Source organism: Hemitrygon akajei, chromosome 5 (assembly GCF_048418815.1).
Source record: "Hemitrygon akajei chromosome 5, sHemAka1.3, whole genome shotgun sequence".
Lineage (NCBI taxonomy): Eukaryota > Metazoa > Chordata > Chondrichthyes > Myliobatiformes > Dasyatidae > Hemitrygon > Hemitrygon akajei.
Window position 1 is genome coordinate 26,443,778 of NC_133128.1, and position 144,179 is coordinate 26,587,956.

At 45.6% G+C, this 144,179-nt stretch overlaps 1 protein-coding gene across 4 annotated transcripts; it reads right to left on the reverse strand.

Moving 5' to 3' along the window:
• Positions 1–17,690: 17,690 nt before the first annotated feature.
• On the reverse strand, positions 17,691–59,404 carry LOC140727567 (exosomal polycystin-1-interacting protein-like). Of its 4 annotated transcripts, none has more exons than XM_073045056.1 (2): positions 59,260–59,404; positions 17,691–20,594 (listed from the first exon to the last, which is right to left on the reverse strand). In XM_073045056.1, exon 2 carries the CDS (start codon positions 20,538–20,540, stop codon positions 19,875–19,877), a length of 666 nt encoding a protein of 221 aa, XP_072901157.1. In that variant the 5' UTR covers positions 20,541–20,594; positions 59,260–59,404; the 3' UTR covers positions 17,691–19,874. The 4 variants fall into 4 exon arrangements, with proteins under 4 accessions (XP_072901157.1, XP_072901161.1, XP_072901158.1 ...); XM_073045060.1 differs by lacking the exon at positions 59,260–59,404 and adding an exon at positions 35,889–35,966; XM_073045057.1 differs by lacking the exon at positions 59,260–59,404 and adding an exon at positions 28,157–28,735.
• Between the last annotated feature and the right edge of the window lie 84,775 nt (positions 59,405–144,179).

Below are 144,179 nucleotides of genomic sequence, written 5' to 3' on the forward strand. Positions count from 1 at the left end.
TTGGCCTGTTCCTCTCTCATGCCTCTGTAATTCACTTTACATGTTACATGTGACTTTATCTTCTTCTTCCTAAACTACAAGATGAATTCCATCATATTATGATCTCTGTCTCCTAAGGGTTTCTTTACCTTAAGCTCCCTAATCAATCCGACTCATTACACAACCAGTCCAGAATTGTCTTTGCTCTAGTGGGCTCAACTACTCAACCACGTGCTTCTCTAAAATGCCATCTCATAAGCATTCTACAAATTCTCTCTCTTGGTATCCAGCACCAGTCTGTACATTCACTGTCTTGCCTTTTTTACAGCTGTATGTTGGGGTGAGGTTAGGTACTCAGAGGTCTTGACAACCAGGATCTTGAAACTGCTCATTCTCTCCACTTCTGATCCTTCAATGAGGATTGGTATGTGTTCCTTACCGTTCCTGAAGTCCACAATCAGCTCTTTCATCTTACTGATGTTGAGTGCAAGGTTGTTGTTGTGACACCTCTCACTAGTTGGTATATCTCGCTCCACTATGCCCTTTTGTTTCCATCAGAGATTCTACCAACAATGGTTGTATCATCAGCAAATTTACAGATGTCTAGCCACACAGTCATGGGTATAGAGAGAGTAGAGCAGTGGGCTAAGCATACACCCCTGAGGTGCACCAGTGTTGATTGGCAACAAGGAGGAGATATTATCACCAATCCGCACAGATTGTGGTTTTCCGGTTAGGAAGTTGAGGATCCAAATGCAGTGGGAGGTACTGAGGCCCAGGTTCTGTAACTTCTCAATCAGGATTGTGGGAATGATGGTGTCAAATGCTGAGCTATAGTCGATGAACAGCATCCTGACATGTGTTTGTGTTGTCCAGGTGGTCTAAGGCCACGTGAAGAGCCACTGAGATTGCATCTGCCTTTGAACCATTGTGGCGATAGGCAAATTACAGTGAGTCGAAATTCTTGTTGAGGCAGGAGTTCGGTCTAGTCATGACCAACCTCTCAAAGCATTTCATCACTGTAGATGTGAGTGTTACATTAAGGCAGCCCACATGATTCTTTTTAGACACTGATATAATTGTTGCTTTTTTGAAGCAAGTGGGAACTTCCGCCCGTAGCAGTGAGAGGTTGAAAATGTGCTTGAATACTCTCGCCAGTTGGTTGGCACAAGTTTTTAGAGCCTTACCAGGTACTCTCTTGGGGCCTTCCACCTTGTAAGAGTTCACCCTCTTTACAGACAACCTCACATCGGCCTCCGAGACAGAGATCACAAGGTCACCGGGTGCAGCAGGGATTTTCACAACTGCAGTTATATTCTCCCTTTCAAAGCAGGCATAGAAGGCATTGAGTCCATCTGATAGCGAAGCATCACTGCCATTTGTGCTATTGGGTTTTGCTTTGTAGGAAGTAACATCTTGCAAACCCTGCCAGAGATGCCTTAATGGAATAAGTAGTTGAGGCAGGTACAATAACAACTTTTATCGGGCTGTTGGACAGGTACATTGATAGGAATGGTTTAGAAGCATATGGGCCAACTGCTGGCAAATCAGAATCAGATTTAATATCACAGGCATATGTTGTGAAATTTGTTAACTTTATGGCAGCAGTACAATGAAATACATGATAAATAAATATAGACAAAAAACTGAGTTACATTAAGTATATATGACTATTAAATAAAACCCGAGTTACATTAAGTATATACATCTATTAAATAGTTAAGTTAAAATATGTAATGCAAAATAACAGAAATAAAAAAGTGAGGTGGTGTTCATGGGTTCAAAGTCTATTTAGAAATTGGATGGCAGAGGGGAAGAAGTTCTTCCTGACTCACTGAGGGTGTACCTGTAGCTTGGATAGGTATCTTAGTCAGCATGGATCAGTTGCGCTGCAGGGCCTGTTTCTCTGCTATACAGCCCTGTGGCTCTTTCAAACCACCCAATTTCAATCAATGATGATTGTGAGTTGGAAAGTACATCACCATTTCAATAGCACATACTGTCTAATGTTCTCCTCCTGCCCAAGACATAAATCAGGTAGTCTATCCTCTCATTCCTGCTTGTTTCATTCTGCCGCGTGCAAAACTCACATCATAGCCGTTACTACAAAGAAGCTCACTGAATGCGTAACACCTTTTCCATGCTTCTAATTATGATAGAGCAATATATAGTTTCATCTTACTTTTTGTGGTGGCTAGGCAAGGGTGCCAGTGCAACATGGTTGGCTTGCTCTCTTGGCAGCAGAAGCTGCTTGGTTTGGAGGGAATTTTAATGGGGAAAAGGAAATGGTACATACACAGCAGGAAGAGAGTTAACACCGCAGAAGCTAATTTCAGCTAGGTAACTTCCAGACTGTGAAGAGAGTGGAAATTTCATCGCATCAATTGGTTGCAGATCTCAAATATTTTCAATTTATTAGCCTCCTTTGAAACCTTCACCCCCCCCAATGCAGTAATATCTTATCCCTCTCCCCCTTTCATGATGTCTGTTAATGTTGTGTCAGTATGCTGTTTAAAATGTGAGCTATATGAAAGCACATCAATTATATATTGGAAAGAAAACACAAGGCTCATGCAGAAAGAATTGGATCTTGGCAGATCTGCTCAGAGACCAAACAGTTTCTCCTGGCAACACTTGATGTTGGTTTTGGAAGGAAAAGAGCCTCCGTTTTCATTTCACTGAATAATTGCTAAGCAACAAAACCATGTAGTTGTCAGGAGTGTTCCATTTGTGAAGAGTGAATTGGTTCTATATTCTTCGGTTTATGAACAGGCCTCTCACTGATTCAAGGACTGTTAGGTTGTTTGTCTTCTTTGTTTTGTTCATTGTAGGGTCTTCACTGTATCTCTTCCCACCCTGTCTCCTGTAAAACGCAATTCCCTTTTCTCAGTTCCTTCATCTTTGCTGCATGATGTGCCTTTCCATTCCTGGACATCAGATACACCCTTCTTCTTCTTCAAAGAACAAGGTTTCTCTTCCTCCTCCATTGAAACTTCCCTTACTTGCATCTCCACAATTTCCTGAATATTCCCAGTCATCCCATTTTTCCACCACCATAACAGTGATAGAGTTCCCCTTGTCCCTTACCTACCACCCCATGAGCCTCCACATCCAACACACCATTCTCCACATTTTCTGTCATGTCCAAAGGTATCCTACCACCAAACATAAGTTTGCCTTCCCCATCTCTCTGCTTTCTTTAGGAATCACTCTCTCCGTGATTCTCGTCCATTCATCCCTCCCAGCACCTAACCCTCCAAGTGGTCAAAGTGCTACGGCTGTCCATTCACCTCCTCCCTCATCTCCATTCAGGGCCCCAAGCAGTCCTTCCAGGTAAGGCAACACTTCACCTGCGAATCTGTTAGGGTCACCTATTGTGTCCAGTGCTTCTGATACGGCCTCCTCTACGCTGGTGAGGCCTGTTGTAAATTAGAGGACCGCTTCATCGAGCATCTCAGCTGCATCCGCCAAAAGTGGAACTTCCCAGTGGCCAAACATTTTAATTCTGATTTCCATTCCTGTTGCAACATCTCAGTCCATAACCTCCTCTTGTGCCACGATGAGGCCAGCCTCAGGGTGGAGAAGCAACACCTTATACTCTATCAGGGTAGTTTCTAACCTGGTGGCATGAATATCAATTTTTCTTTCTGGTAAATACATTTTTTCCCTCACCCTTTCCTCTTCTTCTGTTCTCCACTCTGGCCTCTTATCTCTTCTCATCAGCCTATCACCTCCCCTGGCTTCCCTTCTCCTTCCCTTTCTCCTGCAGACCACTCTCCTATCCTATCAGATTCCTTCCTCTCCAGCCCTTTACCTTTCCTACTCACCTGGCTTTGCCTATCGCCCTCTAGCTATCCTCTTTCCCCTCCCCCCACCATTTCATTCTGGTGTCTTCCCCCTTCCTCTTCAGTCCTGAAGAAGGGTGTTAATCCAAAGCATCAAGTGTTCATTCATTTCCATCGATGCTTGACCTGCTGAGTTCCTCTAGGATTGAATGAGTTGGTTAACATGCCACAGACTGAGCAATGATAACTTTACTGACTTACTTCAGTCTCATTTCTTTTGTGAATTTCTTACCTGGTGATCTTTGCTTGATGCTGAAATGCTATGTTCTCAGATCTTATGACTTCAGATATTCTTAACAAGTGGAGACTCAACTCTGAATTGTGGGTTGGCATGAATTAGCATGGATTAGCATGTGCTTCTGGAGGGTGATGTGCTCATCTCAAAGTATTGCTTGTGGGATCTTATTAGCTTCTCTAATGACAACTACAGTCTCCGGGATAGTTTTCAGACTGCTTTTCAACCATAAAATCTCTTTACAGATGTACCATGGAGAACATTCTAACTGGCTGCATCACCGTCTGGTATGAGGTGGGGCAGGGTAGGGGGTGAGAGGGGGCTACTGCACAGGAAGCTCAGAGAGGTGTAAAATTAGTCAGCTCCATCATGGGCACTAGTCTCAGTCGTATCCAGGACATCTTCAAGGAGTGCTGCCTCAAAAAGGCGGCGTCCATCATTAAGGACCTCTGTCACTCAGATCATGCCTTCTTCTCATTGCCACCATTGGGAACGAGGTACAGAAACCTGAAGGCACACACTCAGTGATTCAGGAACAGCTTCTTCCCCTCTGCCATCCGATTTCTGAATAGATGTTGAACGCATGAACACTACCTCACTCTTTTTTATTTCTATTTTTTGCACTACTTATTTCTTTACCTATTTAGTATATACATACTTTCTGTAATTCAATTTTTTTCTCTACTATTTGAGGTTCAAAGGTTAACTTATTATCAAAGTATACAACTCTGAAATTTTCCTTCTCCAGTTAGCTGTGAAACCAACAAAGTAAAGAATGGCAGCGTTATCATCAACTCCTAAAACCCCCCTCCCTGCACAAAAAAAACACAGCAATGGAACAGGCACATCGACCACCAAATCCCCTTCCCCACACACAAAAAACGAGAAAGATCAGGTGAAGAACACAGAATATAAAAAGCTATAGGACTGAAAAAAGTCTATAGTCTATAGTCCAAAACGCAGAAAACCTGGGTAACGGCGGCAGTCCTCTCTCCTCTCTGATAACAGAGTGATCCCACCAGCGATCAAAAGGCAGTCTCCTCTCTCCGTAGCAGAGTGATCCCACCAGTGATCAAAATTCAGGCAGTTGGCACTCATCTTCTGCATTTGCCTTGATGTTTCGATCTCCCTCGTCGCTTTAGTTAGCAAACAATGGAAGCTTTAATCAGTGAAATGCAGTTGAACATTGTTGTCTCGTGCCCCGTTCTACAGTTTTATTGCCATAAGGTTCACACATGCTGTCCTTGCCTCCCAGAATTCCCTCGGAGACCGCAGAACACCAAAGCGATCCTGAACTGCAAATCACAGACTCCAACAGTTCCGGAATCACTTACAGCAAGAAAATCAAATGTAAAAGGCAGAAAAAAGTGGAAATATGGTTCCATTATCTATCCAGAAGATGTCAACAGAACGAGTGTTGTATGCAGGTGCCATCCTGACCATTGTAATGTATTGCATTGTACTGCTGCCACAAAGTTAACACATCAGAATCAGGTTTATTATCACCAGTGTGTCGTGAAATTTGTTAACTTAGCAGCAGCAGTTCAATGCAATACATAATCTAGAAAAAGAAGAAAAAGCATAATAATAAATAAATAAGCAAATCGATTACAGTATGCATATATCAAATAGATTAAAAATCATGCAAAAACAAAAATAATTATATATTAAAAAAGTGAAGTAGTATTCATAAGTTCAATGCCCATTTAGGAATCAGATGGCAGAGGGGAAGAAGCTGTTTCCTGAATCACTGAGTGTGTGCCTTTAGGCTTCTGTACCTCCTCCCTGATGTTAACAGTGAGAAAAGGGCATGCCCTGGGTGCTGGAGGTCCTTATTAATGGACGCTGCCTTTCTGAGACACTGCTCCTTGAGGATGTCCAGGGTACTTTGTAGGGTAGTACTCAAGACATAATATATGCCAGTGATACTAAACCTGATTCTGAAATACCTGAAGACTAACTGCAATAAATATAACTCAGTGCTGGGTGTTTGGGTAATATTAATATTCTGCTGAAACCTATTAAAATACTTTAAAGAATATGTAGAGCTGTGATTCACCTTATTGAAAATGACTATTGAAACTACAATATGCTAGAGTGCATAAATTTGTAGTCATCAATCAGAATCAACATGAAATGAATGATATGAATGAGGTGTAGGATTTAAAATGTGTCGGTCTACTATCAATTGGTGTTACGAAGAATGTGCTATTACTTGAAGATAGAACTGCAAGTTATGATGGAAAGTTCTGATCAGTTGCATGGACAGATAGTTTTAATGTAATACTGCAATGAAAATGGGAAAAGGAACTAAATTGGAGGGCTTGAAACTAACTCACATAACTGCAGAAGCAGGGAAAGGCCAGTGATGGGGAAATGGGACTTTGTACCAATTTATTAATATGGAATGTTTGCACGCTCATTATTAACAAAGATTGGAAAGCATTTACAAGCATGTACTGAGTTAGTTGTATACTCATCTCACGGAGAAGTGAGTATCTGCGTTAAGATACATGGTTGTTAATAATCTAGTTAACAAAGAATAGGGAGTGAATCTAAACTGAGAAACACCTCTCTTAGGGAGGATACGCAGGGTGGGATAGTGGCGAATCAGATACCATTGCTGCTGCAGCAGAGATCCAGTAATCCATATTTTGAATAGCAAAGACTTACAGGGATATGGGGTAGTACAGCCAAGTGGGACTAGCATAGGTAGACATCATAGTTGACATGGACAAGGAGGGCTGGAAGGGCCTTTTTCTACTGTATGGCCTGTGATTTAGTCCTGATCTTGCAGAGTTCGCTGAGGCTTTGGGCCTACTCCAGGTTGCTCTGGAAATTTGGATCTAAGGAGTCAGTTTGGCTCCGATTGCTGCTGTTGTTGCTCACTCTATTGCTTGCATGATTTTTTATTCTCTTTCTCTGTGCGCATTGAAGGTTGGTCTTTATTTTTTAAATTGGTTTCTTTCTGGTTCCTTGCTTTGCGACTGCCTGTAAGCAAACAAATCTCAAGGCTGTAAAACTTACACATTCTATGATAATAATGGTACTTTGAACACTTTGAAGAGTGTCTTTGATGTTTTCCTTGGGTGCTCCGTCTTCCTCCCAGATCTCAAAGGCAGGTTAATTAGGTTAATTAGCTACTATGACTTGCTTTTGATGTAGCAGAAGGACTAGAAGGAGACGTGAGAGAAAATGTCTCCACGGAAATAAGGAAGGGAGTTGGATTGATGGGTAAACTCTAAGAGTTGACATGAAATTCATGAACGGAACATCCCCTCTTTCTATATCTTGAGAAAATAAAAACATGACAAGAGTGGATCTTCAAGAGAGATCCTTGGAAAGAGTTCGTCAAGGGACTAAATTTGAAATAAGTTGATGTTAAAGTAAATGAGGAATGGTGATAAAAGAGTGCTGCAAAAAATAGTAATGATGAAAATGATGTTTAGAAATAACAAAAGAATTTAAATATCATTAGCATAATTAGATGAAAAAGAAAAAGAAATTAGGTTACAATAAATAGAACACAGCAATACAGAAAGAACCACTTGGAGGAAAGTGCATTCAAAGACACCAGTGCCAATTCTCACCATTGCCTTTATTAAGAATCTGTTTTCTGTAATGAATTTGATTTTTACTTAAGCTATTGGAGATTTAGGATGGAGATCAGTGGTTGGGGTGGACAACATTGTATGGGACTGCATGGAAGTCAAAAGAAGAGTACAAAGTTGTACTGGTGGTGCTAATCTAGTACTGTCTCATGAAGACCTAGTTGTCCCAGGTATGTCCAATGTTGGCTGGTTCTGACACAACTTGGTCTAAGTTCCCTTATGCCGCTTCAGAAAGAGCATTACCTGGGAATTACTTCATTCCACACACGAATTAAGGGTGGTAGTGTTAGATATGAAAAGATGAATTTCAATTAAATTATCCAGATGAATTTCTGGAGTCGTGCTGTTTGCACAGGATATGGCTGCAATTGTATGCTATGATGAAAAAAAAATCAGCCCAGAGGCCGAAAACTGAAAAAATGTGATTCCAGATTTTTATGCATTGTTTTTTCACCCCACCTTTATGTTTTTGCATGACCTAACTATTTATTTGGTAGTTCATAGTTATGATTAAGTAATTTAGCCAATTATCATCTACAAAAGGCTCACCAAAACACCTGTGAGGAAAACAAGTACTTTTTAAAAAAGTTATTGTGAAAACCAGATTTGAAGTACATTTTCAGTTATAAAGGTCAAAATAGATGTTATCTTGATCATTACACCTCAGAATGGAAAAGTCCAGTTTCTGAAAATGATAACAATGTTTTGGCAACTGATAGTGATCAGTTAAGATAAGTGCTTCATTGTCTGACAAAAATGTATCTTCAAGTTGCCATCAGCTTTCAAACCAACAGACCACAAAGCCATCATGAATTCTGAGAAATGAAAAGTTTTTAAAATACCTGTGGTTCACAAGACGCTACCAGTGAACATTGATTATACCATGTACTAATTGCTGTCTGGGTTGTGGCAACATTTTATAGAAGGTCGCCACAGTTGTCTTTTAAGAACCCTCTTGTCTCATTTGTAGCTCTTCTCTTTCTATAGCTGACTGCATTAGAGCTTAAGAACCAAATGAAAACTTAAAATGACAAAAATGAGTTAAGAAGCTGCTGCAAAATATTAACTTCAGATGAAAAAGCATGTTTGAAATCAGGGAAAATTGTCAGTGGCGTGCCTCACACTCAGTGTGGATGAGCAGTTGATCGGATTTGTAGAAGAGTTTGTATCTGAGAGCACAGTCTCACAATAAAGGGCTGTCCCTTTGAAACTGAGATGAGGAGGAATTCCTTCAGCAAGAAAGTGGTGAATCGTTCAGAGAAGGCAATGAAAGCCAAGTCATTTGGTGTATTTAAGGCAGAAATTGGTATGTTCTTGATTGGTAAGGGGGGCTAAGGATTATGGGGAGAGGGTGGAAGAATGGGGTTAAAAAGAATCAGCCATGATTGAAGGATGCAGCTAACCTGATGGGCCGAACAGCCCAATTCTGCTCCTATATCTTATTGTCTAATAGAATCAGGAAGAAGCCAAACACCACCTCATAACAGTTTTGCTGTTCAATGAGGTCATCCTGTAACATGTCAAAATACAACTTGCATAAGTTCTGATTCTTATTGCCCATCATCTCCAGCTTTCAACACACTGAATCTAAGAGCATCTACAGTCTTTTCCCCGAAATCAGTAAAAGGATACTTTTCTGAGAAATTCAGTAGTTATGTACCATTGAGAGCATCCTGACAAGTTGCATCTCCATCTGCCATGGGAGCAGTTGAGCTTCAGACCAGAAGTCTCTACCAAGGACTGTGAGAACAGCCGAGAGGATTATAGGGATATTCCTACCATCCATTAGGGATGTGAAATTTGTTGTTTCAAACCAGCAGCACATTGCAAAACATAATAATTACAATAAAAGTGCGTGTGTGCACATGTACACACACACACACACACACACGCTTTTCCTGAAATGTTGAGTGCATGTCTTCAGGTTCCCGTACCTCCTCCTTGATGGTAGCAATGAGATGGTGATGGGGGTCCTTAATGATTGATGGTGCCTTTTGAGATATCACCTTTTGAAGGTGCCCTGGATGCTGGGGTGGTTAGTGTCCATGATGGAGCTTGCTGAATTTACAACTTTCTTCAACTTTTTCCAATCCTGCGCAGTGGTTCCTCCATAGTAGATGGTGATGCAGCCAGTTAGAATGCTCTCCTGCATACATCTGTAAAAATTTGGGTATCTTTGGTGACATACCACTTCACCTCAAACTCCTAATGAAGTATAGCTGCTGATGTGCCTTCTTTGTAATTGCATCAATAGGTTGGGCGCTGGATAGATCTTCAGAGATGTTGACACCTAGGAACTTTAATTGCTCAGTTCAGATCCCTCAATGAGGACTGGTGTGTGCTCCCGCGACTTCACCTTCCTGACTCCACCACCTTGGTCTTACTGACGTTGAGTGCAAGGTTGTTGCTGCAACACCACTCAACCAGCTGATCTATCTTGCTCCTGTACGCCTTCTCATCACCATCTGAAGTTCTGCCAACAATAGTTGTGGCATCAGCAAATGTATAGATGGTGTTCGGTAACACTCTCATCGCTTAATCAATGGTTCAAATCCAGACTTGAACTCAAAAGTCCAGCCTGCCTCTTCAGTGCAATATTTGCGAATAATTTCTTAAATGGAGGCACAGTCTTTTGGATCCAATGTTAAAAAGAAGACTAAAGAGTCTTTAGATGCTGGAAATTGCAATAAAGGGAAAGAATACTGGAAGATTGAGGCAGTTTAAGCAGCGTCTATGGAGGCAAAAATTGTAATTCAACATTTTGGGTTGAGATTCTATTTTAGGACTGAATGTTAAATTCTATTCACTCTCTTAGGTGGATTTAAAAGAATTGCATAATCCTGCAGAAGAAAACACTTGTTACAAGAACATTAAATAAATTAATTTCAACAAAGCAATCTCTCTTTAATTCCCTTACCCCACATGGTTTCACTTCCTGACAGAATTTTTATTTATTTTTCATGCTTTATATTTCTTAGTATGGGCTTGGTGGCAGAACTGAAACTTGACTCTAGATTGGTGAATAAGATGGGAGCATTGTTGGGCAACTGTCATTAATGTGCACAAAAAGCGTCTTCCTTTCAGAACAACATCTAAGCTAATGAGACCTCTGCCTCAGCCCTCCTCATGGGTATTCCCACACTTTCTGAAAGTAAGTTGAAGCATTCAGATGCAGAACTCAAGGAATGATTTCCCACCATCCAGGCCATGCTCTGTTCTCATTACTGCCATCAGGAAGAAGGTACCTTAGGCCTTAGGTCCCAGACCACCAAGTTCAGGAATAGTTATTACACTTCAATCATCTGGCTCTTGAACAGAGGGAATAACTTCAACCACCTCAACACTGAACTGATTCTACAACCCACAGTCCCACTGGCAAGGGCTGTACAACTCATGTTATTGGTATTATTATTTTTATTTGCATGGTTTGTCTTCTTTTGCACATTGGTTGGTTGTCAGTCTTTGCATGCAGCTTTTTGTGGACTAACTTGTATTTCTTTGTTCTGCTGTGAATGCCTGCAACATGAATCTCAGGGAAGTATAGGATGACATATACATACTTTGATAATAAATTTACTTTGAACTTTGAAATTTGAAATGATTTATCAAACTTTTTTTTATTTGGTGAATGGCATGGATCTACAGAGTGACAGGTAAAATAAAATCTCACTGTGATTCAAATAAATGATGAATATTACGTCAGCAGAACTTTGTACTTTTATGACCTTTCTGGCTTACTCTTTATTCTTGCTTATGTTTTTTGTTCCTGAGACAAGCAACTTTTGTCTCCACAATTTTACTGGATATCTCCAGTTTTAGTCCTGTGTGTCCACCCATATTTCTTGATGTTTGATATATTAACAAAGCCAGTTACAAATTGCCTCCATTTAGGAGTAGGGTTAAAAACACATCCCTTCTTTTCTCAAAACACTCTAGGATTTTCTTGTTGTTAACAGATGAGCTGGTCCAACAATCCCTGGTTGCATCAATTTGAAAGAGATGCAAATTGTTCCAACAGCAGACTTGCTCAGCCTTAATCCACAGTGTACAATGTACTGTGTATGTAATCAAAATGGCTTCTTTGGTTTGCTAGAGTAGGAATGCTTTTATGTCTGATAAGTGTTTTTTTCTTGCCGTTGTTTAGCTTTGGACTTGCTGATATGGGGATTGTATTCATTTGTTAACCAATGGGGAATGTTATTTTGTCTTGTGGGGCTGGGAGCTTGGGGGGTTTCGCGGTCTTTAGAGGAGAGGCGGGAAGGAGACGCCGAGGAAGGTGGACGTGCGCTGCACTGCTTGGTCGACCACCGGGGGTGGTCCCAGGTGCGAAGACGTGGAGGTCAGAGGAAAGTGACAAGGGGTCGAATGGTTCAATGGTTGAGCTCCAACAATGTGCACTAAACTGACTGAACTTTGATAAGTTGGCACCTTTTGCCTTTTCTTTTCTTTTATATATATTGTATTGCCTAGTACTCTTTTAGTTTTAGTAAAATCCTTAAAGTGTATTTCATAACGGTATCTGGTGTGAGTTTGATATTGTGTGCGTGCGTGAGGCATAAACTTGATTCCCACAGCACCTGCGTGTACGGGAGGTGGGGGTGGTGAGTGGCTGGATCTCCTTTTCCCCTAGACATATACCAGCATGTTGGGTGAGTGTTACAACAGTTTCATTCTTAACAAGATACATGCAGATGCACATTTGTTTTAGTTCAAAACGTCTGCAACATAGCTAAATAGTTTCTTTGAGGAGGATAATGAACAATCTAAAAATGTCATAGAGTCATAGGAAAGTACAGCACACAAAAGACCCTTTGGCCCATCTAGTCCATGCTGAACAATTTAAACAATTTAAACTCCTCCCCTTCTTACCCCATCCCTGATATATTTAGTTGTTTGTTTTTTTTTCTCTCTCTCTGCCCATCACCCTGCCTGTTCTCCATCTCCCTCTGGTGCTGCCCCCTCCCCATTTCTTTCTCCCGAGGCCTCCCGTCCCATGAACCTTTCCCTTGTCCAGCTCTGTATCACTTTCGCCAATCACCTTTCCAGCTCTTAGCTTCATCCCGCCCCCTCCGGTCTTCTCCTATCATTTCACATTTCCCCCTCCCCCCACTACTTTCGGATCTCTTACTATCTTTCCTTTCGGTTAGTCCTGACAAAGGGTCTCGGTCCGAAACGTCGACAGCACTTCTCCCTATAGATGCTGCCTGACCTGCTGTGTTCCACCAGCATTTTGTGTGTGGGAGGTACATTAAGGTACAGTTTCAGGTTATGCATTATTAGCAAGAAGTCAAAACAATAGAAAAGGACATTTTATCTATGAATAAAGGTTTAGTGATTTGGCTTATTTTAATAGGCGAAGGGAGCTGTTCGAGATCTTGAAGAGTTGCACTCAGGAAAACAAAGGCTGGTTGGTTTATGAAATTATGATCATAAAAAGACTGAAGACCTTTCCTAGAGTTTGGGGGGAGGGGGTGGTGTGTGTGTGTGTGTGTGTGTGTGTGTGTGTGTGTGTGTGTGTGTGTGTGTGTGTGTGTGTGTGTGTGTGTGTGTGTGTGTGTGTGTGTGTGTGTGTGTGTGTGTGTGTGTGCGCGCGCGCCCGTGCAATATCAGTGATTTTTGTCACTGATAGTTGATGAGAAATAAGCAGTAAGACAGTTCAGAACTGTTTTGCTCACTACAGTTTCAAACATTCAGGCTCAGAGTGAAAATGAAATGATTTCACTATTTCAATAAGTAAGAGATTACAAAGAATTTGAAGATATTCCAATCACCTTGAATGTTATAATGAAAATGAAGATAAGGAAGATGTAATTGTCGCTAGCATTGTACAAAGACAATCCATTATCTGCAGTAGGTGCCTGTGCTGGTTTTACTTACTTACAGTCAATCATAAGAACGAGGATGAATTCTTCGGTCGATAACTATTAAAAACTAAAGCACAGTTTTATAGTACTGTAGAGGCATTGGTAACATTCTAATTTGTTCTGCATTTCTTTTAAATACATAATTTGTTACTCTAAATGACAGTAGGTCTTTTTGTACCTTTTTAACTAGTTCTATGAAACTCCGGCTAACTGGGGCAGTTGCTTAATTGGGCCAAAATGCACAGGTCCCAATGTGTCCCAGTTAATCGGAATCCACTGTATTTAAATCTGAGGTTGATAGGTTCTTGATTAGTAAGGGCATCAAAGGTTACAGGGAAAAAGCAGGAAAGAGGGATAATAAATCAGCCCTAATGGAATGGTGGAGCAGACTCGATGCTCCTTTTGTTATGTCTTTTCATCTTATAGGATTTGGAACATTAAGAAGAGGGGAAAACTTAAAAATATCTGTCTGATAATCTGTTTAACCACGAGGGAGTCTGCAAAGTTTTTGTTATCGTGCGGTTGACCTGTACCCACAATACCACAAAGCAGAATCATTAACTGTCTAGCATGCCTACGTTGCACAGATGTATAAATTTTTATTTCCTCCCTTCAATAAAGCTGAATTTAACAACAAATTTGTCAAAATTGTAAGCAAAGGAATAGGTAGTTGGTCATCTTAACATTTTGTTCTTCTTGAGCAAATTTGGAGTGTTGTGTACAGTTCTGGTCACCGAATTATAGGAAAGATGTCAACAAAATAGAGAGAGTACAGAGGAGATTTACTAGAATGTTACCTGGGTTTCAGCACCTAAGTTGCAGAGAAAGGTTGAATAAGTTAGGTCTTTATTCTTTGCAGCGTAGAAGGTTGAGGGGGTACTTGATAGAGGTATTTAAAATTATGAGGGGGATAGATTGAGTTGACGTGGATAGGCTTTTTCCATTGAGAGTAGGGGAGATTCAAACAAGAGGACATGAGTTGAGAGTTAGGGGGCAAAAGTTTAGGGGTAACACAAGGGGGAATTTCTTTACTCAGAGAGTGGTAGCTGTGTGGAACGAGCTTCCAGTAGAAGTGGTAGAGGCAGGTTCGATTTTGTCATTAAAAAAAAAATTGGATAGCTATATGGACAGGAAAGGAATGGAGGGTTGTGGGCTGAGTGCAGGTAGGTGGGACTAGGTGTGAGTAAGCGTTCGGCATGGACTAGAAGGGCTGAGATGGCCTGTTTCCATGCTGTAATTGTTATATGGTTATATGATAGCTTTCCATGGAGAGACACTGAGCGTAGCTTTGGTGCTGACGCTGCAGAAGCACCAATGACTCCTGAGTTTGTAGGAGTCTTGTTGGTGTTTAACCATATCATGCTACAGTGATCCTACAACCTTTATAGAATAGGGTTTTCACAAAATGAATTGTACAGATTCTGGGTACCATTGCCTTCTTATCTATTTATTATTTTTCAAATTTAGAGTACAGCGTGAAACAGACCCCTCCAGCCCAGCAAGCCACCAATTTAACCCTACCCCAATCACAGGACAATTTACAATGACTAACCCCTAAGTCTTCGGACTGCGCTAGGAAGCCAGTGCACTTGGAGGAAACCCTCAGGGTCACGGAGAGAACGTGAAAACTCCTCACAGATGACACTGGAATTGAACTCCGAACTGCGAGTGCCCCAGGATGTAATAAAGCTGCGCTGACTGTTCCTGGGTTAAAATCAGGCCACGTCACTGATGTAGTCCAAGAGAAGGGCAAGCGCCGGTGTCGTCGCAGAGGTTGCCAGAGTGAAGTTGTAAACAACGTCAAGCTGCCTTAGGGACCCCGGCTCTGGATCTCTTCCTCGGGGTTTACTCCCGAAGCCTTTCCCATGGGTATGGCTGCAAGGTGGTGGAAGATTAAAATCAGAGTTTTCCTTCTCCTAGGCGGGCTGCTGTCCAAGTCTGATGAGCTCCACCTGCCAGATCAGTCCTTGTGAACTATCAAATATCTACCTATCGTAATCCCAATTTGCAGGATTTGGCCTACAGCCCTCTATGCTAAGTAATTTCAAGTACTAATCTGACACTTTGAGAACACCTACCTCAATTATTATGAAAAAGTCTCTGGCTCTATCTATGTTTCATATCATCTTATACACCTCCATCAAGGTACTTCTCATCCTCTTTAGCTCAAAAGACAAAAGTCCTAACTTCCTCAACTTCTCATAAGGCATACTCTGTAATCCAGGCATCATCCTGGTGATCTCTTCTGTGTGTTCGCTAAAGCTTACACATCCTTCCTATAATGTGGTGACCAGAACTGAACATAATAATCCAATTGTGGTCTAACCAGAGTTTTGTGACCTGCAGAGTGGCTCATGAATTTAGCACCCCAAATAATGAAGGCCAATATACTATATGCGTGGCAACTTTGAGGGATCTATGTTCGTGAACCCCAAATTCCCTTTATTCCTCCAAACTGTTAAAAAACAAGCCGTCCTTGAAACTGGTGGCATGTGCTTTCAGTTTTTTGTATCTACTGCCTGACGGGAGAAGGGAGAGCAGAGAATACCCAGGGTGGATGGGGTCTTTGATTGTGCTGACAACTTGACTGAGGCAGCAAAAAGTATAGACAGAGTCCAATGCTCAAAAATGCAAGGTAGGGCACAGCTTCAGAAAAGAAGGACATCGCATTAGAAGAGTGATGAGGAGGAATTTCTTTACCAGAGGGTGGTGAATTTGTGGAATCCATTTCCGCAGATGGCTGTATGAGGGCGTTGGTAGGTTCTTGATTAGTAAGGGCATCAAAGGGTACAGGGAGAAGGCATGAGAATGAGGTTGAGAGGGATAATACATGATGGATTTCAGAGCAGAATTGATGGGCCAAATGGCCATGTTCTGCATCTACGTCTTATGGTATTATGGTGTTATTCTTCTGGAGGTATCTACAGAACAACTGCATAATTGAGTAGCAAGAATGAAAGAGTAAATATGGGACTGGGATCACAATAATCTCTGTTAGGTCTAGGCCGCCTCCATATGACCGTCTGTCTTGATTGTGTCTTGATTGTCAACAGAATAGAGAGAGTACAGAGGAGATTTACTAGAATGTTACCTGGGTTTCAGCACCTAAGTTGCAGAGAAAGGTTGAACAGGTTAGGTCTTTATTCTTTGCAGCGTAGAAGGTTGAGGGGGTACTTGATAGAGGTATTTAAAATTATGAGGGGGATAGATCGAGTTGACGTGGATAGGCTTTTTCCATTGAGAGTAGGGGAGATTCAAACAAGAGGACATGAGTTGAGAGTTAGGGGGCAAAAGTTTAGGGGTAACACAAGGGGGAATTTCTTTACTCAGAGAGTGGTAGCTGTGTGGAACGAGCTTCCAGTAGAAGTGGTAGAGGCAGGTTCGATTTTGTCATTAAAAAAAAAATTGGATAGGTATATGGACAGGAAAGGAATGGAGGGTTGTGGGCTGAGTGCAGGTCGGTGGGACTAGGTGTGAGTGGACCCCACACCAATGTGAGGTACTGGGTAGTTAAGGAATTTGTTTAAGGTGATTGTTGCATGTAGCACAGACTTGCTTTGTACAAAAAAGATGCAGACAGTGAAAGGATCTCTACTGATACCTTTGAAGACTGAGATTGGTGGAAGCTGTGTACAAAATATCTTTCTGCCACTGTGTAGACCTTTTATCTATGTCTTATTATCAATTCTCACGTGGTGAGCTCCAAGCTCCTAGTCTCTTTTTGTGTGTGAAGAGCAAAGGTCCCAGGTTGCACCCAAATGCTACAATTTATACTGGCAGTGGTGGAAGTGTGCAGTGTGTGACCCGTGATTGACGCTGGATAAACATCAGTGGTGCCAAGGTGCATCGGGCACAGAAATGCCATCAACCCAGGGTAAAATGTGTGAGTTGTGGATAAATGTATGCTCAAATGGATCCATTTCGTTTGTTCCTGTATCCGGTTTCCTTTAAATGCCAAGGGAACAGCTTTTCTCTAATACCAGCAAATTTCCTTTGCAAAGAACACTTTCCATGCATGGATTACCTCAAGGTTTAAACTGCAGCAGATGGAAGTCATCTTATGCATAAATTTATTTATGGTCCAAGGGCCAAAAACCCCTTCACACTGCTAAAAACAATATTGCGATGCTGGAAATAAGTTTTGTTAAGAGAAGACTAATTTTGTGTACATTTTAATGTTTTTTTAACATCAAACAGAAATCAGATTCCTCCTTTTTCAGCATAATTTTCATTACTCCTGTTATATAATTTTCTGGTATGTATAAAATTTCCCTTATTTTTAACAGTGGAGCATCATGGAACATGCGTCTGCAAAGTGATTTCCAAATATACTGAAAAACAAATCTAAACCTGTGATTTCTACAACTTCAAATACAGTATTACATGTGCACTTTGCTACGTTGCCTTCAGTAGTCAGGGTCTAGGATGCTCTCAGACTCTTAATCTCAGTGCCATTCCAAGCTGTTGTTGATCTCTGTGCATTAAAGTCATCCACACTATATGGTAAATAAGAGAAATGTTTTTCGATTATTCCTCTGACCTACATGAGCAGGTAAAGTGGGCAGAGACATTTTGCTTCTCCAAACTGCAGGAATTCATAGGAATATACAATGCGTCCTCTCAAACATGCCCCTGCTGACCTTCTCCTAGGAAAAGCTAGAGGGTCTCTGCTATGTTCTTGCCTCATCTGGTCCTGATGAAGGGTCTTGCCTGAAATGTAGACCTTTTATTCCTCTCCATGGATGCGGCCCAACCTGCTGAGTTCCTCCAGCATTTTGGGTGTGTTCTTCTGGCACTGTTCCTGATGCAATTCCCTCACCTCCCTCTAAACAATTGGGAGCACTCTACCATTGCCTCACCTTGACGTCACTGCAGCATCCATTCACTCACAGGAATAACAGCCAAGTAGCTTGGACAGTTTTGTTTGTACAGTGATATGTCCTTTCAAGAGTTGGCTGCATTATGCCCCTTCACCTGCTGCTTTGCATGTTGCTGACTACCTTGAACACACTCATCTGTACCAAAACCAGAAACTTCCTTCTCAGTGCTGCCCCTTACAGGTAAGTACAAAATATTGCTCTGTGAGGCTCACTTCTGATGTTCACATCCTTCAAGCAACTTCGGCAAGTGGGATGTGATGACCCACATTGCTGTCTTGATACCAGAAAAAGGTGCAGAGGAATTTCTAATACCACTGTTAGTAGTCCTTTTCTTCTCTGAGGATTGTTGTTTTGTCATGGTGGAGAGGAGTGTGTGTTCCTGAGATCCTGAGAGTGATGCCACCTGAATCTTAACTCCTGGTAAGGTCATCCTTGGCTGTAAGGTCAAGGGAGAGGATCCAGACAATGAGCAATCCAATCAAGACATCAATGGCGGGAGATGATGGCATATAACAACAGCAGTGAAGGTGGAGGAAGGTTGCAGCAGTGCAGGATCCCCAGTCATCTTGGATAGACTCTGACCCTGGTCTGTCAAGTACTGTGTGTTGTCTGCCCACGCATCAGCCTCCCCACATTAAACAAAGTCACACTTAGGTGTTCTCCATTAAGGGAATAACTCCTTGGGAGTACATCATACCAAACTCAAGTGATCACCCTACTTCTAATAGTCCCTTTCCATTTGTTCTGAAGTGATTTTTTTTTTCTTGACCAAAAAGGTTTAAGAATTTTAAACACAAAGTACACTGCAGATGCTGTGGTCAAATCAACACGTACAAACAAGCTGGAGGAACTCAGCAGGCCGGGCAGCATCCGTTGAAGTGAGCAGTCAACGTTTCGGGCCGAGTCCTAACGAAGGGTCTCGGCCCGAAACGTTGACTGCTCATTTCAACGGATGCTGCCCGACCTGCTGAGTTCATCCAGCTTGTTTGTATGTGTAGGTCTAAGAATTTAGTGTCCAGAAATTTTGGGCCATACAAGCCCAGAGGAAACAGAAAAACGTGTGGTATAGTCAGTGCTGTTAGTGCCACATAATGTTGATGCAAAATGGAGAATAAAAGTCTGTCTTTTGTGATTATGAATATATTTCCATGGAAGATGCCTTGAAAGTTTTTACCACGATCAACATTTTCTGTGTTACAATAAGAAAGTTCTTTTTAACAATAAAAAGGCTTTGCTTGCATTATGTTAGCCCAAATGAAAATGTATATACTTATCATGTGTTTCCCCCTTTGTTCATAAGGGAAATTTCTACAGAAATGTGTTAAATGTAGACTGAAATGATAAATGGAACATTTGTGTGCAGAAGTTCCTCAAAATTTGTGCACTCATGGTTTTTTTGTGAGTGCAGGATGGCTGCATGGCTCTTTGTGACTGGTCAGGATCAACTGATTGCGCAGTTTCTAAACATAGATGAATGTAACAAGGGAACTGCCAGTCTCCAAAGGCAGAGAAGCTGTGTCATATTGAAGGTCTGGAAAATATTCTGCAATGTTGGTGACATTTGGCACTGAGTAGGCTTTTAATTTAGAATCTCCATTTAATAGCGCCATGTTCAAGAAGGAAATGTAGAACGAAAACCCAGTACCATTCTGCAAAGCTGACTCGACCACTGCTCCTCTTGTGCTGTATATCGTTAAGTTTTGCAGTGGATACACGTTTGCTGTAGGATTTGTCACACTGAGTTCTTTCAGGCCAAAGATGACAAGGTATTCAGTCAGCACAGCATCAGGGTTGCACAACGAAAGTGTGAGGCTTGGGACTGACGAGTAGTTTAGCAGCAGCCCCACTGTAGTGGTGTCTGACACCCACACGACTAACTTGCTGCCGTGGCTAAAGGTTGGGCTGGCTTTATCGATATCCTTAGACAAGACAGTCCGACAGTTGCACCCGAGGTTGGCACGAGCGACCACGCAGTCTGGAATGCTGGAGATACAGCTGCAGTTCCGGAAGTTGCTCTCCTTTTGAAAGATTAGTGTGTGGTTGCTGCTCCTTAACACAGAGATGCAAGCACAGCAGCATAGAGCTAAGAGCAGCAGCTGGTTTGATGCTGCAGTTGTCGTCACCATCCTCTCAGCAAAGTGGTAGGCTGCCTAACAAAAGTTCTTCATTTTTCACAGGGTCTGAAACAAATAAAGAAGGAAATAGTTTGTAACATTTTTTTTTCATATTTGGAAGGTAATTTAAAAACATGGTAAAATCTGTGGTTGAAGTTGTTCAGATGTTTTACATAATGGGCAGTTAAATTGCTAAACCACTAAAGTACATCTTTACATTGATTATGGAATCGGAAATTCAGCTTCCTGCTCATATAAAGAACTAGAAAGTTACATCAGCACTTCTGCCAATTTTTACTTTGTTTTCACTTTCTCTTGATCCAACTGTGACTTTTCTCTACTCTTTCTTGATTTCTGTGCCTCCATTTCATAGGATAGGTTAGCAACCATTATCTATGTGGAGCCCTTGTGGACTTCACTTTCACAAAATTCAAAATTCAAAGTATATTTATTATCAAAGTATGTATACATTATACAACCTTGTGAGTCATCTCCTAACAGGCAGCCACAAAACAGAAACCCAAAAGAACCCATAAAAAATACTGTTGAACACCCTATGTAGAGAAAAAAAAACAATAATACCCTTAAAAAAGAACTCATAAAAAATAAAAGAACCCATTAAAAAAAGACTGTCAACCACCCAATGTGCAGAGAGAAAAAAAACACATCATGCAAACAAGAACCACAAGCACTGAAGTCCACAAGGAGAGTCGCATAGGTCAATGTAGAGCCGAGACGTGGAGCAGCGATCTGAACTGGCCCGTCCCCCACCTTTGGCCCCGACGCTCTAAGCTTTTCAATCTGGTTTGGCGCCTAAATCAACGTTTAAACATCGGGTTCAATTGCCTCAAAACGCTCCGGGGCCAAGACCACACCGCCTCGATTCGGCCTGTCTCTGGCCCTTCCGATTCGGCCCTGCGTTTAAGTTTCCACCCAAGTGTCAAAGTTAGTCACTCCAATCTGCTCTGGTGCCTGGGCCCCGATTTCTCATTTGATCTGGAATCAACTTTCCGATTCAGCCCTTTATAAATGTACCGTGGAGAGCATTCTGACAGGCTGCATCACTGTCTGGTATGGTGGGGGTGGGGGGCAGCTACTGCACAGGACCGAAAGAAGGTGCAGAGGGTTGTTAATCTAGTCAGCTTCATCTTAGATACTAGCTCCATCTTCAGGGAGCGGTGTCTCAGAAAGTCAGCGTCCATTATTCAGGAGCTCCAGCACCCAGGGCATGCCCTTTTCTCACTGTTACCATCAGGTAGGAGATACAGAAGCCTGAAGGCACACACTCAGCGATTCAGTAACAGCTTCTTCCCCAGGGGAAAAACACCTTATTGTAACTGCCATGATGTTACACACCTCTGTAAGATCACCCTTAGTCTCCTGCTCACCAAGAAAGAAAGTTCAAGCCAGCCCAGCCTCTAAGATGCCCAAGCTCTGGGAATATTCTTGTAATTTCTCTTTGCACTCCGTCCAGCTAAATGATGTCTTTCTGAGAACAAGGTAAGCAAAACTGTATACTGCAATGTAATGTCCCATTTCCTATATTCAACGCCCTGACTGTTGAAGGCCAGAGTGCCAAGTACCTTTTATCTGCGACACTACTTTCAGGGAACTATCTACTTGAACTCCTAGATCCCTCTATTCTACAACATAATCAACACCCTCCCCACCACCCCCAGAACCTATTGTTCACTGTGAAATGCCTCCCCTGATTTGACTTCCCAAAATGCAGCACTTTGCACTTATCTAGATCTAACACTATTTGCCATTTCTTTAGCTTTGTACATTTTGACCTCTTGTACTTCTTGATAACCTCACCTCATTCATTTCTGCTCTCACATTTTTAATTTCACAACAACGTGGAGAGATCCACTTACATTGGATCTTGAAGCAATCCCCTCAAGCCCATACCTCTGCTTAGCTTCCTGTGACCAGCTCACTCTCAGATGCCCATTAGCATTCCTCAATTCTTCCATCAGTTACCAACACCATGGGTAATTTGCTGTTACCTATTAACCTGACGACCAACTGGAAACCACAGCATCTGGGCGAAGCCATATGCTAATATGGTGGATATACAGAGACAGCAGCCTGGGTCAGACTTGAACCCAGGTTGCCAGAGCTATGAGAAAGCTGCACTACCTGCAGCACCACCCAGAAGATGGAAGAAATGCTCCATGACCTCACCTTCTACCCCACCAGTCCCTACACTAAATAAATCATCCATCATAATTCCCATGAAATCATCACCAAACACCTCTTCCACCTTCCTCACCCTTTCACAGTCCATTCATTCCAAGACACCCTGGTCTCATTGTGAGAGGTTTTAGGTGCTATATCTAAGAAAGGATGCACTGGTTTACAAGAATGACTCCAGAAATGAAAGGGTTAATGTATGAAGAGCATTTGATGGCTCTGGGACTGTAATCGCTTGAGTTTATAAGCGTGAGAGGGGGATCTCATTTTAACCTATCGAATGTTGAAAGACCTAGATAAAGTGGATGTGGAGAAGAAGTTTCCAATAGTGGGAAAGTCTAAGACCAAATTGCATAGCCTCAGACCAGAAGGATATCCCTTTAGAACAGAGATGAGGAAGAATTTCTTTAACCAGAGAGTGGTGAATCTGTGGAATTTATTTCCACAAATGGCTATAGAAGCCAAGTCATTGAATATATTTAAAACAGAGGTTGATAAGTTCTTGATTAGTAAGGGCATCAAAGGTTACTGGGAGAAGGCAGGAGAAGAGTTGAAAGCAAAAATAAATTAGCCATGATGGAATAGCAAAGCAGATACAATGAGCCAAATGGCTTAAATCTGTTCCTATTCTTATGCTCTTATGGTCTTATTCATTTCCACAAATATGTGTTCTTCACTTATGGCTCATTCCTCTCCTATTTACACTTTCTTAACACAAACCTTTACCCTAGCTCAGCTAACATCATCTAACTTTTGTATCATTCAATCTGCCTTGTCTTCTCTCTATCATAGACCTTCTCATGTGTTCTGATACAAGATCACTGACATGGAGTATGAAATCTGTTTCTCTTTTCACAGATGCCGCCTTACCCTACTGACCATTTCCAGCATTTTGTTTGTATTACACTAACATGACTGGTTAACAGGATATTGTCACATTACTTGTGGAAAATTGCTGTGGGCTACGAGAAGGAATGCAGGAGTGAGATAGTTCAGCAGGTTAAGTGATGTCATAAGAACAACCTCGTACTCAATATCAGTAAGACCAAGGAATTGATTGTGGACTCTCAGGAAGAGGTTAACATACACCTGTCCTCTTTGAGAGGTTAGTGCTGGAAAGAGTGAGCAGCTCCAAGTTCCTGTATGTCACCATCTCCAAGGATCTGTCCTGTGCCCAATATGTTAATATAATCACATGCCAGTGTTTCTACTTTATCAGGAGTTTGAGTAGATTGGTGTGTCACCCGTGACAAGAGACCTAGGCGAGGATGGTGAGAACCCAAGTACTGGAGTATCCAAGACTAAAATCAAGACAGGATATGAGATTGAGATGAGAACAGAGTTCCAAACTTGACACTCGATGAAAATCCAAAGTAGAGCTGCTGATTGCGCACTGAAACTCAGTTAGGTGGTGTTTAAATATTAAAATCCTGGCACCAAAACATGGCCGCCAATTGGCGGGGTGGGCCGGATTCTTTAAAAGGGCTGTGCTAGCTGTCCACATTCTGGCAAGTCGGAGTGTCTAAACCTTGGAAGCTGGTGCGCTCGAGTGCATATCGTAACACCACCAAAGACTTCTGCAAATCTCTACCATGGTTGCTACATCCTGACTGGTTGCATTACAGACTCATATGGGGCTTCCAGTACACCTGCAGTCTGTGATGCAGCCTTTTGTCGGTGACTTAGATAGCTCCATCATGAGCACTACCCTCCCCACCAGCGAGGACATCTTCAAGTCTGAGGCCTCAAGGAGGCAGCATTCATCACCATCTGGGTCATGCCCTCTTCTAGTTACTACCACCAGGGTGAAGGTTCAGGAGTCTCAAGGCCCACACTCAATAATTTAAGAGCAATGTCTGCCTGTTCACCATCAAGATATCGTAATGGTCCTTGAACCCATGGATACTGCATTATTCCTTTGTTTGCACTATTTATTTAATTTATAACTTACAGATTTTTAGAGAAAAATGAAGAATTATGTGGTAAGGAGGGGTTAGATTGATCTTGGAGAGGTTAAAAGGTTGACACAACATAGTGCACCGAAGAGCTTTTCTGTGCTGTACTATATTCTTTGTTCTGTCTTTGAATTGTACTGCTGCTGCAAAGCAACAAATTTTATAACATATATCAGAATCAGAATCAGTTTTATTTTCACCAGCATGCGTTGTGAAATTTGTTAACTCTCAATGGATACGATTAAATATTTTTGTTTCAGCCTGATACATATATGTTAGTGATTCTTATGCAAACCAGCTTCATTGATTGCTACATTACTAAATATGTTGCATATTGACCTAAACAGTAACTTGCATTATATAACAACCTTCACATGACAATATTCCGTGAGCTACTATTAAAAAATTTACAGGGATTTCAGTATTCCTTAATCTATGCACAACCAGTGCTAGGGAAATCCAGAACAATGTAGAAAATGTTAGTAAGTACAAAGAATAAAATTATGATAACAGTTTTGGGTTACAAACATGTTAATTGATAAACCAAGATTTCATCATTTTAACCTAGTGCAATAGCTTTGCTACTTAATTAGACCTAAGAGATTGGGGCAGCATAGTGGAGCATGGCATTTGATATGACTGCCACACTGTTCCAGCAACCTGGGTTCAGTCCTGGCCTTGAGTGCTGTGTGGAGTTTGCACACTCACTCTGTGACCATCTGAGTTTCCCCCAACATCTCTCCTCCCCCATCCCAATGATGTGCAGGAAAGTTAACTGGATATTATTAACTGGCTATTATAAATTGTCTCTTATGCAACTAGGTTGCAGGGAATTCAGTAGGGATTTGAAGGCACGCGCAAGAAAATAGTCTACACTGGGAAATAAGTAAGGGAAGATGACTGATGGGAGTTCTGAGAGTTGGCATAGACTGCAGGTGTCAAATAGCCTCCTTCTATGTCATAAGCAAATACAAGAAAAATGTGAAAATACAAGTCTGTTTCACCATCACACATGCCACACCTTTACGCAAAGTGATATCTATTGCAGTAAGTCTATACTTTTCCACATATTTTCAATTTTTTTAAAGAAGAGAGAACACTGTTGAACGTGATCATAATTTATAGTTAACAGATTGTCTTGTTAATCCGGATAGTGGGAGGGTGTAACTTTGACATTCCCTGCCTGGCAGAAAGCTGGAATAATCAGAGGAACACACACAAAATGCTGGTGGAACACAGCAAGCCAGGCAGCATCTATAGGGAGAAGCGCTGTCAACGTTTCGGGCCGAGGGACCTGTATTGTGCTACACGCACAAAATGCTGGTGGAACACAGCAGGCCAGGCAGCATCTATAGGGAGAAGCGCTGTCGACGTTTCGGGCCAAGACCCTTCGTCAGGACAGAGGAACCCCTTAGCCCGATATCCATTCCATTGAGCTGATCAGAAATTGTCACTTTTTTGACAGGCAGATGGAATTGCTCACTATTTTCACTATTGAAACCTCATCTCCTAAGCTTTGATTTATCTGAAGGATATGGAGATCTCTGGTGAGGCATAACTTGCATTTTAGAAGTGATATTGCATTTCAGTTTCTGTAATCTATTTCAATCTTCCTATCTCTCACAACTTTGTCACAGCAACATTAATCATTTTAAAGTAGTAAATCATAATCTTACATTAAAAATTTTACATAGACTTTTGTTTACTTACAGAGATGACACCACAGACTCAGCGTGTGAGCGTTACTTTTTTAAACAGGAAATATTTGGATGTACTTACATGTTTGTTGTTTTGCTCAAACTAAATTTTCTTTCCCCTTTGTTTCCCTTGATTGGAACTGGGACATGCGTACCATGGCAACAAGTTAAAGGCTGAGAATTATCAACCGTGAAAGTGCAGTTTGCTACAACTTGACTGACTGAAAATTTACCTCTTCTTGAATTATTCATGAGCTCAGTTGCATCTAGACCAGGAGCTGAGATATCTTTATTCAATCTCAAATCCAATAAAATCAATCCTCTGCATTTCCTCTTCAAGTTTTGTTTCCAAACAGCTTTGTGGTATACAGTAAGTCTGAATTTTAAGCCAAGCAGTGATTCCAGGCTGTTTAGTTATGAATGATCCACATTCATCAAAAATGGTTTTGATGGCTTCTACAATCATAGAGCAGAGTTAAAAAGTTTGTGTGATCAGTTTACATAAGCTGAATTTTTATCCATTAAGGTCAGTGGAAAAAAAAATCATTGCAATATTTCTTTGGAAGAACCTAAATGCATTATGTAGCCCATTTAATATAAATATATTGTAACTTATATTGCAAGATATTTTGTGAAGAAATCTCAAAGTATGGGCTTCATTTTTAAACTCTTGTAGTACCAGACATGCCCTGAGGGAAGATGACAGTTAAGGCTTGTTTTTCAAATGATTTCTTCCACTGTAATAGCATTCTTGACCAAACTTCAGTTGTGCATCGCATGCCTTCTTGAAGAGCTTGGAGAGAAGCATCGAAGCGCAGTTGTTCAAAGATGCAGGACTAAATACATGAACAATTTTGACATAACCTACTGATGTTATGATCATAAGGGGCTGCTTGTTTGGCTTCACATGGTGAGGTTGGCAGTGGAATAATCCAGAAGGGGTCATAATTTTAGTTTTATCAGCATCAGTGATGAATTCCTAATTTGTAACATTTCTTTCCCCTGCTCTTGTTGAAAGCAACAGCTTCTGTCAGGTTCTGGCTCTGCAGGCACCAGCTGCCCTATGGTATCTGGGCCAAGTGGCCACTGCTGATGTGTCTATGATATGTGAATGATGTGTCATAAAAACTGAGCCCAACCTTATCCTCACCCAGAATTAATATGCATAATTACACACATTGATTGTGCCCTGACAGCCTTGAAGATCTTTTCTTAATGAGTCCAACTGTGAAACTCCAGCTAATTTTTTAGGCTGAAATCGGCCAATTCAGCACAGAACCTGGCATTTCCTGACCACTAATGGCATATGCAATCGAGGGGTCAATATGGACAAAGGCCTCCTGCTATAATCATCAAGGAAACACAAGTATGCACTTGTATTTATGAATATATGGACAAAAACAGTCATTTTTCTATTCCTGACTGCGTCCGTGCTCAGTGGTATGGCCTGATGCCCCACCTTCTGGGTTATTCACCCATTGAGCTATTGGCGTAGATCGAGTGCAATTTAGATGCTATTACCAAACATATAAGTCATTTCTAATGAAGGTGTTCTATTTGATAACTTTCAGAAAGACAAGCTTTATTTTGATGGAGAATCGGGCATGTGGAAATGAATGTGAAGTTGAACGTTAATTTGTCAAACAGATTAACATCAATCAAAGTTAATTAGCTGGAAGAAGGAAGGGTGTGTTGGTACTGAAGTCTGAACCAACGCACGCATCAGGCAGTGAGATCCACAGATAACACACACGTAAAAGAGAAAAATCGTGTGACTTACATTATGCAGATAGAACACTGTTAAATTCGGAATCAGTTATCATCACCATAGTTCAATAATGCTCAGGTAAACGAACTTCACCAAGCCATGAGATGGAAGAATAATTTTCTCCAATTTCATCTGCTTCTTACTGCAAGCATATCACTGCTTTCATAGCAACCTGCTGGCAGTTGGTTTTAGTGTCTACTGTGAAAATATAGGGATGGTTCCAATTATACTGTTACTGCCGTTAATCCAGAAACCAGACTACTGTACTGAACCTATCGTCTCTAATAGTGATTGCAATTTTTTTTTAAGAGGCTACATAGTTTGAGCCAGAGAAAGCTATTTGTTTCTCCTTTGTAAAGTTTTCTGGCAATAGGTTGCAACAGTGAGATTTTGGCAGAGGGGCTAAGGATTCTGCAGGCACAGTTTGTGTACTCCTGCTGTTGATCACCATTCTCTTGCTGCTCGAGTCTTGGCAATCACTGGGCTATGACACAGGGGAAGAGCAGGAGTCAGCAGCATATGCGCACAAACTGGAACAGATCCACACTGCTGAATAAAAAGTGGATAACTTGCAATGGATCAAGTTAGGAAAAACACTCATAAGTTTCAGTCAAGCTTCTATAGTTCCTACTAGGTTTTTACAATGGGATAACTTCAGGCTTTGGAGTTTGGAAAACCCTATAAATTCACATGGTTGTAAAGAAAAAGAATGGGCATTTAGCCCATTATGCCTGCACCAACTCTTTGAAAGAATTATCCAATTATTCCACTCTCCTAGATTTTTTCCTCTGGCTGTACTATTTTCCCCTTTATTAACTATAAGGCAATGTCAGCTTGAAAGTTACTATTGATGCCACTTTTTCCACACTTTTTGACCAGTTATTGCATTTCTTAATAACTTGGTTCAGGGAAAAAAGAGAATCCCTTCAATATTCCCTGTGGTTCCTTTTGCAAATTTTCTTAAATCTGGCTCCTTTAGACACTGCCAGGTTTTTCTTTTCAGTGCAGTAAAAAAGAAATCCTTCCTACCTTTATATGGTGTGAATTCATGTCAGTCAGTGTTGCCTTTCCAGAGGCATGGTACATTTAGAACACCGAACATAGAACATATATCAGGCTCTTCACCCCACAATGTTGTGTCAGCTCTTTAACCTACTCCATGGTCAATCTAACCCTTCCTCCCGCATAGCCATCCATTTTTCTATCTCCCATGTACCTGTCTAAGAGTCTGTTAAATACCCCTAAGATATCTGCCTCCCATAGATGCTGCCTGATCTGCTGACTATCTCCAGCATTTTAACTTCCCAGCATCTATAGTTTTTTTTATATATCCACCTACATACTGTTATTTACTGTTTTATTCTCTGAAAATCGTGAACGGAATTGAACAATGTTCTAATGTCGGCATGCGTCTGCTGTTCTTTCATTACATTAGAAGGAAGGTTTGTAGCTGAAGAGGAATGGAAGTAGATACTGCCCTGAGAAGCTCCTGCAGTGATGTCCTGGACTCCGGCAACTACAACCATCTTCCTTGACGCAAGATGTTGCTCCAGCGATTGGAGTAATTTTCTATTGATTCCCATTGGCTTCATTCCTACCAGGGTTCTCTAGTGCCAGGCAACACAAACAACATGCTGGAGGAACTCAGCAGGTCAGGCAGCATCTACAGAGATGAATAGGTAGTTGATGTTTCAGGCAGAAACTCTTCTTTAGGGCTAAGAAGGAATGGGGGATGATGCCAGAATAAAAAGGTGATGGGTGGGGGGAGGTTGAGTGGAGGAGGCTAGTTAGAAGGTGATAGGTAAAGCAAAGTGGGTAGGAAAGGTCAAGAGCTGGAGAAGAAGGAATCTCATAGGAGAGGAGACTGGACCAGAGGAGAAAGGGAAGGAGGAGGGGACACAGAGGGAAGTAAGAGTCAGGTGAGAAGAGGTAAAAGGTCAGAGTGGGGAATAGAGAAAGGGAAGAGGGGGAAATTTGTTTACTAGAAGGAGAACTTGATATTCATACCATTAAGTTGGAGGTCACCCAGACAAAATATAAGGTGTTGCTTATTCACCCTGAGTGGGCCTCATCTCGGCACAAGAGGGACTGACATGTCAGAACGGGATTAGGAATTGGAATTAAAGTGTTTGGCCACCTGGAAGCCCCGCTTGTGGTGGATGGAGAGGAGGTGCTCGACGAAGCAGTCCCTCGATTATTGACAGGTCTCACCAATGTAGAGGAAGCCACATCAGGAGCATGGGATACGAAAGGTGACCCCAGCAGATTTGCAGGTGAAGTGGCATTTCACCTGGAGCCCTGAGTGGAGGTGAGGGAGGAGGTGTATGGGCAAATGTAGCACTTAGGTCACTTGCTGGGAGAAGTGCTGGGAGGGAGATTAGTGGGGAGGGATGATGCTGCCTTGATGCTAAGATAAAATAGGTTATGAAAACACTGATCAAATCTCTATTAAAACGAGTAAGCATCTGAATATTTGTCCAAATGAACTATTAAACAATGTAACAAAAAAGCTGCTGGCGGAACTCAGTGGATGAGGCAACAGTCCTGATGCAGGATCTCGACCCAAAACTTCACAGAAAATTCTCTTCCGACCACAGATGTTATGCGACCCGCTGAGTTTGTCCAGCTGCTTGTTTCTTTTCCCGTTTCAGATTCCAGCATCTGTAGTCTCTTGTGTATCTTGTGTCTCTATTAAACAATGTAGTACAAATTCTAAGTGTTCTGGAGCAAAATTTATTTATATTAATTGTGAACACCCAGTGCAATGATGTTATCTGAATGGCATACAGATAGATAGATAGATAGATAGATAGATACTTTATTCATCCCCATGGGGAAATTCCAACTTTTTTCCAATGTCCCATACACTTGTTGTAGCAAAACTAATTACATACAATACTTAACTCAGTAAAAAAATATGATATGCATCTAAATCACTATCTCAAAAGCATTAATAATAGCTTTTAAAAAGTTCTTAAGTCCTGGCGGTAGAATTGTAAAGCCTAATGGCATTGGGGAGTATTGACCTCTTCATCCTGTCTGAGGAGCATTGCATCGATAGTAACCTGTCGCTGAAACTGCTTCTCTGTCTCTGGATGGTGCTATGTAGAGGATGTTCAGAGTTATCCATAATTGACCGTAGCCTACTCAGCGCCCTTCGCTCAGCTACCGATGTTAAACTCTCCAGTACTTTGCCCACGACAGAGCCCACCTTCCTTACCAGCTTATTAAGACGTGAGGCGTCCCTCTTCTTAATGCTTCCTTCCCAACACGCCACCACAAAGAAGAGGGCGCTCTCCACAACTGACCTATAGAACATCTTCAGCATCTCACCACAGACATTGAATGACGCCAACCTTCTTAGGAAGTACAGTCGACTCTGTGCCTTCCTGCACAAGGCATCTGTGTTGGCAGTCCAGTCTAGCTTCTCGTCTAACTGTACTCCCAGATACTTGTAGGTCTTAACCTGCTCCACAGTCAGATTATAAAGGCAGACACAAAATGAATAAATAAAAACAATTGTAGGTGTGAACTGAAGAAAGTTTTATTCCTCAAGTCTTTAGTTTATCTGCACTTTTCCACTTACTGCTCTAATCAAATCTATCGATATCAGCATAGAAAATTTCAATTCAACATCCACTGCCTTTTGTGAGAGCTAGTGCAGATTCCCATTATCTAATGCAAAAGGAAAATTACTTTTAACTTCAATTTGAATGACTTTAAATTTAGGTTTTAAAATTATACTTGTTCTGGCTTCTCCCATACCTAACAAAATCTATCCTGCTCCTATGTCTGTGGTGAACTACATTTACCTGTCTGGACACGCCCCCCCGCTGACTGCTCCTGTGGCTCCTCCCACTGACCATGGCTCCTCCCACAGACCCCGGTATAAAGGCGATTGGAGACACAGACCCTTCCTCAGTCTCCAGGATGTTGTTTGATGGTCACTTGCTGCTTGTGCTTTCTTCCAGCCAATAAAAGCCTACCTTAACCCACGTCTCAGAGTTATTGATGGTGCATCAATGTCAAATGGTCTTTACTGTGTTATCTGTGGCTTAGTAATTAGTACTTCACCTGTGAGTCTTGAAATTATGGTCTGAGTCGTTCAGCAGAGAAATGGGAATATGAATTAGTCAAAAGAGATCTCTCATGGTTGAATAATTAAATTAGGGTCTGTTTTGTTACTTACATGAAAATAAATGATCCTTTATTGAGAGAGAAGTTCTCTGGTGGGATTTTGACTACATTTACCCCACAAACAATAATGTTAAAAAATTGAGGTTATATCATCATAGTATTTAGGGACTTTTATTGTGTATTTCCTTCAATGAGTATTTTTCAAATTAACTATATTTTGTTCCGTTGGGGCACAGATTCATAAATTATTCTTCTATTAAACTGGGTACAGAAAATTATTTCAAAATCAAAAACGATGTGTCTCTGTTATCACAATGCTATTACAGTGCCAGCACCTGTCTGTAAGGAGTTTGGACGTTCTCCCCGTGTCTGCCTGGGTTTCCAGCACTGCTCTGCTTTCCTCCCACATTCCAAAGATGCACAGGTTAATAGGTTAGTTGGTCAGATGGGTGTAATTGGGCAGCAGGGGCTCGTAGGGCCAGAATGGACTGTTGCTGCGTCGTACCTCTAATTAAGTGACTCAACAGAATTTAGACAGAATGTTATTAATAGGCCTTTCCAGCCCAACGAGCCCGCACCACACAATTACAGCCATATGACTAATGAACCTATTAACCTGAAACCCGTACACCTGGAGGAATCCCACATAGTCACAGGAGAATATACAGACTTCTTACAGACAGTGGCAGAATTGAACCCGAGCCACTGGCGGTGCAAAAGCGTTATGCTAACCACTACACTACTCTGCCATCTTCAAAATCCTAAATCTTATCCTTACGTTGTCTCATAACTTTGCAATCACATCACTGTTACAGCTCATCCTTGAAACACTTTCTGGATCTTCCTGTTCATGCAATGAGATTACCAGGCAGGTAGATGAAAATATTCAAGAATGTGCTGAAAGCCTCCTTGAGAATAGGCAGTATCCTCACTGACTCCCAGAAATCTCTGGTCTGCGACCACTGAAAATGAAAGAGGAAGATTTAGGATGCTACTGAGGCAGTGGACAGTGTGCATCTGCTCACAAACTACCTGGCCACCTGTACCAGGTGCTTGGGAACACAGCAATGCTTCTCCCAGGTTGCACTCAACCCTGACTTGGAAATATTTTATGTCACTTACTCTTCATTTCCTCAGGTCTAAAACTTCTTATCCAAAAGTATAGTGGGAATACCTTCACCAGAAGGACCACATTGGTTGTTTGTCAGTCTTTGTCTTTTACACTTTTCCATAAATCATGCTGTAATTCTCTCTTTATTTTCCTGTAAATGCCTGCAAGAAAATGAATCTCAAGGTGGTATATGGTGACATATAGTATATTTACATTGCTATAAATTTACTTTGAACTTCGAACTACAATTCAAGGCAGTACCATCACCTTCTCAAAGGCAACTAGGAATGAGCACTAAATGCTGGCCTTGCCAGCAATCCTCATATCCTGAAAATTGGAGAAGAAAGATAAATCAAGGGCGTGGACTTAATTAGAGACGATGGTTTCACTCTGCTATTAAATCCAAAGCAAATAGATTTACCATTTAGAATAACTGAGTACAAACTACGCTGATTCATGGTTTTAACTTGAACATCAATAATTAACTACTCCCCCCCCCCAAAGATGCTTTGACCCTTTAAGTTCCTTGAGCAGATTGTCTGTTACTTCAGACACTTCAGATTCCTGCATCTATAAACTCTTGTGTCTCCACTCAATCATCTGTTTAAAAACCAAACTCAGCTTTTGCTGGTTCAGTGCATATGGCCTTTCTGGCCTGTTTTCTCTCTGTCAATAAAATATGTTGTTTGTGGAATACTGTTATTACCATGGTGATTTTTTTTTTGCCTCTGGATCTACTTAATTTCCCTTCTTGAATGGAAATTTTTAAAGCAATGTGTTTTGGTTCCCATGCATTAAAATGATTGCATGATCACAGCTGATCTCTCATGAGGTTGGTTGGGGCTGACATGAAACACCCTTGTGAAGTTTAGCCCATCCCGTCCATTGACAGGGATATTAACAACACTATTGGAAGAAGGAACGTAAACTAGTCGTGGGGGGGGGAGGGGAGGGACAGGCAAGTTGAGAAGGCACTGGGGAACAAAATGGGAACAGTCAGGGATATTCAGATGGAGAAGTGCTGGCAGCTGAGTGCCTTAAGAATTGAATATATTTGGGCGGGAGGCACCTAATGTGGAGGACAGGGCTGGAGCTCATCTAGAAATAAGAACTGGTACACTGTGGTCAAAAGGACGAGAGAGAGATGAAAAGACAAAAGGAACAAAGGCATGTTGACAGGAAAACTGCACTTGAAAGAAGTGTAAACCTACCTATTCAAGCCAATACTTTATAGTTCCTGGAATGAGTAACTTAATTTTTTATATAGATTCTGGACAGGAAGAAGTAGTCTCGCAACATTCAGAGATTCCCTTTTAAATCTTGACCCATGCAAAGGAAAGCTATTGAAAATAAAACCTCAGTGGACTATTTGTAGGAATTAGTAGAATTTTGTAATAGCATAAGAACAGGTTAAATTATGAACTCCAGCACTTCCTGAGGCAAACTTGAAAGGAAATGCTTGGTATAAAATGACATCCTGCAATTTTAATCAACAAGCACAGAATAAAAGCTATTCCGCAAACAGCTAGGCCGTAAATCTAAAGGTGGTTTGCTCCTCCAACTGAAATCTTACATACATTTTCTCATTGTGCATCTGGGGTTATCAAAGTTCCTATAATTGTAATTTCCACCAACTTTTTTAAACTCTGCCTAAAAACTAAATGATATGCCCGGCAGAGATCGAACTATTGCTCATGAACATTTCAGAAATTTAAAGAAATCACTGACATTTGTTGGACAACTTAACAGATTTTGATTGAAAGTAATATTGACAATTTTGGAATAACATTGTAGTGAATACCTGACCAATATTTTAAAGGCTAATTTAAAGCAGCATCCAGAGTAGTTGAGTTGGTGAAATGGGTACATTGCCTACATTGATGAGTAGGCAAGAGTGACTGAAGTACAAAAATTACATCTTTTAAAAATCTAGCCCATATTATTGAAAAAGTATCTTCACAACCAATGGCAGAATGAGATTTACAGGGAGAAAAAATTTTTGTAAAATTTTGTTGTATTTCTTTTCCCCCTGTAAATGCCTTTAAATCTTATTCCAACATTGGCTGTAAAGAGACTACATAATATTATGGGCTAGATTTTAAATAATACCATTTTGTAATTCAATTCATTTTCTTGCAGGCATTTACAGAATTTTTTTTTGTGTGAAATTCTGTTTGTATTTCTTCTTTCCTGTAAATTCCTGCAAGAAAATAAATTTCATGGTAACAGTTTATGTGCTTTGATGTTAATTTTACATTGGAATTTCAGATTGTCGTTGATAGATATCATGGTAAAGTTTCCCTGGCTAAGTCATAAGCAATGCTTGACTTTTTAAAATTGAAACATTAAGTTATTGTCTAATTTTGAAACAGGCATAATTACATTTGTAGGAATTCATAACTCATTTATATTCTTAATTGAAAGTAAAAGTTGAAAAATTGTTGGTTCCTCTGATTTCAGCAATGTTCTGGTATAAAAAAATAGAAATTGACGTACCTCTTTATGTCTCATGACATGAGTGCATCAATTGCAAAGATCAAAACATTATTAAGGACATTTTCACTTGGATGGGAGTTTCCATGTTCCATTCATTAGAAGGTAGAAGTAGAGGCCATTTTGAACATGCACTCAGAAACATCTTCCACATCTTCCATTTTCAAAAGATTTAAAATCACAATTTTCAACTCTGTCTGCAGGTACTCCCCAAACCTCCATGAATGAAGGGTCTTTTCCATAGATGCTGCCTGGCCTGTTGAGTTCCTCCAGCATGTTGTGTGTATTGCTTTGGATTTCCAGCATCTACAGATTTTTTTTGTGTTTGTGGCCCCAAACTTCCATAATTTTTTGACTGATAATTCACAAGGTACTTTGCCATCCCTTGTAAAAGACTGTGGTGAACTACATATACCTGTCTGGACTGCTCCTGTGGCTCCTCCCTCAGACCCCTGTATAAAGGCGATTGAGGCCTGAGCCCAGCCTCATTCTCCAGGATGTAGCGCTGTTCATTCTTCCAGTCAATAAAAGCCGATATCTCGCTTCTTACGTCTCAGAGTGAGTTATTGATGGTGCATCAAAGACCATTGGATAATTCATGATACCATGATAGAAAAGAGTGAGGTTGATTAGCAGAACAGTAGATACTGAGTTGTCAGATAGCAGATTGGAAATGTATCTTCATTTGTAAGTATAAGTCCCACTTGTTCATGAAAAACCACAACAATGTGAGAAACTTTTAGATTGTGTTCATCAAAACCACATAATTGAATACCTCAATTTCAAGAGTTGGCCAATGTTATTTGCATTTTCTCCTGCTTACAGAGGTGAGTATAGAAAGTTTGTACAGGCTACATCTGTCATACATAAATATCACTTTAACCATTACTCTCATGGAATGCGGAGGGGAACTTTGAAAGTAAATTCTTACAATGCCCACTGTGCAGCTGTGTGCATCCTACAGAGTTTAATTAAAATAACACAGAAGTTGAAGCATCAGCGATTTTATCTATCAACACTTTATTCACTGATTTGTTTATTCTTGTGGATGACTTCACTTTAGGATTTCACAACCGCGCTTCCTGCACCCTTGGATCAGAAGAGACAGTGCTTGCAAACTTGAACAGGAAAAAATGGAAATAGACAAAGCTGGACCCTCTTTACCAGAGGTAACATACATAACAGAGGAGGGTAATTAATAACACAGGTTGGCACGGTTGCTTTGCAATACAGGCGACCTGGTTTCAATTCCTGCCGCTGCCTTTGTACGCATTCCCTGTGACTGCATGGGTTCCTCCGGGTGCTCTGGTTTCCTGCTACTCTCCAAAGACCATACCGGTCAGTAAGTCATTGTAAGTTGTCCCCAGGCTAGGCTGGGATTAAATCAGGGGGTTGCTGGGTGGTGTGGCTTGAAGGCAAGGAAGGGCCTATTCAGTGCTGTATCTCAATAGAACCACACAATATTACAGCACAGACACAGGCCTTTTGGCCCTTCTTGGCTGTGCCGAACCATTTTTCTGCCTAGTCCCACTGACCTGCACCTGGCCCATGTCCCTCCATACACTTCTCATCCATGTACCTGTCCAAGTTTTTCTTAAATGTTAAAAGTGAGCCCGCATTTACAACTTCATCTGGCAGCTCATTCCACACTCCCACCACCCTCTGTGTGAAGAAGCCCCCCACCAATGTTCCCTTTAAACTTTTCCCCCTTCACCCTTAGCCCATGTCCTCTGGTTTTTTTCTCCCCTAGCCTCAGTGGAAAAAGCGTGCTTGCATTCACTCTACCTATACCCATCATAATTTTATACACCTCTATCAAATCTCCCCTCATTCTTCTACTCTCCAGGGAATAAAGTCCTAACCTATTCAACCTTTCTCTGTAACTCAGTTTCTCAAGTCCCGGCAACATCCTTGTAAACCTTCTCTGCACTCTTTAAACCTTATTAATATCCTTCCTATAATTTGGTGACCAAAACTGCACACAATACTCCACATTCAGCCTATAAATAAATAAAAATAAACATAAGCTGTTAGTTAATGTAGAGGTGATGTTAAATACTTGAATTTGGGAATATAGAACAGTGAACAATCAGTATAGGAACGGGCCCCTCAATCTACACGTCTGTGCTAAACACAAAGCCAAATTAAACTAAGTCTCTTCTGCCTACACATATCTATCCATTGCCTGCACATTTTTGTGCCTAGGTTCACAAGTTAAGTTCCATGATATCTATGGTGAACTGGCTGTTTAGATTCAGAACTGTAAAAGACAGAGAGTAGTGTTCAATGGGTCTTATTCACTGGAGGTCTGTGAAAGTGGTATTCTGCAGTGATCCATACTGGGACTTCTACTGTTTGTGCCATAAATGAATTGGATACAACGTGAAAGAGTGGGTGAGTAAGTTTTCAGATAACACAAAAATTGGTGCTGCTGTGGATGGCATAGAAGATTGCCAAAGGATACACTCAAATATTGCAGATGTAAGCAGAGAAACCAGAGATTGTGTTTAAGCAACACACACAATATGCTGGTGGAACACAGCAGGCCAGGCAGCATCTATAGGGAGAAGCACTGTCGACGTTTCGGGCTGAGACCCTTCGTCAGGTGGGTTTAATCTTGTGTTTAATCTGGGCAGGTGTGAAGTGTTGCAATTTGGAAATCAAATGTAAAGGGAAGAATGGCAGGGGCTGTTAACAGCTTCAATATATGGTGGGATCTTGTGGTCCAAGTTCAAAGCTCTCTGAAAATAACCACACAGGTCAATATGGTGGTAAGGAATGCATTTGTTAGGCATGCCTTTGTTAGTTTAAGCATTGAGTTCAGGAGTCAGGAAGTTATGTCTATCATTGAGGTCAAAGAAACTTCTCCCAAAAGGCAGTGAATCTTTGGAATTCTCTGACTAAGAGGAGAGTGGTAGTTCAGTCTCTGAACATATTTAAGCAAGAGTTCAATGGAACTTTAGGTAATAAGAGAACAATGAATACTGGACAGATTATGGAAAGTGGCAATTTGATAAAAAATCAACCATATTCTTACTGAATGGCAGAGCAGTCACAGGAAACTTAACGGCTGGGCCATTCTTCTTCTGCTTGTGTTTTTATATAGTTTTCAGTCAAGCTGGACAATTGATTGTACTTTGAGGTGATATCATTCATGCTAAGTCTTGATTCAATACATATATACCAAATTTTCTTCATTGGTAAATGGGTGAAGAATAGATTTATTGGAAGTCAAGATTACCCTTTCTGAGCTGACTGTTGTGTGAACATCATTCAAAGTTGTGGTTTTTAAATTTGTGGTAATCAGATTGTACGTCCGTCACAACTCAACTGCAGCTGGGCAGATCTACCACCCTACTTTCGCTGTGTTATATTTAATGATTCTGTTATTAACCATTGTCTCTTTCATTTCCCTCTGCATGTTCCATGTAGTCTACTTCCAGAACATTCCTCTGCAGTTTAACTACTGAATGACTATGGCTTTGTATAAACCGACCTTTGGAATCAATGAAGAACAGAATTAACTCGAAATATCACGAGGCCTTCATCAAATATATTGATTATTATTAGTGGTGACAATAAATGCAGACTTTGCCAACATTACTAGCATTTTTTAAATGGAGATTTGAAAAAAAGTGAATGAGGCACTTTGTATTGCTATTCAATTTGGAAAATGATTTTCAGAAGTCATAAACTAATTGAATAATGATTAGAAAGAGCTAATATTAATCTTTGTAAATACTGTGTGCCTTCCTGTCAATTATTCCACACCATCTATTTGAATGTTGTCACTCATAGTTATTAATTTCAAAATGGCCTTGAAACTGATCATCTGACTGCTTTGACGGATATAAGTTCCCGAGATAAGAGAATAAAGAAAAAAACAACAAAATATTGAAAGCCAGCTTGTTCCTGAGAGTGAACACGTGGAAGTGCATCTCCACAGTCTTACATACTTAGTGCAGTTCTACAATTGTCCCAAAGCTAATGGTTTCCCCCATTATAATCTTTAGAATGTTTTCCCACCAGACTCTCAGCAGTGGTGCGCTAAAACCAGCGAACGAAAACTGCTATAGCACAACATGACAAAGCAAAGTTGAGGGCAGAAGTTTTGGAATATAAAAATGATTCACATGATGAGCTGTATGGTAATTTTTGTCCAACCAGTCTATGGATATAGGGAGCTCCTAATTCTTCGTGGACAAAGCGTTATTGTCAGGCTGAAATAGAATGAATAGTGGCTGTGTATCTCAATCATAGTTTTATTGCTCATTTTGGCTTTGAGCAGCATCATGTGCCTGCTCACTTTGAAAAAAAGGAACACAAAACTCAGTACAGTGCAAAACAGCAGAAAGTACTTCCTGTTTTCTTCAAAGCTGCCCATGTTGTGAGTTGGCTGGTGTTTCTCTTGGCCTTTTCCATTTCCTTTTGTTGCATCTGCACATTTTTCACAATGCATGGTTTTTCATGCCACCTGCCAACAAGGAGAGGCTTACTATGATAGGCCATACTATGCTATACTACTGGCTTGATAAGTGGTGGCTTTTCAAAATGTATTTTACTGAGAAGAAGCCTCATTCTGATGAATATTCCAAATAGGAAATATTTCTTTCAATGCCGGCAGCCAACACTTTGTGGGACCAACTTTTACACTGCCTAGACATTAAATGCCGTTGTCATTAGCACTCCAGTTCTGGACAAAATTTGTGATGTTCCAGTTTCTCTTCCAATGTTACTCTAATCTCATCTTGACCATGATGTTTAGGCCCTATTCCCTCTGAACTGGAGAACATTCCTTGTCATTCCCAGGCTGTCAACACTTCTGTCTCTATAGGCACTGTCTCCCTTCAACCATGGCATTAAAACCCCTCCCTGCAAGCTACTGCACCATTCTCATCCTCCATATTCCTTAACTGGGCCAAAGACTCCTTAATTCCCTTCCATCAAACAGAACTCCTTCAGAGTCAGAATCACAATCAGGTTTATTATAAATGACATACTGTTCATCATGAAATCTGTTATTTTGTGGCAGCAGTAGAGTGCACTAGATAAAAATTACTATAAGTTACAATAAAAAATAAAGAAATAAATAATGCAGAAGGTTAAATCGTGAGGTGGTGTTCACAGGTTCATGGACCTATTCAGAAATCTGATGTTGGAGGAGAAGAAGCTGTTCCTAAAATATTGAACATGGGCCTTTGCAATTAAGTTCTCATTTCTGTCACAGTATCAAAGCAGCCTTGTTCAAGGTCATTGATTATATCTCGTGGAGTTGTGACAAAGGTAAGCTGAACCATGTTGACCTTCTCAGTCTGCAGCTTTGACACAATTGACCACATCGTTATCCAGTATCGCTCACCTGCCATCCAGTTTAAAGGGACTACACTCGCCTGCTTCTGTTCTGATCCACATACATATATCTACCTACCATGCAATTACCTCTGATGTCCTCCAGGGATATTCCCCCCTGACCTTACCTCTTTTCTACATGTTGCCTCTCAACTTCATATGAAGACATGTGGCCTTGGGTTCAGCATGTACCCTGATGACACCTCACTTCACCTTCACATTCCTTGTCGACTCTCTCCAAATGCCCCAACTATTTGTCCAACATTCATGACAACATGAACTGCAATTTCCTCAAATCAAATGTAGGGAAGACCTTGTTCTTTGCTCCACAACCATCTTGGTTCCCAAGCCTTTACTCCACATTTCTGCCTAATGGGTCATAACTGACCTTGAACTCAGCTTTACACCTCAGGTGGCATCACTATTATGACTTAGTTCCATGGCAGTACTGGAGTCTTGCACCACCTCAGCTCTTCTGTTATTTTAACTATTGCTCATGCTTTTGTTTCCTCTAAAAAGCATAAGCAATACAGGGCTGAAGGGCTTGTACTGTGCTGTAGGTTTTCTATGTAAACTTGATACTTCAATTATCTGGCCTCACACATGCTGGTATTTTCTAACAAAATTATTGAAAATTTCTACCAAAGCACCTTAAATTCCATTCTTGAAACACACCTGTATTTGCTGATCTATGCTTGCTCCTGCTTAGGCAATCCTTGATTTTTGTTTACAAATTTCCCCGAGAGCTTGCTCTTTTCTATTTTTGATATCCCTTCCTTTGCTCTGATTCTCTGATATTTTCTCTTCTTCAACTCTGATAATCAGTCCACCCATAATAACCATACGTTCAGCTGCTAAAGCCCAAGCTCCAGAATGCCTCTCCACAGCTTCTACCATAGAGTCATAGAGCACTACAACATAGAAACTGGCCCCTTGGACCATTCAGTCCACAATGAACTACTGTTCTGCCTAGTTCCATCAAACAGCTGCAGGATCATAGACCTCCATACACCTCTCTTGCATGTACTTATCCAAACTTTGCTCAAGTGTAGAAATTGAACTCTCATCCACCACTTCCTTTGGCAGCTCGTTCCACCCTCTGACTGAAGAAGTTTCCCCTCAGGTTCCCCTTAACTGTTTCAACTTTCCCCCTCATCCTATGATCTCTAGTCCTAGTTTCACCCAATGTCAATGGAAAACACCTGCTTGCATTTGCCCCATGAATACCCCTCATGATTTTGTATACCTTCCGTTGTTCTTATATAATGATATATAACATTAAAATATTATGATACCTCCCAGGGCTGTGCGCTGAGCCTGCTACTGTATACTCCGCTCACACATAACTGCATGGCCAAGCACATGAATAATCACATTGTCAAGTCTGAAAATGACAAGACAGTGGTGGGGCTCATCACCAACAAAGAAGAGATTATCTACAAGAGGAAGAGCTTGAGGCCTGATGCCGGGCAAATAACCTCTTCCTCAATGTCAACAAGACAAAAAAGATGGTTATTGACTTCAGGAGAACTCACACCCTTATTTGCATCAGTGACACAGCAGTGGAAACTGCAAGCAGTCTCCAAATCCCGCGAGTGCACATCTTGTACATACTTTCATAGTTCCAGAACACATCCTACACATTCAAGAGGCTTATCAATGCCTCTGCTTTCTGAGGAAACTGAGGAGAGCTGGATTATGCATGACAGTATTTAAGTCCTACTACGGTTGTGCAGTAGAGAACATCCTAATATGCCATGGTATGGGAAGTGCACTACGGCAAGCAAGAAAGCTCAAAACTCCCTGCACATCACCAACACCAGCTTACCACCTGTGGTGAACTACATATACCTGTCTGGACATGCCCCTCTGCTGACTGCTCCTGTGGCTCCTCCCACAGATCCCTGCTCCTGCTCCTCCCTCAGTCTCCAGGATGTTGTGTGGTGGTCTCTTGCTACTAATCGTGGTGCCTTGCAGCTAATAAAAGCCTATTGTTCGCCTCCCGTCTCCGAGAGTTATTGATGGTGCATCACCACCCATTAAGGATATATACACAGAAAAGTGTTGGAAAAGGCCAACAACGCAGTGAAGGATCTCACACACACTGCAAGATTTTGGTGAATGACGTTTGTCACTTGATTGTGCCTGCACAAGTAATCAGATTGAGCTAAACTGCTGCAGGGTCTTGTAATGTGTTGGATTGTTTCTAGTTTCTTTTGGCATTTTCTGTATTTATCATCTTGAATTTGTTGGCCTTTTGTTATGCATTTTTGATCATTTTTGTGTTAACCACCTGATCCAGTATTGCCACAAGGAAAGCCTCTGTTTCTTGGAAGACGTCTCCAGTTCTGGGCCAGATGTTTGATGATGATTCTTGTCGACATCTAGTCTGCTCAGATTGTCGGAATGTCTTCCACGGAGGGCCATGCTCTTCCATTGGCTGACTTTTTACCCTACAGTGATAATTTCTTCATTTTTCTGAGTTGTGCTTTCATTTAAGTTTAGTGGTGTGTACCTTTCAGAATTGTATATGCTCCCATGGAGTGCTGAATCCTGTCTTTCATGATGAAAATATATCTTTTGATGTTTTATCTGATTGTTGTGTATATCTTAATGTCTGTTATTTTGCTTCCCCCTTCTGTCCTAGGTAGTGTTAATCTAAGTGTATTTGAGAGTACATAGTGTTTTCTAAAATTTGCTATTTCAGTTCTTATTTTTCTTTGACAATTTTCCAGATCAGTTTCAGACCAAGATATTATGCCAAAAGGCTACGTTAATATGGGTATAGTGGAAGTGTTTATTGCCTTTGTTATATTTTTACTATTGAGCTCTGTTTGGCAGATTTTCTTAAACCCTGGAGTAAATTCTGATGAAAGCTTTCCCTTTATCGCACTACCAGGGGTGATTGATAAGTTTGTGGCCTAAGGTAGAAGGAGTCAATTTTAGAAAACCTAGCACATTTATTTTTCAACATAGTCCCCTCCTACATTTACACACTTAGTCCAGCGGTCGTGGAGCATATGGATCTTAGACCTCCAGAAAGTGTCCACAGCAGGGGTGATTGATAAGTTCATGGCCTAAAGTAGAAAGAGATGAGTTATATAGCTCTCGTTACATGCATACGCAGTTCAACTCTTTGAGTGATTATGCAGAAAGTTTGAAGTTAATAACTCATCTCCTTTGACCTTAGGCCACGAGTTTATCAATCACCCCTGATGAGTTATTATATGAGTGATTATAGAACACCAATGCTTCAGCAGATCTTATAGGAATTTCACAAATATTGGGTGTAAATTTTATATATATATATAAAATATATAAAAAGAACTTCTATTATCCATGAGTGTGGTACAGATCAAATGTTTTTTGGCAGTGAATATAATAACATGAAAGATTTCTGCTTTTCCTCTGGGCTTGATTTAGAATTAATAGAATCCATTATCAGTTGTTCTTTATATCCTTTCATACCCCTACGGCAAACTTTCTGCTCTTCTGTAAGTATATTGTGGTTATCATAGTGAGTGGTGACTAGTTGTGGGATGCATGATGTTACAATTTTATTTATCATTTGTGAGCAAGTAATGGGACGATATTTTGATGGGTCATTTGTGATTTCTCCTTTAAGTCAGAGACACGTTTTACTTCTGACAAAAATTCAGGCATGTTTTCAGGAATTTTAAGAAAATTTTTGATATGTATTAATCAGTACAGATGAAGGCAAGTAAGTTTGATAGCAATTATAATGTGTTCACTTATCAGTTTTGGGTATGTTTTATAATCACTTTTAACACATCCGTTGTAACTTGAGGTTTTTGCATATCTTCAATTGTGTGTGTGCGTTCATTATCTTCCATATTGAACTTGCTTCTTGATTGAGTGTCACCTATTTTGACTGGATATTAGACCAAAAGTACATTATCTCTGTGTTTGTTGGTAAGTCTGTGCTAGGGTTGGTGACATTTTGGTGCATCGAATTTAGTTTAAATGAATTGTATAAACCTTCTTCATTGTTTCTGAACCGATAATTCTGTTTTCTTCATCCAGTACATTTCATGTACCTGTTCCATCTGGCTTTGTACTACTGTCAGGTTGTGGAGCAGTGTTGAAATGATTCTATTCTCAACAGCACTTCAGAGGTGGCAACTTCATTATTTTCTTATGGTCTTTATGTGGTTTCTTTCCACCTCTTGTGTAACCTCATGCAACCTCATGCTTTATTTGGTTTAACATGTCTAAAGGGATTAAATATTGCTCTAATATCACTTTACATTGATATGCTACTTTTGTACATTTACTTGGATGAAGGGATGTTGTGCTATAAATTGTTGATAAAGTTTGTCCCTGTATGCTGTCATGTCAGTCTCAGGTTCCGTTACTCGATATATCCATGTATTATGAATGTGTTTACTTCTAATAACCATTTCATGCATGTCTTTCTTCTCTGACGGGCTCATTATAATCATCATTTCTTTTTTTTTTCTTTGCACAGTTCATTGTCTTTGTGTACTGGTTGTCTACCCTGGTGTTGCGGTCTTTCATCGATTCTATTATGGGTATTGGATTTATTGAGTATGCCAGCAAGAAGACTAATTTCAGGGATGTAACTGGTGACGTATATGTACTTTGACAAACTTTGAGAAGGATGCAAAGGTCCTTGTCTCTGTTCACCCACAGCATTTGCATAACAGAGAACTCTCTGATCTAGGGTCCCTTGATCACACCGAGACAGACAACAATTGCTGATGAAAGGTCATGAACTCAGTGAAAGGTGCCGGTCGGTCTTCCATCACAGTGCAAGGGAATATGCTGCCGACTGGCACCTGGGCACCTGCCAGCTGCAGGAGTACATACTGAGGGATGAACTAAAGCTTGGTGCAGACAGTGCAGTGGCTCCTTCCACTGCTGCACATGGAGTGGCCAAGTCAAGTGGGAAGCCCCTCAAAGAACCAAAAGGTTTAGCACCCCAGGAGGGGGCTACATGAGTGGCAATGGTGCCATGGCCTTTTAAAAAGAAATAAGTTAACACCACAGTATATAATGACCACAAATGTAAAAGTTTTGAAATTAAAAAATGAATCAAGTACTTGCATGGGTCTTGATTCTAACTTTCATGTCTGCCTGTGACTGCTTGTAAAACAGTAAAAGCCCTGACTGAAAATGGCCTTGTTCTTAGCTTTTCTTATCTCTTCGTATTGTACGTAGTGAGGGGGCCACTATTGTTTAGAACAGAAAGGTATAGAATATACAGTATATAATCCATGCAGCTGGATCAGACTGTTTCTCAATTGGACATTACCGTTATGGTTCTAATGTTTTCTTTGAAGGACTAATCACACAACTAACATTCAGAAGTGAAAGTACAAACTTCATATAGCCGTTTTCCTTTTGGAACTGATTTGCATTGAACTAAAGCCTTCATTTTTTGAGGAGGGTTGGGATTTGGAAAACGATATGATAGCCAGGTTGACTACAAGAGAGGAAAACTGAACTCAGGATTTACTATTTATTAGTTGTTGGCAAAACCAATTTTGCTATACAAGTGAAGGGGCTCTGAAGAGAAGTGAAATATGACTTAGGTGGTGGAAGTGCCATTGGGGAACAATTTAGAGACAGTGACCGCAATTCTGTAAGCTTCGGAGTAATTAAGTAAAAGGATAATGCCTGTCCACACATTTAAGTGCTAAATTGGATGAACTCTGATTTCAATGGTCTGATCACGCATCTGTCAAAAGTAAATCAACATCTGACAAATAGGAGCTGTTTTAAAGAGTTCAGGACCAGTAATGGTGAAAGGCAAAGAAGGGAAGATGAAGAAACCTTGGAAGACAAAGGATATTGCCGGTTAGATTAAGAGATCAAAGGAAACATACAACAGGTTTATACAACTGCAGTCCCTTGAGGAATGTAAAGGATTCAGGAGAATAAATAAGAAAGAAGAGGGGGAAAAGGAAGTCAAGTGAAAATAAAGAGAATCCCACTTCATTCTCCCAATATATTAGGATAAAGAGGGTAGTGAGAGACCATAGGGTGGTGAGTCTGTGGCACATGCCCAAGATGGTATGCACAATAATATCGTGGCACATTGCTGCCCCTCAATTTGTTGTAACCCACCCACAATAAAAAGGTGCAACTTAGAAATTATGTTATATTTCAATTCTCTTTTTAAAAGATTAATACCAATAATTTTGAACCATTTTTTCTAAAATTCATTTATGTAAATATGTCTCCGTTATACTTTTATGAATAGTAAAATAATGAATATATGTAAATAAGCAACAGGACATCCTTTTTCCTTCAAAACATCCATAATCATGATTACTTATTCATTGATCAATAATAATCTCCATTCATCTGATAGAATTTTCTAGAAGATTATTGCCAATTTAGGTACACACTGTCAAAAAGGTTAGCCACCCCTTGCATAAGGGTAATCTATGTGCAAAGAAGATGGGGGGGGGGAGGGAGGGATAACTAATTTTGTTCCTTTAACTAAGGGTAACAACAGATCAATGAAACTTATTTTAATGGTAGGGAAGTTATTGGAGAAAATTCTATAGGATGGGATTTATGTATATTTGGAGAGGCAGATGCTGATCAGGGATAGTAATTGGAGCTTTCTGTGGGGGAAATCCTGCCTCACTAGTTTATCAGGGAGGTAACAAAGGAGACTGACAAAGTAATTGTGTTAGATTTTGTCTATTTGGACTTCAGTAATGCATTTGACAAGATCCTATATGATAGGCTGTCCCAAGCAGTTAAGGCTTATGTGACTCAGGATGAACTTGTCAGGTCTTCACAGGCAGATATCTCCCAGTCTCCAGCGAGGTAACAGGAGTCACCTGCCACTCATTTCCAACTCACCACACGCAGCCTATTTAAACCCCAGCTCTCATCCACAGTGCTCGTTCACCAATCAAACTAACCAGCCTCAACCAATTGCTCCAAGCCTTTAATTACCTTGCTGTCTGTATCTGTTCTCTCTCGTTTTGTGGCCCCACATGGCTTGTTATTTTTGCAGTCCATTATTAAAGTTATTGTTCATCACTGAATCGTCTCCACTGTTCTGCTTTTGGGTCAAAGCTCCTCTGTATTTCCCGATAGAACTAGCCAAATAGGTCCAAAGCTAAGTTAACAACTGGAACAAGTAGTGGCAGAATAATGTTTGTCTTCTGATTGGGAGTCTGTGGCTAGTGGCACAATGCAGGAATTAATGCTAGGACTCTTGTGTGTGATAAACGTTAACAGCTTCAAAGTTCAAAGTGAATTTATTATCAAAGCACACATATGTCACCATATACAACCATGAGATTCATTTTCTTGTGGACCTCCTCAATAGATTCACTATAGAATAATAGCCATAATCGAATCAATGAAAGACCACACCAACTTGGGCGTTCAGCCATTGTGCAAAAAACAACAAACTGTGCAAGTACTAAAATAAAGTAATAATAATAATAAATAAGCAATAGGCAATAAGATGAAGAGTAATTGAAAGTGAGTCTATATGTTGGGGGAGCATTTCGTGATGGGGCAAGTTCACTTGACAGAAATTATCTCTTCTGGTTCAAAAGCCTGATGGCTGAGGGGTAATTGTTCCTGAACCTGGTAGTGTGCGTCCTGAGGCTCCTGTACCTCCTTCCTGATGGCAGCAGCGAGAAGAGAGCATGATCTTTGGGTGGGTGGGGTCCCTGATAATGGATGCTGTTTTCCTGTGATGACTCTGTGTAGTTGTGCTGAATGATGAGGAGGGTTTTAATCATGATGGACTGAGACTTAACTACTGTTTGTAGGATTTTCTGTTCAAGGACATTGGTATTTCCATACCAGGCTGTGAATCTCCACACAACTACAGAAGTTTGAGAAGTTTTATGTATTAGGCTGAATCTTTGCAAGCTCCTGAAGTAGAGCCGCTGTTGTCCTTCCTTCATAAATGCTGGGCCCAGGACGTGCCCCTCTGAAATGATATCACTGAGAATTTAAAATTGCTGACCGTATCCACCTCCGATTTTTAAAAAAATATATTTTTATTGAAGGAATAACACAATACAGAATATATTGTTATGAGTGATGAACAGACCTGATGGTCAATGGGGTACAGAGTTAACCATTCCCAACCCCACTCCTGAGAACTACGAACTATTGCTGTTGCTATGCTGCTCATGAGAGAGAGAGAGAGAGATGAAACACAGACAAGAACATCTGCTACAGATAAGAGGGGGAGAGAGACTGTTGATTTACTGTATTTTGACTGTTCCTGGATTATTTACCTTCCACTGCAAGGACTTTACTTTGCTCGTTAACATTCCTCAGGAGATAGCAGGAGTGGCCTGATTTGATGGACATGGTCATTCAGAGTTGATGGATAGCTGAGACCCCGTGAGTGGGGATAAAAGACAGGTCTGGGGAGACACCCTTCAGACACACCAGTGGACACTGACAGTGTTGGGAACCCACAGAAAGGTAGGGGCTTCGGAGACCAAACTAGGAGATCGGTCAGTAAGGTCACAGAGTTACAGCAGGGCCGGTGGGGACTTGTGTGTGTGTCCACTCATGCCTGGGTGACGAGTCCACCACAGAAGAATGGTCTAGCTGAAGACCAGAGGGGCCATAACTGAATGGCCACAACAACACGACGAATTAAGAAAGCAATGGAAGGTTTGCCCGCTGTAGCTGTTACCTCTCGCTCACTCTCTCTCTCCCCAATGATTTCAATACAACAACCATATCCACCTCAGCATTTATGAACTGAACTCTATACTTTCCTATGACAATTCATTTACCCCTAGACATCGATAGAGCTCGTTTATTATTGATTATTATTATTCCTACACTTTTAGATTTATTACTGCCAACTTGTTTTATATGTATATTTGCATTTTTGATATTGTATTGTGTAGTTTACTAATAAACACCTTTAGTTTGGTACGACCAGACTCGAAAGGATTCTTCTTTCTCTGCTGGTCAGACACCCAGTTACAGGGTACGTAACAATATAATAGATTACATTTTCCTCCATTTTGCTTTTATATCTTACCCCTAAACAAACCTCCCCTCACCTGCCCTCCCCGAACATACCATGGCAGCTAATGTATTTACAATACAACAATTCACAAATACAAGTACGGACATTTCACAGCCACACTGGACTAGCTCACAGTCCTCTGTTTCCCTCCTCCTGAAGTCAATAATCAGTTCCTTGGAAACCAGCAGCTTGGATGGGAATGTAGGAGATGCATTCAGTAAGTTTGTTGATGACATAAAAATTGGTAGTATTGTGGATAGTGAAGAAGGTTGTCAAAGGGTCGAGAAGAATACAGATTAGATGAAAGGTTGAGTGGAGCATTGGCGGATTTAACTTAATCATAATAAGTATAATGTGTTGCATTTTCGGAAGTCATGAAGTGATAGGATATATCGTAGGACAGTAAACAATGTTGATTAACAGAGAGACTTTGGTGTTTTAATTCACAATTCCTTGAAAGTGGAAATGTGTGTAGATAGGATGGCGATGAGGCATATAACATGCTTTCCTTCACAGGACTGGGCATGGAATCTAAAAGTCAGAAAAGGAGTCTGATGGACCTGCTTTTTCAAACATTGAGGCTATAGATGATATTTGGAACTTGTTGACAGAGGAGATAATGGAATCATATATAATCACTACATTTAAAAGATATTTAGAAAGGCACTTAAATAGGCCATGCATGGAAAGATAAGGTTCTAATTAAGATAAATGGGACTAGCGTAGATGGACAAAGAGGAACGCATGAGTATTATGGGCTGTAGGGTCCTTTTTCTGTTCTGTGAGAGTCTATATTTCTAATTTCCATATTTCTGCTATTTAGAAAGCCATTTGTTTCCTGTCAGAGAAGCAGGATTGAGGGTATGTAGCTCCAGGATGAAAGGTTGATGCAACAACTTGTTTCCTACTCTTCCTGGCATTGTTAGCTCACTTCAACAATGGGCCAGAACTTATTGTTAGTCATGAGTCAGCTGCGGTTATCTGTAATACACCCAAAATGCTGGAGGAACTTGGCAGGCCAGGCAGTATCTATCGAAAGGAGTAAACCGTTGATGTTTTGGGCTGAGACCCTTCATCAGGACTAGAAAAAAGAGATGAGAAGGCAGCATCTATGGAAAAATGTAAACAGTCAACTTTCCAGGCCAAGACCCTTCACCAGGAAGGGACTTCTTAAATCTTTTTACCAGTCCTGATGAAGGATCCCAGCCCAAAATGTCAATGGCTTCTTTTTTTGCATAGATGCTTTTGAGTTCCTCCCCCATTTTGTGTGTGTGTGATTTCCAGTATCTGCAGATTTTCTCTTGTTTGTAGTTACCTGTTGCTCATTCCCTCCACGCCACTTCACTTACAAGTAAAAGGTAATGCCCTGCATGGTTAAAATGCTTTGTAAGACACACCCCAGTTTTGTCAGCTGTCAAACCTGTCAAAAGCTTTGAATATTTCTGAATGTCTCAGTTCAGAAGCACTCAAAAAGTACTAAAACCAATTAAGCATTTCAAAATCTTATTGAATACTTAAAACAATATAAAGTAAAAACAGTTAAAAATATAAGGTACCTTACACCTTTTCTTCTCCAGCAAAGCAAGTTAAGTAGGAAGATTCTTCAGTATAACTGCAGTCAGGATAGAAGGCTTGGGCGGTGTTGCTATGATGGTTCCAAACAGCAGGGTGTGAGTGGAAATACTGGAGTTTTGGCTAGAACTGCCAGAGTTTCCCGTCAAGGTCTGTTCACCACAAGCCTTAAAATTGCTAACTCTGTACGTGTAGTGAATGATAGCAGGGAAGTTTGTAATTTTCTAAGCCTTTACTCTACTCCAGCTTCCCTAGATTGACTGCAAATTTAAATTTAAATTCCGACGTGAGGTACTTGCAGCACGATCTGGACTAGCTGGAAAAATGGCGGATGGAATTTAATGCAGACAAGTGTGAGGTGTCGCACTTTGTCAGGACAAACCAGGGTCGGACTTACACAGTGAATGATACGGCGCTGAGGTGGAACAGAGGGATCTTGGAATACAGATCCGTAATTCCTTGAAAGTGGCGTCATAGATGGAAAGACAGCTTTTTGGCACAGTAATCATTATAGGAGTTGGAATGCTACGCTGCAGTTGTCTAAGATGTTGGGTGGAGTTGAATTTGGAGTATTGCATATAGTTCTGGTCACCTACCTACAGGAGGGAGAATTGTCAATAGATTTAAAGAATACAGAGAAAATTTACAAGGATGTTGTCAGGATTTTAGGACCTGGGTTATAGGGAAAGGTTGAGGAATGAGGAGAAATAGGAGAATGAGGGGAGATTTGATAGAGGTATACAAAATTATGTGGAGTATAGACAAGGTAAATGCAGACAAGCAATTTCCACTGAAGTAGACTAAGACTAGAACTAAGGTTAATGGTAAAAGGTAAAATATTTAAAGGAAACCTGAAAGGAAACTTCTTCACTCAGAAGGTGGTGCGAGTGTGGAATGAGATGCCAGTGGATGTGAGTTTACAACACTTAAGGGAGATTTAGATAAGTACACAAATGGGAGGGACATGGGACTAGATGGGCTGAGGGGCCTGTTTCTGTGCTGACTCTGCTGCATCAAACACGCAAGTAAATATAAAAGACTTACACGAATGTCAAAAACAAGGTTTGAAAGCATTAGACAATCCATCACAATCCATCCTTCAAAGTCCCCCCACATTACAAAACCTAGCCAATTTAATTCAGGTCCCTGTGATTATAACAGCAATGGAAATGGCAAGGAACAGTGGGCAGAACAATACATAGAGCTGAAGGCCTGTTCTCCAAAACTAGCTGTTAAAATACAATTACAGTACATCAACACCAATGTGAAAATTGTCCAGGTATATCCAGACTACAAAAAGTAGAACAAACTGACTAATTATCACCTATGCAGTCACCTCCCAGTCATCTAATTGCTCCTATTTAGCAAGCACCAGCTCATTAACATCCTGCATATGTTTTGCTGGGAATATGCTAGGTCCCACTATTCTCCAGTCTTAATTTGAATCTAACAGGTGAACTGAAAGATACTGTCCTTGACATTAGGACAACATACAATTTAACATGGCATGAAGGAATTCAAGTAAAGGAACATCAATCTCAATGAGTACTAAAGGGAAACAGTCCGCTGGTCAACATTCAGGTATTGTCTCCTGAATAGCAAGTATATTTGTGATGTACAGTACAGTGCAATAGTCTTGGGGACATTTATGTAGCTAAGGTGTCAAACACCTTTGCTCAGTACTGTATTTGTCAATGTGGAGTGGAGAGTGAGTTTGTAAATCTGGCCAGAGCAAAAGATCTTGGAAATGGTGAGGATGGAGCACTGTGGAAGGGGTGTAGGACAGGTGGCAGAGAAAGAGTACCGGAGGGGGGGGGCGGGGCGCACAGGTGCAGCCACACCCAGCCCTGAGACACCAGGCAAGGTCAATTTGATTCCAAGCAATTGGTTTATTGTTCATTAAAGAATGTCTCTCTGGTGCTTCCTGCTTCCTCCCCTCTCCCTTCCACTTTTCCCCAAACATGATTCCCCTCTCCCTGCCCCCTTCCCACTCTCAGTCCACAACAGAGACTCGTATCAGAATCAGTTTTATCATTACTCCTATGTCATGAAATTTGTTTCCTTGGCAGCAGCAGTACAGTGCAATGCATAAACTACTACAGTACTGTGCAAAAGTCTGAGGAACCCCAGCAATACACATGTGCCTAAGCCTTTGTACAGTACTGTACGTTTGCAAAGCTCGAGTCATCTCCAATTGGAGTGGCTATAACCAACTATATTCCAGAGTATTACTGTCCCTGAATCTCTTTCCACCAACTATATTGGAGTTACAATTGACCAGAATTGTAACTAAACTACCTGCAGAAATAGAGCAGCTAAATACAGTAAGATGCTGAAGATGTTCTATAGGTCAGTTGTGGAGAGCGCCCTCTTCTTTGTGGTGGCGTGTTGGGGAGGAAGCATTAAGAAGAGGGACGCCTCACGTCTTAATAAGCTGGTAAGGAGCGCGGGCTCTGTCGTGGGCAAAGTACTGGAGAGTTTAACATCGGTAGCTGAGCGAAGGGCGCTGAGTAGGCTACGGTCAATTATGGAAAACCCTGAACATCCTCTACATAGCACCATCCAGAGACAGAGAAGCAGTTTCAGCGACAGGTTACTATCGATGCAATGCTCCTCAGACAGGATGAAGAGGTCAATTCTCCCCAATGCCATTAGGCTTTACAATTCTACCGCCAGGACTTAAGAACTTTTTAAAAGCTATTATTAATGCTTTTTGAGATAGTGATTTAGATGCATATCATTTTTTTTTACTGAGTTAAGTATTGTATGTAATTAGTTTTGCTACAATAAGTGTATGGGACATTGGAAAAAAAGTTGAATTTCCCCATGGGGATGAATAAAGTATCTATCTATCTATCTAAGTCAGACACCGAGTATTGATGTACTGATTCCCAAAGCCATTTACAAGTTACAAATCAAGGAATGCAATGGAGTTGTCTTAACTTGTCTGATGACTGCAGCTCCAATAACAGGACACAATATCCAGGACAAAGCAATTTATTTGATTGACTAAACTGACATGCCTCTCGTGCACAGTGGTTGCAGTGTATGCCATCTAGAAGATGTCCTTATTACCTGCTAAATTGTTCCAAAATCAACGGTGAAATTTACCATTGCTTTTAACTGCATGGGTTACAGTCTTTGGTCACCTACCCATGGAACTACCCATGATATGCACCTCGAAAAGATGGAGAGGCAACACCTCCATCTAATGTCTTTACAAAATCCTCCAAAGCGACTGCATGATAAACAAACCAATACTGGCCTGGGAAAAGATGCCAACATTCTCAGCAGTGAAGCCTTAACTGCACTCACCCATATAAATTAGGTAGGCTGTATCTAGGCACAAGATCCCTAAAACGCTATTCCAAGCTCTGCCATACCAAAAGATGGATCTGGATAATGTGGACTTGGAGAGGATGTTTCAAGCTAATGCGTGAATCTAGAACCAAACGATATGGCCTCAGAACAGAAGGACATCCCTTTAGAATAGAGACGAGGAAAAATTTCTTTAGCCAGAGGGTGGTGAATCTGTGGAATTCACTGCACAGACATCTGTGGAGGTTAAATTTAAACAAAGGCCGATAGGTTCTCGATTTGTAAGGGTGTCAAAGATTACTGGTGGAAGGCAGGAGAATGGGATTTAGAGGGCAAATAAATTAGCCCGGATTGAATGGTGGAGCACATTCAATGAGGCGAATGCCTTAATTCTATTCCTACATCTTATGGTTTTATGGATTATCAGGTGAATTATCAGGATGTTTCAAAGCCTCCTTGAAAACGAATAATATCTCTAGTGAATCCTGGGACAGCCCACTACAAAACAATTCAAAATGGAGAAGCATCCATGAAGGTAGTGAGAACCTGAAGTCTACGTATCAGAAGAATACAGATGTCCAGTATATAAAGTTGAAAGAAGGACACCACCACTGACAGAAGTCACCCAGCTCTATGAGGGTCTGCCAACTGGACAAAGAAAGCATTCCAATATCATCACCTTCCCCACCCCGATCCATAAACTGTAATACCAAAGACAAGGGCATAAGGAATTTGCATGTTTCCCCCAGGATGCACATTGCCCTAAACTGAAAATTCACATGCTTCATTATTGCTAGGTCTAAACACAAGAAAATAAAGGGAGAAAGCAGCAGAGTTAGGTCATCTGGTCCCTCAAGCCTGCCCCACCATTTCATATGATTATGGCTGATCTGTCCCAATTTTCACCTGTTTTTCCGTTCCAGTTCCTAGAGTCTTCATTAATCTCGTCTTTTAAAAATACATGAACTTCCACTTTAAATACTTCTAATGATCTGGCCTCCAAATACCCTGAATTCCAGTTTAAGTCACCTTCTAAGAGTAGAAATTTCTATGCAGTTCTATTTTAAATGACCATCGCATTATCTTGTAGTTATGTCCCCCAATTTGCAAATATCCCACTTGTGAAAATGTTCAACATGTGTTCTACTATGCCCTTGTTCTTGTAAATGCCAAAGAATCTATAGCCAACATCCCTAGCCCTTACTGATAAGACTATCCTCTCTCCATTAAGATAATAATGTGCCTTTTGATTCCTCACACTTCACTAAATTAAACTTCATTTGCTAAGTTTTCATGTATCTCATTGCAGAATCACATTAATTTAATCACAACCACCTAATTTATTTCCGCCTAATTTTGTGGCACTGACAAACTTGGATACTTTAAACTTCGCTCTATCCTCCAGATTATTAATATAAATAATATATAATATGTGGGTCAGGAACTGATCCCTGGGGCACTACACTTGTTACTGATTTATTCTGTCTTGCAGCCTTCAACATGAAAAGCAAATCCTGGGACACTATCTCCAACAGTGTTGTAGGAGTATCTTCACTGGAAGGACTGCCATTGTTCTAAGACTTATCTTCACTTTCTCAAGGGCAGTTAGACAAGAGTAAAAATTTCTGGCCTTGACAGTGATACCAGCATTCCATTAGCGAAATAAAAAAATCTACTCACCCATAAGCATATCAAAATCTTTAAAGGACTTACTGGATACCTTGATATGCTAAATATCAAAACTTTTCAAATTTAAAAATTTAAAATTTGTGAGAGTAAGCATTCGGCACGGACTAGAAGGGCTGAGATGGCCTGTTTCCGTGCTGTAATTGTTATATGGTTATAAAAACCCTTGATTACTTTAAACAAATGTCTTTCTTGTACGAATCTTAAAAACAGAAAGGGTAGGCCTCAGATAAGTGCAGATTATAAATTAGGTTATTCCTAACCATTTTAATTTAGACAGAAACTCTGTTGAAAAAACGTTATGGGCATGAAATGTCATCATTGCTGTAGTGATGAAAATGAATAACATAGTTTTCTGAGATGTGAGATTGGTTAATAATTCTCTATCACTGAGTAAGTGATATTTGAAAGGAGTTCCTGTTGGGATTCAACTGATTATTTAATAATGTATTAAATGTTTGAGCAGTGTATGTAAAGAAAAATGTTTATGATCCAAAACTATTGAGCATTGGGCTCGAATCCATCTTTTAAAATGGCAGAAATAAATCAAATACATTTTATATTCATAACTAATCAAATATTTGTCATGTGTTCCTTCAGATCTCCTTGAGTGGAGATAATGATTAAAGGTGTTGAAATAAAGTAATTGCCATGATTGATGTTAGTGGTGGGGTGTTAGTAGAGGGTAAAATGAATGCAGCAAGTTACAAGGAATGAACATCGAACTTCTGGTAATTGCTCCCCCCTTCATTATTCCCAGTCCTGTTTCCTCTATCTCACTTACCTGCCCATCACCTCCCTCTCCTGTTCATCCCCTTTTCTTTTCCTCCATCGTCTTCTACCCTCTCCTATCAGATTCCCCCTTCTCCAGCCCTTTATCTCTTTCACCTATCAGCTTTCCAGCTCTTTACTTCACTACTCCCCCACTTCTGGTTTCACCTGTCACCTACCACCTTGCACTTCTTCTCCTCCCCCCACCTTCTTGCACTAACTTCTCATCTTTTCTTCCAGTCCCGTTGAAGTGTCTCAGCCTGAAACGTCGACTGTTTACTCTTTTCCATAGATGCAGCCTGGCCTGTTGAGTTCCTCCGACATTTTGTGTGCGTTGCTTGGATTTCCAGCATCTGTAGATTTTCTCCTCTAATAAAGTGACCACTGAGAGAATATGAACTTAAATTTCCAGCTACAGCTATTGGCTTTTTCACACCTGGAGTGAGAAATGTTTTTCTTCTCCAAGGATAGAGGAAAGTGAAAAGAACTAGCTTCTTTAAAATGAACATCAGTTTTTAAGTATATTTTCTGAAAGACTAGGATGATTGCCTTGAAGGTTCATGACTCAATGTGATAGCATGCACTTTAAAGTATCACAAAAAGAATGAGCAACTGTCAATAAAAGATATCAACAAATCTACAAACATTTGTATTATAATTTCTTTTCCTTACTTTATGTCAACCCTCTCTCAAAAGATGGTAAACCCTTTTATTTTTCACATTTTGCTTTCATAATTATGTAATGTTGGCATTAGAACACAAGTGCAAATGAACCTCAACAGATGTTTAGTAGTACAGGAAGGCTAAAATAACTAACTGTATTGTGGAGCATATTGCTTTAGCTTAATCACTTGTGGTTATTCATTATTCTGAAAGCAATTTTACAGATTGTGTACTTGAAGTACTAGAAATGGGATCAGGTTGTCATCTGAGGTGTAAACTCCATATGTAAGTAGCTAAATCCATCCAGATCCAACAGTTAACCACAGTCGGATACAAGGAACACCACTGTAATGGAAGTTAATAAATAAAATGATGATTGCTACTGATTGAATGATGACATCATATTGCTCATTTGAAACCAACATTTTATGTTGCTAAGGCTACTCAAGCCCATACAGCTCAATATATTTTGGCAGAAGGCAATGGAAAAAACAGTTAGCTTTACGTAGAACACTAACCACAGTATAAAATAGTTATATGCATAGGAATGAAGGGTAACTCATTGTATTTTCACGATGAGCCAAACCATCAATGCTATACTGTGATGTTGAAAAGAATCGGAAGAAAAATGCTTCCAAAATCTGGAACACAAGTGAGCCAAGAAGGAACCTGCTTGTCCTTTGTTTATGCTAATTTTTATATTATTCCAGAAGGATTTTCCCCTAAGAATTTGTGATGACAGCAACACTTTATTTTATATGTTAGAGGAGCTATTAACAATACACTCAAGATTTTTAATCTTTCAATGTTGTTCCTTCTTTGGTTGCAAAAGATACTATGTAATTCCTGTACCTTCTCCTTCCACAAAAGACAATTTTGATCTTAACACTGAAATGCTGATCTTAAAGTTACGGCAATGAATAAACAGATGATAAAGCTAATAAACCATAAAACTTTAGAGATTAAATTTGGATAATTTAGTGCTTTGCTTACCTCCTGTTATTTGTAGTCCTCTTCAGTCAGTCTAAATCAGTTTCTTGTGCAGTATGACCTCATGCCTCACACCAACCATTCTCTCTGACAGTGTTATAAATCTGGAAGTGAATGGAATGTACTTTGTGATCTTGGACTTGCTTTACTCAATGCTCAGTGGAGGCCATAACCCACAGCTGTTACCACAGCAACAGATTTAAGATAAAGGGCGGCCCAAGACCCATGACTTAATTATTAACACTGCAGGATGACAAGTATCCTTAATTTATTCGAACTGCTCCAAACTTCCAAATGTACACTGTCTCAGACTTTCAATGTTGTGAAATTTATTCAGAGCTTACAGCCTCATGACAATTTTACTAACCAATCTAAATTAAAAAATCATGAACAAAAGAATAAAAGAGAACTAAAATAACAAATTATGTCAGCATGTCTGAAATTAATTAACATTGTCAGTAGGAAGATTTTGTTCGAGAAATGTTTCCAGGAAAAATTGGGAACTGTTCTTTTAGATAGCTTTATGATTTCACCGGGAATATATTTGAGAGGAAATCTTCTCACTATATTCAAGGTATTTATAACACATCACGGTTAGAGAAACATTCCAAGTCTTATGTTATGTCCACAAAAAGCAGGACAACCCCACCCTGAGCATAAACTATCCAATCAATGCATTTAATCATCAGTAGAATGATGCAAGAGTTTATCAAGTGTTTTTTTAAAATATACCCACAAGTTTCCTGCTTAATGTTCCTCCACTGGGGTCTGAAAAAACCATTTGGTTCCTGACCTCAAAACAGCCACAGTGCAAACATGGAGCTGAACTCTGGATTGACTGACTTTGACATCTCTGAAATAATCAAACAAATGTGAAATCAGTGAACCTTCATAAAATAGAGATAGAAATGTGTGGGGAGAAGTGGCAGCGTAGGAGAGTAATCTCAAAGTTCAAAGTAAACTTATTATCAAAGTACATATATGTCACTATATGTAGCCCTGAGATTCATTTTCTTGTGGGCATACTCAATAAATCTATAATAGAATAATAACCAAAATAGAATCAATGAAAAATTGCACCAACTGGGCATTCCACCAGAATGCAAAAGACAACAAACTGTGCAAATATGAAAAGAAAGAAATAATAATAATAAAAAAGCAATAAATATCGAGAGCATGAGACGAAGAGTTTTGAAAGTGAGTTCATAGGTTGTGGAAACATTTTGCTGATTGGCAATGAAGTTGAATGCAGTTATCTCCTTTGTTTCAAGAGCCTGATGGTTGAGGCATAATAACTGCTCCCTGACCTGGTGGTGTGAGTCCTGAGACTCCTGTACCTTCATCCTGATTGCAGAAACAAAAAGAGAGCATGTCCTTGGTGGTTGGGTCCCTGATGATGGATGTTGCCTTCCTGTGACAATGTTCCATGTAGTTGTGCTCAATTGTTGGGAGGACTTCTCCTGCGATGGACTGGACCGTATTGACCACTGTTTGTAGGATTTCTTGTACAAGTGCACTGGTGTTTCCATGCCTGGCTGTGATGCAACCAGTCAATCCACTCTCCACTACACATCTATAGAAGTTTGTCAATATTTTAGATGTCATGCTGCATCTTCACAAACTCCTAATGAAGTAAAGGAACTGCTGAGCTTCCTTCCTAATTGCACTTTCGTGCTGGGCCAGGACAGGTTCTCTAAAATAATAAAACCCAGGAATTTAATGTTACTAACCCTCTCCACCTCTGATCTTCCAATGAGGACTGGCCCACGGACCCTCTAGTTTCCTTCTCCTGAAGTCAATAATCAGCTCCTTGGTCTTGCTGACAATGAATAAGAGGTTGCTGTTATGGCACCACTCCACCAGATTTTCAATCTCCTTCCTACATACTCATTCATCACTACCTGTGACTCGGCCTACGACAGTGGTGTTGTCAGAAAACATGAATACGATATTGGAGCTGTGCTTAGCCACACAGTCATAAATATAAAGTGAGTAGAGCAAGGGGCTAAGGACACAGCCTTGGAAATAGTGGAAGAGATGTTGTTGCCGATCTGTACTGACTGTAGTCTGCAAGTGAGTAAATCAAGAATTCAATTGCACAAGGAGGTATTGAAGCCAAGGTTTTGGGGCTTATTGATTAGCTTTGAGGAGATGATGGTATTGAATATTGAGATGTAGTTGATAAAGAGCATCCTGATGTATGCATCTTTGCTGTCCAGATATTCCAAGGTTGAGTGAAGAGCCAATGAGATGGCATCTGCTGTGGACTCGTTGCTCCATTAAGCAAATTGGAGAGGATCTAAGTCACTTCTGAGCCAGGAGTTGACATGTTTCATTACCAACCTCTCAAGATACTTCATCACTACTGGACAATAGTCCTGGAGGCAGGTTATCATGTTCTTCTTTGGCACCGGTATTACTAAAGCCTGCATGAAGCTGGTGGGTACCTCAGATTGCTGAAGTGAGGTTAAATACCTCAGTGAACACTCCAGCCAGTTAGTCAGCACAGGTCTTTAGTATTTGGCCAGGAACCCCATCTGAATTGGATTCGTCTTGTGGGTTCACATTCCTGAAGGCTGCTCGCATGTCGGCCTCAAAGAATGAGATCACAAGCTCTTTGAGTACCCTGGGAGCTCATAGTGGCTCCTCCATGTTTTGACGGTCAAAGCAAGTATAGAAGTCATTGAGATCATCTGGAAGTGAAGCCCTGTTGCCATCCAGGTTGCTTGATTTAAATTTATTAGAGGTGATAGTATTCAAGTACTGCCACAACTGTCGAGAATCCTTCATTAATTCAAATTTAGCCTAGAATTACTACTCTGCCTGTGAGATGGCTTTCCAAAGATTGTAACTGGTCCGTTTCTGGTCAACAGACCTGAATGCCTCTTGTCTGGCTTTCAGCAGATTCTGGGTCTCATGGTTCATCCAGGGCTTCTGATTGGGGGAGACTGAATGATTTTGTGGAGACACACTTACCTGAAATTGTCTTAATAAAGTCCATAACAACCATGGTGTACTCATTCAGATCCACAGATGAGTCCTCTTTTATTGTTGGAATTATGCCTGGAACTACAGAAAGTGGTTTATCTGTTGAAGTGCAATTACCACATTATGTAGATTTGTTGTACAGGAGGGTGCTATTTTACCCATTGGTTCTTTGCCAGATTTTGCAGTTCCAAACCAGTGTTGTAAGAGTTGCTTTAGGTAATTTTCTAGATATCCACAATCTTCAACTAGTTATGCTGCCAGCACTAAACACATTCTGCTTTCAGGAAGATAGAAAACACACAGATAAAGCAAACCATAGATTCTTGGCAGGACCTTAAACTGGAGAGTGACCATGGAAAATATAGTTCTCAATAGTTCTGCTAAGTTCAGATGCTGGAAATCCAGAGTAACCACACAAAATGCTGGAGGTCCTCATCAGGTCAGGCAGGATGGAGAGGATTAAACAGTTGACATTTAGGGTGGAAACCTTCATCAGGACTTGAAAGGATGCGAGGGGTGGGAACAAGAAGCCAGAATAGGAATGTGGGGGGAGGGGGAGGTATACAAGCTGAGCACATGGTCATAGAGTTTTAGAGAAGCAGAGACCACAGAGGGGGAGCAGTGAAAGAGGGTCTCTCACTATTTATCCCTCTCCATAGATGCTGCCTGATTTGCTGAGTTCCTCCAGCATGCTGTGTGTGTAGTCCCATATTCAACCTAGCAGTTACAAATTAAGATTAGAGAAACGTCACCTATCAATGTTCTCAAAAAACTGAAGGAAAATAGATGTCAGATCTGCTTTCCAATCACCTTTACTATAAATAATAATCTTTTTAGTGGCCGCAGATATGTCAGCCTTCAGACTCGCAGTATGCATATTCTGTGATAAGGCTGAGGAAGTAGATACCAAAGGGTTAAATAATAGTGACCATGTCATCAGAGAAGACCATCTGTTCTGAATTTCCTTTAAGGAAGAAAATGTGCCTCCATTACTTGATTTGGTCTACATGTGGTTTCATAGTAGACTTATAGCAGCATAGCTAATTCTCAAGTGCCTTTTGAAGTGGCTTAAGTAGGCATTAATTATACCAAACAATCACGAGTAAAGATATAGCGATTAAGCAGAATGAATCACTTGTCATTGACCTAGGCGAAGTGTTTGATGCACCATCAATAACTCACTCTGAGACGTAAGAAGTGAGATATCGGCTTTTATTGACTGGAGGAATGAACAACACTACATCCTGGAGAATGAGGCCGGGCTCAGGCCTCAATCACCTTTATACAGGGGTTTGTGGGAGGAGCCACAGGAGCAGTCCAGACAGGTATATGTAGTTCACCACAGTGTTCAAATCTGAAAACTTCTCTTGGCCAGTCAACCCTGCAAGTGCTGTACATGATCTGTGAACTTAGCTAAAATTGAGAAGTCTATTTCATGGAATAGCGATATCATAATCATACACAGTAAACTTACTTTCCCATTGTCTACTATTATGATCCGCATAACCAGGTGAAACTTGCCAGGATTGAGATTTAAAGCTCAATGACTTTTGAAGCCTTTAATCTTGGCATCAGGTTAAACAGATACAAAGAAACAACCGGCTTATTGTCAAGTATTGTATTCCTCAATGGAGGGCCAACGCATTGCCACGTTGAAGCACTGAAAGAAACACGAGTACCAAACCAGACTAGGGCATCAATGAAGAGTTCTACAAGATCATGTAACCCTTCATTGCCCAACACTACAACATTGATAATTGGTTTATTATTATCACATGCACCAACATACAGTGAAAAAATGTTTTGCAAACCATCTAGGCAGATCATACGATACATAACCACATCAATGTAATGAAAAGAAAACTGACTGCAGGATGCATGATACAGTGTAGCAGCTGCAAAGGAAGTGCAGTGAAGGTAAATAACTGGAGATCAAAGGGATGACAAGGTAGACTGGGACATCAAGAATTCATCTTTAGCATATGAGAGGTTCATTTAAGAACCTGATAGCAATTGGATAGATGCTCTCCTTGAGTCTGGTGATATGTGCTTTCGTATCAGGAGAGGGGAGAAGAGAGAAGGATAGAGCGGGAGGGGTTCTTGATTATGCTGGCTGCTTTCCAAAGGCAGCCAGAATTGTTGGCCAAATCAATGGAAGAGAGTCTAGTTTGTGTGATGTACCAAGCTGCATTCACAACTCACTGTAATATCTTGTCAAGAGCACCACTACTGTCATCTTCCTGTTCTTCCTGTATGGATAGAATGCCTTGGGGTTTTCCTACTCGCAAAGGCCTTCTCATGACCCCTTCTAGCTCTCCTAAGTCAATTCTTAAGCTCCTTCCTGACAACCTTGTAGTTCTTTAGAGCCCTGTCTGATACTTGCTTTCTAAACCTAAAGAGAAAGATCTCTTGACTAGATGTTCCAGATGGTCTTTTCCCCTTCCATCCTTTCTCTGCCCCAATAGGACAAACCTATCCAGAAGCCCATGCAAATGCTCTCAATATAACCTCTACATTTCTGTTTTGCATTTCCCTGAGTACATCTGCTCCTAATTTACACTCTTAAGTTCTGCCTCACAGCAACGTAGTGCAACCTCCCCCAATTAATTACTTTCCCATGCCTATTGAGTATTAGAAGACTTGGACAGAGTGGATGTGGAGAGGATGAATCTAGACCAAAGCCTCAGAATAGAGGGATGTCCATTTAGAACAGAGATGTGGAAGAATGTCTTTAGCCAGAGGGGGCTGAATCTGTGGAATTCATTGCCACATATGGCTGCAGAGGTTATGTTTTTGAGTATATTTTAAGCAGAGATTGATAGGTTCTTGATTAGTCAGGTGTCGAAGATTACAGGGAAAAGGTAGGATAATAAATCAGTCATGATGGAATGGCAGAACAGGCTCAAGGGGCTGAATAGCCTAATTATGCTCCTCTGTTTTATGGTCTTGTATTGTCTGCTTCTGTCCCCGTCCAAGGCTATAGTAAAGGTCAGGGTGTTGTGGTCACTGTCTCTGAATTGGGAAGAGCTGTTTTCAGGCAAATCCATATCTGATATGTGCAAGTTGTTCCAGTATCTGGGAAGGACGAGGATGGCAAGGTATGGGAGACCCAGCAGAAGAAGGAGCAAACATATGCAAGGCTCTTCAGATGCCTTCTCCCCACATCTGTGATCAGCATGCTGGCACAACCAGTGTTGCTGCTGCTCGTTATTATCCATGGCACCAAAGACATTTTAAAAGATCAGATCGTGCGGGCCTCCAAGGTGCAGATCAGATATCCTAGTCTTCAAAGTGTGTCACGTAATGTCTCCGGCCAAGCCTCAGAGCAATCCGTCTCCCACAAGAAAGCAGCTGTGAACAATGAGAATGTTCTGGTGCAATCCCTGCTGTTGCCTCCACTACGGTTACCGAGCTCTGGTTTTCAAACAGGCAGGTTTTCCAGGAAACCGTTGGGTTGAGCGTTAATCTGAAATTACCTTGCTCCACTGAATATAGGACGAAGTGGCAGCCTGTCTCTCTGTGGTAGCTTCCCCCAAAGTGGTTACATTCACCAGCTTTAATCTTGCACATCTGGTTTCAACCTTTGCACTCCTGTTTATTATAATCCATCCCTATGCTACCACAGCATGATTCACACTCTCTTCTCAACTTGAGAACACTCTTTTTCCATTTTCCCATATACTTGTCTGTACTCTGGGGAAGCCGAGTGCAGGCCAGATTATTTCATCAATGAAGAATTCTACTCTGCCCATTGTTGTGAATCTGAGGTTCAGGAAATCACCGTTTTAACACCTCCTCCTTTGCAATCCATTTCTCATTTTGAGCATCTCATCGTAGCTTCCCTATGGTATTCGAATGAAACACAAAGCAAGCTTAAAGATAGGCCTTTACCCTATAAGTTCATCCTTGCTACGTTGTTGGTGGGTCTTCATTTTCTTCATAACATTCAAAGTTCCATCCCATAGAATCATATTTTATAAGGGGATTCCAAATACATCATAACAACAGTATTAGAAAAGCATTAAAGTTCAAAGTTCAAAGTCAATTTTGTTATCAATGTACACATGTCACCATATACAACCCTGCAATTCATTTTCTAGTGGGCATACTCAATAAATCCATAATAGAAAAACAATCATAATAGAATCAATGAAAGACCACAACAACTAGGTGTTCAACCAGTGAGCTCAGTGATGGGGCAAGTGAAATTGAGTGAAGTTATCCCCTGTGGTTCAAAAGCCTGATGGTTGATGGGTTATGACTGTTTCCGAACCTGGTGGAACTTACAGATGCAGATGGAAAAACAGGAAAACCGAGATGAGCACCAGCTGTAGAAAGAGGAACAGTTAATGTTTCAGATCTGCCACCATAAGCAGTCCTCAGAACAGTTGTAAAACATTGACTATTTCTCTTTTCACAAATACTGCCTGACTATCTGAGTTTTCCTGCTTTTTGTTTCAATTTTCCAACATCTGCAGTATCGTCAGAACAGGGAAAGATGAAAGAGGCAGTTTTAAACTGCAGAAAAGGTGTCAGGAACAGGGGCCGGATGGACCCAAACGCAGGATGCACACACTGAAGTACTAGGGGGAGGACAGGATGGGGATGCCATGGCATGTAAGGGTTAATGCAGGCAGGGCTGGATCCAAGAGTTCAGACGAGGGGGACAGGGAGGCAGGCAGGCAGATTCCTCATGGCGGGCCGCAGGGATCCCGGGCAGGGCCACCTCCCAGGCAGGAACACAGAGGCCTGGGCCAGTCACAGACACCTGGGCAGGTGCGGGGCACAACCCTTAGGGAGCAATAGGTGGGAGGGGCAGAACCCCCACTGGGCAGCAGCAGTCCAGCCAGACCCACCTGACAGAGGCAACGGGTAGGAAGCTGGGTCCAGGGTAAGCAGCAAAACTACAGTGATCCACCAGGTACATCGGTAAATTGGGAAAGGCAACCAACAGCGTGGCAGCACAAGCAAGGAGAATAAGGCGGAACAGCAGGACCAGCACACAGGAGAGAAGCAGGGGAACAAGACCAACCAGATAGAGCATACACAGAACAGTCCAGCAACCAGGGCAGAACAGGATACAAAACAACCACCCACCCAGTCTCCGTCCCATGGCCCCTTATAAACACCTGCAGTCGAATTGGCCACTGGTGTGCCTCCTTGATCCAGGCTGATCTTAACAGGCTCAAAGGGGCCGGGAGGGACAGCTGCAAGACCCGGAGTCCGGAGCAATTGGACCGGATCGAGACCCGGAACGCGGATTCCGGACCCGACCGGACCCTGACAAAAGGATAAAATGGACAAAGGGAATATCTTCGATAGGATAAAGCCAAATTAAATAGGTTATTGGAGGAAGTTAGAAGAGGATTATAATTGTCAGTATTATGTGTTCATAGCAGGGCTTTGAGCCATCCTCAGTATCACACTGTAGTAATACACTGAAACAGAAACAGAGAGAACCTACAGCACAATACAGGCCCTTTGGCCCAGAAAGCTGAGCCGAACATGTCCTTACCTTAGAAATTACCTAGGGTTACCCATAGCCCTCTATTTTTCTGAGCTCTGTATACCTGTCCTGGAGGCTCTTAAAAGACCCTATTGTATCCGCCTCCACCACCATTGCCGGCAGCCCATTCCACACACTCACCACTCTCTGCGTAAAAAACATACCCCTGACATCTCTTCTGTACCAACTTCCAAGCACGTTAAAACCATGCCCTTTTGTGTTAGCCATTTCAGCCCTGGGAAAAGCCTCTGACTATCCACACGATCAATGCCTCTCATCATCTTATACACCTCTATCAGATTCCCTCTCATCCTCTGTTGCTCCAAGGAGAAAGGGCCGAGTTCACTCAACCTATTCTCATAAGGCATGCTCCCCAATCCAGGCAACATCCTTGTAAATCTCCTCTGCACCCTTTCTATGGTTTACTCATCTTTCCTGTAGTAAGGCGACCAGAACTGAGCACAGTACTCCAAGTGGGGTCTGACCAGGGTCCTATATAGCTGCAACATTACCTCTCAGCTCCTAAGCTCAATCCCATGATTAATGAAGGCCAATGCACTGAATGCTTTCTTAACCACACAGTCAACCTGTGCAGCTGCTTTGAGTGTCCTATGGACTCGGTCCCAAGATCCCACTGATTCTCCACACTGCCAAGAGTCTTGCCATTTAAAATATATTCTGCCATCATATTTGACCTACCAAAATGAACCACTTCACACCTACCTGGGTTGAACTCCATCTGCCTCTTCTCAGCCCAGTTTTGCAGCCTATCAATGTCCCGCTGTAACCACTGACAGCCCTCCACACTATCCACAACACCCCCAGCCTCTGTGTCATAAATTTACTAACCCATCCCTCCACTTCCTCATCCAGATCATTTATAAAAATCACAAAGAGTAGGGGTCCAAGAACAGATCTCTGAGGCACACCACTGGTCAACAACCTCCATGCAGAATATGACCCATCTACAACCACTCTTTGCCTTCTGTGGGCAAGCCAGTTCTGGATCCACAAAGCAATGTCCCCTTGGATCCTATGCCTCCTTACTTTCTCAATAAGCCTTGCATGGGGTAACTTTTCAAATGCCTTGCTGAAATCCATATACATTATATATACTGCTCTAACTTCATCAATGTGTTTAGTCACATCCTCAAAAACTTCAATCAAGCTCGTAAGGCACGACCTGCCTTTCACAAAGCCATGCTGACTATTCCTAATCATATTATGCCTCTGTAACTGTTCATAAATCCTGCTTCTCAGGATCTTCTCCATCAACTGAAGTAAGACTCACTGGTCTATAATTTCCTGGGCTATCTCTACTCCCTCTCTTGAATAATAGAACAACATCCGCAACCCTCCAATCCTCCGGAACTTCTCCTGTCCCCATTGATGATGCAAAGATCATTGCTAGAGGTTCAGCAATCTCCTCCCTCACCTCCCACAGTAGCCTGGGGTACATCTCGTCTGATCCTGGTGACTTATCCAACTTGATGCTTTCCAAAAGCTCCAGCACATCCACTTTCTTAATATCTACATGCTCAAGCTTTTCAGTCCACTATAAGTCATCCCTACAATCGCCAAGATCCTTTTCCATAGTGAATACTGAAGCAAAGTTCTCATGAAGTACCTCTGCTATCTCCTCCAGTTCCATGCACACTTTTCCACTGTCATACTTGATTGGTCCTATTTCTCACGTCATATCCTCTTGCTCTTCACATACTTGTAGAATGCCTTGGGGTTTTCCTTAATCCTGTCCACCAAGGCCTTCTCATGTCCCCTTCTAGCTCTCCTAATTTCTTTCTTAAGCTCCTTCCTGCTAGCCTTATAATCTTCTATATCTCCATCATTATATAGATCTCTAACATTACCTAGATTTTTGAACCTTTCATAAGCTCTCCTTTTCTTCTTGACTAGATTTACAACAGCTTTTGTATACCACGGTTCCTGTACCCTTCCATCCTTTCCCTGTCCCATTGGAATGTACCTATGCAGAATTCCATGCAAGTATCCCCTGAACCTTTGCCACATTTCTTCTGTACATTTCCCTGAGAACATCTGTTCCCAATTTATGCTTCCAAGATCCTGCCTGATAGCATCATATTTCCCCTTAGTCCAATTAAATACTTCCCTAACTTGTCTGTTCTTATCCCTCTGCAATGCTATGGTAAGGGAGACAGAATTGTGATCACTGTCTCCAAAATGCTCTCCCACTGAGTGATCTGACACCTGACCAGGTTCATTTCCCAACAGCAGATCAAGTACAGCTTAATCTACATATTGTGTCAAGAAACCTTCCTGAACACACCTAATAAACTCTGCCCCATCTAAACCCCTCACTCTAGAGACATGCCAATCGATATCTGGAAAATTAAAATCTCCCCCCACAACAACTCTGTTATTATTACACCTTTCCAGAATCTGTCTCCCTACCTGCTCCTTGATGTCCCTGTTACTATTGGGTGGTCTATAAAAAACACTTAATAGAGTTATTGACCCCTTCCTGTTCCTCACTTCCACCCACAGAGACTCTGTAGACAATCCCTCCATGTCTTCCTCCTTTTCTGCAGCCGTGACACTATATCTGATCAAGAGTGCCATGCCCCCACCTCTTTTGCCTCCCTTCCTGTCCTTTCTGAAACATCTAAAGCCTGGCACTCGTAGTAACCATTCCTGTCCCTGAGCCATCCACGTCTCTGTAATGGCCACAGCATCATAGCTCCAAGTATTGATCCATGCTCAAAGCTCATCCACTTTGTTCATAATACTCCTTGCATTAGAATGGACACATCTCAAACCATCAGTCTGAGTGTATCCCTTCTCTATCACCTGCCTATCCTCCCTCTCACATTGTCTCCAAGCTTTCTCTATTTGTGAGCCAACCGCCTCTTCTGTTTGGTTCCCATCCTTCAGCAATCCTTGTTTAAACTCTCCCCAATAACCTTAGCAAACCTCCCCACCAGGATATTGGTCCCCCTAGGATTCAAGTGCAAACCATCCTTTTTGTACAGGTCACACCTGCCCCAAAAGAGGTCCCAATGATCGAGAAATCTGAATCCCTGCCCCCTGCTCCAATCCCTCAGCCACGCATTTATCCTCCATCTCACTCTATTCCTATACTTACTGTCACATGGCACAGGCGGTAATCCCGAGATGACTATCTTTGTGATTCTGCTTCTCAACATCCTTCCTAATTCCCTGTAGTCTGCTTTCAGGACCTCCATCCTTTTCCTGCCTATGTCATTGGCACCAATATGTACCACGACCTCTGGCTGTTCTCCTTCCCACTTCAGGATATCGTGGATGTGATCAGAAACATTCTGGACTCTGGCACCTGGGAGGCAAACTACCATCCGTGCTTCTTTCCTGCGTCCACAGAATCACCTGTCTGACCCCCTAACTATAGAGTCCCCTATCACATATGTAGAATACAGGACGGTGCAATACAGCTACAGAACCTTCAGCCTCTGACGTCTGTCGAACATGATGGCAAATGTATTAAATCTCTTCTGCCTGTACAAACATTTGTACATTATTTATATTCATGTGTCTGACTAACATCCACCTAAATGCGACTATTGTAACTATCTTGCCAGTTCCTTAAACCATCATCTTTAAGGTCATAGGCAAGGCCAGAATGCAAACCAATTAAACATATTGGCATGACTTCAGAAGGGAAAGGCGAAAAGGAAATAATGTCTATTTTACTGTGGAGATAAAATGCACATCATATATATATGCTTTTCCCAGAGAGTGGTGAATGTGTAGAATTCTCTGCCCAATGAAGCAGTGGAGGTTACCTCAGTAAATATATTTAAAACAAGGTTGGATAGACTTTTGCATAGTAGAGGAATTAAGGGTTATGTGGACAAGGCAGGTAGGCGGAGATGAGTCCATGGCTAGATCAGCCATATTGAATGGTGTGCAGCAGGTTCGACGGGCCAGATTGCCTACTCCTGCTCCTATTTCTTATGTTCTTATGTTCACATTGATCACAGTAAAATAATCTTTGTTATAGTTAAATTATAATTCATTTAATTAACCCCCATGAGAACATTTGATAAACATAAGTGAGGAAGCTGTGGTTGTTTAGCTTCTGGGGCTTATAGAAACATAGAAAATAGGTGCAGGAGTAGGCCATTCAGCCCTTCGAGCCTGCACCACCATTCAGTATGATCATGGCTGATCATCCAACTCAGTACCCTGTACCTGCTTTCTCTCCATACCCCCGATCCCTTTAGCCACAAGGGCCATAGCTAACTCCCTCTTAAATATAGCCAATGAACTGGCCTCAACTGTTTCCTGTGGCAGAGAATTCCACAGATTCACCACTCTCTGTGTGAAGAAGGTTTTCCTCATCTCGGTCCTAAAAGGCTTCCCCTTTATCCTTAAACTGTGACCCCTCGTTCTGGACTTCCCCAACATCGGAAACAATCTTCCTGCATCTAGCCTGTCCAATCCCTTTAGAATTTTATACGTTTCAATAAGATCCCCCCTCAATCTTCTAAATTCTAGTGAGTATAAGCCTAGTCGATCCAGTCTTTCTTCATATGAAAGTCCTGCCATCCCAGAAAGCAATCTGGTGAACCTTCTTTGTACTCCCTCTATGGCAAGAATGTCTTTCCTCAGATTAGGGGATATAAAATAATATAATATAATATAATATCAAGTTATTATCTTGCCATATTTCTTCCAGTGACCTTAGTCATTGCAACAACCTATAGAATTGCATATTATTTGACTTAGAGTGAGTAAAATTCAATTATAGCAACACACACAATGTGCTGTAGGAACTCAGCAGACCAGGCAGCATCTATGGACTGTGCTGCTGAAGGGTTTCGGCCCAAAACATTGACTGTACTTTTTTCCATAGATGCTGCCTCGAGTTTCCAGCATCTGCAGACCTTCTCTTGGTTAAAATCCATTTAGAGTCAGCTCATTTTGATCGAAAATCAATGCTCTGTTAGCTTTAGATATGGATTCATAAATTAGCAGAATGGAATGTGACCAAAGGGGAGATCTTGTCCAGCCTCCACTAGGGTTATTCCATTAAGACTCTATAATAAATGGCCACTTTATTAGGTACACTTATACACCTGCTTATTAATGCAAATACCGAATCAGCCAATCATGTCACAGCAGCCTAAGTCCATAAAAGCATGCAGACGTGGTCAGGTGGTTCAGTTGCTGTTCAGTTCAGACATCAGAATGGGTAAGAAATGTGATCTAAATGACTTTGACTGTGAAATAATCATTGGTGCCAGACTGGGTGGTTTGAGTATCTTAGAAACTGTTGACCTCCTGGGATTTCCTACACAATAGTCCTAAAGTTTACAGAGAATGGTGCAAAACAACAACAGAAACATTCATTGATCATCATTTCCTAGAATCAGGTTTAATTTCATTTGGCATATGTCGTGAAATTTGTTGCTTTGTGGGAGCAGTACATTACAATACAGGGGAAGAAGCTGTTCATGAAACATTGAAACATTGAATGTGTATATTCAGGCTCCTGTATCTCCTTGATGGTAGCCAGGAGAAGAGGGCATGTCCTGGGAGATGGGTGTACTTAATGATGGATGCCAGTTTTTGAGGCATTGCCTTTCAAAGGTGTCCTGGATCCTGAGAAGGTTGTGCCCATGATGGAACTGCCTGACTTTACAACATTCTGCAGCTTTTCCCTTCTATACCAGATGGTGATGCAACAACTAGAATGCTCTCCACAGTACATCTGTAGAAATATTTGAGTCTTCAGTGAAGAGCTAAGTATGTGAAGTATAACCACTGTTGTGTCTTATTTGTAAGGTGTAATATGTTGAGCTCAGGATAAATCTTTAGAGATGTTGATACCCAGGAACTTGAAACTGCTCACCCTTTCCACTGCTGATCCCTCAATAATGTGTATTCCCTTGACTTCACCTTCCTGAAGCCCACATCAATTCCTTGGTCTTACTGGCATTGAGTGCAAGGTTGCTGTTGCAATACCACTCAACCAGTTGATTTATCTTGTTCTTGTATGGCTCATCATCATCTGAAATTCTGCAAACAACAGTTATGTCTTCAACAAATTTATGTATGGTACTTGAGCTGTGCATAGCTACACAGTTATGGGTGTAAAGAAAGTAGAGCAGTGGACTAAACACGTATCCTTGAGGAGTGCCAGTGTTGATCATCAGTGAGGAGGAGATGAAAACGCCTTGTTAATGAGAGAGATCAGAGGAGAAATGAGGACCAGACTGGTTCAAGCTGACAAGAAGGTGACAATAACTCCAATAACCATGTGTTACATCAGTGGTGTGCGGAAGACCACTTCTGAACACACAACACATCAAACCTTGAAGTGAATGGTCTGTTGCAGCATAAAACCACAACCGTACACTCAGTGGCCACATTATTGTGAAGAAGAGAAAATCTGCAGATGCTGGAAATCAAAGCAACACACACAAAATGCTGGAAGAACTCAGCAGGCCAGGCAGCATCAATGGAAAAGTGAAAACTCTCAATGTTTCAGACTGAGACCTTTCATCAAGACTCTTTCATCAGCTACCGAGTGTATTTGTAACAATAGCAGATAGTTATGATTAAGGTTCCTTTTCTTTACTGAACAACCAGATGGAGCCAATGGACCATTAATCACTGGAAATAGCTCCACTTATTTCTGCCTTTTAAAGAATGTTTGTGCTTTCCATATTGTTTCTAGGTCTTTACATTATAATGGTCTAAATGAGTTCAATTTTCCTCAATACGTGGCATAAACAAGAAAAAATATTTGTATCAAAAAGCATCATTCTACTCACGAAAGCTCAGTGACCACAATATAATCAGTTGAAAGAAAACCTGATACATAAATTATCTTGTCTAAATAGAAAGTCCTGCCTAATTTGGTAACTGGAATTCATTTGCTAATCAACACAATACATGCGTACATATTCCAACATAGCAGAGAGCATATCCAATCACTTCACATAATTAACCACATTAGGTTTTGCCAATTCTGCCTTTAAGTTGGACAACAAGATGGAACCTAGAGCTGTTTTCAGCTTTCCATGTCTGTCCATGAGGAAGTGGCTAGAGTCTACAGAGAAACTTTCCAGTAAAATTTACCTACTTTACTTATAGTTACATCACAAAATTTATTCCACCATTTTATGGCCTGGCGCATGCCGCAATGAATTGTTCTTTTTCAAAATTGTAGCATTAACATGTAATATTTTTCCAGAGGATGGGTGGAGTTAAAATTACATTTCCTAGAACAAGAACAGGCTGGAATAATTTGCATTCCTGGCTGCTTGATCAATATGTGCGTGTTGCCAAGCGAACACAAAAAAATACAAATAACATATGGGGATGCGATGATCTCTTCCAATGATATAACATTAGGTTTGTATTGAGATCTTTTCTTATAACTCCAAACCACCATGAATATATCCTATTTGGAATGGAAAGGGTTGGACTTGTACTAAATAGGATACAGCTAATAAAATAACCTTCAAATAACTCTCCTTATGTAGCTAATAATGTCTCTGCAGGCAATTAGTTGCCTTGCCACATGCCAGGTAGAATGTGAATAAGAAGAGAAACAGTAATCTGTCTGTTCAATAAATTGAAGCATCTTTAAGTGCTTTCTCCAGAAGGAAGACAAATTGTATCTTACATTCTATTTTATATGCACTTTAAGGGGGAAGTGGAACATACTGTGAAATCACTGTTTTAAAACCTATAGACATTTTCAGTTGAAGTCAACACTTTTTTAGTGAGACTAGAACTGACAGAACATAGAATTCTGCATGCTCGATATTAATGAAAAGAAATGAGTTCAGAGACAGAATTGGGCTCACAATTACAATTGTAATTGAAGTCATCATTACAGTTAAAGTTTAAAGCTGTGAAAGGTCATTACAGTACAGAGGTCATATTAATGAAATGCATATCATATAGTCTTTCTCAGTTTGTTTATGATATATTACCTACAGTGCTTCATTTTCTTGGTCCTGTCCGTTCAGTCATAATAAATTTATGAAAGAATTTCCACTCAGGGAAAGAGATGCAAGGGATAATTGTCTGTAATAAGTAAGGAGCAATTGATCTGAAGAATTCAGAAGATGACAAGAAGAGGTGCCATAAAACTAAATAATTACATCTGAACAATAAGATGTAGTTGTTTATTTGTCATCAATGTAATACTTCTCCTTAATGCTTAAACTGTTAATATCAGCTAATGTGAAGATCATGGGAGCAGAATGACACATGAAGCTGAAATGTGGAATCATATTAAGATTCCGATTTATTTATCACATGTACATCGAAACATGAAGTGAAATGTGTCATTTGTGTTAACAACAAACACACGAAAGGATGTTCTGGGAGCAGCCGGCAAGTGTCGCCACACGTTCCCGTGCCAACATAGCATGCCCACAATACTTGGCAGAACCACACGGAACGCAACATAACACAACATACCATGTAACAAAGCAACAGGAGGGAAACAAGCCCTGTTCACCCTTACACGCATACACCGTCCTCTAATGCCAGGACAGGCCATCTTCAGCCTTAGCCTCATGGATTCGCTGGCAAGCCACAATGAAGTGACAAGTACTGTATATTGAAGAAATAATAATCGAGATACTGGGTTAGCTATCAAGGCCTACAACTGTAAATTCGGGTAGCATTTGGAACTCAGGCTAGGTTCAGGGGCGGAGAGAGTGGTGTGAAAGATCTACCACTGGAGGTCTATTTGGGGCCATAACTCTAGTTAATGGTATTGGCATTGGAATTGGTGTATTATTGTCCAGTGTACCTAGGTATGGTGAAAAGCTTATCTTGCATACTATTCATACACATCAAATCATTACACAGTGCATTGAGGTAGAACAAGGTAAAATAATAACAGAATACAGCAAGCACAAGAGATTCTGCAGATGCTGGAAATTCAAAGCAACACGCACAAAATGCTGGAGTAACTCAGCAGGTCAGATATCATCCATGGAAATGAACAAACAGTCGATGCTTCAGGCTGAGACCCTGAAGAAGGTCTCACACATTTCCATAGATGCTGCCTGACCTGCTGAGTTCCTCCAGCATTGTGTCTGTGTTGCAACAGAATACAGTGTTACACAGTGACAGCTTCAGGGAAAGTGCATTATAAGTAAGCAACAAGGTACAAAATTATAACCATGTAGACTGTGAGATCAAGAGTCCATCTTATTATACTAGGAAATCATTTAATAGTCTTTAAGGAGTAGGGTAGAAGTTGTCCTTGAGCCTGGTGGCACATGCCTCCAGTCTTTAATTAAACTTCTGTTTGATGGAAGATGTGAGAAGAGAGAACGCTGGGGGTGAATGGGGTCTTTGATTAACCTGGGCAGGAGAGAATCAGGGTCTGTGGTGGAGGAAGGGGAGAAGTTGTTGGGGATTGATGGTTTAATGCTTGGACCATCACAAAATTGGACAATAGGGGAGGATGGGGTCACTGGCTGAGTGGATGCAGGGTTGATTTCGGGATCAGAGCAGAGGACTGTTTGCTGGTTTGGATAGGTTGATTCCATTGTGGGTGGAAGGTAAGTACTGGCTCCAGTTTGGTGTGACCTTATGTAAGCACAGTTGTTCAGGGTGGGAGCAACAATGATAAAGCAACAAACTGAGGGATGTTCAACTGGTGATTTTGGCTGAGAGACTATAATGCCCACTAGGCACTCAGTTACGATTCATGCATCCATTGAATCCCCAGAGTGAAATGAACATTGTTGCATTTCACCTTGCCCAAGGTGAATCTATAATCACAGAGTGCTGAAATAAACAACATTATACAATAAATTTCAAGACCATTGCCACTACAACTGTAGCACACTGAGTAGAGACTAAAGACTTCCATTGAGCAAATACATTCAAAATACTTGCCTTAGCCTTGGCTAATTATTAATTAATACAAGAAAGATTTAAGCATGCATTAGCAAATTCTATTTACATAAAGACTATTTTGAGTGCAAATAATTTCGCTCAAGCCAAATGAACAATGAAGCTTTTGAAAGGTTTATTTTCAAACAGAGAACTTGGTTCAGTTTCTTTTTGGTCTGAATGAAGTTAAATGGAAACTCCCTAGTACAGATGATTTCTCTAATGGGAGCATACAGCAGGGAAACAATTTCTTTCAACTGTGCAGCTGTGACAGCTGTGGAAAAGATCACTTCTATAAATTAGATAAATCGGATTTTTCAAGATGATAAAATTATAAAGTGGGTACAACTAATAATCACAGATTGACAAATGTGATTGAATAGACCTTTAACTGTTAGCATTCTGGAGTTCGGTTAAGTTGCTGTGGTGAAATTGGACTCCAATGTCCTGAGAGAGCAGATGGATCTCTTGCGCTTTGATGTATTTGCACAGGCATGAAAGTAATTCATTCAGGCCACTGAAGCAGATCTGGGAGGCACAAGAAAACATAAGAGCAAATAGTTTCAAAGTTATTCTTTCACAGAGTGGTAAAAGTGGAAAAAGCAGACTGGAAAATAATGTTAGAGCTAAAGTATTTGAAGTAGCAGATACATGCAAAACCAACGTAAAAAGAAGAAACATGATTATTTCAAAATAAATATTCTGAGGCAAGGAACTTACATTTATTTAGTGCCTTTCCTAACTTCTGGATGGTCGAAAGTTTGTTACACCCAATCATGTGCTTTTGAAATGCTGTAAGTGTGCAGTCAACTCACACCCAGCAAGGCCCTTAAAAATTATGACTAGATAATCTTAGTTCTCTGGTCACCCAGATGTCATAAAAAATTAAGAATCCCTCTGCTGTTAGTTGAATAGTGTCATTTGAAACAAGAGATTCCGCAGATGCCAGAAATCCAGAATGACAAGCAACAATGCTGGAGGAACTCAGCAGGTCAGGCAGCATCCATGGAGTGGAGTGAACAGTTGCCATTTTGGGCCATGACTGGAAAGGAAGGGGGAAGAAGATAGAATAAGTGGTGTGCGAGGTGAAGGAGTACAAGCCGGCAAGTGATAGGTGAAGCCAGGTGAGGGGGAAGGCGGGTGGGTCGGGAGGGGGATGACGTGAGAAGCTGGGATGTGACGGGTGGAAGAAGTAAAAGGCTGAAGAAGATGGAATCTGATAGAAGAGAGCAAGAGGACCATGGGCAAACGGGAAGGAGGAGGGTTGCCAACCAGAGTGAGGCGATGGGCAGTTGAGGAGAAGAGAAAAGGCATGAAGGGAGCCAGAATGGAGAATAGATAAACAGAAAAGGGGTGGGGGCAGAAATTACCAGAAGTTTGAGAAATCAATGCTCATGCCATCAGGTTGGAGGCTACTGAGACAGAATATAAGGTGATGCTCCTCCAACCTGAGAGTGGCTTTGTCACAAAAGTAGAGGAGGCGATGTACTGAGATGTCGGAATGGGAAGTGGAATATTTTTCAAAAAATTGAACATTATTCATAAAATATACAGTTAAAGTGCACATGACACTGTATGCACTGTCATCACTCACTAGTGTAGTGGAATACTTAAGACCAGCTGAGGGCAACCAGCTTTCACATATACTTACATTTCATAATAATAATAATAACTATTTATGTAGCACCTTTCATACATTAAGATGCAGGCTCAAAGTGCTTTACATAGATTGTAAAGATAAATCAATAGTGTCATAAAAATATGAGATGAAATTAAAAAATCGTGAGTAAAGACAAACATTATTTGGAATAAAGTATAATTGATATACCAACTTATATAAATATAATATATATCATTAGGCATTAAGTAATACTATAAGTAAGCCAAATTAAAAGAGTAGGTTTTTAGAAGTGTTTTGAAATGTTCCACAGTACAAGCCGAGTGTATCTCAGTTAGAGTATTCCAGATTTTTGATGCTTAAGATTAAAAGGCCACATCACCAATTCTTCTATGCTTGGTTCTAGGAACACTAAGCAAACCAGTATTTGCAGATCTAAGGTTAAGATTAGGGATGTAAGGAGAGAGACACTCCAAAAATATGGAGGAATTAGAATATTCAGAGCTATATATACAATTAAGAATATTTAAAAATCGTTCCTAAAAGACACAGGCAGCCAGTGTAACGATGCCAAAACCCGAGAAATGTGCTCAGGTTTTCTCTCTTTGGTTAAAGTTCTTGCTGCTGCATCTTGAACAAGCTGCAGCTGACTTATATCGTTCTCAGGCAGTCCTGAGAAGAGTGTACCACCGTAGTCTAATCAGCTAAAATCAAAAATGTGCATCAATTTTTTCTGCATCTTGAGATGTTATGAGAAATTGAACTCTTGCAATGTTCCTTAAATGAAAAAAAACATAGACTTAATAATTTGGTTAATATGTGGTGTGAAATTTAGCTCAGAGTCAATAATAACACTGAAATTCTTTACTTCTGGCCCAAGGTCAGATGATCAAGTTTATTTCTAAGATCCACACTTTATTTATTGCTACCAATAAGCAAAATTTCTGTTTTTAGTTGAAGGAAATTCAAGCCCATCCACTCTTGAATGTTAATAAGACACTGGACCGGAGGGTGTAGAGCCTTAAGGTCATCTGGCATAATAGACAAGTACAGATGTGTGTCAACTGCACAGCTGTGGTAATTCACCTTGTGTTAATGACATATTCAGCGCCACACCCCTCCTTGTACTGCACTTAAGTATTAGCCTAGATTACTTTGTGTAACTTATTTCTGTCCATATTAAAGAGGCAGTTTTTTATCGTTCAGTGGCTGAGCCATTAACTTATGGTGAACTAAGGTGGGCAAAGGTCACTTCAAAGCTTGGGTTTAATCTGCATAATACTGGCAAGCAAAGTAGCCTAATTGCCAGACGTTTAGTCAGCAAGGCCTGATAAAAGGTCTCGGCCCTAAATGTCAGTTGTTTATTTCTGTTCACGGATCGTGCCTGACCTGCTGATTTCCTCCAGCACTTTGTGCGTGTTATAAGACCATAAGATATAGGAGCAGAACTAGGCCATTTGACCCATCAAGTCTGCTCCGCCATTTCATCATGGCTGATCTACTTTTCCTCTCAGCCCCAATCTCCTGCCTTCTCTCTGTATCCCTTCATTCCCTGACCAATCAAGAATCTATCAACCTCTGCCTTAAATATACCCTATGACTTGTCCTCCATATCTGCCTGTGGTAAAGAACTCCACAGATTCACTACTCTCTGGCTGAAGAAATTCCTCCTCATCTCCATTCTAAAAGGATGCCCCTGTATTCTGAGGCTGTGTCCTCTGGTCTTAGACTCTCCCACCACAGGAACCATCTTCTCCACATCCACTCTATCAAGGCCTTTCACCATTTGATTGGTTTCAATGAGGTCACCCCTCATTCTTCTGAATTCTAGTGAATGCAGGCCCAGAGTTATTTAGTCAAAGAATCATTGTGCACGTTTTGACGTATTGTTATTGAATATAAATACGTGCACGTATTGAATTTCAATTCATTTGTTTTAATCTGGGGAAACTGAGTGAAACAGTTTGCTTTTTTTTTACAATAATGCAGAAGTTTTCATAGCCACTCTACACATGGCAATGTGTATGAGTCAGCAACTTTTGAGCCCTTTGCTGAGTACCAGGGTCGCTGGGCACTCTGTTCAACTGAAGGTCTATGGGAAGAATGAAATATTAGAGGAAGCAAAGAATCAGATGCATGTTATTCATGCAACAACACTCTTTATATAGTTGTTTCCCAAAATTTCAACCCCTGTTTGGCAATATATAAGGAGACTTCAAATAAATGGTGTAGTTTGGAACTCCATTGGAACAGATTAGCTGCTTGCTCCATAAGTTAAAGCCAAGAGTAAGGTTTCCATGGAGACTTCTCTTATTTGCTTCACTGAGTATCAGATATGTGGTAAATAAAATTGGAAATCTAGAACCAAATTTAAGGTTGTCGATAAGAGACAACGAATGAAGGAACTTTCACTTCCAGGACGAATTAATTACTTTCAAAGTGTGGTCACCGTGGGTTTGCGGCTGAATAACTCAGCAACAGCTCTGACACGAGATGATAAACAGTTGCAGCACAGATCGAGGCCATTTGGCCCACTGACAGCAATCCAGCAATTCCACTTCCAGTCTCCTTTTCTGTGCTCTGAAACTCTTTTTGCCTTGTGATAGAGTTCCCTGTCTACAAGACCCTAAACTAAAAAGGAGATTTTAAGTCCTATCCGATACAGGTATCTAAGGGTACCTGACTATAAGGAAGTTGTACTGTATCCACCTAATCTTCGAGGACTAGCTTACTTCCCTGTCTAGTCTCTGCCAATACCCACAGCTTGAGTGCTGAATCCTACCTCCCTACCAAGGAGGAGATACTTCCAACTAATGAAGTAGTTTAAACACAATTTGCTTTATTTTTAATACCTGTTTACTTTTAGTTCTTAACACATATTTAACACTTCCAGAGGATTTCTGATTTATAAAAAAAATATTCTGAATTACAAAAAGATTTACAAACTGTAAAAGATTTCCAAACACAGGTACAATGCTTATGAACAAAAAGAACAGAGTCATCTGTTGCAAAAATGAAAATCTGAGGAATTAATTCTAGTTCCTTTTTTATCACCCAGTCTTTCTGTCATTCTTCTTGTTGACATTATTTGCATGTGATGTTTTCCAGCTATCTTTGCTGGGACAAACTAATCCACACAGATAGTCTAGAACAGTGGTTCCCAACCTTTTTTTGGCCATGCCCCACCTAATCACCTCTAAAATCCTGATGCCCCCTGTGGTGATATATAATTCTTATTATTCAAAAAGTGAACTCCTATTCACCAGGAGGAAGCCTAAAAGACCATTAACTTGGTTTAAACAAGCTTCCAAAGAACATGGCATTCATGAAAGAGAAAAATAAAAGAACCAAAGGACTGTTAAAGTTCCAAGGAAGAAATTACTAAGAAATTGTAAAAAAAAGAACATTAAGTGATATTAAAATAATAATAATAATAAATAAATAAAACAATGCCGATTCGTTTCTACAGCATACAAAGACAGATACACCGTTTAAAAGAGATGACGCAATGTACACACCTTCACACCACCAAGAACCGAAAGCTACTGCAAAAAGCAGCATTGGCGCGACCTCGTACGAGTTTCTTACGCGTTTGGACTTGTTCATTCGTTCCTTCCTACGTCAGTCAATTCATTAATTTAATTATGAAAGCCATTTGATGGTTGTAATGATGGTGATACACTATATATACAGTACATACGCAATTACACATGTAGATACACACAAGTATTTTTATGTATGCATACTGTATATACACATATGTATTAACTCGCACACACACTCATACTCACACAGACTTACTAGAAAAAATTCACTGTTAATAACTCATTCTCGAATTGCCCCCCTTAAAAATCAAATTACCCCCCTGTGGGGCGTACGCCCCACGTTGGGAACCACTGGTCTAGAAGCTTCTGGGGACAGGGATTCCAGACACCCACACTTAATGTGGTGATGGCATAACTATCCCAACCATTGATGGATTATACCAGTGACCCTGTTTGATGTGCTAAGTGACATAACCCCATAGTCTGTGTTTGGCTAATGCAGACAAGATGTCTTCTGGTCACTTCACTTTGCGAACCACACCTCTTAGCAAACCATTTCTCCAACCAGCCCTAACTATGCACCCCGCCCCCTCCTATGGCACAGCAGCCTGTGTTCTATAACTCTGTCTGCAAAGCTGTGTTTTTTACTTCAGATTATTGCTTGCAATTTACATTAAGAACTAAAAACCAGTTCTTGATTACAACTAAAAGCCGAGCAAGGAATATTTGCTGGAAGTTTAACATTGTCACAAACAACTTTGACCCTTTGGAAAGGTCATGCTGCCATGCTAGAAAGCTGAGGTTGGTAATAAGCCTAGCCAGTCCTGGAAAGTGAATATCCTTTAAGTACTTTATCAAAACCATACCTCATTGCAAATAAATCATGTAAGGCTTAGTGTCAGGACCCAAACTTGCTTCAGACTTGGTAAGGCTTTCAGGATGGGATAGATTCATATAGGAGTCAAATGGACACTGAACGTAGTGTGATTTCACTGAACTGCTGCATCAGATCTTAGCACATTGCACTTAACTTCTTTCTTCCCATTTCCCCAGCATCATCCTCGGCCAAGTTGAGAGGAGGTTTAATGGAAATGTTCAAAATCAGGGTGGGTCTTGACAGTGAATAGTGTTGATGAAAGAGTCAAAATCCAGGAGAAGCAGGTTTGATCTGACTGGCAAAGGAACAAATAGAATGTTTTTTACTCTCTGCAATGAGTATTTATAATCTGAAATTCACTGCCTGAAAGGATGGTGGAAACAGAATTGACTGGGGTTTTGAGGAAGAAGTTGGATAAGTGCTTGGAGGAGAAAAGAATTTCAAGACCCAGGGTAAAGAACCTGATGATAGGATGGTTATAGGGCTCTCACTGAGCACCAGAATGGCCCAAGTCTGCTTCCTCTGTACAATAAAGTTTTGTGATTCCATCCTTCTTACATCCGGTGACATAGTGCTTCGTCTGTACCAAATTACAGGGATTATCTAGGAGCTCCCTGCATCGATTCCATTCTAGCCGGGCAATGTTAACACTGTCCTGTCTGACTGAAGCTCCAGCTGTAGATGCCAGACTGGAAGATGGATCCCAAATCTTAATTACCCTCTCATAATGTCATCCGAATCAAAGAGGAACCTATTGAATGACACTTAGTAAATATTTTTTTTTTCTCACTGTTTCCCACTACTTACGGACAATGAAACAACCTGACCAGTGGTAATACTAGAGACCCAGAACATTAAAATCCACTATCCACTATCCAGGGCAGCTTCTGTGTCCTTGCTGCCCTCAGAATTATTGAACAGAGAGGAATTCTGATTCATCATCTAAGGAAGGCAGTGGTGATATTAAAGTGGTGGCACCCTTAACTGCCTTTGAGCTGATGGCGTGAAATGCCTCGGGATCTGTTGAGAATTCCCAGCATCTTCCTTCATAACCCCCTCTCTCATCCACCCACCTTTCTCCATTAGCTAATGCTTGAAGACTGAAATGCATCAAGTGGTGTTGAGCAGCTGTGTTTGTGTTGTGGCAACTAAACTTGACATAAAAAGTGAACTTTTGATTTTTTTAAGTCTAAGATTCCGGGAATCAGCGCCTCACTCTGTAACTGGATCTTTGATTTCTTGACCAATAGACAGCAAATCAGGAAGGCAATGCCTCCGCCACAATGAGTTTGTGGCCTCAGCCCCCTGCTTTACTCCCTGGATGCATGTAACTGCATGGTCGGATTCTCCTCTAACTCCACCTACAGGTTTGCAGATAGTAACAGTAGTGGGCCGCATCTCAAATAACAATGGTTTGGAGGACAAGAAGGAGATAGAGAGCTGAGTAATATGGTGTCATGACAACAGCCTTTCCCTCAATGCCAGCAAAAAACAAACGAGCTGGTCATTGACTTCAGGAAAGGGGTCATGCTGCTGTCTACATCAATGGTGTTAAGGTGGAGAGGCTTGAGAGCCTCCAGTTTCTAGGAGTGAACATCACTAATAGCCCGTCTTGGTCCTGGTCTAAACACATAGAAGCCACAGGTAAGAAAGCCCACCAGTGCCTCGACTTCCTCAGGAGCCCATCAACCCTTACTAATTTTTCTCAAATTCACTACAGAAAACATCCTATCTGGATGTGTCAAGGCTTGGCTTGGCAACTGCTTTGTGTGTGACCAATAGAAACTGCAGGGAGCTGCAGACACAGCTCAGGGCATCACAGAAAACCACCTTCCCCTCCATGGACTCTGTGTATACTTCTCCCTGCATCAGTAAAGTAGCCAGCATAATCAACAACCCCACCCCACCCTGGATATATCCCTTCTCCCCCCTCCCATCAGGCAGGAGATACAAAAAACACACATGCACACAGTGCTGGAGGAACTCGGCAGGTCAAGCAGCATCAACGGAAATGAATAAACAGCTGACGTTTCTGGCTGAGCCGCTTCTTCAGGACTGAAAGTAAAGGGGGAAGATGCCAGAATAAAAAAGAGGAGAGAAGGGAAGGAGGCTAGCTGGAAGGTGAGAGGCGAAGCCAGGTGGGTGGGAAAGGTCAAGAGCTGAGAAGAAGAAAGGAGTTATAAAAGACTCAATTCCTTAGGGTGTAGGAGATTGGGGAGAGCTTTGATAGAAGTATATAAAATTATGAGGGGTATAGATAGGGTAAATGCCAGTATGCTGCTTTTTCCACTGTGATTGGGTGAGATTAGAAGAACAAGTCATGAGTTAAGGGTGAAAGGTTAAAGGCATGATGGGGAGCTTTTTCACTCAGAGGGTGGGGAGAGTGTGGAATGAACTGCCAGTGGGAGTATTGAATGTGGGTTTGAATTCAACATTTAAGAGAAATTTGGATGGGTAAATGAATGGGAAAGGTATGGATAGCTGTGGTCCAGGTGCAGGTTGATGGGACTGGGAAGAATTATAGTTCAGCACAGACTACATAGGATGAAGGGCCTATTTCTGTGCTGTAGTATCCTATAACTATGACTGGAAGCATGTGCAATCAGGCTCAGACAGCTTCTACTCTGGTTTATAAGACTACTAAATAGTTCTCTAGTACAAAAAAAAAGGACTCGACCTCCCAATCTACCTTGTTATAATCTTCCACTTCGTTATTCATCTGCACTTTCTCTGTAGCCATTACATTTTATTCTGCATTCCACTATTGTTTTACCTTGTTCTACCTCAATGCAGCGTGTAATGATTTGAGCTGTACGAACAATACGCAAGACAAGTTTTTCACTGTTTCTCGATACACGTGACAATAATAAACCAATTCCAATTCCAATTTCAATTCTAAAGTTCCGTTCTCATTAGTGAAAGTGGTAATTACTCACAACCAACATCTCTGACACTAAAAATTAATTGTTGAAACTATTATTTTTATTTATTTAGGTGTTAATTGTCAGAGATTTTAAAATCTTTTATTTTTTCTCTCTCTCCTGTTCCTGAGCAGACACTGAATTCACATTCTCTATATTTTCTCCCGAATCCTTGATGAGGTTATATAATGACATATAATAATTTAAAGACCCATGGTGTTCAAGGGCATGTCTGACTATGGCAGATTACATGGTCAATCACCATATCATTTGGCCATTTTTTTCTCTTTGGATGACATTGCTGAAGGGGAGCTTGTGGTTTGAAAGAGGAAGGTGTCAAGCATAGAGTCTGGGGAGTTTCCAGAAACAGTTACGCAAGTCAGGAAATTCTTTGACTTTGATTGTAGAATCTGTAAAGAACAATCTGACCCAGTTATCTCAACGCTCAAAAGACATTTATTGTCAAAGTACATATATGTCACCATATGCAACCATGAGAATCATTCTCTTGTGGGCATACTCAATAAATCTATAATTGAATAATAACCATAATAGAATCAATGAAAGACCTCACCAACTTGGGCATTCAGCTGGAGTACAAAAGACAACAAATAAAAGAAAATAATGTTAAATAATAAGAAATAAATATTGAGAACATGAGATGAAGAGTCCTTGAAAGTGAGTCCATAGGTTGTGAGAACATTTCAATGATGGGGCAAGTAAAGTTGAATGAAGTTATCCTGTTTGGTTCAAGAGCCTGATGGTTGAGGGATAATAACTGTTCCTCAACCTGGTGGTGTGAGTCCTGAGGCTCCTTTATCTTCTTCCTGATGGCAGCAGTGAGAAGAGAGCATAGCCTGAGTAGTAAAGGTCTCTGATGATGGATGTTGCTTCCCTGTAACAATGTGCTGAATGATAGATAGGACTTTAATCGTGATGGATTGGGCAAGGATTTGTAAAGCCTTTCAAGCTTGAAATAAACACAAAGATCATAAAACTCAATGTTTTGACAACAGTGTTGTTATCCAACATGTTGGCTCTTTACAATTTTACTACCTTCTTGGAGGAAATGAGGTAACCAAGCTGAGAAGTACTTTGCCCACAGTGCAACGGTATACTTTCAGCTGGTGACTTAACCTTCATGTCTATTTGCCTCCCTCTAGTGTTTGAATGGAAGAATGACAGGTCTTCAGCCTCGGTTGTGTTTGTTGACCACCCCACAGGATACTTGTACCTCTGGAGTGCTAAACCTGTGAGCAGCTGGAAGTGATTACTCTATAGGTGGCAGTAAGACACTAAGAAAGTGGCACAGCTGTACATGAATGCGCAAACAATATACTGCCAAAATATGAAGCATGGAGACTCAAGAGTTCAGCCGTCAGCTTGGAGACAGTTCATCTGAACATTCTTACCTCAAGTCGTCAGCCTGAAGCTCATTCTCCCTTCACTCCACCTGATGAAGGCTTTTAGCACTTTCATACACAATGAGCAATTGCATCACATCACAATACACAAAAATCATTCACATCTCTTGTGGTTTATTCCGAGGAAATAGATTCAAGATTCAAGATTCAAGATTGTTTTATGACGTTTACAGTACACAAGTGTAAAGGAAAATGAAGTAATTGTTACCCCAATCCTATGCAGCACAAAAAAGCAAAATAAGATAAAGAACATAATAATCAAAAACATGATAAATATACATGGATTGATTAGATGTCTATAAAGTGACACTGGGTGCAGGAGTGTCTACATAAAATGACCTAATACAACTTTTGTGTGAACAAATGAGTCGCCACACTGGTAACAATGAGTTGACTTTCATCCAGCACTTTAGAAGATCTTCTGTAAAACATCATGAAGTGTGAAAGTATGATAGACAAGATAATAATGAAGTCATAATCTTTGCTGTTAATTCTTAACTTAAACTGCAGTCACTCTGAAATTAACATTTTCCTTCATCTTTCTAAGGAAAGAACTAAAAAGGCACTTCTATTCTCTTATCCAATCGCTTCATAATTTCAATTCTGCTGGCAAGTCTCACGAGAAGCTGCAAGGCTACATTGTCCTAAGAATGTTGCTACTCTGAACATCATTTAAAAAGCTGTTGGACATCCTTCACCAGCAGGAAGCCTGTTGGAGATGAGTCACAACAAAGGAACAACAACGAATGAAGGAAGGAGTTGGAGCCTGTGGACCCGTTGGTTAAGACCATGGCTTCTAGTCCATCATGAAGCAACCATGAGGAGCAACACAGGGATCATTGCTGCCCAGTAGACCATGAATTTTCTATCGGGGACTCAGCCCTCAAATGCCTTTCTCCTCAGTTAGCCAGGGGAACCGAAGATGATTGCATGGATTATTATTATTATTATGGAGATACAGCATGGAATAGACTCTTCTAGCCCTTTAGGCTGAGCTGAAAATACTGAAAAATCAGAAAACACTGATTTAATCCTTACTTAATCATGGAAAAATTTATAGTGACCAATTAACGTACTTGGGAATTAACCTAAATGTGTTTGGCTTATGGGAGGAAACTGGAGCACTGAGAAGAAATCCACAGGGACACAGGAAGAATGTACAATTTCCTTGCAGAACTAATTGCTTTCTCTTACACTAAATGAGATAGATGGAGCTGTGTTTGCCTCCTTCCCTTTATCCCATGGTCCACTGTCCTTTCCCATTAGATTCCTTCTTCTTCAGCTCTTTATCTTCTCACCTATCCCCTCCTAGATGTTTACTTCATATTTCTCCCTCACCCACCCACCTTCCCCTCACCTGATCTCACATTACCTGCCAGCTGATACTCCTTCCTCTCCCTCCCCCACCCACCCCCTCCATAGTCTGGCCTCTTCCTCCTTCCTTTCTAGACCTGATGAAGGGTCTCATCCTGAAACATCGACTGTTTACTCCCCTCCATAGTTGCTGCCTGACTTGCAGAGTTCCTCCAGTATTTTGTGTGTGTTGCTCATAACAAATACTGTATGTGTTCTGAACATGATTTCTCCCCTTGATTCATTGCAGCATTGTGAAGCTGCCTAGCTTTCCAGTAGCTATTGTCATCAATTTTTGCAAAATATTATCTCAGACTCATAGAGACAGAAGCAGGTCCTTTGGCCCAACTTATCCATGCCATCCAAGATGCCTTATCTAAGCTAGTTCCATTTGCCGGTGTTTTTCCCATATTTCTCCAACCTTTTCTATCTATTAACCAGTCAAAATGTTTTTTAAATTTATTGTACCATTTCTTTTGACACTTCATTCCATGTTTGCACAAACCTTTGTGTGAAGAAGTTTCCCCTCAGGTCCCTTTTAAATCCTTCCCCTCTCAGTCTAAACCTCTGCCTTGGGGGTTTAGACTTCCCTTCCCTAGGAAAAACGCCAAATGTATTCATCATACCTACGTCCCTCATGATTTTATACACCTCTTTCTCTCAAAAAACTGGCCTTACTCAAATGTAAAGCTTTACTCCTGATCTATCTGCACCCTTTTCCATAATGATGCTGATTTAAACTGAATTGTAATCTCTTCTACTGGAACACTTCCCCAAAGATATCCTCTCTACCAGCCCAGACTTACTCCTTGAAAACCAGCACTATCCTGTCCTTTGTTGGGTTGCAGTTTACTGACTTATAATCTTTTCTTGAACGCCTCTGAAGAATTCTTTACTCCTACATCGATTCTGTCCCTGGAAATAACGATAGCCCAATCCTCCGTTATTATTCAGAGATTCAAATTCAAAGTACATTTATTATCAAGGTACGTATGCAGCACACAGCCCTGAGATTTGTCTTCCCACAGACAGCGACAAAAGAAAGAAAACCATGGCACCCATTCAAAGAAAAACATCAATCAACGTGCAAAAAAAGAACAAATTGTGCAAAAAGCAAAAAAAACATAGAATATAAAACAGCAAACCACAAGTCATCAAACCAGTGCAGGCATACTTGGTTCAGCTCAGTTCAGTTCAATCTAGCTCCGTGCGGGCTGCAGAGCTTCACTATCTGTAGGCTGCTCCAATCAAAATCGCACAAAGTAGCAACAAATTAATGACCAGAAACGAGAAACACTTCATAATGTGAACTACAGAGTCCAACCCTATTAACCACGTTGATTAAACCTTGTCCAAGATCCAGGACTCCGGCATCATCCTTCGGCAGCATTGAGCGAGCAGGAGACCATTCGAATGCAGAGACCTTCCTCAGACTGCGGCGGATAAGACTATCACACCTCCCTCCGGCAGCAGTGAGCAAGCGGCTGGTAGACAATGCTGAACACTTGCCCGCCTTCTGCTCTCATTTTGATGATTTCAATCTTCTTCAATTATTTAATCGGTGAGATCAGGGAGAGATGGAATTGATCCTGGGCTAACGCCCCATCTCCAGCCCTCATACTTCGCTTGAAACCTCCTCGGAGACAGCGGAGTGCCAGATTGGTCAATTGGTGTGAAAACACACCATCAAAATTTAGATCACAAGTTCTAACAGCAGCAGAATCACATTTGAAAGAAAATGAAGTGAAAGAAGTAGTTTTGAGTCTAAACCAGAGATTTACTCATATATTTGTTCTTCTATCTTCCTTTGGCTCCTTCATTGTGCCAAATATGACTGCTTTTGTATGTCCACACCGAGGATAATCCTTCTTCTATTCCTGTGTTAAATCCATCTGACTTCATTAACTAGATTTTCCAGGCAATCATCACTCCTCACTATAGTAACTTAAACTGGTAATGAGACTCCCAGAAGAAGTGTTTGAGGCCGGTATTTCAACAACATTTGAAAGGTACTTGGACAGATATATGGAGAGGAAAGAAGTGGAAAAATATGGGCCACATAGGACTAGCTTACATAGGAATCTTGGTCAGAATGGATCTGTTGGACCGAAAGGACTGTTTCTGAGTAAGATACCTCTATGAATCTATTTGAAAACCTCATAGCTTGGAACTTCCAACCTTGTCATTCATAAAGCCACGTTCCAGCAGCAACTCCAGTGCCGTACTTCCACAAGTTTATCATTGGCTTTAGTTTACATAGACAGTCTGCTGATATCTATTCGATCAGATGGTACTGAAGTCTTTTATTGTCCTCTTTTCAAACTTTTCCTGTGCTTCAAATCCCCTGCATTCCATGTCCAAATTTACGTACCTCTGTTCTTTCTGAAACTTTCTTCCAAGTCACATCCTCTGCCAAACTAACTGCAAGGATGGAAAGTCAGACATTTGGAAAGGAGACTGTATCCAAAACCAAACTGATGATGGGAAGCTTAGCAACACATCTCAGCCAAATTAAGAGGAAGTGACTGATGGTATTTAGTGAAGAAATTAGTTGATATAAAGCCGATTCCTTATCAGTATTCTGGATGTTTTATGTTTGTGCAAAGAAATCACTTTATTTCTCCAACTTACTCCTCAAGATGCTCTATGTGAAGGTTTGGTTTTGCAAACTAGAGAATAGTTAGCATCATCTTTTCACTTCCAGGGACTAGCATTGCACTTTGTTCAGAATGGTAGATGAAGGAATAATATGTATCTTAAATAAAACACATTTAGATATGCAGTCGGTTAAATTCTGGGCCAATATTATTCACAGCCATTTCAAGAAATCTGAGAACTGGTATGTCCAACTGTATTGGAAATATCAGTGCCCTGGGAGATTAGTCTGGGAGACCAAGCATCAGTTGTGTTTTCTTGATTTACATATACAAAAATGCTGTGACTTGAGGTGAATTTTTCAGGTTCAGAAATCATTGTGAGTATGGACTACTGCTGTGGTATAGACAGATCAGTAACTTGCCATTACTAATGACCACAGAGAAAAAAAACCAATTAATCTATTGCACCATCTTCCTGTTCTAAACTGGTCCTCTGCCCAACTTGTTCATGTCAACCAAATTGCCCTCCAGAGGTGGTGTCACTTGCCTAAATTTGGCCATATCCCATCTAAATCTTTCTTATCCATAAATGTAATTGTACCCATCTTCACCACTTCCTCTGGTATCCACAGTAATTCCATATACCCAGCACCCAACACTTCATATATCCATATACCCAGCACTATTAAATTTATGGTAGTTCCATATACCTAGCACCTGGCACATAATATACCCAGCACTGTGGCATCCACTGTATTTTCATACATCCAGCACCCGCCACTTCATAAACCCATAGGCCCAGCACCCTGGCATCTGTGGTAGTTCCATATACCTAGCACCTGCCACTTCATATACCCATGTACCCAGCATCCTGGCATCTGTGGTAGTTCCATATACCCAGCACCTGCCACTTTAGATACCCATGTACCCAGCACCCTGGCATCTGTGGTAGTTCCATATACCCAGCACCTGCCACTTCATATACCCATGTACCCAGCACCCTGGCATCTGTGGTAGTTCCATATACCCAGCACCTGGCACTTCATATACCCATGTACCCAGCACCCTGGCATCTGTGGTAGTTTCATATACCCAGCACCTGGCACATAATATACCCAGCACTGTGGCATCCACTGTATTTTCATATACCCAGCACCTGGCACTTCATATACCCATGTACCCAGCACCCTGGCATCTGTGGTAGTTTCATATACCCAGCACCTGGCACTTCTGGTAAGATGTTGATGGGCACAATTACAGCAGCTCCTATGGGGCCAACATATCTTTATAATAGCCTGCTGGATATTAAGAATTTAAGGTACTGCAAGTCTACCGAATCAGTGGGTTGATCATAGGCGAAGAAATTGAAGGAGTTGGACATGGTGTTGCTTGTGTTGCAGAGGAGTTGTAGGAGTTGGTGTGAGAAGGCAGTGAGCAGTCTAACAGTGACTGGTCACTTACCCTGTGAGCAGAAGACCCTGTTAGATATTGTCAATGTGGAATGCTGCAAGTCCGATTCACCGATTTATTGGCAGATGGCGGAGGAGTTGCGTGGCCTCAAGCCACAACGTCACCTATTTACCGCTGCCCAGGAGAAAGGCAGTGGAACCAGTGTGTGCCACCGAAGGTGTGTAGTATGGCATCCAAGGGGAATAGAATATAAAAGTAAGGACATAATGCTGAACCTTTATAAGAAACTAGTCAGGCCACATTTAGAGTATTGTCAACAGTTTTGGTCTCCATATCTCAGAAAGGATGTGTTGTCATTGGAGAGGGTCCAGCGGACATTTATGAAGTTGATTCCAGGAATAAAGGGGTTAACATATGAGGAGTGTTTGACAGCTTTGGGCCTGTTCTCACTGGAACTTAGAAGAGTGCTGGGGGATCTCATTGAACCATACTAAATGCTGAAAGGACTAGATAGAATGGATGTGGTGAGGATGTTTCCTATGGTGGGACATCTAGAACCAGAGGGCACAGCCTCAAAATTGAGGGGTGACCCTTTAGAAGAATTTTTTTAGCCAGAGAGTAGTAAGTCTGTGGAATGCTTTGCCACAGACTGCAGTGGAGGCCAAGTCCATGTGTACATTTAAGGCAGAAGTTGATCGTTTCCTTATCAGTCAGGGCATCAAAGGATATGGAAAGAAGACAGCTGCATGGAGTTGAGTGGGGTCCAGGATCAGCCATGATGGAGCAGACTCGATGGGCTGAATGGCCTAATTCTGCTCCTGTGTCTTATGGTCTTATCAATGTAATAATGCATCTCTATGTTATAAAATCAGCTGCAAATTTAATATATTTAAATTGACCTTTCTCTTGAGTGTCTTAATAATGGGAGTAACCCTAGCTTTTCCTACAATTTTAAAAATTATACCTCAGGTAGATTGCTCCTTTCTCTTCAAATTTACTGAGATTTCCAGCAATCATTTCAGCAGCCAAAGGAATTCAGCTGATGCTTCCCAGCGGGCTTCCACTGCTCCATTTCTGCACCTGTCGAATTTTGCTGCACACCTCATTAAATCAATGAGTTCGACACAAGACATCCTGATGCACAATCGTCACTATTCAAACAGAAATCAAAGTATCATTAAGCTGGGGACTTTCTAATTCAAAATCCAAGAAAAGAATTTACTACATGTAAAGTTGGAAAGCGATGTACCATGGATGGCGTTTATTAATAAATTCCACATTGTGTTCTAAGATTGTGCAGGCTTTTAGAATATTAAGGCAAACATGTAAATAAAAATAGTTTATTTTAAACTATGAGTTTCCACGAATGCATGATTAGTCAGCATTTGCTTGGCCTCATTATTTTCCTCATTAGCACCTATTTTATATGCAATTCTTTGTTCAGTAGCTATGCTTGAGCATTATTCGGAAATAATATTATTAAACTACTCAGTAATGCCTGATTCCTCTTCCTATGACAGATTATTTTTAAAATTCACTATCGCTTGTAGCTTGACAATGTTAAAATCATACTGCTGTTATTAAATGCTAAAAATATCAACAAATCATCTCAGTGTTGAGTGGCACCAAGCATGGCAATTGTTGTTAGGTATTGTTTGAAATATTTTCCTCCAGTTTTCTGCTTAAGGCATACTGGTGTAAGACTGTACATTTTACCTTGACTGAAAAACTCGTCCATCTGTGAGCCTTTGTAAGCTAATCCTGGAAGACTCCACAACTCTGTTGAATCATGTCCATCACATGGACTAAATAAGTTAAATGATTTCCTGTTGGGCTGCTTATTTCTATGATGCTAGATTTATAAGCGCGCATCTTGTGGTTCAAATCCTTCTTGAACATATATCAATACAGTAATTACTAAGTGAACCTGATGGGGTTGGCAATCCCCCTAGGTTCCTCTGCTCCATAAACACTTTCTGGAGTTTTCTGGATCTGTATGTGGACAGGTCACAGGGTAGAAATAACATTGGACAACAAAGATTTTGCTTCCTGAATACTTTTGGGTGTATCTTACAGACTTTTGGCTGTTAAGAAAAGCACCTTTAAATTCCCCATCATGCACCCTTTTATTGAAATTGCCAAAATTTGTTATTTCAATTCATAATTCAAGTCAGAATAACTGATGCCAAGATTAAGGAAAGCACTTTTGTTGGCCCGCAAATCAAACAGGTCATCATTGACTGGAAAATTGAAGAACTTCTAGTAGGACCGGAGAAAATCACATGGAAGGCATTCAAGGGGGTTGTTGAAAATTTTCTTGGCAACTACAGAGCACCAAACATTGCAGACATGGAGAAATAGTGGCTGAATATTGTTGGACACTTACGTAAAAAGCCTCAGACACAGCGTACAAATGAAAATCCCCAAGAAAACATTTTTAACTTAGTTGGACTATTGTGAAACATCAGCGCTATTGTGTATTGTATTCAATAGAAGTTAATTCTTTGTTTCTCCAATTTTCTATGTGGTACAAGTAGTCTGAAATTATATTTGTGTCCTGTTTCAAGCAGTCTATCATAAACAAATTTCTGAGGAAACAGCACAAAAGAAAAAAGTCTAAGAGAGCCAGCGATGCTGGAAAAGCACAGCAATACAGACAAAATACTGAAGGAACTCATCAGGTCAGGCAGCATCTCTGGAGAGGAAAAAGTGTTTTAGGCTGACTCTTCATTAGGACAAAGAGTAAAAGATAGCCAGATTTGAGAGGTCAGGTTAAGGGTGATTTGGGAGTGGGGTAAGGTGCTGTGGGGAATCTGATGTCATTGGAATATTCAACAATAGGCAGAAAGACTGAAGTAGGTACGGAATGGCGGAATTTGCAACCACAGAGAACTGTGAAGGCCAAGTCACTAAATCTATTATGCAAGAGGTAACTAGATCTCTAGAAACAAAGGGCATCAAGGAATATGAAATTTGTTATTGATATAGAGCATTGGTATGATTGTAGTGAACAGTAGGCAGACTTGAATGCAGAAATGCCGTACTCTTGCTCTTACTTTTCTGCCAAGCGCAATGAAAAGCTTGGAGACACAAGCGACCGAGGATGCTGGAATCCGGAGCAAGAGAAATTGCTGGAGGAATCCTTGTCCTGATACCAGGTCCAACACAGGGCTTTGACTGGAAATGTCAGTGCTTTCCTCTCCTCACCACAGCTGCTGCTCGACTTGCTGAGTTCCGTCTAGCAGATTGTTTACTAACGATGAGAAGCTTGGCGTGTTCTCAGGTCTGTCAGAAGCCTGCATTCAATATGAAAAGACATGGAGTAAACAACTACTTATCTTGTACTGCATTCCACAGAATTTGGGAAGGATTCCTTCCAGCCTGGAAGTGACAGGAACCTGACTAACACAGGAGCAGATGTGACCATATAGCAGCTTCCAACAGACAATCTTAAGTCTCTGTGAAACACACGCAAATAACCCAACGTGCAAGGAGCAGCATCGAAGTTCAGATTGATGAACTGCGAAATTAACTTGCTAGATTGCAAGTTTAACCTGATGCCAAGTGTAATGTATCTGAAGAAATTCAGCATGCCTGCCAGCTTTTACCAATTTTTATCAATGTACCTCAGAAAGCAATCTGTCTGGATACACCATGGCTTGGCATGGTAACTGCATTGCATGAGACTGCAGGAACGTGCAGAGCGTTGTGGACACAGCTCAGCACATCATGGAAACCAACTCCACCTCCGTGGAGTCTGTCTGTACTTGTTGCTGCCTCAGTAATGCTGCCTGCATCATTAAAGGCCCCACACATCCTGGACGTTCTCTCTTCTCCCCTCTCCCATTGAGCAGAAGTTTGAAAGCACATACAGTCATGCTCAAATACAGCTTCTGTCCCTCTCTTGAACAGACCTCGTACAATAAAATTGTTTCTTGGCCTCACAATCTACCTCGTTATGATTTTGCACTTTAATGCTTAGCTGCATTGTACTTCCTCAGTAACTTTTACGCTTTATTCTGCATTGTTATTGCTTTACTTATTCTAGCTCAATGTACTGTGTAATGATTTGATCTGTACTGGTTAACAAGATGCTATACAGCTCGGGGCGTTAGAGTATAGAGATTAATTCCGACACTCTCTGTAAAAAGTTTGTACAGCCTCCCGTGTGTATATGTGCTTCCTCTGGGTGCTCCAGTTTCATCCCACAGTCTGAAGACATACCAGTTAGTAGATTAACTGCTCATTGTAAATTGCCCTAGGGTTCATAGGTGGGTTGCTGGGCAATCAGCTCGTTGGACTGAAAGGGCCCGTTCTGTGCTGTATCTCTGAATAAAGTAAGTTTTCCACAGCATCTTGGCACTCAATGCAGTAATAAACCAGCAGGTTGAACCAATACAGTCATCAAGCAGGAAATATGCTGTACTCTCTGCATCCACATTTTATGCAATCTGTGGTGCCTACTATGCACGGTGCAGCAATTTCAATTGCAGTCCAGAAAATTTAAAATATAACACAGTCTTACTGTTTCAAAATTTGTATTGGTTTAGTCTCCTGCTTTGCAAGTGAACAATGATATTGTACATGCTGCACTTCAATGCATTTGAAAAGACATTACAAACTACCAATGACGATGGTCGATTTCCTCCGGGATTGATGAAAAATTTTGATTATTTGGTGAAATTCAGGTGAGTTTAAGGCACAAAACTGAGGTTTTTTTGGAATATTTTCCTACAAATTGTTTGTCTTACCATCGAGGCAATCTGGTACTTTGCAACAAGCTGCGTTTGCAAGGGACGACAGCGACTTACCACATAACCATTCCACGCACCACATTTAACTGTGTGACCAATGAATCAGATTCAGATTTACACACACACGGTCCTCCAACTCCAGGACAGGCTTCCAATCTCCAATCTCCAGGCTTGAGCCACTGGGCTTCGATTTCCAGACTTCTGATCGACCTTTGGACTTCACTCTTTGGTATCCACCGTTAGATTAGCCACTGATGGGACTCTGAATTCCAGGCTCGAACTCCGAGCCCACCGACAGACCAGGCTTCATGCCTCCTGCTCACACATCACCTGTTCCTGGGACCCACAATCCTGGGACAGCCCAACGTCCACAGGTGTCTTTTGTCATCCGTCGGCATTGCTGTCTTTTAAGTGTGGAACAGAGACCTGGATTTGAGTTAGCATGACTGCACTGATGGGTTATGTTGGGAGAGCTGGCACACATGAACAAGATGGAGCATCGTTCAGCTATAACATTGAATGAGGTAACTGGTACATTAAACTGAACAATGTTCCGGAGATTGAAGAAGATGACTATGTTGAGTTGTAATATGTAAGTGTATAGAAGCAAGTCTTTCGACAAAATGGGCTCGAAGCGTATGGATGCAATAGCCTCTGCCCTCCACTTTGTCCTGTCCCACCTGGAAAAATGGGGTCTCATAGGCCAGGCTGCTGTTGGTGTTTAACGCCATCATACCCCAGAAACTAGTGCGGAAACTGTCGTCGCTGGGTCTCAACACCTCTCTCTGCAACTGGATACTGGACATCTTCATTGAAAGGCCACAATCAGTTCCTGTGAGCAGCAATGTCTCTAGTCCCATGACGCTGAGCACTGGTGCTCCCCAAGGCTGTGTGCTCAGCCCGCTGCTGTTCACGTTGCTGACACATGACAGTGTCACAGGATTGAGCTCAAAGTGTGTCGTCAAGTTTGCAGATGACACATCAGTGGTTGGTCTTATCAAGAATGATGACAAGACGGAGTATAGAGAGGAAGTGGAGCAGCTGGTGGATTGGTGTGAGAAGAACAACCCAAGCCTGAACGTGGAGAAGACTAACAAAATCATTGTGGACTTCACAAAGGTGCAGATGAACTATCCCCCTCATGGCCTCTAATCATTATTTGCTACAGTGTTAGGCAACTGCGTTCACTGCCCATTAATTTCCATATGCCTTACTGCGTACAGAATTTTATCAGAGTAGATGTTCGGTGCAATGGAGTTTTCTATGAACCAGTTGATCTTGCTGTGGCAGTGGCCTTGACTAAATGCTGAAAAGTACATGGCTCCTCCACAGAGAGAGTTCAGTGCCCCAGGCTCCTGGGAGTTCGCATCACGGATGACCTCACCTGGTCCCTTAACAGCACCTCCCTGAACTAGAAGGCACAGCAGCACCTCTACTTCCGAGGGAGACTGAGGCAAGCAAGGCTTCTCCTCCACCATCCTGGCTTAACTGAATTTTACAGGAGCACCATTGAGAGCATCCTGACAAGTTGCATTTTCACCTGGTTTGTGAGCAGCCGAGCTTCGGACCTGAAGTCCCTTCAAAGGACTGTGAGAACGGCTGAGGGGATCATAGGGGTCTCCCCACCATCCATCGGGGACATTCATCAGGAGTGCTGCGTACACAGGGCCCTTAGTATTATTAAGGATCCCACCCATCCATCCAGCATCCCCTTTGACTTTCTACCATCAGGCAAGAAACTCCAATACATAAAAACAAGAATGGCCATTAGGCTTCTGAACTGCCTGCTGCATCGTATTCAACGTGCCACTGGTTAATCTGCTCTGCACCTTACAATACTTGCTTTATGCATTTTAGTTTGTTATTTGTGCACAGTTCATCTGTAGATGTTATCCTTACTTTCATAAGCTATTGTGCATTATACGTAGTACTGTGCTTTACACCCTGGTTCAAAGAAATGTTGTCTCATATGACGATATACCTGACTTGACAAATCTTGTATCATGATGTGCAGAAACTGCAACATCATCTCGAAACAAAATCAGGTTTATTATCACTAATGTACATTGTGAAATTTGTTGTCTCGCACAGCAGTACAGTGCAATATGTAAAATATGCCATAAATTACAATAAGAAATATGTATATATATAACAAAAATAAATAATGCAAAGAGAGAAAAAATTACTTTGCTCCAAAACAATTTGAAATAACCATTAAGTTATAATTTTGGGACAAGGCTCTTAGTAAGATCAATGTTTCATGGAAGAACTTAACCCTGAACTGCAAATATAATGCAGTTTTAGATTGTTCCTCTTGCTCAACAGATTATGGTGGACCGTTGAGGAAATAAATGCAAGCAAATCTATTGAGCATTCAAATTTGACGCACAATCTTAGCAGTGTCGATGGAGGTGGCACGCACAATGCTGAAATCTTTCATCTACAATACATGGATGTAGCAGCAGTTAAAGAGACATAGCAAAGCCCAAAACACAAGAGATGCTGGAAATCCAGGACAGCACAGACAAAATGCTGGAGGACAGACAGCATCAATGGAAAGGAATAAACAGTTGACATTTCATGCCAAGACTCTTCTTCAGGACTGGAAAGGAAGGGGGAAGATGACAGAATAAGCTGGTTTCCATGTTGGAGTCCAAAGTTGGAAGCTGAGACTAATTCAGTAAGCTGTTATCATTGTGATGGCTGAAACTTACCTCAGTCCTGTCAATATAGAGCACCCAAGTTATTTTAGTTGTGAAAAGCATCATCATATTCCCACAACCTGGTGAAAACAAGGTTAAGACAACCAATGAAAGGGAAATTATTTCAGAGGTGATTTGATATAAAACTGGAAAGTAGATTTTATAATTTGGAAGATCATTCGGATGAATGAAGAACCTCAATGTTTGTGCTACAAGCACTAATAGCAACAAAAAGGTTTTTCCAGTGATGATGTTGATTAACAACTAATGCACTGAAAAAATGAATTGTTATTTCTGCGTACTTTTCAGCATTTAGTCAAGGCCACTGCCACAGCAAGATCAACCGGTTCATAGAAAACTCCATTGCACCGAACATCTACTCTGATAAAATTCTGTACGCAGTAAGGCATATGGAAATCAATGGGCAGTGAACGCCGTTGCCTACCACTGTAGCAAATAACGATTAGAGGCCAACATTAATAGGGAAGAACTGGCTGAGACTAAATAAGCTAAAGTGGAAGAATATTTTCAGCACTAATGCTTCAAATTTGCTCTTTCACACACTGTTGGAAAGATGAGATTACATGTTTGGGGAAAACTTTATTGCCATGGGAGGGCACCATTCAAGTTTCTAAGGAGATCGATTGGAAGGCAAAACTAATTCTCTAAATGTCAAGAAGGAGCTGAATAGGCCAAACACAACGGTTTTAGAAGGTCACATCAATATTAGTTGAACCTACATCAGACAAACCTACCCATCTGTGTGGAGACTGTGATGTTACACAACTAAGCCATGGATGATAAAAGCTATTCTCTATACACTTTGTAAAACTTGGTAAACTTTGATATCAGTGCAGTAATAAGCCATGAGGTGGATGATGAGCAGGATGAAGCCAATGATTCTTCTTCTCACACACTCGTAAGAAGCAAGTGTAATTGTGCACAATTCAAAAAAAGAGCATTTGGAATAATGCTTGAAATCAAGGAGCTCCTGTAACATTTGCCAAGCAGATCTTTTACTTAGTAACAGACCATGAGCCACTACTAATAACACTAAGTTTCAAATCAAGAATTCCCACAGAGGTGGCATTCTGGATATAAAGATGGACAGTCCTTCTCTGGTGTTATGGTAATACATTTTAGTCCAGAAGTTCTAAGAAGGACATCATTGGTGACTGCTCTAGAACTGTGGTGTAGAAAGGGAAAATGTAATCAACAGGGTAAGTGAGATCAATAAGGGCTTTCTTGTGGCTGCACTGTAGTTGCATACAAGACTCAGAGAGACATGGTGCTGAAAAGTGTATATGATTAGATATCAAAGGGAAAGACAGAATTTACCAATTAACAAATAAATATAGTTTGTATAAAACATAAAGGAAAGCCTTTAACAGCAACCAACAAAGATATGTAAACAAAAAATTCTGCTGGAAATCCTGAAATGAGAAAAATTATTCTTTCTAGAACTTTGAGATGGATCTTCATTAATACTACTTGTGGAAATGGAACTGCTGGCATTTAATCCTTTCAACAACAGGAAATCCAAGACTTTGGCACATACGTTGCCAAATACAGAAGTAATTATTGAGCCCTTTCGCCTATGATTCTCAAAGGTTGTATACAGGATCCAAATTCCCATTGATTTAGTGGAGGTTGTTGGGCTTTGTATAAAACAGGAATGATAAATTATTTTTAAATTAGTTTGTACCAATTTAATATTTTAATTTAAAATATTAACCATGCCTTTTGATGGTTTTAGTTAATATTATTTAACCAGATTTAATATTAGAGATTATATACTTCAATTTAAATGTCACAAGTCTCCAGTAGGACTTTGCTGTCTGTCCAGGCTACAAGATGCATTTTGGAGTCGGGTCCTCTCTACTGTGTCATCAGGGGTTATGTAGCCATCTGGGCCATGCTGGTGGAGTTCAGGCAGCTTTGGACCAGCAAGATTGGCCCTTTTCATTTAGACAAGCTAGGTACAAGTGATTTCGACGCAAGATGACTGGGCCAGCAAAGAACGGAAGAGAAAAATGAAACTGCAAGTAAAAAAAAATTGCAGTGGGGTAGAGATATGTCTCTACCGAAGGTAGTGCAAGACATTCCTTCCATCTGCTAGCCTGCAAGCCACCCTTGGGCAGGGTGTAGCACCTACTTAACCACCCTCCAACCCCATTAAACGTCACATGAAGGCGTGGCAGCAGGTTGTATGTGCAACTGGAGCAAATCACAAGTTCTGGTTATGTGACCACTAACGCCAGGTAGACAATCTCTGAAGAGCATTGATAATGGTTCAGGTTACCCATCTTGTAAAGACACTGCCCAGAAGTAGGCAATGGCAAATCACTTCTGTAGAAAAATTTGCCAAGAACAATCATGGTCATTGGACCATGATCGCCCATGTCATACAACATGGCATAGAATGATGATGATGAGTTTAAAATAATACTTCAGATGTTAGTTATTTCAAATTGCAGTGAGTTCTGTGAATATTACCTGCAATAAATTATGTAAAATGCATTGAAAAAAGAAGACGGAAAGGTCTGCATTTATATAGCAACTTCCATATCTTGAGGAATTTACGAAGGGGGCTCATAGTCATGGAGGTACTTTTGAAGTGTAGTGCATGTTGGACTACAAGAAAAAATGTACACAGCAAAGTCGCACCTTCAGCTATGTAATAATGACTGATGATAGACAGGTTTGTCCTCGTTTGTATGTGGTAAACTATATATGGTGTCTTGAAGTTTTGTCCTGAAATTTGGTCTATTGTCTGATTATTTAGGGCTTTCAAATGACATTTGTACCCTGAAATCTTTTTCATGATGCTGCTTACAAGCAGAAGTATAAAACACCTGACAGTGAGGTGTTTTCATATAAGAAGGGCTCACATACACATCTGGTTAAACTGTTGGTGATCTTGCTTCAATGCATGTGGAACGTCTATAATTTATAGCCAGTGTGAGCCCTGTTCCACAATATCTCACAGTGTGGAAAGAAACTTACCAGTTCTGTTGAATAATCTTCTCATTTCAAACATCACTCAGCAGGAGCACAAACAGCATCGCCGATGACAAACTGGTTAACCATAAAATGGCAAGAAAAGGTTTAAAGTTTAGCTTGACTGGTTTTAGAAAAATATGTCCAATGATTTAATAGGCCTTTCATCATCTGGTGTATCCTGTGGAAAGCAGCACTTTATCTGAGGGCTTACGCACAATGACATTTTAAAGAAGGTTGCTTAGTAATGCCGTTTTCTCAGGCATGGAGTTGCCAGGCACCTTTTCTGGACTGTTTTATCTCAATGACACTTCTGAAGGTAATCTTATCTTGAGTACATTGAGGTAGCTTATTCTTATGAGGGTCAACAAAGGGGCTGGATGTGTCAAATGGAATCAAGATTAGAGAGGCTGGAGGAGTTGCCTATTGTCCACAGCTCGTGCTCCTAAACATAGGATTAAAGAGGAAACAACCCCCAGGCTGAGGCGACCCATTCATGTGGAGCTTGTCCCAAAAATCTGACAGGGGCCTTATTCTATTCAGCCGCTCCACTGACATCATCAGCAGCACAAAGAGACTTCAGGAGGTTAATTAAAACCAGGTAATGGAGGGAATCAAGTACCAGCACTTCAGAATGCCAGCGCGGTCCCAGAGCAAATGAAAGGCATATGGTAGGAAGAGCTGCCTCCTTGCTGCAGGGCTCTCTTCTCGTTTTCAAAGACTGATTGACACTTGCTTGCTTTCTTTTGAGACAGGAATAACTAGACGGCACCTTCTCTGTAAAAACAAGGTGGTGTTAGGGACTATGCTCTGCATTGATAAAATGAATTTTGCCAATCCTTTTATTTTTTTTTCGGTGACAAGGAGAAGCAGGAAAAATCCCAAGCAGCAGTTGTGCTATAGGACTGTCACATGGAAGTGAGCTACAAAGACATCTTAGCCGAACTCGCATCATTTGCTTGTGATCAAAAGAAACACAAAGTTGCTGCTTTATCAATATCCCTATTAAAAAATCCACTCTCACACCTGCAATAACCATTTTTCACATCTTGCTATTCAAAATTCAAGATTGCTTCTTGTCATTCTTCCGTACATGAGCTTAAAGAACAAAATCATTGTTACTCTGGTTCCGATGCTGCTTAAAAAAGCACAGGAAACGTAGAGAATACAATAAAAAACACAAAAAAGGACATAAATATAGATATAAATGCAATCCTATAAAATATGACATACATAATGCATTAACGTCCTTTCAAATTGTATTTGTTGCACTTTTAAACATAATTTCTTTTTAATCCCCTGTTGCTGGTGCCTAACGGATGGAGCTCAATTGTGGAATGGAGCAGCTGGGTTAACAATCATAAATGAATTAAAATCTATAAGCTTTTTTTAGTAGCTGTTGATTTGTTTGGCTGGGCAAATAATCTCGGATCACTTGCTCCGCCCCTGTCAAAACTTAATTCCATCATCACTGGCACATCCAAGGTCACTCATCTGAAATGGCAGAGAAGTAAAACTCAAAGATCCCAGGCAGAGTGGCAAAATGGATCCAAAATGGCTTAAGGGCAAGAAGCATTTCTATTGCAAGAAGGCTTGATATCAGTGGGGTTCTAAAGTGCTTGGTATGAGCCCATGTGGTTTGTTATGTAGTGGATTCCAGTTATTTGGGACACATCAGGACCAGAACATTTTGGCCCAGCTAAGCCGTTGTCCCAATTAGTTGAACTTACATGGAAATAGTTAAAAAGATATAAACAAAAAGCTACCATTTAACTAAACAACAAATTATGTATCCAGAACAAATTAAACCACTACCAATTCTACTATGGTACTAAAAAACTGTGCATTAGTTGTTGACGGAAGAATTCATCCAGTCTACACTGCCATGTTCTTTCGATTGATTGTAAATGAACAAAATCGGCGCAGGCACCTAGTGCAGATACAGGACTACATTCAGAAAATGCTTTTGATGATTGCATCCTCCATATCTTCATTTTTGTTGCAACATTCAAGATGACTGTTGCTATCTTCAAATTCTTTGTAGTTTCATTTTCACTCCTGCTGTATCTGGCATCTCCAAGCTGAATGTTGAAACCGCAGTGAGCAAAACAGTTCTGAACTGTCTTACTGCTTATTTCTCATCAACTATCAGTGACAAAAATCTCTTCTCTTTGAACACAAACACACACAATTGATGCTATTTAAAAACTGTTCGCTCTTAGCACTGTGTAGTGCCTAACGGCCCCACAACTGAAACGAGTTATAAACTGTTCTTGCTTTCTTTTGAAACAGGAATAACTAGACAGCACCTTCTCTGTAAAAACAAGGTTGATGTTAGTGACTATGCTCAGCATCAATAAAACATATTTAGCCAATCCTTTCATTTTGTCTCTGTGCCAAGAAGATGCAGGAAAGATATCAAGCAGCCATTATGTTATAGGACTGCCAATGTTCATTTACATGCTGCTGTCCCAATTAAGCTGCAGCCAATTAACCCGAATACACTGTATATATCAATCAACTGACTTAAATATAGAAGCGTAATAGAAAAATTACATAAAATTAACAATGAGGGGGAAAGCTTTTTTCTGCAGGAAGAAATGAATGGAAGGTTGGGTAGTAGATGGATTAGTGGGGAAATAAAGGGGAAAGCAAAATTAACCATAGGTTAAAAAAAGGAGTTACAAGCAAAAATCCCATGTCTAGGAAGTACCTGAGTATATTAATGAAAAGCTCTGATCTGCAGAACTACGTGTTAAATGCTTGAAGGTGGGTTTAGGCCAGGTAACTCCTTTTTTGACTTTTGTGAATATGATGGACCAAATTACATACTCCCCAACTCTGAAATAAAATTTTGTTCCTTTGATCTCTACTGTTGATTTAATCACATTAGAACAGGGAGTTCCCATCCTTTTTTATGCCATGGACCAATACCTTTATGCAAGAGGCCCATGAATGCGAACCATTGCATTAAGACTATAAGATATAGGAGCAGAATTAGGCCATTTGGCATATAGATTCTGCTCCACAGAAAGAACATTAGGAAGAACAATAACCAGGAAAACTAGTTTAAAACATTGGTTCTTTACAATTTTTATCCAAAAAGAACTAGTGGTGTTTGCTTTAAATCAATGCATTCAATGAAGTGATGCATTAAAGGAAGACATCAGCAAACAAGGTTCAGAGTAATCATCAATGGATTTTAAACCTACCAAATCTCTTGTGGCTCAGTTCAGTGCATTGTTTCCATTGCTGCCCCGCATACTTATTTTAATAAATATATGACAACACTCCCTTTTTAAATCCATTTTCCTCAGGCTTTCATCACTCATTTCCTCTTCTTCATCTTTAAGTTCTACTCCTTTTATTATAAGACCCCCTGAAACTCAGGCCAAGTCTAATTTTACCTTTCTTTTATATCACCTTGAAGTTCAAGTGAAGTTCTACTATTTCACATATAATCTTGAAATTTACCACGTTGCCTGTGGTATTAAATCCCAGCACTGACACTAAACTTTCCAAACCAGAGTCCACTAAGACCCAGGCATTCAGATTTTATGTAACATTGTCATATCCAAGGTCTCCTCTTTGGTTCTTCAGATAACCAAAGTGCATTGAATCTACTTTCTTTAAAGTTTTGATTAATGCTCAGAACTGAACCAGGTATTTTGACATCCTTTCCCATTACTCAATGTGTACCTTCAAAATGTTTCCAGCTGTGGCTGAATTCTCAAACAATGCCTTTATTTAAGTGTTAGTGTTTCAGATGCTTTGCTAAGTGACACTGTTCTTGGTCCTCCATTGAGCATGTATTATTAAGATTGGCATGCCTTGCATTGTCATTCAGGCAAAGCCCAAACCTCTCATTGCCTCTTTCATCCCTAGGCGTGTACCTCCTCATGTCTCAGAAAACTGTTAACTGTATCTTTGTTCTAGTCTTTAAATCTTTCCTCAGTGACTCTTTTCTGCCAGGTTCTTCCATCCATTGCTAGTCTACTACTAACTGCATCCAACCATCTCCAACAATAAAATTCAACACCTTGCCCACTGCAGCCATCTCAATTACAGCCAACGAGGCCACCTCTTTCTCCACTTTTATGTCACCTTAAACCTTCCCCTCCCCACCTGATTAAGCATTTACTCTCCCTTTTCTTCTATTTTCTAATTTTCACTATTGCTCGACATCAGCTCTTTTTTCTGAAAACTCTTTGTCTTAACTTTCAGCACATGAGGAACAATATGGAAATAAAAGTGAATGTTGTTAAACCTACGTTCCTGCAGTGGACCATTTGCCTCAGTGATTTGGTTTAGATCAGTTTAAAAAATTAGTCTGTAATTTAAGGGAAAAATCAAAATTCATTGCTTTCTTTATTATTTATTTTTGAGTCAATCTGATAAAAACTTGTTAACAGATGATATTTCCTTGACATTAATCAAATATATATTTTTTTCAGAATCATAGTATACAGTTATGCATGAGTATATGCTTGCATGTTTTTTAATTTGAGGTGTTTATCTGAATAATATTTTGTATGTGCTTATAAATGTTCATAAACAGATGTGAATGTGCTTTCATAGATAAATAATATTATAATACATACAAATCTAAGCGTGTATATAAATATATTTATGTGTGTATTTGTCTATAAATCACAGCTATATTTTTGCTTATTTGATATTTTAAAATCTATTGATTAAAATAGCACCTTGTGAATGCTGTCCATGGTACTGATACATCTCTGCACCAGAACAGATAAAACATGTCACAGATTTTACTCTGGTTTAAGCTTAGGATTTTAGCTAATTGAAAACCAAAAGTGAAAAAGATTTCAATAAATTGCCTGTTACATTTAATTGTTAATAAAATTACAGAATAAGTAACATGTAACATCGAAGATTTTCTTCAGTCATAATCAGGGTTACCTACATTTGTATGCTCATATCATGAGTGAAAATCAGCACATACACAAATTAAAATATCAGAATATTGCTTCATTAACTGACTTAATCTTATCAATAAGAAGCTTAAGAATGTGCTACCATGTGACTTTGTGGATTTAAATATTAGTGAAGCCTAATTCATGGTTATTTAATGAATATAATTGTGATTTATGGACATTTACACACACATAAATATAGTTACGCACACTTACAGTACTGTGCAAAAGTCTTTGGCACATGTACATATAGCTGGAGTGCCTAAGACTTTTGCACAGTATTGTAGTAATTTTAGCTATTACACTGTAATGCTGCTGCAAAAGAGAAACAATTTCATGAAATATGTAAGGGATGATAAGCCTGATTCTGATATGGTTCTTTATTGTCGAGTGAGAGCGTGAAGGGGGCAGTGAGAGGGGAATCATGGATAGGAAAAGCGGAAGGGAGTGGGGAGGGAGCAGAAAGCACCAGAGAGACAGTCTGCGATGATCAATAAACTATTTGTTTGGAATCAAACGACCTTACATGTTGTCACTGGGGAGGCTGCATCAGCACCTGCGCCATCTACTCCCCACTGTCCGCCACTCCACTGTCCACCTCCCCACTATCCTCCTCATCACTGTCCACCTCCCCACTGTCCTCCTCCCCACTGTCCTCCACCCCACTGTCCTCCATCCCACTGTCCTCCTCCCCACTGACCACCTCCCCACTGTCCTCCTTCCCACTGTCCTTCTCCCCACTGTCCTCCTTCCCACTGTCCTCCTCCCCACTGTACCCCTCCCCACTGTCCTCCTTCCCACTGTCCACCACTCCACTGTCCTCCTTCCCACTGTCCACCACTCCACTGTCCGCCGCACTACTGTCCTCCTCCCCACTGTTATCCTCTCCACTGTCCTCCCTCCCACTGTCCTCCTCTCCACTATCCTCCTCCCCACTTCATCCCCATTATCCTCCTTCCCACTGTCCGCCTTCCCACTGTCCTCCTCCCCACTGTCCTCCTCCCGACTGTCCTCCTCCCTTGTCCTCCTTCCCACTGTCCTCCTCCCCACTGTCCGCCACTCCACTGTCCACCTCCCCACTGTCCTCCCTCCCACTGTCCTCCTCCCCAATGTCCGCCTCCCCACTGTCCTCCTCCCAACTGTCCTCCTCCCCACTATCCTCCTCTCCACTGTCCACCCCACGGTCCTCATTCCCACTGTCCTCCTCCCCACTGTCCTCCTCCCCACTGTCCACCTTCCCACTGTCCTCCTCCCCACTGTCCACATTCCCACTGTCCTCCTTCCCACTGTCCACCACTCCACTGTCCGCCGCACTACTGTCCTCCTCCCCACTGTTATCCTCTCCACTGTCCTCCCTCCCACTGTCCTCCTCTCCACTATCCTCCTCCCCACTGTCCTCCCCATTATCCTCCTCCCCACTGTCCTCCTCCCCACAGTCCTCCTCCCCACTGTCCTCCTCCCCATTGTTCTCCTTCCCACTGTCCTCCACCCCACTGTCCTCCTCCCCACGGTCCTCCTTCCCATTGTCCTCCTCCCTCCTGTCCCTCCCACTATCCTCCTCCCCACTGTCCTCCTCTCCACTCTCCGCCTCCCCACTGTCCTCCTCCCCACTGTCCGCCACCCCACTGTCCTCCTCTCCCCTGTCCTCCTACGCACTGTCCTCCTCCCCACTGTCCTCTTCCCCACGGTCCTCCTTCCCACTGTCCTCCTCCCTCCTTTCCCTCCCACTATCGTCCACCCCACTGTCCTCTTTCCCACTGTCCTCCTCCCCACTATCCTCCTCCCTACTGTTCTCCTTCCCACTGTCCTCCTACCAACTGTTCTCCTTCCCACTGTCCTCCTACCAACTGTCCTACTCCCCACTGTCAGCCTCCCCACTGTCCTCCTCTCCACTGTCCTCCTTCCCACTGTTCTCCTCCCCACTGTCCTCCTCCCCACTGTCCTTCTCCCCACTGTCCTCCTTCCCACGGTCCTCCTCTCCACTGTCCTCCTCCCCACTGTCCTCCTCTCCACTGTCCTCCTCTCCACTGTCCTCCTCCCCACTGTCCTCCTCCCGAATGTCCTTCCCACTATCCTCCTCCCCACTGTCCTCCTCCCCAAGGTCCTCCTTCCCACTGTCCTCCTCCCTCCTGTCACTCCCACTATCCTCCTCCCCACTGTCCTCCTCTCCACTGTCCTCCTTCCCACTGTCCTCCTCCCCACTGTCCTCCTCCCCACTGTCCTCCTTCCCACTGTCCTTCTCCGCACTGTCCGCCACTCCACTGTCCTCCTTCCCACTGTCCTCCTCTCCACTGTCCTCCTTCCCACTGTCCTCCTCCACACTGTCCTTCCCACTGTCCGCCACTCCACTGTCCGCCACTCCACTGCCCTCCTCTCCACTGTCCTCCTCCGCATTGTCCTCCTCCCCACTGTCCTCCTCCCCACTGTGCTTCCCACTATCCTCCTCCACACTGTCCTCCTCCCCACGGTCCTCCTTCCCATTGTCCTCCTCCCTCCTGTCCCTCCCACTATCCTCCTCCCCACTGTCCTCCGCTCCACTCTCCGTCTCCCCACTGTTCTCCTTCCCACTGTCCGCCTTCCCACTGTCCTCGTCCCCACTGTCCTCCTCCCCACTGTCCTTCCCACTATCCTCCTTCCCACTGTCCTTCTCCCCACTGTCCGCCACGCCACATTCCTCCTTCCCACTGTCCACCTTCCCACTGTCCTCCTCCCCACTGTCCTCTTCCCCACGGTCCTCCTTCCCACTGTCCTCCTACCTCCTGTCCCTCCCACTATCCTCCTCCCCACTGTCCTCCTCCCCACTGGCCTCCTCCCCACTGTCCTCCATCCCACTGTCCTCCTCCCCACTGACCACCTCCCCACTGTCCTCCTTCCCACTGTCCTCCTCCCCACTGTCCTCCTTCCCACTGTCCACCACTCCACTGTCCGCCGCACTACTGTCCTCCTCCCCACTGTTATCCTCTCCACTGTCCTCCCTCCCACTGTCCTCCTCTCCACTATCCTCCTCCCCACTGTCCTCCCCATTATCCTCCTTCCCACTGTCCGCCTTCCCACGATCCTCCTCCCCACTGTCCTCCTCCCCACTGACCACCTCCCCACTGTCCTCCTTCCCACGGTCCTCCTCCCCACTGTCCTCCTTCCCACTGTCCTCCGCCCCAATGTACCCCTCCCCACTGTCCTCCTTCCCACTGTCCAGCACTCCACTGTCCGCCACACTACTGTCCTCCTCCCCACTGTTATTCTCCACTGTCCTCCCTCCCACTGTCCTCCTCTCCACTATCCTCCTCCCCACTTCATCCCCATTATCCTCCTTCCCACTGTCCGCCTTCCCACTGTCCTCCTCCCCACTGTCCTCCTTCCCACTGTCCTCCTCCCCACTGTCCTCCTCCCCACTGTCCTCCTTCCCACTGTCCGCCACTCCACTGTCCACCTCCCCACTGTCCTCCCTCCCACTGTCCTCCACCCCAATGTCCGCCTCACCACTGTCCTCCTCCCAACTGTCCTCCTCCCCACTATCCTCCTCTCCACTGTCCTCCCCATGGTCCTCATTCCCACTGTCCTCCTACCCACTGTCCTCCTCCCCACTGTCCACCTTCCCACTGTCCTCCTCCCCACTGTCCTCCTACCCACTGTCCACATTCCCACTGTCCTCCTTCCCACTGTCCACCACTCCACTGTCCGCCGCACTACTGTCCTCCTCCCCACTGTTATCCTCTCCACTGTCCTCCCTCCCACTGTCCTCCTCTCCACTATCCTCCTCCCCACTGTCCTCCCCATTATCCTCCTTCCCACTGTCCTCCTCCCCACAGTCCTCTTCCCCACTGTCCTTCCCACTATCCTCCTTCCCACTGTCCTTCTCCCCACTGTCCTCCTCCCCACTGTCCTCCTAACCATTGTCCTCCTTCCCACTGTCCTCCACTCCACTGTCCTCCTCTCCACTGTCCTCCTCCGCACTATCCTCCTCCCCACTGTCCTCCTCTCCACTCTCCGCCTCCCCACTGTCCTCCTCCCCACTGTCCGCCACCCCACTGTCCTCCTCTCCCCTGTCCTCCTACGCACTGTCCTCCTCCCCACTGTCCTCTTCCCCACGGTCCTCCTTCCCACTGTCCTCCTCCCTCCTTTCCCTCCCACTATCGTCCACCCCACTGTCCTCTTTCCCACTGTCCTCCTCCCCACTGGCCTTCCCACTGTCCTCCTCCCCACTATCCTCCTCCCTACTGTACTCCTTCCCACTGTCCTCCTACCCACTGTCCTACTCCCCACTGTCAGCCTCCCCACTGTCCTCCTCTCCACTGTCCTCCTTCCCACTGTTCTCCTCCCCACTGTCCTCCTCCCCACTGTCCTTCTCCCCACTGTCCACCTTCTCACGTTCCTCCTCTCCACTGTCCTCCTCCCCACTGTCCTCCTCTCCACTGTCCTCCTCTCCACTGTCCTCCTCCGCACTGTCCTCCTCCCCACTTTCCTCCTCCCGAATGTCCTTCCCACTATCCTCCTCCCCACTGTCCTCCTCCCCATGGTCGTCCTTCCCACTGTCCTCCTCCCTCCTGTCCCTCCCACTATCCTCCTCCCCACTGTCCTCCTCTCCACTGTCCTCCTCCCCACTGTCCTCCTCCCCACTGTCCTCCTCCCCACTGTCCTCCTTCCCACTGTCCTTCTCCGCACTGTCCGCCACTCCACTGTCCTCCTTCCCACTGTCCTCCTCTCCACTGTCCTCCTTCCCACTGTCCTCCTCCACACTGTCCTTCCCACTGTCCGCCACTCCACTGTCCGCCACTCCACTGCCCTCCTCTCCACTGTCCTCCTCCGCATTGTCCTCCTCCCCACTGTCCTCCTTCCCATTGTCCTCCTCCCTCCTGTCCCTCACACTATCCTCCTCCCCACTGTCCTACGCTCCACTCTCCGTCTCCCCACTATCCTCCTCCCCACTGTTCTCCTTCCCACTGTCCGCCTTCCCACTGTCCTCGTCCCCACTGTCCTCCTCCCCACTGTCCTTCCCACTATCCTCCTTCCCACTGTCCTTCTCCCCACTGTCCGCCACGCCACATTCCTCCTTCCCACTGTCCACCTTCCCACTGTCCTCCTCCCCACTGTCCTCTTCCCCACGGTCCTCCTTCCCACTGTCCTCCTCCCTCCTGTCCCTCCCACTATCCTCCTCCCCACTGTCCTCCTTCCCACTGTCCTCCTCCCCACTGTCCTCCATCCCACTGTCCTCCTCCCCACTATCCTCCTCCCCACTGTTCTCCTTCCCACTGTCCTCCTCTCCACTCTCCACCTTCCCACTGTCCTCCTCCCACCTGTCCTCCTCCCCACTGCCCGCCTCCCAACTGTCCTCCTTCCCACTGTTCTCCTCCCCACTGACCTCCTCCCCACTGTCCTTCTCCCTACTGTTCTCCTTCCCACGGTCCTCCTCTCCACTGTCCTCCTCCCCACTGTCCTCCTCTCCACTGTCCTCCTCCGCACTGTCCTCCTCCCCACTGTCCTCCATCCCACTGTCCTTCTCCCCACTGTCCTCCACTCCACTGTCCTCCTTCCCACTGTCCTCCTCTCAACTGTCCGCCTTTCCACTGTCCTCCTCCACACTGTCCTTCCCACTGTCCTCCTCTCCACTGTCCTCCTTCCCTCTGTCCTCCTCCCCACTGTCCTCCTCTCCACTGTCCTCCTTCCCACTGTCCTCCACTCCACTGTCCGCCTTTCCACTGTCCTCCTCTCCACTGTCCTCCTCCCCACTGTCCACCTCCCCACTGTCCTCCTCCCCACTGTCCTCCTTCCCACTGTCCTCCTCTCCACTGTCCTCGTTCCCACTGTCCTCCTCCCCACTGGCCGCCTCCCCACTAACCTCCCCACTGTTCTCCTTCCCACTGTCCTCCTCCCCACTGTCCCCCTCCCCACTGTCCGCCACTCCACTGTACTCCTCCCCACTGTCCTCCTCCCCACTGTCCTCCACTCCACTGTCCTCTTCCCCACTGTCCTCCTTCCCACTGTTCTCCTCCCAAATGTCCCCCACTACACTGAACCACCACTCCACTGTCCTCTTCCCCACTGTCCTCCTTCCCACTTTCCGCCTCCCCACTGTCCTCTTACCCACTGTCCTGCTCCCCATTGTCCTCCTCCCCACTGTCCTCCTCCCCACTGTCCGCCACTCCACTGTCCTCCTTCCCACTTCCCTCCTTCTCACTGTCCTCCTCCCCACTGTCCTCCTTCCCACTGTCCTCCTCCCCATTGTCCTCCTTCCCACTGTCCTCCTCTCCTCTGTCCTCCTACGCACTGTCCTCCTCCCCACTGTCCTTCCCACTATCCTACTTCCCACTGTCCTTCTCCCCACTGTCCGCCACGCCACATTCCTCCTTCCCACGGTCCACCTTCCCACTGTCCTCCTCCCCACTGTCCTCTTACCCACTGTCCTCCTCCCCACTGGCCTTCCCACTGTCCTCCTCCCCACTATCCTCCTCCCTACTGTTCTCCTTCCCACTGTCCTCCTACCCACTGTCCTACTCCCCACTGTCAGCCTCCCCACTGTCCTCCTCTCCACTGTCCTTCCCACTGTTCTCCTCCCCTCTGTCCTCCTCCCCACTGTCCTTCTCCCCACTGTCCTCCTTCCCACGGTCCTCCTCTCCACTGTCCTCCTCCCCACTGTCCTCCTCTCCACTGTCCTCCTCCGCACTGTCCTCCTCCCCACTGTCCTCCTCCCGAATGTCCTTCCCACTATCCTCCTCCCCACTGTCCTCCTCCCCACGGTCCTCCTTCCCACTGTCCTCCTCCCTCCTGTCCCTCCCACTATCCTCCTCCCCACTGTCCTCCTCTCCACTGTCCTCCTTCCCACTGTCCTCCTCCCCACTGTCCTCCACTCCACTGTCCTCTTCCCCACTGTCCTCCTTCCCACTGTTCTCCTCCCAAATGTCCGCCACTACACTGAACCTCCACTCCACTGTCCTCTTCCCCACTGTCCTCCTTCCCACTTTCCGCCTCCCCACTGTCCTCTTACCCACTGTCCTCCTCCCCATTGTCCTCCTCCCCACTGTCCTCCTCCCCACTGTCCGCCACTCCACTGTCCTCCTTCCCACTTCCCTCCTTCTCACTGTCCTCCTCCCCACTGTCCTCCTTCCCACTGTCCTCCTCCCCATTGTCCTCCTTCCCACTGTCCTCCACTCATCTGTCCTCCTCTCCACTGTCCTCCTCCGCACTGTCCTCCTCCCCACTGTCCTCCTCCCCACTGTCCTTCCCACTATCCTCCTCCCCACTGTCCTCCTCCCCACGGTCCTCCTTCCCATAGTCCTCCTGCCTCCTGTCCCTCCCACTATCCTCCTCCCCACTGTCCTCCTCTCCACTCTCCGCCTCCCCACTGTCCTCCTCCCCACTGTCCGCCACCCCACTGTCCTCCTCTCCCCTGTCCTCCTACGCACTGTCCTCCTCCCCACTGTCCTTCCCACTATCCTACTTCCCACTGTCCTTCTCCCCACTGTCCGCCACGCCACATTCCTCCTTCCCACTGTCCACCTTCCCACTGTCCTCCTCCCCACTGTCCTCTTCCCCACGGTCCTCCTTCCCACTGGCCTCCTCCCTCCTTTCCCTCCCACTATCCTCCACCCCACTGTCCTCTTACCCACTGTCCTCCCCACTGGCCTTCCCACTGTCCTCCTCCCCACTATCCTCCTCCCTACTGTTCTCCTTCCCACTGTCCTCCTACCCACAGTCCTACTCCCCACTGTCAGCCTCCCCACTGTACTCCTCTCCACTGTCCTCCTTCCCACTGTTCTCCTCCCCACTGTCCTCCTCCCCACTGTCCTTCTCCCCACTGTCCTCCTTCCCACGGTCCTCCTCTCCACTGTCCTCCTCCCCACTGTCCTCCTATCCACTGTCCTCCTCTCCACTGTCCTCCTCCGCACTGTCCTCCTCCCCACTGTCCTCCTCCCGAATGTCCTTCCCACTATCCTCCTCCCCACTGTCCTCCTCCCCACGGTCCTCCTTCCCACTGTCCTCCTCCCTCCTGTCCCTCCCACTATCCTCCTCCCCACTGTCCTCCTCTCCAATGTCCTCCTCCCCACTGTCCTCCTCCCCACTGTCCTCCTTCCCACTGTCCTTCTCCGCACTGTCCGCCACTCCACTGTCCTCCTTCCCACTGTCCTCCTCTCCACTGTCCTCCTTCCCACTGTCCTCCTCCACACTGTCCTTCCCACTGTCCGCCACTCCACTGTCCTCCTCTCCACTGTCCTCCACCGCATTGTCATCCTCCCCACTGTCCTCCTCCCCACTGTGCTTCCCACTATCCTCCTCCCCACTGTCCTCCTCCCCACGGTCCTCCTTCCCATAGTCCAACTGCCTCCTGTCCCTCCCACTATCCTCCTCCCCACTGTCCTACTCTCCACTCTCCGCCTCCCCACTGTCCTCCTCCCCACTGTCCGCCACCCCAATGTCCTCCTCTCCCCTGTCCTCCTACGCACTGTCCTCCTCCCCACTGTCCTTCCCACTATCCTACTTCCCACTGTCCTTCTCCCCACTGCCCGCCACGCCACATTCCTCCTTCCCACTGTCCACCTTCCCACTGTCCTCCTCCCCACTGTCCTCTTCCCCACGGTCCTCCGTCCCACTGGCCTCCTCCCTCCTTTCCCTCCCACTATCCTCCACCCCACTGTCCTCTTACCCACTGTCCTCCTCCCCACTGGCCTTCCCACTGTCCTCCTCCCCACTATCCTCCTCCCTACTGTTCTCCTTCCCACTGTCCTCCTACCCACAGCCCTACTCCCCACTGTCAGCCTCCCCACTGTCCTCCTCTCCACTGTCCTCCTTCCCACTGTTCTCCTCCCCACTGTCCTCCTCCCCACTGTCCTTATCCCCACTGTCCTCCTTCCCACGGTCCTCCTCTCCACTGTCCTCCTCCCCACTGTCCTCCTCACCACTGTCCTCCTCTCCACTGTCCTCCTCCGCACTGTCCTCCTCCCCACTGTCCTCCTCCCGAATGTCCTTCCCACTATCCTCCTCCCCACTGTCCTCCTCCCCACTGTCCTCCTCTCAACTGTCCTCCTCTCCACTGTCCTCCTCCGCACTGTCCTCCTCCCCACTGTCCTCCTCCCTCCTGTCCCTCCCACTATCCTCCTCCCCACTGTCCTCCTCCCCACTGTCCTCCTTCCCACTGTCCTTCTCCGCACTGTCCGCCACTCCACTGTCCTCCTCCCCACTGTCCTCCTCTCCACTGTCCTCCTTCCCACTGTCCTCCTCCACACTGTCCTTCCCACTGTCCGCCACTCCACTGTCCTCCTCTCCACTGTCCTCCTCCGCATTGTCCTCCTCCCCACTGTCCTCCTCCCCACTGTGCTTCCCACTATCCTCCTCCCCACTGTCCTCCTCCCCACGGTCCTCCTTCCCATTGTCCTCCTCCCTCCTGTCCCTCCCACTATCCTCCTCCCCACTGTCCTCCGCTCCACTCTCCGCCTCCCCACTATCCTCCTCCCCACTGTTCTCCTTCCCACTGTCCGCCTTCCCACTGTCCTCGTCCCCACTGTCCTCCTCTCCACTGTCCTCCTCTCCACTGTCCTCCTCTCCACTGTCCTCCTCCCCACTGTCCTCCTCCTGAATGTCCTTCCCACTATCCTCCTCCCCACTGTCCTCCTCCCCACGGTCCTCCTTCCCACTGTCCTCCTCCCTCCTGTCCCTCCCACTATCCTCCTCCCCACTGTCCTCCTCTCCACTGTCCTCCTTCCCACTGTCCTCCTCCCCACTGTACTCCTCCTCACTGTCCTCCTTCCCACTGTCCTTCTCCGCACTGTCCGCCACGCCACATTACTCCTTCCCACTGTACTCCTACCCACTGTCCTCCTCTCCACTGTCCTTCTCCGCACTGTCCGCCACGCCACATTACTCCTTCCACTGTCCTCCTTCCCACTGTCCTCCTCTCCACTGTCCTCCTTCCCACTGTCCTCCTCCACACTGTCCTTCCCACTGTCCGCCACTCCACTGTCCTCCTCTCCACTGTCCTCCTCCGCATTGTCCTCCTCCCCACTGTCCTCCTCCCCACTGTCCTCCTCCCCACGGTCCTCCTTCCCATTGTCCTCCTCCCTCCTGTCCCTCCCACTATCCTCCTCCCCACTGTCCTCCGCTCCACTAACCTCCTCCCCACTATCCTCCTCCCCACTGTTCTCCATCCCACTGTCCGCCACTCCACTGTCCTCCTCCCCACTGTCCTCCTCTCCACTGTCCTCCTTCCCACTGTCCTCCTCCACACTGTCCTTCCCACTGTCCGCCACTCCACTCTCCTCCTCTCCACTGTCCTCCACCGCATTGTCCTCCTCCCCACTGTCCTCCTCCCCACTGTGCTTCCCACTATCCTCCTCCCCACTGTCCTCCTCCCCACGGTCCTCCTTCCCATTGTCCTCCTCCCTCCTGTCCCTCCCACTATCCTCCTCCCCACTGTCCTCCGCTCCACTCTCCGCCTCCCCACTATCCTCCTCCCCACTGTTCTCCTTCCCACTGTCCGCCTTCCCACTGTCCTCGTCCCCACTGTCCTCCTCTCCACTGTCCTCCTCTCCACTGTCCTCCTCCGCACTGTCCTCCTATCCACTGTCCTCCTCCCGAATGTCCTTCCCACTATCCTCCTCCCCACTGTCCTCCTCCCCACGGTCCTCCTTCCCACTGTCCTCCTCCCTCCTGTCCCTCCCACTATCCTCCTCCCCACTGTTCTCCTCTCCACTGTCCTCCTTCCCACTGTCCTCCTCCCCACTGTACTCCCCACTGTCCTCCTTCCCACTGTCCTTCTCCGCACTGTCCGCCACGCCACATTACTCCTTCCCACTGTACTCCTACCCACTGTCCTCCTCTCCACTGTCCTTCTCCGCACTGTCCGCCACGCCACATTACTCCTTCCCACTGTCCTCCTTCCCACTGTCCTCCTCTCCACTGTCCTCCTTCCCACTGTCCTCCTCCACACTGTCCTTCCCACTGTCCGCCACTCCACTGTCCTCCTCTCCACTGTCCTCCTCCGCATTGTCCTCCTCCCCACTGTCCTCCTCCCCACGGTCCTCCTTCCCATTGTCCTCCTCCCTCCTGTCCCTCCCACTATCCTCCTCCCCACTGTCCTCCGCTCCACTATCCTCCTCCCCACTATCCTCCTCCCCACTGTTCTCCATCCCACTGTCCGCCTTCCCACTGTCCTCGTCCCCACTGTCCTCCTCCCCACTGTCCGCCACCCCACTTTCCTTCCCACTATCCTCCTTCCCACTGTCCTTCTCCCCGCTGTCCGCCACGCCACATTCCTCCTTCCCACTGTCCACCTTCCCACTGCCCTCCTCCCCACTGTCCTCTTCCCCACGGTCCTCCTTCCCACTGTCGTCCTCCCTCCTGTCCCTCCCACTATCCTCCTCCCTACTGTTCTCCTTCCCACTGTCCTCCTACCCACTGTCCTACTCCCCACTGTCAGCCTCCCCACTGTCCTCCTCTCCACTGTCCTCCTTCCCACTGTTCTCCTCCCCACTGTCCTCCTCCCCACTGTCCTTCTCCCCACTGTCCTCTTCCCACGGTCCTCCTCTCCACTGTCCTCCTCTCCTGTCCTCCTCTCCACTGTCCTCCTCCCCACTGTTCTCCTCTCCACTGTCCTCCTCCGCACTGTCCTCCTCCCCACTGTCCTCCTCCCGAATGTCCTTCCCACTATCCTCCTCCCCATTGTCCTCCCCACGGTCCTCCTTCCCACTGTCCTCCACCCTCCTGTCCCTCCCACTATCCTCCTCCCCACTGTCCTCCTCTCCACTGTCCTCCTACCCACTGTCCTCCTCCCTCCTGTCCCTCCCACTATCCTCCTCCCCACTGTCCTCCTGTCCACTGTCCTCCTTCCCACTGTCCTCCTCCCCACTGTCCTCCTCCCCACTGTCCTCCTTCCCACTGTCCTTCTCCGCACTGTCCGCCACTCCACTGTCCTCCTTCCCACGGTCCTCCTCTCCACTGTCCTCCTTCCCACTGTCCTCCTCCACACTGTCCTTCCCACTGTCCGCCACTCCACTGTCCTCCTCTCCACTGTCCTCCACCGCATTGTCATCCTCCCCACTGTCCTCCTCCCCACTGTGCTTCCCACTATCCTCCTCCCCACTGTCCTCCTCACCACGGTCCTCCTTCCCATAGTCCTCCTGCCTCCTGTCCCTCCCACTATCCTCCTCCCCACTGTCCTACTCTCCACTCTCCGCCTCCCCACTGTCCTCCTCCCCACTGTCCGCCACCCCAATGTCCTCCTCTCCCCTGTCCTCCTACGCACTGTCCTCCTCCCCACTGTCCTTCCCACTATCCTACTTCCCACTGTCCTTCTCCCCACTGTCCGCCACGCCACATTCCTCCTTCCCACTGTCCACCTTCCCACTGTCCTCCTCCCCACTGTCCTCTTCCCCACGGTCCTCCTTCCCACTGACCTCCTCCCTCCTTTCCCTCCCACTATCCTCCACCCCACTGTCCTCTTACCCACTGTCCTCCTCCCCACTGGCCTTCCCACTGTCCTCCTCCCCACTATCCTCCTCCCTACTGTTCTCCTTCCCACTGTCCTCCTACCCACAGTCCTACTCCCCACTGTCAGCCTCCCCACTGTCCTCCTCTCCACTGTCCTCCTTCCCACTGTTCTCCTCCCCACTGTCCTCCTCCCCACTGTCCTTCTCCCCACTGTCCTCCTTCCCACGGTCCTCCTCTCCACTGTCCTCCTCCCGAATGTCCTTCCCACTATCCTCCTCCCCACTGTCCTCCTCCCCACATTCCTCCTTCCCACTGTCCTCCTCCCTCCTGTCCCTCCCACTTTCCTCCTCCCCACTGTCCTCCTCCCCACTGTCCTCCTCCCCACTGTCCTTCTCCGCACTGTCCGCCACTCCACTGTCCTCCTCCCCACTGTCCTCCTCTCCACTGTCCTCCTTCCCACTGTCCTCCTCCACACTGTCCTTCCCACTGTCCGCCACTCCACTCTCCTCCTCTCCACTGTCCTCCTCCGCATTGTCCTCCTCCCCACTGTCCTCCTCCCCACTGTGCTTCCCACTATCTTCCTCCCCACTGTCCTCCTCCCCACGGTCCTCCTTCCCATTGTCCTCCTCCCTCCTGTCCCTCCCACTATCCTCCTCCCCACTGTCCTCCGCTCCACTCTCCGCCTCCCCACTATCCTCCTCCCCACTGTTCTCCTTCCCACTGTCCGCCTTCCCACTGTCCTCGTCCCCACTGTCCTCCTCTCCACTGTCCTCCTCTCCACTGTCCTCCTCCGCACTGTCCTCCTCCTCACTGTCCTCCTCCTGAATGTCCTTCCCACTATCCTCCTCCCCACTGTCCTCCTCCCCACGGTCCTCCTTCCCACTGTCCTCCTCCCTCCTGTCGTTCCCTCTATCCTCCTCCCCACTGTCCTCCTCCCCACTGTCCTCCTCCCCACTGTCCTCCTCCCCACTGTTATTCCCACTATCCTCCACCCCACTGTCCTCCACTCCACTGTCCTCCTTCCCACTGTCCTCCTCTCCACTCTCCTCCTTCCTACTGTCCTCCACTCCACTGTCCGCCTTTCCACTGTCCTCCTCTCCACTGTCCTCCTCCCCACTGTCCACCTCCCCACTGTCCTCCTCCCCACTGTTCTCCTTCCCACTGTTCTCCTTCCCACTGTCCTCATTCCCACTGTCCTCCTCCCCACTGTCCGCCACTCCACTGTCCTCCACTCCATTGTCCTCTTCCCCACTGTCCTCCTTCCCACTTTCCGCCTCCCCACTGTCCTCTTTCCCACTGTCCTCCTCCCCACTGTCCTCCTCCCCACTGACCTCCTCCCCATTGTCCTCCTCCCCACTGTCCTCCTCCCCACTGTCCGCCACTCCACTGTCCTCCTTCCCATTTCCCTCCTTCTTACTGTCCTCCTCCCACTGTCTTTCTCCCCAGTGTCCTCCTCCCACTGTCCTCCTCCCCACTGTCCTCATTCCCACTGTCCTCCTCTCCACTGTCCTCCTCTCCACTGTCCTCCTTCCCACTGTCCTCCTTCCCACTGTCCTTCTCCCCACTGTCCGCCACGCCACATTACTCCTTCCCACTGTTCACCTTCCCACTGTTCTCCTCCCCACTGTCCTCCTCCCCACGGTCTTCCTTCCCACTGTCCTCCTCTCCACTGTCCTCCTCCCCACTGTCGTCCTTCGCACTGTCCTACTCTCCACCGTCCACCTCCCCACTCTCCTCCCCCCCACTGTCCTCTTTCCCACTGTCCTCCTCTACACTGTCCACCTCCCCACTGTCCTCCTTCCCACTGTCCTCCTTCCCACTGTCCGCCTCCCCACTGTCCTCCTCCCCACTGTCCTCCTTCCCACTGTCCTCCTCTGCACTGTCCTCCTCCCCACTGTCCTCCTCCCCACTTTCCACCTTCCCACTGTCCTCCTCCCCACTGTCCTCCTACAAACTGTCCGCCTCCAAACTGTCCTCCTCCCCACTGACCTCCTTCCCACTGTCCTCCTCCCCACTGTCCTCCTACAAACTGTCCGCCTCCCAACTGTCCTCCTCCCCACTGTCCTCCTTCCCACTGTCCTCCTCTCCACTGTCTTCCTCCCCAATGTCCTCCTCCCCACTTTCCTCCTCCCCACTGTTATTCCCACTATCCTCCACCCCACTGTCCTCCACTCCACTGTCCGCCTTTCCACTGTCCTCCTCTCCACTGTCCTCCTCCCCACTGTCCACCTCCCCACTGTCCTCCTCCCCACTGTTTTCCTTCCCACTGTCCTCCTCCCCACTGTCCGCCACTCCACTGTCCTCCACTCCACTGTCCAGTTCCCCACTGTCCTCCTTCCCACTGTTCTCCTCCCAAATGTCCGCCACTACACTGTCCTCCACTCCATTGTCCTCTTCCCCACTGTCCTCCTTCCCACTTTCCGCGTCCCCATTGTCCTCTTTCCCACTGTCCTCCTCCCCACTGTCCTCCTCCCCACTGACCTCCTCCCCATTGCCCTCCTCCCCACTGTCCTCCTCCCCACTGTCCGCCACTCCACTGTCCTCCTTCCCACTTCCCTCCTTCTCACTGTCCTCCTCCCACTGTCTTTCTCCCCAGTGTCCTCCTCCCCACTGTCCTCCTCCCCACTGTCCTCATTCCCACTGTCCTCCTCTCCACTGTCCTCCTCCCCACTGTCCTCCTTCCCACTGTCCTCATCCTGACTGTCCTCCTTCCCACTGCGCGCCTTCCAACTGTCCTCCTCCCAACTATCCTCCTCCAGACTGTCATCCTTCCCACTGTCCTCCTCTCCACTGTCCTCCACCCCACTGTCCTCCTTCCCACAGTCCTCCTCTCCACTGTCCTCCTCCCTTCGGTCCTCCTCTCCACTGTCCTCCTCCCCACTGTCGTCCTTCGCACTGTCCTCCTCTCCACTGTCCACCTCCCCACTTTCCTCCACCCCACTGTCCTCCATCCCACTGTCCTCCTCCCCACTGTCCTCCTTCCCACTGTCCGCCTCCCCACTGTCCTCCTTCCCACTGTCCACCTCTGCACTGTCCTCCTCCCCACTGCCCTCCTCCACACTGTCCACCTTCCCACTGTCCTCCTCCCCACTGTCCTCCTACAAACTGTCTGCCTCCCCACTGTACTCCTCCCCACTGTCCTCCTTCCCACTGTCCTCCTCTCCACTGTCCTCCACCCCACTGTCCTCCTGCCCCCTGTCGTTCCCTCTATCCTCCTCCCCACTGTCCTCCTGTCCACTGTCCTCCTTCCCACTGTCCTCCTCCCCACTGTCCTCCTCCCCACTGTCCTCCTCCCCACTGTTATTCCCTCTATCCTCCTCCCCACTGTCCTCCTGTCCACTGTCCTCCTTCCCACTATCCTCATCCCCACTGTCCTCCTCCCCACTGTCCTCCTCCCCACTGTTATTCCCACTATCCTCCACCCCACTGTCCTCCACTCCACTGTCCTCCTTCCCACTGTCCTCCTCTCCACTGTCCTCCTTCCCACTGTCCTCCACTCCACTGTCCGCCTTTCCACTGTCCTCCTCTCCACTCTCCTCCTCTCCACTGTCCTCCTTCCCACTGCCCGCCTTCCAACTGTCCTCCTCCCCACTGTCCTCCTCTCCACTGTCCTCCTTCCCACTGTCCTCCTCCCCAATGTCCACCTTCCCACTGTCCTCCTCCCCACTGTCCTCCTCCCCACTGTCCTCCTCTCCACTGTCCTCCTCCCCACTGTCCACCACGCCACATTACTCCTTCCCACTGTCCACCTTCCCACTGCTCTCCTCCCCACTGTCCTCCTCCCCATGGTCTTCCTTCCCACTGTCCTCCTCTCCACTGTCCTCCTCCCCACTGTCGTCCTTCGCACTGTCCTCCTCTCCACTGTCCACCTCCCCACTGTCCTCCCCCCCACTGTCCTCTTTCCCACTGTCCTCCTCTACACTGTCCACCTCCCCACTGTCCTCCTTCCCACTGTCCTCCTTCCCACTGTCCGCCTCCCCACTGTCCTCCTCCCCAATGTCCTCCTTCCCACTGTCCTCCTCTGCACTGTCCTCCTCCCCACTGTCCTCCTCCCCACTTTCCACCTTCCCACTGTCCTCCTCCCCACTGTCCTCCTACAAACTGTCCGCCTCCCAACTGTCCTCCTCCCCACTGACCTCCTTCCCACTGTCCTCCTCCCCACTGTCCTCCTACAAACTGTCCGCCTTCCAACTGTCCTCCTCCCCACTGTCCTCCTTCCCATTGTCCTCCTCTCCACTGTCCTCCTCCCCAATGTCCTCCTCCCCACTTTCCTCCTCCCCACTGTTATTCCCACTATCCTCCACCCCACTGTCCTCCACTCCACTGTCCTCCTTCCCACTGTCCTCCTCTCCACTGTCCGCCTTCCCACTGTCCTCCACTCCACTGTCCGCCTTTCCACTGTCCTCCTCTCCACTGTCCTCCTCCCCACTGTCCACCTCCCCACTGTCCTCCTCCCCACTGTTCTCCTTCCCACTGTTCTCCTTCCCACTGTCCTCATTCCCACTGTCCTCCTCCCCACTGTCCGCCACTCCACTGTCCTCCAATCCACTGTCCAGTTCCCCACTGTCCTCCTTCCCACTGTTCTCCTCCCAAATGTCCGCCACTACACTGTCCTCCACTCCATTGTCCTCTTCCCCACTGTCATCCTTCCCACTTTCCGCCTCCCCATTGTCCTCTTTCCCACTGTCCTCCTCCCCACTGTCCTCCTCCCCACTGTCCTCCTCCCCACTGTCCGCCACTCCACTGTCCTCCTTCCCACTTCCCTCCTTCTCACTGTCATCCTCCCACTGTCTTTCTCCCCAGTGTCCTCCTCCCCACTGTCCTCCTCCCCACTGTCCTCATTCCCACTGTCCTCCTCTCCACTGTCCTCCTCCCCACTGTCCTCCTTCCCACTGTCCTCATCCTGACTGTCCTCCTTCCCACTGTCCTCCTCTCAACTGTCCTCCTCCCCACTCTCCTCATCTCCACTCTCCTCCTCTCCACTGTCCTCCTCCCCACTGTCCTCCTTCCCACTGTCCTCCTCTCCACTGTCCTTCCCAATATCCTCCTCCCCACTGTCCTCCTCCCCACGGTTCTCCTTCCCACTGTCCTCCTGCCCCCTGTCGTTCCCTCTATCCTCCTCCCCACTGTCCTCCTGTCCACTGTCCTCCTTCCCACTGTCCTCCTCCCCACTGTCCTCCTCCCCACTGTCCTCCTCCCCACTGTTATTCCCTCATCCTCCACCCCACTGTCCTCCACTCCACTGTCCTCCTTCCCACTGTCCTCCTCTCCACTGTCCTCCTTCCCACTGTCCTCCACTCCACTGTCCGCCTTTCCACTGTCCTCCTCTCCACTGTCCTCCTCCCCACTGTCCACCTCCCCACTGTCCTCCTCCCCACTGTTCTCCTTCCCAGTGTTCTCCTTCCCACTGTCCTCATTCCCACTGTCCTCCTCCCCACTGTCCGCCACTCCACTGTCCTCCTCTCCACTGTCCACCTCCCCACTGTCCTCCCCCCCCACTGTCCTCTTTCCCACTGTCCTCCTCTACACTGTCCACCTCCCCACTGTCCTCCTTCCCACTGTCCTCCTTCCCACTGACCTCCTACAAACTGTCCGCCTCCCAACTGTCCTCCTCCCCACTGTCCGCCTTTCCACTGTCCTCCTCTCCACTCTCCTCCTCTCCACTGTCCTCCTTCCCACTGCCCGCCTTCCAACTGTCCTCCTCCCCATGGTCTTCCTTCCCACTGTCCTCCTCTCCACTGTCCTCCTCCCCACTGTCGTCCTTCGCACTGTCCTCCTCTCCACTGTCCACCTCCCCACTGTCCTCCCCCCCACTGTCCTCTTTCCCACTGTCCTCCTCTACACTGTCCACCTCCCCACTGTCCTCCTTCCCACTGTCCTCCTTCCCACTGTCCGCCTCCCCACTGTCCTCCTCCCCAATGTCCTCCTTCCCACTGTCCTCCTCTGCACTGTCCTCCTCCCCACTGTCCTCCTCCCCACTTTCCACCTTCCCACTGTCCTCCTCCCCACTGTCCTCCTACAAACTGTCCGCCTCCCAACTGTCCTCCTCCCCACTGACCTCCTTCCCACTGTCCTCCTCCCCACTGTCCTCCTACAAACTGTCCGCCTTCCAACTGTCCTCCTCCCCACTGTCCTCCTTCCCATTGTCCTCCTCTCCACTGTCCTCCTCCCCAATGTCCTCCTCCCCACTTTCCTCCTCCCCACTGTTATTCCCACTATCCTCCACCCCACTGTCCTCCACTCCACTGTCCTCCTTCCCACTGTCCTCCTCTCCACTGTCCGCCTTCCCACTGTCCTCCACTCCACTGTCCGCCTTTCCACTGTCCTCCTCTCCACTGTCCTCCTCCCCACTGTCCACCTCCCCACTGTCCTCCTCCCCACTGTTCTCCTTCCCACTGTTCTCCTTCCCACTGTCCTCATTCCCACTGTCCTCCTCCCCACTGTCCGCCACTCCACTGTCCTCCAATCCACTGTCCAGTTCCCCACTGTCCTCCTTCCCACTGTTCTCCTCCCAAATGTCCGCCACTACACTGTCCTCCACTCCATTGTCCTCTTCCCCACTGTCATCCTTCCCACTTTCCGCCTCCCCATTGTCCTCTTTCCCACTGTCCTCCTCCCCACTGTCCTCCTCCCCACTGTCCTCCTCCCCACTGTCCGCCACTCCACTGTCCTCCTTCCCACTTCCCTCCTTCTCACTGTCATCCTCCCACTGTCTTTCTCCCCAGTGTCCTCCTCCCCACTGTCCTCCTCCCCACTGTCCTCATTCCCACTGTCCTCCTCTCCACTGTCCTCCTCCCCACTGTCCTCCTTCCCACTGTCCTCATCCTGACTGTCCTCCTTCCCACTGTCCTCCTCTCAACTGTCCTCCTCCCCACTCTCCTCATCTCCACTCTCCTCCTCTCCACTGTCCTCCTCCCCACTGTCCTCCTTCCCACTGTCCTCCTCTCCACTGTCCTTCCCAATATCCTCCTCCCCACTGTCCTCCTCCCCACGGTTCTCCTTCCCACTGTCCTCCTGCCCCCTGTCGTTCCCTCTATCCTCCTCCCCACTGTCCTCCTGTCCACTGTCCTCCTTCCCACTGTCCTCCTCCCCACTGTCCTCCTCCCCACTGTTATTCCCTCATCCTCCACCCCACTGTCCTCCACTCCACTGTCCTCCTTCCCACTGTCCTCCTCTCCACTGTCCTCCTTCCCACTGTCCTCCACTCCACTGTCCGCCTTTCCACTGTCCTCCTCTCCACTGTCCTCCTCCCCACTGTCCACCTCCCCACTGTCCTCCTCCCCACTGTTCTCCTTCCCAGTGTTCTCCTTCCCACTGTCCTCATTCCCACTGTCCTCCTCCCCACTGTCCGCCACTCCACTGTCCTCCTCTCCACTGTCCACCTCCCCACTGTCCTCCCCCCCCACTGTCCTCTTTCCCACTGTCCTCCTCTACACTGTCCACCTCCCCACTGTCCTCCTTCCCACTGTCCTCCTTCCCACTGACCTCCTACAAACTGTCCGCCTCCCAACTGTCCTCCTCCCCACTGTCCTCCTTCCCACTGTCCTCCTCTCCACTGTCCTCCTCCCCAATGTCCTCCTCCCCACTTTCCTCCTCCCCACTGTTATTCCCACTATTCTCCACCACACTGTCCTCCACTCCACTGTCCTCCTTCCCACTGTCCTCCTCTCCACTGTCCTCCTTCCCACTGTCCTCCACTCCACTGTCTGCCTTTCCACTGTCCTCCTCTCCACTGTCCTCCTCCCCACTGTCCACCTCCCCACTGTCCTCCTCCCCACTGTTCTCCTTCCCACTGTTCTCCTTCCCACTGTCCTCCACTCCACTGTCCGCCTTTCCACTGTCCTCCTCTCCACTGTCCTCCTCCCCACTGTCCACCTCCCCACTGTCCTCCTCCCCACTGTTCTCCTTCCCACTGTTCTCCTTCCCACTGTCCTCATTCCCACTGTCCTCCTCCCCACTGTCCGCCACTCCACTGTCCTCCAATCCACTGTCCAGTTCCCCACTGTCCTCCTTCCCACTGTTCTCCTCCCAAATGTCCGCCACTACACTGTCCTCCACTCCATTGTCCTCTTCCCCACTGTCCTCCTTCCCACTTTCCGCCTCCCCATTGTCCTCTTTCCCACTGTCCTCTTCCCCACTGTCCTCCTCCCCACTGTCCTCCTCCCCACTGTCCGCCACTCCACTGTCCTCCTTCCCACTTCCCTCCTTCTCACTGTCATCCTCCCACTGTCTTTCTCCCCAGTGTCCTCCTCCCCACTGTCCTCCTCCCCACTGTCCTCATTCCCACTGTCCTCCTCTCCACTGTCCTCCTCCCCACTGTCCTCCTTCCCACTGTCCTCATCCTGACTGTCCTCCTTCCCACTGTCCTCCTCTCAACTGTCCTCCTCCCCACTCTCCTCATCTCCACTCTCCTCCTCTCCACTGTCCTCCTCCCCACTGTCCTCCTTCCCACTGTCCTCCTCTCCACTGTCCTTCCCAATATCCTCCTCCCCACTGTCCTCCTCCCCACGGTTCTCCTTCCCACTGTCCTCCTGCCCCCTGTCGTTCCCTCTATCCTCCTCCCCACTGTCCTCCTGTCCACTGTCCTCCTTCCCACTGTCCTCCTCCCCACTGTCCTCCCCACTGTCCTCCTCCCCACTGTTATTCCCTCATCCTCCACCCCACTGTCCTCCACTCCACTGTCCGCCTTTCCACTGTCCTCCTCTCCACTGTCCTCCTCCCCACTGTCCACCTCCCCACTGTCCTCCTCCCCACTGTTCTCCTTCCCAGTGTTCTCCTTCCCACTGTCCTCATTCCCACTGTCCTCCTCCCCACTGTCCGCCACTCCACTGTCCTCCTCTCCACTTTCCACCTCCCCACTGTCCTCCCCCCCACTGTCCTCTTTCCCACTGTCCTCCTCTACACTGTCCACCTCCCCACTGTCCTCCTTCCCACTGTCCTCCTTCCCACTGTCCTCCTACAAACTGTCCGCCTCCCAACTGTCCTCCTCCCCACTGTCCTCCTTCCCACTGTCCTCCTCTCCACTGTCCTCCTCCCCAATGTCCTCCTCCCCACTTTCCTCCTCCCCACTGTTATTCCCACTATCCTCCACCACACTGTCCTCCACTCCACTGTCCTCCTTCCCACTGTCCTCCTCTCCACTGTCCTCCTTCCCACTGTCCTCCACTCCACTGTCCGCCTTTCCACTGTCCTCCTCTCCACTGTCCTCCTCCCCACTGTCCACCTCCCCACTGTCCTCCTCTCCACTGTCCTCCTTCCCACTGTCCTCCACTCCACTGTCCGCCTTTCCACTGTCCTCCTCTCCACTCTCCTCCTCTCCACTGTCCTCCTTCCCACTGCCCGCCTTCCAACTGTCCTCCTCCCCACTGTCCTCCTCTCCACTGTCCTCCTTCCCACTGTCCTCCTCCCCAATGTCCACCTTCCCACTGTCCTCCTCCCCACTGTCCTCCTCCCCACTGTCCTCCTCTCCACTGTCCTCCTCCCCACTGTCCACCACGCCACATTACTCCTTCCCACTGTCCACCTTCCCACTGCTCTCCTCCCCACTGTCCTCCTCCCCATGGTCTTCCTTCCCACTGTCCTCCTCTCCACTGTCCTCCTCCCCACTGTCGTCCTTCGCACTGTCCTCCTCTCCACTGTCCACCTCCCCACTGTCCTCCCCCCCACTGTCCTCTTTCCCACTGTCCTCCTCTACACTGTCCACCTCCCCACTGTCCTCCTTCCCACTGTCCTCCTTCCCACTGTCCGCCTCCCCACTGTCCTCCTCCCCAATGTCCTCCTTCCCACTGTCCTCCTCTGCACTGTCCTCCTCCCCACTGTCCTCCTCCCCACTTTCCACCTTCCCACTGTCCTCCTCCCCACTGTCCTCCTACAAACTGTCCGCCTCCCAACTGTCCTCCTCCCCACTGACCTCCTTCCCACTGTCCTCCTCCCCACTGTCCTCCTACAAACTGTCCGCCTTCCAACTGTCCTCCTCCCCACTGTCCTCCTTCCCATTGTCCTCCTCTCCACTGTCCTCCTCCCCAATGTCCTCCTCCCCACTTTCCTCCTCCCCACTGTTATTCCCACTATCCTCCACCCCACTGTCCTCCACTCCACTGTCCTCCTTCCCACTGTCCTCCTCTCCACTGTCCTCCTTCCCACTGTCCTCCACTCCACTGTCCGCCTTTCCACTGTCCTCCTCTCCACTGTCCTCCTCCCCACTGTCCACCTCCCCACTGTCCTCCTCCCCACTGTTCTCCTTCCCACTGTTCTCCTTCCCACTGTTCTCCTTCCCACTGTCCTCATTCCCACTGTCCTCCTCCCCACTGTCCGCCACTCCACTGTCCTCCAATCCACTGTCCAGTTCCCCACTGTCCTCCTTCCCACTGTTCTCCTCCCAAATGTCCGCCACTACACTGTCCTCCACTCCATTGTCCTCTTCCCCACTGTCATCCTTCCCACTTTCCGCCTCCCCATTGTCCTCTTTCCCACTGTCCTCCTCCCCACTGTCCTCCTCCCCACTGTCCTCCTCCCCACTGTCCGCCACTCCACTGTCCTCCTTCCCACTTCCCTCCTTCTCACTGTCATCCTCCCACTGTCTTTCTCCCCAGTGTCCTCCTCCCCACTGTCCTCCTCCCCACTGTCCTCATTCCCACTGTCCTCCTCTCCACTGTCCTCCTCCCCACTGTCCTCCTTCCCACTGTCCTCATCCTGACTGTCCTCCTTCCCACTGTCCTCCTCTCAACTGTCCTCCTCCCCACTCTCCTCATCTCCACTCTCCTCCTCTCCACTGTCCTCCTCCCCACTGTCCTCCTTCCCACTGTCCTCCTCTCCACTGTCCTTCCCAATATCCTCCTCCCCACTGTCCTCCTCCCCACGGTTCTCCTTCCCACTGTCCTCCTGCCCCCTGTCGTTCCCTCTATCCTCCTCCCCACTGTCCTCCTGTCCACTGTCCTCCTTCCCACTGTCCTCCTCCCCACTGTCCTCCTCCCCACTGTCCTCCTCCCCACTGTTATTCCCTCATCCTCCACCCCACTGTCCTCCACTCCACTGTCCTCCTTCCCACTGTCCTCCTCTCCACTGTCCTCCTTCCCACTGTCCTCCACTCCACTGTCCGCCTTTCCACTGTCCTCCTCTCCACTGTCCTCCTCCCCACTGTCCACCTCCCCACTGTCCTCCTCCCCACTGTTCTCCTTCCCAGTGTTCTCCTTCCCACTGTCCTCATTCCCACTGTCCTCCTCCCCACTGTCCGCCACTCCACTGTCCTCCTCTCCACTGTCCACCTCCCCACTGTCCTCCCCCCCACTGTCCTCCTCTACACTGTCCACCTTCCCACTGTCCTCCTCCCCAATGTCCACCTTCCCACTGTCCTCCTCCCCACTGTCCTCCTCCCCACTGTCCTCCTCTCCACTGTCCTCCTCCCCACTGTCCACCACGCCACATTACTCCTTCCCACTGTCCACCTTCCCACTGCTCTCCTCCCCACTGTCCTCCTCCCCATGGTCTTCCTTCCCACTGTCCTCCTCTCCACTGTCCTCCTCCCCACTGTCGTCCTTCGCACTGTCCTCCTCTCCACTGTCCACCTCCCCACTGTCCTCCCCCCCACTGTCCTCTTTCCCTCTGTCCTCCTCTACACTGTCCACCTCCCCACTGTCCTCCTTCCCACTGTCCTCCTTCCCACTGTCCGCCTCCCCACTGTCCTCCTCCCCAATGTCCTCCTTCCCACTGTCCTCCTCTGCACTGTCCTCCTCCCCACTGTCCTCCTCCCCACTTTCCACCTTCCCACTGTCCTCCTCCCCACTGTCCTCCTACAAACTGTCCGCCTCCCAACTGTCCTCCTCCCCACTGACCTCCTTCCCACTGTCCTCCTCCCCACTGTCCTCCTACAAACTGTCCGCCTTCCAACTGTCCTCCTCCCCACTGTCCTCCTTCCCATTGTCCTCCTCTCCACTGTCCTCCTCCCCAATGTCCTCCTCCCCACTTTCCTCCTCCCCACTGTTATTCCCACTATCCTCCACCCCACTGTCCTCCACTCCACTGTCCTCCTTCCCACTGTCCTCCTCTCCACTGTCCGCCTTCCCACTGTCCTCCACTCCACTGTCCGCCTTTCCACTGTCCTCCTCTCCACTGTCCTCCTCCCCACTGTCCACCTCCCAACTGTCCTCCTCCCCACTGTTCTCCTTCCCACTGTTCTCCTTCCCACTGTCCTCATTCCCACTGTCCTCCTCCCCACTGTCCGCCACTCCACTGTCCTCCAATCCACTGTCCAGTTCCCCACTGTCCTCCTTCCCACTGTTCTCCTCCCAAATGTCCGCCACTACACTGTCCTCCACTCCATTGTCCTCTTCCCCACTGTCATCCTTCCCACTTTCCGCCTCCCCATTGTCCTCTTTCCCACTGTCCTCCTCCCCACTGTCCTCCTCCCCACTGTCCTCCTCCCCACTGTCCGCCACTCCACTGTCCTCCTTCCCACTTCCCTCCTTCTCACTGTCATCCTCCCACTGTCTTTCTCCCCAGTGTCCTCCTCCCCACTGTCCTCCTCCCCACTGTCCTCATTCCCACTGTCCTCCTCTCCACTGTCCTCCTCCCCACTGTCCTCCTTCCCACTGTCCTCATCCTGACTGTCCTCCTTCCCACTGTCCTCCTCTCAACTGTCCTCCTCCCCACTCTCCTCATCTCCACTCTCCTCCTCTCCACTGTCCTCCTCCCCACTGTCCTCCTTCCCACTGTCCTCCTCTCCACTGTCCTTCCCAATATCCTCCTCCCCACTGTCCTCCTCCCCACGGTTCTCCTTCCCACTGTCCTCCTGCCCCCTGTCGTTCCCTCTATCCTCCTCCCCACTGTCCTCCTGTCCACTGTCCTCCTTCCCACTGTCCTCCTCCCCACTGTCCTCCTCCCCACTGTCCTCCTCCCCACTGTTATTCCCTCATCCTCCACCCCACTGTCCTCCACTCCACTGTCCTCCTTCCCACTGTCCTCCTCTCCACTGTCCTCCTTCCCACTGTCCTCCACTCCACTGTCCGCCTTTCCACTGTCCTCCTCTCCACTGTCCTCCTCCCCACTGTCCACCTCCCCACTGTCCTCCTCCCCACTGTTCTCCTTCCCAGTGTTCTCCTTCCCACTGTCCTCATTCCCACTGTCCTCCTCCCCACTGTCCGCCACTCCACTGTCCTCCTCTCCACTGTCCACCTCCCCACTGTCCTCCCCCCCCACTGTCCTCTTTCCCACTGTCCTCCTCTACACTGTCCACCTCCCCACTGTCCTCCTTCCCACTGTCCTCCTTCCCACTGACCTCCTACAAACTGTCCGCCTCCCAACTGTCCTCCTCCCCACTGTCCTCCTTCCCACTGTCCTCCTCTCCACTGTCCTCCTCCCCAATGTCCTCCTCCCCACTTTCCTCCTCCCCACTGTTATTCCCACTATTCTCCACCACACTGTCCTCCACTCCACTGTCCTCCTTCCCACTGTCCTCCTCTCCACTGTCCTCCTTCCCACTGTCCTCCACTCCACTGTCTGCCTTTCCACTGTCCTCCTCTCCACTGTCCTCCTCCCCACTGTCCACCTCCCCACTGTCCTCCTCCCCACTGTTCTCCTTCCCACTGTTCTCCTTCCCACTGTCCTCCACTCCACTGTCCGCCTTTCCACTGTCCTCCTCTCCACTGTCCTCCTCCCCACTGTCCACCTCCCCACTGTCCTCCTCCCCACTGTTCTCCTTCCCACTGTTCTCCTTCCCACTGTCCTCATTCCCACTGTCCTCCTCCCCACTGTCCGCCACTCCACTGTCCTCCAATCCACTGTCCAGTTCCCCACTGTCCTCCTTCCCACTGTTCTCCTCCCAAATGTCCGCCACTACACTGTCCTCCACTCCATTGTCCTCTTCCCCACTGTCCTCCTTCCCACTTTCCGCCTCCCCATTGTCCTCTTTCCCACTGTCCTCTTCCCCACTGTCCTGCTCCCCACTGTCCTCCTCCCCACTGTCCGCCACTCCACTGTCCTCCTTCCCACTTCCCTCCTTCTCACTGTCATCCTCCCACTGTCTTTCTCCCCAGTGTCCTCCTCCCCACTGTCCTCCTCCCCACTGTCCTCATTCCCACTGTCCTCCTCTCCACTGTCCTCCTCCCCACTGTCCTCCTTCCCACTGTCCTCATCCTGACTGTCCTCCTTCCCACTGTCCTCCTCTCAACTGTCCTCCTCCCCACTCTCCTCATCTCCACTCTCCTCCTCTCCACTGTCCTCCTCCCCACTGTCCTCCTTCCCACTGTCCTCCTCTCCACTGTCCTTCCCAATATCCTCCTCCCCACTGTCCTCCTCCCCACGGTTCTCCTTCCCACTGTCCTCCTGCCCCCTGTCGTTCCCTCTATCCTCCTCCCCACTGTCCTCCTGTCCACTGTCCTCCTTCCCACTGTCCTCCTCCCCACTGTCCTCCCCACTGTCCTCCTCCCCACTGTTATTCCCTCATCCTCCACCCCACTGTCCTCCACTCCACTGTCCGCCTTTCCACTGTCCTCCTCTCCACTGTCCTCCTCCCCACTGTCCACCTCCCCACTGTCCTCCTCCCCACTGTTCTCCTTCCCAGTGTTCTCCTTCCCACTGTCCTCATTCCCACTGTCCTCCTCCCCACTGTCCGCCACTCCACTGTCCTCCTCTCCACTTTCCACCTCCCCACTGTCCTCCCCCCCACTGTCCTCTTTCCCACTGTCCTCCTCTACACTGTCCACCTCCCCACTGTCCTCCTTCCCACTGTCCTCCTTCCCACTGTCCTCCTACAAACTGTCCGCCTCCCAACTGTCCTCCTCCCCACTGTCCTCCTTCCCACTGTCCTCCTCTCCACTGTCCTCCTCCCCAATGTCCTCCTCCCCACTTTCCTCCTCCCCACTGTTATTCCCACTATCCTCCACCACACTGTCCTCCACTCCACTGTCCTCCTTCCCACTGTCCTCCTCTCCACTGTCCTCCTTCCCACTGTCCTCCACTCCACTGTCCGCCTTTCCACTGTCCTCCTCTCCACTGTCCTCCTCCCCACTGTCCACCTCCCCACTGTCCTCCTCTCCACTGTCCTCCTTCCCACTGTCCTCCACTCCACTGTCCGCCTTTCCACTGTCCTCCTCTCCACTCTCCTCCTCTCCACTGTCCTCCTTCCCACTGCCCGCCTTCCAACTGTCCTCCTCCCCACTGTCCTCCTCTCCACTGTCCTCCTTCCCACTGTCCTCCTCCCCAATGTCCACCTTCCCACTGTCCTCCTCCCCACTGTCCTCCTCCCCACTGTCCTCCTCTCCACTGTCCTCCTCCCCACTGTCCACCACGCCACATTACTCCTTCCCACTGTCCACCTTCCCACTGCTCTCCTCCCCACTGTCCTCCTCCCCATGGTCTTCCTTCCCACTGTCCTCCTCTCCACTGTCCTCCTCCCCACTGTCGTCCTTCGCACTGTCCTCCTCTCCACTGTCCACCTCCCCACTGTCCTCCCCCCCACTGTCCTCTTTCCCACTGTCCTCCTCTACACTGTCCACCTCCCCACTGTCCTCCTTCCCACTGTCCTCCTTCCCACTGTCCGCCTCCCCACTGTCCTCCTCCCCAATGTCCTCCTTCCCACTGTCCTCCTCTGCACTGTCCTCCTCCCCACTGTCCTCCTCCCCACTTTCCACCTTCCCACTGTCCTCCTCCCCACTGTCCTCCTACAAACTGTCCGCCTCCCAACTGTCCTCCTCCCCACTGACCTCCTTCCCACTGTCCTCCTCCCCACTGTCCTCCTACAAACTGTCCGCCTTCCAACTGTCCTCCTCCCCACTGTCCTCCTTCCCATTGTCCTCCTCTCCACTGTCCTCCTCCCCAATGTCCTCCTCCCCACTTTCCTCCTCCCCACTGTTATTCCCACTATCCTCCACCCCACTGTCCTCCACTCCACTGTCCTCCTTCCCACTGTCCTCCTCTCCACTGTCCTCCTTCCCACTGTCCTCCACTCCACTGTCCGCCTTTCCACTGTCCTCCTCTCCACTGTCCTCCTCCCCACTGTCCACCTCCCCACTGTCCTCCTCCCCACTGTTCTCCTTCCCACTGTTCTCCTTCCCACTGTCCTCATTCCCACTGTCCTCCTCCCCACTGTCCGCCACTCCACTGTCCTCCAATCCACTGTCCAGTTCCCCACTGTCCTCCTTCCCACTGTTCTCCTCCCAAATGTCCGCCACTACACTGTCCTCCACTCCATTGTCCTCTTCCCCACTGTCATCCTTCCCACTTTCCGCCTCCCCATTGTCCTCTTTCCCACTGTCCTCCTCCCCACTGTCCTCCTCCCCACTGTCCTCCTCCCCACTGTCCGCCACTCCACTGTCCTCCTTCCCACTTCCCTCCTTCTCACTGTCATCCTCCCACTGCCTTTCTCCCCAGTGTCCTCCTCCCCACTGTCCTCCTCCCCACTGTCCTCATTCCCACTGTCCTCCTCTCCACTGTCCTCCTCCCCACTGTCCTCCTTCCCACTGTCCTCATCCTGACTGTCCTCCTTCCCACTGTCCTCCTCTCAACTGTCCTCCTCCCCACTCTCCTCATCTCCACTCTCCTCCTCTCCACTGTCCTCCTCCCCACTGTCCTCCTTCCCACTGTCCTCCTCTCCACTGTCCTTCCCAATATCCTCCTCCCCACTGTCCTCCTCCCCACGGTTCTCCTTCCCACTGTCCTCCTGCCCCCTGTCGTTCCCTCTATCCTCCTCCCCACTGTCCTGCCGTCCACTGTCCTCCTTCCCACTGTCCTCCTCCCCACTGTCCTCCTCCCCACTGTCCTCCTCCCCACTGTTATTCCCTCATCCTCCACCCCACTGTCCTCCACTCCACTGTCCTCCTTCCCACTGTCCTCCTCTCCACTGTCCTCCTTCCCACTGTCCTCCACTCCACTGTCCGCCTTTCCACTGTCCTCCTCTCCACTGTCCTCCTCCCCACTGTCCACCTCCCCACTGTCCTCCTCCCCACTGTTCTCCTTCCCAGTGTTCTCCTTCCCACTGTCCTCATTCCCACTGTCCTCCTCCCCACTGTCCGCCACTCCACTGTCCTCCTCTCCACTGTCCACCTCCCCACTGTCCTCCCCCCCACTGTCCTCTTTCCCACTGTCCTCCTCTACACTGTCCACCTCCCCACTGTCCTCCTTCCCACTGTCCTCCTTCCCACTGACCTCCTACAAACTGTCCGCCTCCCAACTGTCCTCCTCCCCACTGTCCTCCTTCCCACTGTCCTCCTCTCCACTGTCCTCCTCCCCAATGTCCTCCTCCCCACTTTCCTCCTCCCCACTGTTATTCCCACTATCCTCCACCACACTGTCCTCCACTCCACTGTCCTCCTTCCCACTGTCCTCCTCTCCACTGTCCTCCTTCCCACTGTCCTCCACTCCACTGTCTGCCTTTCCACTGTCCTCCTCTCCACTGTCCTCCTCCCCACTGTCCACCTCCCCACTGTCCTCCTCCCCACTGTTCTCCTTCCCACTGTTCTCCTTCCCACTGTCCTCCACTCCACTGTCCGCCTTTCCACTGTCCTCCTCTCCACTGTCCTCCTCCCCACTGTCCACCTCCCCACTGTCCTCCTCCCCACTGTTCTCCTTCCCACTGTTCTCCTTCCCACTGTCCTCATTCCCACTGTCCTCCTCCCCACTGTCCGCCACTCCACTGTCCTCCACTCCACTGTCCAGTTCCCCACTGTCCTCCTTCCCACTGTTCTCCTCCCAAATGTCCGCCACTACACTGTCCTCCACTCCATTGTCCTCTTCCCCACTGTCCTCCTTCCCACTTTCCGCCTCCCCATTGTCCTCTTTCCCACTGTCCTCCTCCCCACTGTCCTCCTCCCCACTGTCCTCCTCCCCACTGTCCGCCACTCCACTGTCCTCCTTCCCACTTCCCTCCTTCTCACTGTCATCCTCCCACTGTCTTTCTCCCCAGTGTCCTCCTCCCCACTGTCCTCCTCCCCACTGTCCTCATTCCCACTGTCCTCCTCTCCACTGTCCTCCTCCACACTGTCCTCCTTCCCACTGTCCTCATCCTGACTGTCCTCCTTCCCACTGTCCTCCTCTCAACTGTCCTCCTCCCCACTCTCCTCATCTCCACTCTCCTCCTCTCCACTGTCCTCCTCCCCACTGTCCTCCTTCCCACTGTCCTCCTCTCCACTGTCCTTCCCAATATCCTCCTCCCCACTGTCCTCCTCCACACGGTTCTCCATCCCACTGTCCTCCTGCCCCCTGTCGTTCCCTCTATCCTCCTCCCCACTGTCCTCCTGTCCACTGTCCTCCTTCCCACTGTCCTCCTCCCCACTGTCCTCCTCCCCACTGTCCTCCTCCCCACTGTTATTCCCTCATCCTCCATCCCACTGTCCTCCACTCCACTGTCCGCCTTTCCACTGTCCTCCTCTCCACTGTCCTCCTCCCCACTGTCCACCTCCCCACTGTCCTCCTCCCCACTGTTCTCCTTCCCAGTGTTCTCCTTCCCACTGTCCTCATTCCCACTGTCCTCCTCCCCACTGTCCGCCACTCCACTGTCCTCCTCTCCACTGTCCACCTCCCCACTGTCCTCCCCCCCACTGTCCTCTTTCCCACTGTCCTCCTCTACACTGTCCACCTCCCCACTGTCCTCCTTCCCACTGTCCTCCTTCCCACTGTCCTCCTACAAACTGTCCGCCTCCCAACTGTCCTCCTCCCCACTGTCCTCCTTCCCACTGTCCTCCTCTCCACTGTCCTCCTCCCCAATGTCCTCCTCCCCACTTTCCTCCTCCCCACTGTTATTCCCACTATCCTCCACCACACTGTCCTCCACTCCACTGTCCTCCTTCCCACTGTCCTCCTCTCCACTGTCCTCCTTCCCACTGTCCTCCACTCCACTGTCCGCCTTTCCACTGTCCTCCTCTCCACTGTCCTCCTCCCCACTGTCCACCTCCCCACTGTCCTCCTCCCCACTGTTCTCCTTCCCACTGTTCTCCTTCCCACTGTCCTCATTCCCACTGTCCTCCTCCCCACTGTCCGCCACTCCACTGTCCTCCAATCCACTGTCCAGTTCCCCACTGTCCTCCTTCCCACTGTTCTCCTCCCAAATGTCCGCCACTACACTGTCCTCCACTCCATTGTCCTCTTCCCCACTGTCCTCCTTCCCACATTCCGCCTCCCCATTGTCCTCTTTCCCACTGTCCTCCTCCCCACTGTCCTCTTTCCCACTGTCCTCCTCTACACTGTCCACCTCCCCACTGTCCTCCTTCCCACTGTCCTCCTTCCCACTGTCCTCCTACAAACTGTCCGCCTCCCAACTGTCCTCCTCCCCACTGTCCTCCTTCCCACTGTCCTCCTCTCCACTGTCCTCCTCCCCAATGTCCTCCTCCCCACTTTCCTCCTCCCCACTGTTATTCCCACTATCCTCCACCACACTGTCCTCCACTCCACTGTCCTCCTTCCCACTGTCCTCCTCTCCACTGTCCACCTCCCCACTGTCCTCCCCCCCACTGTCCTCTTTCCCACTGTCCTCCTCTACACTGTCCACCTCCCCACTGTCCTCCTTCCCACTGTCCTCCTTCCCACTGACCTCCTACAAACTGTCCGCCTCCCAACTGTCCTCCTCCCCACTGTCCTCCTTCCCACTGTCCTCCTCTCCACTGTCCTCCTCCCCAATGTCCTCCTCCCCACTTTCCTCCTCCCCACTGTTATTCCCACTATCCTCCACCACACTGTCCTCCACTCCACTGTCCTCCTTCCCACTGTCCTCCTCTCCACTGTCCTCCTTCCCACTGTCCTCCACTCCACTGTCTGCCTTTCCACTGTCCTCCTCTCCACTGTCCTCCTCCCCACTGTCCACCTCCCCACTGTCCTCCTCCCCACTGTTCTCCTTCCCACTGTTCTCCTTCCCACTGTCCTCCACTCCACTGTCCGCCTTTCCACTGTCCTCCTCTCCACTGTCCTCCTCCCCACTGTCCACCTCCCCACTGTCCTCCTCCCCACTGTTCTCCTTCACACTGTTCTCCTTCCCACTGTCCTCATTCCCACTGTCCTCCTCCCCACTGTCCGCCACTCCACTGTCCTCCACTCCACTGTCCAGTTCCCCACTGTCCTCCTTCCCACTGTTCTCCTCCCAAATGTCCGCCACTACACTGTCCTCCACTCCATTGTCCTCTTCCCCACTGTCCTCCTTCCCACTTTCCGCCTCCCCATTGTCCTCTTTCCCACTGTCCTCCTCCCCACTGTCCTCCTCCCCACTGTCCTCCTCCCCACTGTCCGCCACTCCACTGTCCTCCTTCCCACTTCCCTCCTTCTCACTGTCATCCTCCCACTGTCTTTCTCCCCAGTGTCCTCCTCCCCACTGTCCTCCTCCCCACTGTCCTCATTCCCACTGTCCTCCTCTCCACTGTCCTCCTCCCCACTGTCCTCCTTCCCACTGTCCTCATCCTGACTGTCCTCCTTCCCACTGTCCTCCTCTCAACTGTCCTCCTCCCCACTCTCCTCATCTCCACTCTCCTCCTCTCCACTGTCCTCCTCCCCACTGTCCTCCTTCCCACTGTCCTCCTCTCCACTGTCCTTCCCAATATCCTCCTCCCCACTGTCCTCCTCCCCACGGTTCTCCTTCCCACTGTCCTCCTGCCCCCTGTCGTTCCCTCTATCCTCCTCCCCACTGTCCTCCTGTCCACTGTCCTCCTTCCCACTGTCCTCCTCCCCACTGTCCTCCTCCCCACTGTCCTCCTCCCCACTGTTATTCCCTCATCCTCCACCCCACTGTCCTCCACTCCACTGTCCGCCTTTCCACTGTCCTCCTCTCCACTGTCCTCCTCCCCACTGTCCACCTCCCCACTGTCCTCCTCCCCACTGTTCTCCTTCCCAGTGTTCTCCTTCCCACTGTCCTCATTCCCACTGTCCTCCTCCCCACTGTCCGCCACTCCACTGTCCTCCTCTCCACTGTCCACCTCCCCACTGTCCTCCCCCCCACTGTCCTCTTTCCCACTGTCCTCCTCTACACTGTCCACCTCCCCACTGTCCTCCTTCCCACTGTCCTCCTTCCCACTGTCCTCCTACAAACTGTCCGCCTCCCAACTGTCCTCCTCCCCACTGTCCTCCTTCCCACTGTCCTCCTCTCCACTGTCCTCCTCCCCAATGTCCTCCTCCCCACTTTCCTCCTCCCCACTGTTATTCCCACTATCCTCCACCACACTGTCCTCCACTCCACTGTCCTCCTTCCCACTGTCCTCCTCTCCACTGTCCTCCTTCCCACTGTCCTCCACTCCACTGTCCGCCTTTCCACTGTCCTCCTCTCCACTGTCCTCCTCCCCACTGTCCACCTCCCCACTGTCCTCCTCCCCACTATTCTCCTTCCCACTGTTCTCCTTCCCACTGTCCTCATTCCCACTGTCCTCCTCCACACTGTCCGCCACTCCACTGTCCTCCAATCCACTGTCCAGTTCCCCACTGTCCTCCTTCCCACTGTTCTCCTCCCAAATGTCCGCCACTACACTGTCCTCCACTCCATTGTCCTCTTCCCCACTGTCCTCCTTCCCACATTCCGCCTCCCCATTGTCCTCTTTCCCACTGTCCTCCTCCCCACTGTCCTCTTTCCCACTGTCCTCCTCTACACTGTCCACCTCCCCACTGTCCTCCTTCCCACTGTCCTCCTTCCCACTGTCCTCCTACAAACTGTCCGCCTCCCAACTGTCCTCCTCCCCACTGTCCTCCTTCCCACTGTCCTCCTCTCCACTGTCCTCCTCCCCAATGTCCTCCTCCCCACTTTCCTCCTCCCCACTGTTATTCCCACTATCCTCCACCACACTGTCCTCCACTCCACTGTCCTCCTTCCCACTGTCCTCCTCTCCACTGTCCTCCTTCCCACTGTCCTCCACTCCACTGTCCGCCTTTCCACTGTCCTCCTCGCCACTGTCCTCCTCCCCACTGTCCACCTCCCCACTGTCCTCCTCTCCACTGTCCTCCTTCCCACTGTCCTCCACTCCACTGTCCGCCTTTCCACTGTCCTCCTCTCCACTCTCCTCCTCTCCACTGTCCTCCTTCCCACTGCCCGCCTTCCAACTGTCCTCCTCCCCACTGTCCTCCTCTCCACTGTCCTCCTTCCCACTGTCCTCCTCCCCAATGTCCACCTTCCCACTGTCCTCCTCCCCACTGTCCTCCTCCCCACTGTCCTCCTCTCCACTGTCCTCCTCCCCACTGTCCACCACGCCACATTACTCCTTCCCACTGTCCACCTTCCCACTGCTCTCCTCCCCACTGTCCTCCTCCCCATGGTCTTCCTTCCCACTGTCCTCCTCTCCACTGTCCTCCTCCCCACTGTCGTCCTTCGCACTGTCCTCCTCTCCACTGTCCACCTCCCCACTGTCCTCCCCCCCACTGTCCTCTTTCCCACTGTCCTCCTCTACACTGTCCACCTCCCCACTGTCCTCCTTCCCACTGTCCTCCTTCCCACTGTCCGCCTCCCCACTGTCCTCCTCCCCAATGTCCTCCTTCCCACTGTCCTCCTCTGCACTGTCCTCCTCCCCACTGTCCTCCTCCCCACTTTCCACCTTCCCACTGTCCTCCTCCCCACTGTCCTCCTACAAACTGTCCGCCTCCCAACTGTCCTCCTCCCCACTGACCTCCTTCCCACTGTCCTCCTCCCCACTGTCCTCCTACAAACTGTCCGCCTTCCAACTGTCCTCCTCCCCACTGTCCTCCTTCCCATTGTCCTCCTCTCCACTGTCCTCCTCCCCAATGTCCTCCTCCCCACTTTCCTCCTCCCCACTGTTATTCCCACTATCCTCCACCCCACTGTCCTCCACTCCACTGTCCTCCTTCCCACTGTCCTCCTCTCCACTGTCCTCCTTCCCACTGTCCTCCACTCCACTGTCCGCCTTTCCACTGTCCTCCTCTCCACTGTCCTCCTCCCCACTGTCCACCTCCCCACTGTCCTCCTCCCCACTGTTCTCCTTCCCACTGTTCTCCTTCCCACTGTCCTCATTCCCACTGTCCTCCTCCCCACTGTCCGCCACTCCACTGTCCTCCAATCCACTGTCCAGTTCC

Coding starts and splice junctions, on each gene's coding strand:
- LOC140727567 (XM_073045056.1), bottom strand. CDS start 20,540: ATGGTGACGACAACTGCAGCATCAAACCAGCTGCTGCTCTTAGCTCTA.